General features: G+C 48.3%; 8 protein-coding genes across 23 annotated transcripts; 4 read left to right on the top strand and 4 right to left on the bottom strand.

The window, feature by feature from the left end:
- Window positions 1-10,356: 10,356 nt before the first annotated feature.
- On the top strand, window positions 10,357-16,639 carry LOC122379233 (phosphatidylglycerophosphatase and protein-tyrosine phosphatase 1-like). The gene is made up of 4 exons (XM_043361239.1): window positions 10,357-10,379; window positions 11,228-11,308; window positions 12,856-13,047; window positions 14,534-16,639. Exons 2-4 carry the CDS (start codon window positions 11,264-11,266, stop codon window positions 14,702-14,704), a joined length of 408 nt encoding a protein of 135 aa, XP_043217174.1. The 5' UTR covers window positions 10,357-10,379; window positions 11,228-11,263; the 3' UTR covers window positions 14,705-16,639.
- Window positions 16,640-23,292: 6,653 nt separating this feature from the next.
- Window positions 23,293-37,362, bottom strand: LOC122379206 (succinate dehydrogenase [ubiquinone] cytochrome b small subunit, mitochondrial-like). Of its 7 annotated transcripts, none has more exons than XM_043361207.1 (4): window positions 37,127-37,362; window positions 25,700-25,763; window positions 24,817-25,045; window positions 23,293-23,816 (listed from the first exon to the last, which is right to left on the bottom strand). In XM_043361207.1, exons 2-4 carry the CDS (start codon window positions 25,740-25,742, stop codon window positions 23,639-23,641), a joined length of 450 nt encoding a protein of 149 aa, XP_043217142.1. In that variant the 5' UTR covers window positions 25,743-25,763; window positions 37,127-37,362; the 3' UTR covers window positions 23,293-23,638. The 7 variants fall into 7 exon arrangements, with proteins under 7 accessions (XP_043217142.1, XP_043217146.1, XP_043217139.1 ...); XM_043361211.1 differs by having other exon boundaries at window positions 37,305-37,351; XM_043361204.1 differs by lacking the exon at window positions 37,127-37,362 and adding an exon at window positions 27,810-27,841.
- On the top strand, window positions 28,328-40,598 carry LOC122379205 (protein lines-like). Of its 2 annotated transcripts, XM_043361202.1 has the most exons (4): window positions 28,396-28,434; window positions 35,143-35,176; window positions 35,912-36,113; window positions 37,959-40,598. In XM_043361202.1, the coding sequence occupies exon 4, from the start codon at window positions 37,999-38,001 to the stop codon at window positions 39,739-39,741; it is 1,743 nt and encodes a 580-aa protein (XP_043217137.1). In that variant the 5' UTR covers window positions 28,396-28,434; window positions 35,143-35,176; window positions 35,912-36,113; window positions 37,959-37,998; the 3' UTR covers window positions 39,742-40,598. The 2 variants fall into 2 exon arrangements, with proteins under 2 accessions (XP_043217138.1, XP_043217137.1); XM_043361203.1 differs by lacking the exon at window positions 35,143-35,176 and having other exon boundaries at window positions 28,328-28,434.
- Window positions 40,599-43,697: 3,099 nt separating this feature from the next.
- Window positions 43,698-84,634, bottom strand: LOC122379203 (poly [ADP-ribose] polymerase 1-like). Of its 2 annotated transcripts, none has more exons than XM_043361200.1 (19): window positions 84,500-84,634; window positions 81,655-81,773; window positions 81,355-81,499; window positions 80,765-80,910; window positions 78,231-78,436; window positions 77,674-77,872; window positions 77,045-77,127; window positions 75,816-76,174; window positions 75,213-75,358; window positions 74,618-74,675; window positions 72,988-73,198; window positions 70,540-70,738; window positions 69,956-70,227; window positions 69,333-69,405; window positions 62,431-62,667; window positions 61,841-61,960; window positions 45,975-46,135; window positions 45,569-45,662; window positions 43,698-44,964 (listed from the first exon to the last, which is right to left on the bottom strand). In XM_043361200.1, exons 2-19 carry the CDS (start codon window positions 81,766-81,768, stop codon window positions 44,806-44,808), a joined length of 2,982 nt encoding a protein of 993 aa, XP_043217135.1. In that variant the 5' UTR covers window positions 81,769-81,773; window positions 84,500-84,634; the 3' UTR covers window positions 43,698-44,805. The 2 variants fall into 2 exon arrangements, with proteins under 2 accessions (XP_043217135.1, XP_043217136.1); XM_043361201.1 differs by having other exon boundaries at window positions 84,541-84,548.
- Window positions 84,635-84,701: 67 nt separating this feature from the next.
- LOC122379201 (histone acetyltransferase Tip60-like) lies at window positions 84,702-91,546 on the top strand. Of its 2 annotated transcripts, XM_043361196.1 has the most exons (11): window positions 84,741-84,854; window positions 86,275-86,332; window positions 86,525-86,596; window positions 87,040-87,173; window positions 87,511-87,651; window positions 87,961-88,176; window positions 88,307-88,390; window positions 88,641-88,965; window positions 89,277-89,439; window positions 90,743-90,959; window positions 91,001-91,546. In XM_043361196.1, exons 1-10 carry the CDS (start codon window positions 84,804-84,806, stop codon window positions 90,957-90,959), a joined length of 1,461 nt encoding a protein of 486 aa, XP_043217131.1. In that variant the 5' UTR covers window positions 84,741-84,803; the 3' UTR covers window positions 91,001-91,546. The 2 variants fall into 2 exon arrangements, with proteins under 2 accessions (XP_043217132.1, XP_043217131.1); XM_043361197.1 differs by having other exon boundaries at window positions 84,702-84,854; window positions 90,743-91,546.
- Window positions 91,547-92,252: 706 nt separating this feature from the next.
- On the bottom strand, window positions 92,253-111,188 carry LOC122379200 (cystathionine beta-synthase-like). Of its 6 annotated transcripts, XM_043361192.1 has the most exons (14): window positions 110,904-110,975; window positions 110,410-110,468; window positions 101,528-101,717; window positions 100,751-100,857; window positions 100,257-100,391; window positions 99,473-99,781; window positions 98,868-99,050; window positions 98,325-98,455; window positions 97,827-97,972; window positions 96,923-96,925; window positions 95,590-95,724; window positions 95,016-95,100; window positions 94,609-94,717; window positions 92,253-93,157 (listed from the first exon to the last, which is right to left on the bottom strand). In XM_043361192.1, the coding sequence occupies exons 3-14, from the start codon at window positions 101,710-101,712 to the stop codon at window positions 93,033-93,035; spliced, it is 1,653 nt and encodes a 550-aa protein (XP_043217127.1). In that variant the 5' UTR covers window positions 101,713-101,717; window positions 110,410-110,468; window positions 110,904-110,975; the 3' UTR covers window positions 92,253-93,032. The 6 variants fall into 6 exon arrangements, with proteins under 6 accessions (XP_043217127.1, XP_043217125.1, XP_043217129.1 ...); XM_043361190.1 differs by lacking the exons at window positions 110,410-110,468; window positions 110,904-110,975 and adding an exon at window positions 110,998-111,118; XM_043361194.1 differs by lacking the exon at window positions 96,923-96,925 and having other exon boundaries at window positions 110,904-110,974.
- An 11,993-nt stretch (window positions 111,189-123,181) lies between these two features.
- Window positions 123,182-125,866, bottom strand: LOC122379202 (transmembrane protein 218-like). Of its 2 annotated transcripts, none has more exons than XM_043361198.1 (3): window positions 125,715-125,866; window positions 124,266-124,476; window positions 123,182-123,920 (listed from the first exon to the last, which is right to left on the bottom strand). In XM_043361198.1, the coding sequence occupies exons 2-3, from the start codon at window positions 124,464-124,466 to the stop codon at window positions 123,777-123,779; spliced, it is 345 nt and encodes a 114-aa protein (XP_043217133.1). In that variant the 5' UTR covers window positions 124,467-124,476; window positions 125,715-125,866; the 3' UTR covers window positions 123,182-123,776. The 2 variants fall into 2 exon arrangements, with proteins under 2 accessions (XP_043217133.1, XP_043217134.1); XM_043361199.1 differs by lacking the exon at window positions 125,715-125,866 and adding an exon at window positions 125,195-125,328 and having other exon boundaries at window positions 123,489-123,920.
- Window positions 125,867-135,568: 9,702 nt separating this feature from the next.
- On the top strand, window positions 135,569-137,251 carry LOC122379226 (piggyBac transposable element-derived protein 3-like). Its single transcript, XM_043361233.1, has one exon. It carries the CDS (start codon window positions 135,569-135,571, stop codon window positions 137,249-137,251), a length of 1,683 nt encoding a protein of 560 aa, XP_043217168.1.
- The last annotated feature ends 3,437 nt before the right edge of the window (window positions 137,252-140,688 follow it).

The following is a 140,688-nucleotide window of genomic DNA, read 5'->3' as shown; positions in this document are numbered from 1 at the left end:
AACCGGGGGGCGGGTCCATCCAACTATACCCCTACACATGCGAGGGTTTAAAACACTAAATAAAGTCATGATATGACATATTTGCTGTAAAAGAGATTTTTTTGTAGATTTAGTCCATATGACAGTGTTCGCTACGGGCCGCAAAATCCCAGTCCCCCGGCCCAGGCCCATGGGCTGACAGCCCGGCCCAGCGCGAACACATGCATAGTTATAGAAGACATAATTGAACACCAGCTATTACTGTATTTAATGGGAGCTTTCGAAAGCTATGCAGCTTTCTTCGTCAGCCTTGGTACAAAACACTAAAACAGATCCATATAAAATTGAACAGTTACATTAGGCACCACAAAAAACGAAAATGGCGCATCTGGATATTTTTTGAAAAAACGTTCTCGCTGTTTCTTTTCGATCGCGCTACCATCAAGCACGTCACACAATAACAATACACGCACATGACAAAATACCACACATTTCAGTCTAACACACAATAGACATTTGCGACTGGACGAAGAAAGCTGACGAAGAAAGCTGCATAGCTTTCGAAAGCTCCCATTAAATAAAGTAATAGCTGGTGTTCAATTATGTCTTCTATAACTATGCAACCGTCCCAGCTAAATAACAATATTTACAACGAACACATGCATAGTAAATTGTTAAAGCCCAGCCCGGTCTAGCCCGTCCAGCCCGGACCAGCCCGTCAAAAATGAATGGATTAAAAGTCATGGACACCAAACAGGTATTACATGTCACCCATAGGTGCAAAGAAACAATCTTTTGGGAGCAGCATACACAATGCACATTGGACATATGTGTTTTCATTCGTTTTTTTTTTTTAGTCTTGCACAGTAATAAGCTAGTTGTGGTTTTTAGCTCAACCGCGAACCTCTGAGTCCACTTTACAGTCCTTGGCCCAGCCCACCCACAGCCCATCGATTATTTATATTGAGGGCCCAGCCCAGCCCGTGACCCAGCCCAGCCCATGACCCATTGGGCTGGCCCGGCCCATGGCGAACACTGCCATATAAGTCCATTCGCCAGAAAGCCCGTCGTGAAAACGGCTATTTTTTCGGCAGACAGGCTTCCGCTTCGGGTATGATTTTGAGCCATTCAGTTAGCGATGTCCATTCTCCTCCGGAGTCGGAGTTAGTAAGATTTTGGTGAATCTGGGTCCAACTCAGATTCTACTGTCCTGGCTCAGACCCATGCTAATCTTGCTCCACCCCATCATTCAGATCGCAAATTCTAAGATCGATGGAGATCCTATATGGCGATAAAAACACGCATCGATCTAATGCGAAAAGGCTCCAGACCGGTCACACGTGGAAGAAATTATACCATGGAGCAGTATGTTTTTCCCTGGCGGCGTTTCAAGCGAACAGTCCGGTTACCTTAGTGTTCGCGCAAGTATCTCTAGGGGACGGATTGTTGACGACACGTGCGAAACGTCAGAAATTAGTGGAAAAGCCTGTGTGAATACCACCGTCACTTATTTCCCTTCTCAGTAGCAGTAGCCTTGGCAGTAACAGCGGGAGGTCTGGGAGAGGGTCAAAGCGTCCAACCCTTCCGGCGCCCGTGCCTTCGCTACCGCTTCCAGGAACACGCGCGCGGCCGCTATTGTGCGCCCGTCAAACCCAGCCCGCCCTTTGACAGCGGGCGGGTCATCAGCGGTCCGCCTGCGTCCCTTCCTGTGACGTCACTATGGTCCTGGAACGCAAGCGAAACGTAGCCCAGCGGGAGCGGTGCATTGTTGTCATTGTTGTGGGTACATAGGCATTAAAAACAATCAGTTCTGCTAGCATCATGTCTCTCTCGTCCAATGGTGTAGAATGGTGTGTAATTTGACCTCCAAAGATGAACATTTTTTAAGGTCGAGCTCATGACCTGACCGGTAAAACTCATATTGCATCCCAATCGATTGCCTATTGTAAAACTGAACGCATTGCAGCTGTTTGTACTGCTCTTCCACGTCTCCATCATATGTCAATTGTCCAAAAGTGCTTTTTTCAACTGCTTAACCCTCGCCGGCAGGGGGGGGGGGGTTATGCAACCATCACCTAAGGGTTTTCGCGAATAACTCGCGTAAAAAGCGGCCGATCGCGACGAAACTTTCAGTCCCTCGCATTGATCAATTTTACACCTACCCTGAAAATTCCATGACCTTGACCCAAATGACCTTTGACCTGTGACCTACTTTCCGAGACCATGTTTGGCCGGAATTGCGATTCGGCGTACCTATGTCGGCTCGCATTAGCCGCGCGTTTGCACTCTTTTTGTGGTTTCAAACGTTCAAAATGTAGTTTGATGTTGCTCCCATGCATTTGGATAGATGTGAAGGTCACCTGAAGGTCAGGTCAGGTCATTGACCTTTGGTGACCTCGGTCCACTTTTTCGAGTTTTACATGTTTCTAGGCTAGTTTTTGGAGCTGATTTCGAATTTAGCAACCATTTGAACATTTACGAAGTAGTGTTGGTGCCTTCGTAACATGTTGCAAAGCTGTCAGAGGCGGTTGACAGGTATTACGAATACCCGTCACGACCCCTACTGGTTGACCTGACCTGACCTGACCCAACCTGGTCTAAATGCTCAATGACATCATCTGTGATCAAAACTAACACGATATTCGTGATTGGCACCCCGGGAAAACCCCATAGCAGCCACACTTCACGACTTTCTAACAGGTCCCGATTTTTCCGACTTCTGGGTCATTGACCTGACCTAGAAGGTCAATCGATGACCTAGGACCTTAAAATTGGGTATCATTGGCTCTCGTGACGGGCAACACGCTCGTCTTTTTCCGCGAAACTCTAGCTCTCAGAGGAGTGCAAGATAGAAATATCCCTGCACTGCAGACCCGTTGGCTAAAACCTCTACTAGAAAGGTTCAGATCTTTCAAAACTGCTACTTCAACAAAACAGCTTTCGCATGACACGCCCCACCATGGGTGGGGCTTTTCAGGGGAAGTTGGTGGGGCAAAAAGGCATCAAACCTACAGTCTACACTGTCCGACTGTGAAGTTGATTAAAAATGAACACTGAATCAATTCCTGTCGTTGCAAATGTAACATTTTGCATAGCACGACATTCCAAAGCTCCTCAATGATTGATTTGAAAAGCAACAAAGTCCTGTAAATCAGCTTAAGTCGGTGGGGCAAAACACTTATTGGTGGGGCAAAATGGCAAGTTGGTGGGGCAGCCGCCCCACCAACTGTACAGGAAGCTCCGCCCCTGCGTGCCACGACGATCACCTATGTATGTAGATGTATTAACCCTCGCACGTGTGTGTGTGGGGGGGGTCGGATGGACCCCCCATGGTTTTTCGCGAATAACTCGCGCAAAAAGCGGCCGATCGCGACAAAACTTTTTGTACCCTCGAGTTGATCAATTTTACACCTACTCTGAAAATTTCATGACCCTGACCCAAGTGAACTTTGACCTGTGACCTATTTCTCGAGGCCGTGTTTTGCCGGATTCGCGATTCGGCGTATGTCGGCTCGCATTAGCGCTCAAACAAACGCTCAAAACGCTCAAACGCTCAAACATGAGATCTGATGTTGCTCCCATGCATTTGGGTGGATGTCAAGGTCACCTGAAGGTCAGGTCAGGTCATTGACCTATGGTGACCTCGGTTCACTTTTTCGAGCTGTACATGTTTCTAGGCTAGTTTTTGGAGCTGAATTCGAATTTAGCAACCATTTGAACATTAACGAAGTAGTTTTGGTGCCTTAGTAACATGTCACGAAGCTGTCAGAGGCGGATGACAGGTACTACGAATACCCGTCACGACCCCTACTGGTTTATCCGATACACAAGGGTGGAGCGCTGGACGACCCAGCGCAGTTTAGGCCGATATCGGTGGTACCACTGGTGTCAAAAATAACTGAACGTGTTGTCCAGAAACAGCTGTACATGTATTTCAGTGAGCAGGATCTTTTTTCACCAACGCAGCACGCATACCGGCGAAATCATTCCACCCAGACGGCGCTAATCACCGTGTCCGATTATATACTGTCCGCGATGAACCGCCGGGAAATTGTATTGATCGCTATGCTTGATTGTAGCAAATGCTTTGACACCATCGACCACTGCACGCTTCTGTCTGTACTTCGTCTGTATGGTGTCGACACCACTTGGTTTGCTAGCTACTTGTCAGGCCACAGTCAGCGCGTACAGGTAAACAGTGAGGGCAAAATTCACACGTCTCAACTAGCTAGCAACCCCACCGGAATCTACCAGGGGACAGCGTTGGGTCCCCTTCTGTTTAGCATTTTTTCTAACGATATGCATTTACACATAGACCCATCTGTCAGGCTAGTCCAGTACGCTGATGATAGCCAGATCGCCGTTTGTGGAAAAAAGGAGGACTTGCCACAACTCATTAGTCGACTCGAGGCAACTTTGGTCACAGTTCGCAAATGGTTTGCAAGTCGGAAAATGAAAATTAATGCGGCAAAAACGCAGTTGGTGACATTCGGAACAAAGCAGCTACTACAGGGCCTCCCGCCCATCCAAATAAATTTTGGTGGCGAAACGATCACTGAAACGTCAAAGGTGCGTAATCTGGGGCTGACGATGGACCGCCACATGACATTCCGTCCGCACTTAGACCAGTGACCGGAACATGCACGGCGTACTCTTGGTCTGTCAGCTGCCCGCCATTGGCTACCTCGTGACGTCATGGTGATGTTGGTCAATGCTCTAGTATTGTCGCGCGAGTCCGCTACTGCCTGGCAGTATACGGAAATGCATCTTCAGAAGTTCGTGATCGCATCCAGAAGATCATAAACTTCTGTGCAAGAACAGTCACAGGCCGATCCAAGCGTGACCACGTTAGTGATGCAGTTCGCTCGCTGGAGTGGCTACGGGCCACTTCGCTTTACCAATATAGCACCATCACAGCATTCCGTACAGTGATCACATGTGGTGAACCACTCTCGTTGGCGGAAAACATCAGCGTGCACGAACACTGTCAAACACGCGCCGCGCAGGGCAATATAGACCGAGATCAATCAGAACCGAGTTGGGGAAGCGTATGTTTGCCTACTCTGCTCCTGCACTGTACAATGAGTTACTGCGGGCAGTGCGGGAGACGGGTGCCGGCGGCTTTAAGCGCGTGCTCAAAAACCATCTGATAGACTGTGAGTGACGTCATCGGCTGCGTGGGAGTGTTGTATGTGTGCGTGTAAGTTTTTAACTGCTTGTCTCGCTCGCTTTTCTTTTAACCCATTGCTTTTATCTGTACCTATTGAGGATCTTTTAGTGTGTTTATATCGACGCGGTGTATGAAAAACCACGATGTATGTGTGGATCACCGAGAATACATATCATATCATATATCTGGTTGACCTGACCTGACCCGACCTGGTCTAAATGCATCAAGACATCATCTATGATCAAAACTAACACGATATTCGTGATCAGCACCCCGAAAAAACCCTTAGCAGCCACACTTTACGACTTTCTAACAGGTCCCGATCACCGACTTTGGGTCATTGACCTGACCTGGAAGGTCAACCAATGACCTAGGACCTTAAAATTGGGTATCATCGGCTTCCTCTCGTCACGGGCAACACGCTTTTTTTCACGAAGCTCTAGCTCTATCAGGGGCCAAACGGCAAGGGGGGTCCAACCGACCCCCCCCCCTACACATTAGAAGCTGGCAAACGCCGCACACATGCGAGGGTTAAGAGCTACTAATCATGGGGTAGAAGAAATAGGCTTCCCAACAAAAAGTGTGGCAGGTCGATCAGCCCAACCACTGCAACGGATACTGAGACATGAAATATATGCGGCTCTCAAAAGCGTTACAGGCTGGGCCGGGCCGTTAGGTATATGTAAATGCTATCTTTCCGTTATCTTAAAAAGATTTTGCTTCGCTTGCGCGGTCCGTTCGTTCGTAATAATATTTCTCCTGTGTTTTAACCTTCGCCCGCATTCTTGTTTGCCAGCGTCTAACGTATAGGGGGGGGGGGGGGGTCCGTTGGACCCTCCTTGCCGTTCGGCCTCTGATGGAGCTAGAGCTTCGTAGAAAAAAAAAAACGAGCGTGTTGCCCGCGACGAGAGTAAGCCGATGATACCCAATTTTATGGTCTTATTTATGTCATTGGTTGACCTTCCAGGTCAGGTCAATGTGAATGACCCAAAATCGGAAAAATCGGGACTTGCTGGAAGTTCGTAAAGTGAGGTTGAAAAGGGATTTTGCGGGGTGCTGAACACGTAGTTCATGTTAGTTTTGATCACATACCTATGATGTCTTAATGTATTTAGGCCAGGTCGGGTCAGGTCAGGTCAGGTCAACCAGTAGGAGACCTGCCGGCCATCCATAGCAGGTGTTGACCATGATGGACAGCTTCGTAGCATGTTACGATGGCACCAAAACTACTTCATAAATCTTCAAATGGGAATTCGAAATCAGCTCCAAAAACTACCCAAGAAACATGTAAAACTCGAAAAAGTGAAGCAAGGTCATCAAAGGTCAATGACCATGATCTGACCTTCATGTGACCTTGAAACCCACACCACAAAAAGACTGGAAATTGCGCGGATAATGTGAGCCGACATACACCAATTCGGTCGAACATGGTCTCGAGAATCAGACCACAGGTCAACGGTCATTGGGGTCAGGGTCAATAAATTTAAAAGTATGTGTAAAATTGATTAACTTGAGGGTACTGAAAGTTCCGTCGCGATCGGCCGCTTTTTGCGCGAATTATTCGCGAAAAACCGGGGGTGGGGGGGGGGGGGGGGTCCGTCCGACCCCGCTATAAGTGCGAGTGTTAAGTCACTAAAAATATGTCTTTAAAGTAAAACAGGTTATGCCTCGAGCTGAGAGGGCAAAGTTGTATAGTTGGGGTACTTAAGCACATCATGTAGGGAAGACCAGGGAGGCATGGGCCGGTTTTGTGAAAAGGCAATTTTCTTCCAGTGGGAAGTGGCTAGACCCGGTTTTTCACTCTGCGTACGTGAAATTGCCTTTCGCCTGCAAAGTGTGCCTGATATTAGGCATCTGGGATCAACTATTTTGTCTCGAGATAACTTTCAATAAATCATGCACTTTTCGATCCATCAAAATACACCGGGAGGTACGGGCCATGGCCCGGGAGGTATGGGCCGGTGCCATGTTTCATATTCTTTTCTCGATAATGAGAACAATACTCGTAGCTGGTTACAGAGCGAGCGAAGCGAGCGTAGTCTTTCCTTAGATTAACGGAAATTTCTGAGTATGAGCGGCCGGCCGGCCGGCCGTGGTCACGCTTTTGCGAGGCTTATATCTCAGCAACCACTTGACCGATTTACACGCGGTAATTTTTGTAGGGTAGCTTCATTCCTTCTACCAAGTATTGGACTATTCCCGATGCATGTGGGTGACCCCTTATGCACGTGTCACGTGCAAAACGAAGAGGTGTCAGTTTTGTAATTGTTGCAATATCTCGGTAACTACTTGGCCGATTTCGCTGAAAGTTGGCATGTAGGTAGGCACCCACTAGGCACTGCATATCCATGTGCCAGAGTTGGGGTGCTGCTGCACGCGCGCACGTGCAGGGGTCGTTTCCAGATCTCGAGAACGGGAGCTCAAATTTGGCACATCGCTAGAAACCGGTCAGTAGGGTGCCGTGCACAAGTCAGTTGGAGGTACCCCCTCGAAATTTCGCACGTGCAAGACTCACCCCCTCGCTCGCTCCGTTAGTCGCCCCAAAAGGCGCTATACTGGTATCTACCTTGATCTCTCTTGAGCCCAGGAACCGCATAAGCAGCCAACAGCTTACTTCATGGGGGTCACGTGGGCACATATGTATTTTGGTAAACTCAATCATGCTCTATGAAATAAGATAAATAATATTTTCTGTTCGAATGAAATTTGTAGTTAAATTTTTGACCTTACGCGACGACAATAAAACTAATTGAAGAGGACATTCAATGAAAGCATCATTTTATTGATTTAGGATCAACGGGGGTGGGTGGACCGAACCTCTCGGTTAGGACGCCAGAATGTGCGTAGCATCTCAGCTCATAATCTTGCAAGAAAGCTTCAAATTGTCTATCCAGTCTTAATTTGCATGCTTTATACTTTATATTACCGATGGTCTGACATCATAAAACGAGACTGGTTCAAATTTATCACGAATTTTCTGTAGGTATGTAGGTCCCGTATTTTACTCGAAGAGGACAAAAACGCTTTATCACCGCTCATTGTAAAAGAAGACTGAGGAAAATTTTGGAAATCACTTGGGTTGTACAGCGGAATGGCTGCTACCAGTTTACGCGATCAAATGTGTAAAAATACGCAACACTTCTTCAAAACTGCGATGGCCCATACCTCCAGGGGGCCCCCGGCCCATACCTCCCGGCCCCGGGTCTCCCCTAGGTATGTACTTACATGCATGTACTTACATCCTACCTACATTCTTGAATTAAACATCAATAATACCTACTATACGCATATTGCTCTTTGGAACGTCGCTTTCGGTATGGGGATAGGGGATATCATGGGTCTGAGCCAGCTGACACGGGTGACACCCCCTCAGTGGGGTTCTGGCATGGTCTGCGTTGGATCACCCACCACCACAATGAGCGGTTCCTCAAAACCAGCGTAATTGACCGGTGTGAGGCGGCGACGTGAGGCACGCGAGTGTGGGACCGTCCCCACGCCGTGGCGGTTCGGGTCAGGGGAGCAGCCCCCTCCCCGCGCGGCGGGGGGCGGTCGCCCATTCATCCGCGACCCCAGCCCCATGACTGAGGGGTTGACAGAGGGCAAACATTACGTATTTAAACTGGTCAAACAGACGGTGTTCTACGCTAGGGACATCTCGCGGCTGTGATTCACGATACTGCTTCGCCAAACTGCCTTTAGATGGTGGGTCAGTCGGTGTCCGTCTGCTGCTGCCGTGCGCCGAGAATTAGCTCTATAAATTACGATGAATTATACATTCTAGTGTGACGATACCGTCACATTATCATATAGGCCGCGTTTAGATGCAAATGAAGAAACGACTGCGCTGAAAAAATATGTCATTTCATCGAACGCTGAAATGCTCGAAGTGCTCGCTAAAAAATAAACTCGCTAACTGAGCCCTAAAGGTCGGCTGCCGTGTTGCATTGCATTTAAGCCAAAAACGCGGGCTGGGTGTAAGTTGTCGAGAAACAATTTTTGGCCTGAAGTGTTCTCTAAAGTATTATCTACATAGATCCAGGGAACATATTTGCTATCTATGATAGCTTCGGAGATATTGAATCGTAAGTCCTCCGGTGTACCCTGTTTTGCGGCGGCCAACGTGTTAAAAGCTGCTGAACATTTTAACTTTGACCAAAAAACGCGGACACAGTTTTGTCTGTAAGAAAATGACTCTTGTCCTATCGCATTCCACGTGAGCTGAAAATTCAGAAACCAGGGAACATATTTGCTACGACCAGTACTTCTCACGATTCAGACCGAAACGTGGAAAAATAGCCCCAAAACCCTATGGCGGGCACCTCTTCGCGGCGCCCGGCCGCGGGTCGCTAGTTCCCGAAACGACACACCATGGGTCTGCAGCAGTTGGAGTTTTAAAAACAGAAGTTCAGGGCTATATTGCGCTCTTTGTACTATAAAGAGCGCAATCAACATGCACTTCAAAGCAATGTTCCCGGCAAAGCAGGCATGCTCGGTTGTTCCGCGTTTAGGCATAGCAGGCATGACGGGGAGTGATCGTGGATGGATATGTTGGCTCCTAATTGGCGTTACGCTGTGCAGTGTGCGCTGGTCACTTTCAGGGGCATTTCTACAGTAGTGCACGTTTGAGGGATGTCCAACCCTGAAAGGCACGTCTTTATAAATTAGGCTGCATTACGAAAGTCAAATTATTGGGGGTCCGCACCCCGCAGGCCGCGACCCCATGCCGATGGCGGAGCCCCTGGTAATCAGTTTGAATGTAAATCGACATATCGGAAGAAACAGCCAACTGATAGGTGACGCAAGATTTTATCTAACAGTTCCTAATTCCTCTGACTCATGTACCAGAGGGTCTATTAAAATTATTACTTTTTATAAACTTATCATATACCCGCGTAATAAAATTAGTTGTACTGTCTCTACTGCAGAAGACGTAACTGATGGGATACTTGCGCAGCAAAGACATTCAAAGCGCAAGTCTCTGTTTATACCGCATCATAGGTGACCCTCTAATGCAAAAGTCTTACCCATTCAAATCGTAACTGTATCAGTTTTCTACCGATATTAAAAGGCAGATATATTTGGGTTCATAAAGTTGGTTCGACTTGCATATCATTTTCCAGATTTGTATTTTTTTTTACATTTTTCAAAACAGGAAAATGTACATGCTGTAGAGTGAGAAACCAGGCATGTGAACTGCACTTTACGAAAACACTACTTGAGGAAAATAACGGTACTTGCATGTTGCAAGTGGGTCAAAATTGAATTGTTTTTGAACTAGCAGTGCAATTCATTCAGAAATAGTATCACTGAATTAGTTCAAAGCGTATCAGGCTGAGGCGGTCTGACCTCTGAACCGCAAGGTGAATGGAGCCCAATAACGCATCGGCGAGCCGCAGTGCCTCCGGCGAGAGCGCTCGAGTCGGTCCGAGTGCAGTGTGCTGGAAGATGTTTGCCAGAGCATCCTTCATTCCCACTTTGGCTTATAATGTTTTTATGCAAAGGCTTTCAAACAGGAGGTGGTGGGACAGAGTGGATGACACAGTTATATTGGGTGCTCTGCCTTTTCGTCACATGACAAAGCAGGTAAGCTCACACTTCACAAAGTAGGTAACCCACTTATTGGTGGATTTTATAGGGTACCTAGGTAAGCATAAAACCTTATGCTTAAAACCTTATGCTTACCTACTCTATAGCATAAGGTAGATGCCCATACTTTGGCAAGATGTTTTCTGAATCAAGCAAATGCTTTTCACACAAAATTGAAATGTGATAAAATTTCCATTAATGATGACATTTTTGTTTTCTTTGAGATACAAGGTGATTGGGTGGAGCTGCAGATTATGAGCTAAGTTTCCTCATGCCTTTTTTCACAGAAGTTATATATTGTAAAGGAATGTATTTCTCCAGAATGGCCAATGACAGGTTTGATTGACATGCTACTTTTGGATTGACAAGCACAAAGGATGAGTACCTAGGTAGTCACCATAGGTACGTAACGTGGTTCATATTGATGGAGGGAAAATGAACTATGAAGTGCCATTATTAACTTAACAGTTTTTATAATCTTCTCTGTTCCAGCTTGTTGAAGAGGAAGAAATCAAGGCTGTTGTGTCAATGAATGAAGACTATGAGCTTAAGTTCTTATCCAACATGAAAGAGGTAGGTTAAGGTATATCTTCTCTATCATGCTTTTGTGTGATAGGCTAGACTATTATTAGGTCCCATTGCTGTCCCTTCTGCTTATATTTTGCACACTTCTGGATGAGTCCTTGTTTCAAGTTTAATGCTGATAATGTACCCTTTTTCCTAAGAGGGAAGAAAACTGTGCTTGCTGATCAGTAGTCATGGAAGCATATTATGATGATGACCTTATGTCCCAGTGTCTCAAACCTGATAACTGTCAATGGTATTGTCTATCAACAGTACAAAATGATACTATTTATCGATAGTATCATTTTGAAATAGGTACCACCATTGGCTTATACCTACCACAACGCATAACATGCAGCTTGCCAAAGTTGTCTGGACAATTTGATGCCTTTTTCTTTGGTTTGTTGCTGCTCTGTCCTAAATTCTCCAATGAACTATGTGATTGCCATTTGACTGCCACTTTGGTGATTTGCAAACTTCTCTCATATTGTTCATCATTGAGCCATCATCATTGATTAACTGATCGCCATAAGACTAGCTCCAGAAATTCAACAAATGCAGATTAGCACACAGTCTAGCTCTCTTACATCCATGACACTGTCTCCTCAAGCCACAAGCACATGAACACTGGGTTGTAACCCAAGCCTGGAGGGACTTACACTGTGTGCTTTCTGGGGTTTCCTCTAGTTCAGGGTTCAAAGCTTAACACCTGCTCTATTCTGCTCGTGCCTCATTAATCCCTCATGTGTGTGCTTAATCATTATGCACAGCTACCTTTGGCATGAATACACTGAGGCAAGGCGATACAAGCAGTGTCCCAAAATTGAGTTTTGTCTTGGGTGTCAGAGGGGAAAATTACCCACCAAAAAGAGGGGAGAGAGTGGAAAACTGCTGATTCGATTAGATCAAAAAGGAGTGAGAAATGACAAAAAGCATGCATTTTATTCTAGGGTGTAGAATGTTTGATGCTAACTGGGCATCCACACAACTGTCTTTCTATAGGTAAAAAATCAATGTTTTCTTGGTTGGGACTTGGGAGTGGAAAATTGTTCTTAAAAATGGTGGTGAGAGTGGAAAATGAATTTCATTTGGATGTCGTTTCCCACCCAAATAGACAAATTTTGGGACATTGAATACAAGTTGGCTGAAATCGCCGAGCTTAGTGTGTTTGAAGAACATTCCAAGTTCGATGGTCAAATACCTGTACACTCTAAACAGAACATGCTCAGAGTCTCTGGACATGTGTGTAAAGTATTTTAAACAAACTGGCAGAGTCATAAAAATGAGCTTGGAAAAAGGAACTCACTAAGAACGAAGTCTTTGTAGAGGAGTGTTCTGAGGTGTCAGAAGCACAACCACACCAATCACCATATTGCCAATCAGCGATGTTTTCAGCTGATACACAAGTTCAATTCTGTGCTACCAACTGAGCTACCCAGATATCTCAGCTAAACCAGGTGACCGTATAAGTGTAAGTGGGCCCTGCCGCAACGACAGAAATAGGCGGTACGTACACGGCGTGGATCTTTTGTTACCTGGAGCCATCCTATTGACAGGATTGGGCGGCACACGGCGTGGACTTTCTCCAGCTGAGCACCACCGACATTTTCGTGGCGCCGTGTCAGGAGAAGATGCGGCTGGGCGTGGACTTTATCGACCATCACCGGGCCGCCGGTAACACCGTCTACGTCCACTGCAAGGCGGGCAGGACGCGCAGCGCTACGCTGGTCGGGTGTTATCTCATGCAGGTGAGTTTCCGTCTCCGACAGCAGCAATGGCGGGTGGCTCACAGGGCGGGTGTGACACGTGCTGTGGGCTAAGTGTGCCAATTATAAGTATAAACGTGATTCATCTTTTTATCTCAATTAGAAACAAGAATGAAAAGCATCAAATGTGTGGCCACAGTAGCTAGCTTTCATACGCCCGTTAACCCGGCAGGCGGTGGGCCTACCAGCCACCTTCCGCGCGGTGGGGGGGGGGGGGGGCACTTTTTTGCCCCCCCCCCGTATCTCCGAAACTACTGGACGGATCCGGAAAATTCAAACGGCGTTCGATAGCCCTGTCAAATTTGTTGAGGGAAACCAAATTTCATTGACCTCGGGGTCACCGATGACGTCACAGGTCAGGTCAAAGATAAATTTTTTTTCACCGTTCACGGGGCTTCTAGGGAAAGCGCTATAACACCGAGTAAAACGCATTTTGTCGAAAATCAGCGATAAGGCGTCAGTTGTCTAGTACATATGTTGCTATTAGAGGTCACTGGTCATACCAGGTCAGGTCACAGGTCAGGTCACCAAAGGTCACCAAGGGTCACCAAATGAGCCCAGCTTTACTAAGGTTATGCGATGCATGTTTTATGGCCAGTTTTTCATTTCCAACTAAATGGTGTTGGTTATAAGACCATCAGGTACGGTTTAGGTCACTTTCTGGTGGAGGTCAGGTCAAGGTCAGGTCAAAAAAGGTCAAATTTCAAAGTTGATATTTTTGCATAAAATGGGTATCGATTCGATGCAGCTTGTCACGGGGAGTCTAATGGTGGTCTTTGTTTTGCGCTACGAGGTCTAGAATTGCTAAAAATTGAGTTTGAAAATTTGACGTCATCAATTTTGAACAGTTTTTTTTGCTATAACTTGGCCAAAAAAAGAGGTATCGATCTCAATTTTGGTATGTAGATAGAAGGCGGTAGGGGCTATCACATATATTCCGGTTTTTTCGAAATTCAAAAAACTTTTTGGATTTTTTGGCTATTATATTCAAAAAATCTATTTTTTTATTTTTGGGGGTCAAAACCCAAAAAATTCGAAAAACCGAAATAGCAGTTTTGTAGCCCTCTTAATTCCATACCTTTTATGTCTGAAACATTTTTCTTCATCTCTAAAGCTGTAGGCCTGACAGCTCTTCCCGCGAAACCTTTTTTTGGGTCGAAAATGGCAAAAATGACGTCACTCTGACGTCATTAGCGGCCAACCTATCATAGCCTTTGGAAAAAATTTTGATCACCATGTGCGCTAGCTGCTCCCGGGAGGGTACTGAAAGTTTGGTGACGATCGGCGCAGCGGTTCTCGAGATATATCGAAAAAACTAAAGGGGGGGGGGGGCAAAAAAATGCCCCCCCCACCGCCTGGGAGGTTAACGAAACATTCGAAATACAGGAAGTCGCACTTTCTTGAATAAATTCACCGATATCATACCATCGGAACCGTTCTTACCACTAACTCGACTGGTTTCCGACAGCGCCACGGCTGGACCCCGGAACGGGCTGTGGAGTTAATAAAGGAGGCCCGGCCGCACATCCTGCTGGGGCCCAAACAGTGGAGCGCACTGCACCAGTACGCCCAGTGGCAGCAGCAGCAGCAGCAGCAGGCGGCGGGCGGGAGCGGCTCTGGAACCGAGTCAGTGCGCTGAGACAGCCGCGGCAGCCCGTGCCGGCGAGGAGCGGCCGCTGGCTGTCGTCGGCGTGGGCGAGTGTCTCGTTGAGTGGTGTAGATGGAACACAGATGTTCTCACACCACAGTGGCATTGCCACAGGGTTGGTTTGATGGCGTCGTGGGACCGATCTGACTTGCATACTTCTCTTTTTCTTTGCATAGTCCACCGCTAAAGTGATGTGAGGTGTCAGTCTCAGTAGTGGTGAAGCTTTGCACCTGTAGTGTAACTTAGGAACTATTGGTCAGACTACAATGAAACTTGGAATGTATCTTGCAAGTACCATCATCCTTGCAGCTGCAAGCTCATCTTTTGCTGTCCTAGTTAGCTGGATCACTCAGTTTTTAAAAATCGTCAGTCAAAGCCGTCTATTGAGATTGGCAGAACCTCACGTTACTTTAGCTGTGCGCTGTATGTACCTTCCGTGTTGACAGTGATCGGGATGTCACCGTTGCATCAACATTCTCTGAGCACTCGACAATTCATCGAAACGATTGATCCGAAACATAGGTGGAGGTTTGTGCCGAGCTGGGGGTGCCCGAGCTCTCCCAATCCCATGCTGGCTTGGCTTTGGAGCCGCAACAGACGGTTGAGGCCAAGATCACCATCAATGCGGCGGATTTGGTTCGCCCGGGCACCCCGGCCAGCTCGGCACAAAGTTCCACCAATTATCCGAAACGTTGCAGATGAGCAGGTGCCTGGATGTAATATTCTTTGGTGAAATTGCTGAATGCGAAAGCAGTTAGAACAACTCGATAGCTGATGTATGTTCCATGACTGAGAGACGAAACAGGGACTTATTTATTTTGTATTTATTAAACATCGTGAAATGCTGATTTTATGGTATGCACATCATATGACGTGTACATTCTCATGTTCCCTGCAATACTCGATGAAGTGCCCTTAGCTGCGCTGTGGAGTGCGACCAGCACGAAAACCAATTACCTCTGCTGGTGTGCGAGTTTTAAACCGTTGAAAATGGCATTGAGGGCGCCTACAGCAGCGCTTTTAACAGATATTGTATGTGTGTTGTGTAAGCTTGCTGTTCTAGTACTTGACTCAGACCCACCTATGCAGCCATCAGTATTGGACGCCGGGCTGACAGGACTGTTAACTTGTTTATCACCTGGCATCGGTAGTTATGCAGGCATTCTAGGATAAGGCAATGCTACAAATTGAAAAAGAAACATCGATGGACGGTGAACTTTAATCTGGTAACCTATTTCGAAAGTGTTCGTCACCATCCTGCAATCGACAGTACCTCCTGGGGTCGGCCTTAGACGAAGCCGCCGTGTTACGACACAAATCAAATTCAACAGTCAGGGTGGCCAGTGGTGATGCGATCGCTAGTCTGCACAGTGCACATATATAGCAGTCATTGAGTGCAGCGCCGATAATATCGACCGACTGTGCCTCCGGCCGGGGTCTAGGGCGACAGGTCACGATGGGTCGCGCGTGGCCCTTGGTGGCACAGGGTCGCCACACCCCAGGGCGGTGTTTCACGGCCGCTGCTATCACGCTGCCAGCGCATTTCGCGAGCGGACGTCACAGGTTGTGGTCAAGTCATTCATGTTGGAACGTCCGAGTTAGTTGATGTCTCATTGAAAACCCAATTTGACACGTGTGCTGGCAGCGTGCTAGGAGCGGCCGTGAAACATGGCCCAGCATGACAGGGGGGTCGTGTCGTATTATGAATTCTCCCAACTGCGTATGTGCGGACTTTCGGATCGTCGCTGTTACGGTTATCGACGTTAGCTTGTTCAATAGGGTAAAAGAAGCGCGTGTTGTCTGTTTGAATGTGCAAACATAAGCCAGTTTATGGAAGCGTTGGTGATGTACTGGAAATTTATACCTGTCGGGGCAAATCGCCATGGTGCCGGGGTCTTCTGCTTTGTAATACATTTCTGAAGTAAACCCGTTGTGTGTCGACCGTCGAGGCGGCTTAAAAGATGGAAGCTTCGCGAACACGTTTGTGATATGTATGTACAGGGACCCGCAGTTGCTACTGTACACATATATTACCAATTTAGAATTGCGCTATTATTTGCTAAGTGCTGGCCATTGGAGAAAGGAAATGTAGTGCAAAGTATGGAGGAATAACACATGTTTGCTCATAGGACGTATGTTTTGTATAATTCCTCTTACCGCAACAGATATTCTTCCAAAACTACAATCGTGCTATTTTTCCGCGCCGGTTGCCTCCCCAGAGCCCGTCCTTGGTATCGCCTATAGCTTCCGTTCCCGCTACGTGAATGAAAGTCACGTGACTACTACAGGTTTGCGCTCAGTACTAACACACCTAGCCCGAGAGCCGGTCCGTAGCGGGGAGGGGTAGAACGCCAGAGCTCCAGCGCAGTGGAGGTGGTGGTGGCCCGTATCATAAAGAGGCAACCGTAAGCAGAACTACAATTGCCGCAGTATAAGACTATGATCAAGTTTTCTTTAGATGTATTGATTGACAAGAAATTGCAATGCTTATCCGATATGATAAAACGGTGTCCAAGGCCTTGGAAGAACTATAAAACATATTCAGCAACGTATAAATTTCTGATACAGGACATGACCTTTCACCTTGCCTCCGGGGAGGACCGCTCAGGAAGCCACATACCGAACGAATCGAGGCCTCGCAGCGCGGCGGCAGAGGAGGTGGATAAACCATCGCCAGATCTTTCGGTTACTATCCCCGCGTTCGACGTCTCTCGGACGACGAAGATTCTACGTCGTCCGGCCAATCCCGTCCAAGGTCAGCGGGGGCTCGGCTGCGGTTGTGGAATGTGATTGGCCGGACGGCGTAGAATCTTCGCCGTCCGGGAGACATCGAACGCGGGTATGTTTCCAGAAGAAGGAGGGGGGGGGGGGGGGTGGAGGGTGAGGGCTGTTTTCAACCCATTCACCAATCGTTTCCTTATTAACTTATAGCTTACCGAAAAATGCAACACAATGGTGGCCGTCACGAGATGTAGCGAAGAGTGCGTCAGCCACACCGGTTTTGAGTAAACTTTAAGCATTGGAATTCAGGCCAGTGATCCTGAAGCATTATTTTATTTTTGTCGTGCATAAGCTGGGATGACGTGGTTCAAGTTAATTGCGAAGAAACGGTTTTAGTTTCAGAACATTTATGAGGCTAGTCGCGCCAAATAGTATACGTTTGTTGCAAAATGTCAAATAGAATGTTGACGTGCTATCCAGATGATGGAATTTATTTGACACAAGAAGTCAAAAAGTGGCATCGTTAGTCATCTTGCATACCTATAAATCGATTCGTCATCTTGGTTTGAGCTCAATAGTTCTTTTCGCGGATGATCGGTTTCGTTTTCTTTCTTTTTTTGGGGGGGACAGATTATGAGCCAGGAACCACCCTCCCCAGTCCCCCAAACAATTGTTGACAAATACTGTGATGGCCTAAAAAAATGCCCTCAATTGTGTTACTTAGGGGAAAATGAGGTAAGTTGAGCCGCTTTTTGTTTTCGTGAGCTACAGGCTAACCTGATCATTTTTCTGCGTTTACGGGTTGGACGGACAGGTTGGTGATTTGCGCATGTAATGGTGGCCAGAAATGTTTCATACCGCTTATTTTTGTACTGAAAAGGCTACGTCCAAAATCATCTTGCACGTTGCTCATCTTACCCCATGGGCGGGGTAAGCTGAGACACGTCGTGGGGAAAGTTGAGCATGGATAGAAAAAGCGAACCTTTTCTTTTCCCAGGCGCGGCGAAGAGTGGGCTCTTTTATTTACTCCATGGCATAGATACTTATGGCAAAGTTGTTTTCCTCCATCAAAAAGTGACTGTTTTAAGCCTTTCAATAGTTCGTCAATTTTCTATCACGGAAGAAATCATTTTATCCTTCAGATAATCTGCAAATCACTTACAACTTGTGTAATCAACAAAGAAAAACAATTTGCTACCATTTTTATTCAGCAGAAACAAGCGCAGCTCAGTTTGGTTTTCGACAGCGGAGACAACAATGGCTTATCCGGCTCATCTTCCCCCAGGTGAAAATGGCTCATCTTGCCCCACCCGTGGCCATTTTCGATTAATGACACCCGCTAAGGAAAATAACCATGCACCGCAGATAACAACCATCTCATTTTAAAGGCAAAACATGTCTTAGTTATCAGGGGCGATACCACATGTTACCGGGTGCTGAGCGTGAGAACGTTGCCGTCTCACGTGAAAGACTGCAGCATCGTAAGCGAACGGCACATGGAAGCTCAAGTCAATTAGCGCCATAGGAGCTGAGAAACAAAGGGTGGCTAAACTTGCCCCTTGGCTCATCTTACCTCACTCTCCCCTATTTGGGGCTCTCAACTTTGATTTGTTAAAGTTGCTTGTCTGTTCATTATAAAAGCTGTCAAATTTGCCGTATCATTACACTTTTATTGAATTTGTATTTCACACTTATCTAAAATGAACAATTTTGTCACTGGCTTCTTTTATGAATGGAATTGGATGGTCGCATGAATGACGAATGAATAGCTCCATTTGAGCATCAGCTTAAATCAATCCTAAAATTTAATCTACCAGTCTGCAACGAAAAGGTTTAAAAACCAGTGCAAGTTAGGTGCAGTTTCTAATCTATGCCGTTTTTTTATTAAGTGTCTCATAGCTCCTTAATCTTGAGCCGCTTCTCTTACGATTCATTTTATGTGGTGCTTACATTGTTCAAGAAGTAGTATTCGAGCTCGTTGGTCTTAAAAACTGCTATCGAAGTAAATTTAAGTGTTTCGGGCTTCGGCACTTAAAAACCAATCGATATTTAACCCTCACCCACTTAGGCATTTCTTTTCAGCGTCTTATATGTAGCGGAGGGGCGTAGAAACCCTCAGCCATTCATGAATAGCCAGAGCTTCGCTGAAAAATAAAAAAGAGCGAGCTGCTCGTGACGAGAGAAATCCGATGATTTGAGGGCCCTGGTCATCGCTGACGAGAGAAAGCCAATTATTTTTTATGTCCTGGTCAATGCTGAGATCCTAGGTCACTGGTTGACCTCCCAGATCAGGTTAATAACCCAAAAGCACGGAAAATTGGGTCCTGCTAGAATTTCTACAAGTGAAGTTTGCTGGGACTTGGCTTGCTTCTGACTTCGAATTTGCACTTGCTTTGATTAAAGATGATGTATCAAAGCATTTGGGGTAGGACGGGTCACGCCAGATCACCCATTAGGCGTTCTGCCGGCTATCCATTGAATGTTAACCAGCACTTACAGCCTTGCAACATATTGCATAGGCACTATAACTGATACCTAAGTATGCCTAGTTTTCAAATGCTAAAATGAGTGCTAAATTTCAAACCAACACTTCCTAAAAACCACAGTAAAAAGGTGTAAATTTAAGGAAGTTAACCGAGATCATTTCAAGTAAATGACCTTAACCTGAGTTTCACGTGACCTTGGCACCCACAACAATCAATGAGACAAACATTAGATAGTATATTTCACATGTTGTCACGTTGCTTATCACGAAACGACTATGGAAACACACAGATGTGCGCTGACTTTCAATTGCTATTCTGGCCTGACATGATCTTGAGAAAAATAATCACAGGTGAAAGGTAATTTGGTTCAGGGATATAAAATTCTCAGACAAGATGCAAAAATTATCAGGGCTATTTAATTTTCCGGGAAGTTGTAAACTTGATTAACTCCAGGGCACCAAAGAATCGTCGCAATCCTTCGCTTTGCCGCGATTTATTGGTGAAAAACAGGGGGCGCGGTCTACCTACCTCTACTTATATGTGTGGTGAGGGCTAATATTCATTTTATCTGTGTTATTAATATGCAACAATTACTACATGAACTGAGACCAGTCCATATGGGTATGTTTTTCTCACGGACAATGACAATATAAAAACAATGCGAATAAAACCAAACGTTTCGGACAACAACGTGCCTTCGTCAGTGGAGAAAAATAAGTGTATAGGTTTAACATCGATGAGAACTATATGCGGCACCGTCTCGTTCTGGCCAGCCGGGTTGCCGATAAAATACACAAATGTTTATAAGCTTCCATGATGTGCTTAAAAAACTGCTGAAAATATATCTTTAAAAACAAAACAAAAATAACTACTTCATCGATTTTATCGAAAGAAAACATATATGCCTAATTACTTATTTCTTGCCACTGACGGAGGCACTTTTTTGTGCGAAACGTCTGTTTTATTCGTATTATTATTGTATTGTCATTCCCTGTGAGAAAAAAGGATAACTCATCAGTTAGTAACCATAACAGCGAAACGGCTTAATGTAACACAATTCACATGTGTATACGAAACCTCTAAGTCCCTAAAAATAATCCTATTTACAAATTTTAAAAAGACAGCTTAGGCACATAATTTTTTCTGCATTAAAGGAAATAGTTCACATTTTAACATGGGTTTTGAACTGGAATAGCAGTTCCGTAGCTTGGGCTGAGACGAGCATAAATCAGGAGCTTTTACAGCCCAACTGAGCCCAACGATCACCCTAGGCAAAGATATTCTATTTCTCGTCCCGAAAAATGTGTCTTGCGTTGAGGATGTGTGCCTTGCATATATTCGCATCCAGTATGAAACGAGCATGGGTCCCGAAAATTCTTCAGAAACTAGAGAAATTATCTACGAGAACTCTAGAGAAATTCGCTCCAGTGAGGCGCTCCAGTAACAAAAGCACGAGCAGATCGCCCAAATGCCGGTGGCCGCGATAATTTCTCTAGTTTCTGAAGAATTTTCGGGACCCATGCTCTTTTCATACTGGATCGCGTGTGCCTTACAGAAACTGAAAAGTTCTTCCTATATTAAAAATATAGGAAATAATCTTTTGTTGTAAAAAGGTTTTAGTTTCTTTGCTGATCATTTTGAACATAAAAATCACAAATCCATTGCAAAAAAAAAATAATTTCGTGAAAGTGAACTATTTCCTTTAAGATAATATTCATTTATCTCCACAGAATATGGTAAATTAGTGCTGCTGAAGTTCGCTTTCGAAGCGTCTCCTCCAGGAATTCCACAGCTCTCGTGCCATTTTGGATCACGGAACATGGCTGGGCGCAGGACAGGCCGTCTGCGAGCTTGGACGGACCACGTGACCACCTCCTCCCCTCCCCCTCACTCCCGTCCCCTTCCCCAGCAGGGCGTCCGATCTAACCGCGCCCCAGGCAGTCGGCTCGGTCCGACCCTCCCCTGGTCGAGCCACGGCCCGGTGCCGCCTGAGTTTGTGCCGGGTGCAAAACTGGAGCAGTAACTAGCGCCGGAACTAGTAGTCAGCACGACCATCGTCAGATGGCAGGAGTAAACGGAATAAGCGGTTCCAGGTTTCAGAAGGAATGGGGCAGGAAAAAGCGCTGAAAACAATGTGTTGCTGATATAGCCATAAAAAGTTCACTGAATTAGGAGAGCAGCATATCAGTTTAAAGCCCTTCAGATGGTGGTTTTAATAAGCACACAATCATTTCCCAATTCGCCTCCAACGGTGTCACAGGCAAAGAATACGCTGAAATACTAGTGTGTACAGAAGCAACTGCGGGTCCCTGTACCGTAACGACCCAGCTGTAGGACTCGTCTGTAAAATTGCGGACCGAGGTTGATCAGGGCCGGCCAAATGACTGCCAAACGAACGAACCTTCAGTGAACATGGTTAGGTGCGACTCGATAACTTATCTGACGTCCTCCGTTCCCTGTTTGGTGTTTCATCCATCCTCAGGGCAGACAAGTCCTCCACGCCTCTTTCCCATACTCCGAGCTAAATGGGCAACTTTATCTAATGCGGGAACGCCCGTAAGAGCACGCCCGTACCCAGGTGCGGTGAGTGCTTGGGGGGGGGGGGGGGGGGCTGGTCGGCCTCTGTCTTCTGGACGGGCTTAGCCCCGGCGACCAACCAGGGTGTTCGCCCAGACCAATGTCTCCCCCAATTCCCAGCATTCTTCCGGCCCTAAAATGGACAATAGTCTCGACTCTCTTCAGACCGAAAGGGCCTAACACAACAAAATAAAAAATAATATCTGACATAACAAGAACACGCTTATTTTCATGACGTGCTGCGGCCTGCCTGACACGAGGACTGAGCAATGAGTATGGCTTTCCGTGTTCAGGCTGTTGGGTCACAGTGTCCCAGAAGGGAAAATATATTGTCTCTTGGAACGACGAGTTCATCTACCTATGTCTTATTTTATAATATTCTATAATCTATTTTAGAAACCACCAGCCCGATGGCATCATTTTTGCGACTGTGGACGCACAGTCGCACTGACTTAGTTACGTGCTTGCTTATCGATAACTCATGTCTGATTCCATTGCACTCTGCAGTTCGAAGATATTTGGATAAAAGAAAACTCATTTACGTCATTCTTTCGGCTTTAAGTCGCTACGCGTCTCCGATCCATTGAACACACCGTTGGTAGCTTGTTCATCTGGGCTTGTTCTAGTTTGCACGCTGTATTTTCTGAACGACTACGTACTTTTTCCGGCACTCCTGTCTAAAGCATGTGATAGCCTGTTGTTTAGTACAGGCTGTGAGAGCTGTGAGTACAGTAGCTTGACCAACGGCATGTCTAATGCTGCCTTTCGCAACCGCCCTCCATAAACACCACAGGATAGGGTCTTAACCGTTCATTTCGTTTTCCCGCATCTCACATTTGTCTCCGCAAGACGCCAGTTCAACTGACATACGATCCACCTACATCCAATCAGCCAAAACGAGTCACAGTGCAGCAACATAACACGGGTAGCCTCTACTTCCGTCAGACTACGCCGTCACCAACGCTTTCAACTCACTCCTACCGCTCGCACAGTCACTGACGCCGTATATACACTCAGCTGTGCTGAGAAAGCCACCCGCATCGCAACCGCCGGCCATATTGTAAAGCTCGGGCGGCGCCGACCGCGCGACACCCGCCCCTGGCCTCTCGCGCGGGAGCGCACCGGCCCTGCCCGGGCCGCTCTAGGCCCGCCACAGCATCTTGACGGCCTCGACGACACCGACGTCGGTGTAGTTGAAGTAGAACAGGGCGCCGAGAAGGAAGGCCGACATGAAGTAGTTGGCGCCGATGGCCGCCTTCGAGAGGAACACGCCGACCCGCTTTGGCCGCGCGTAGTCGGCGAAGATGGCCTCCATGCCCCTGTCGGCACAATGACACATTACACGGCGCCCAACTACGGACGACGAACAGGCACATCGACGCAATCAATGCTATTCCAAAGACGTTATTGCACGCTACTAACCGATAAACGAGAAACGTTTGTGAATGACCCGTGAAAAGTCTCGCGCACAAAATACGTTGAGGAGCATTTGTTCGCAGAGGCTGTGCTGTTACGAAGCGAACTACGTTTTAATGTATAGCAGCCACGGCAAATAATTCATAACTGAATAAAAACACCGATAAAACCGTTCTTTCGTTACCCTTCAAATGACTTCAAAACAAAAACCTCTACATATGGAGACCACGACTGACCACTGAGAGTGCTGGAAATGAGGCCGCTTTCTGGTCCCGGCGCTTTATTCTCCGGCTGGGTTAGCCCCGTCTAGCGCTTAGCCTTTCGGGACCCACTCAGGGTCGCGGTTGTTTTCGCCACTCGGCCCATTCGAAATACAAAGTTGATAGTCACACGAAGTTTATTTGGGGCCTCTTAATATACAACTTTGAAATTAATCGATTCTACAAAACCTTTTTCTTTCATCTATATGCATACATTTAACAGTAACTCCAGACTAGGCTGGTTTGGCTGGCCCTAAATAAGCTTCGTGTGACTATTAACTTAGCATCTCGACTGGGGCGAGCGGCGAAAACAGCTGCGACCCTGAGTGGGTTCCGAAAGGCTAAACGCTGGACGCGATTAGCCCGCCCGGAGAATAAAACGCCGGGACCAGAAAGCGGCCTCATTTCCAGCACTGACTGAGACTGTCTTTACATCAGAGACAGACCACGACAGACACGTGCTACTGGGAGACACATGACCCGTCTATCCTCCGGACCCGACCGTTACCTGCACCAGTGACCAAATACTGACCAGTGGCTGCTACTAGTCCTAGGGACGCACACTGACCAGTGGCTGCTACTAGTCCTAGGGACGTCGTATACTGACCAGTGGCTGCTACTAGTCCTGGGGACACATACTGACCAGTGGCTATGGACGGCGACCGAGAGTGCCACGGCGTAGTCGAGCGCCGGGCTGGGGAAGGTGAAGGCGACCGGCAGCACGCCCAGCAGGCCGACCGTGAGCAGCCGCTCGGCGTTCCAGTGTTTGACGTGGTCCTCAGCCAGCTGGGAGGAGAGCGCCGGCCGACTGACACTGAGGGGAGCCGCCGCGCGCGCCGACAGCCACGGCGCCGTCACCTGCACCACCGACCCTGCGGGGCGAGGTGGGGAAAGGGCACCGACTCACAACACATACATCCCCAGTAGTTCACACGTTTTGTTTAGGTAGCTTCAAGATAAAACTATTACAACTATTGTGAACTGAATGGATGCATTACATAATGAAATGTAATATGCAAATAGGTACCGAAGTATTTAATAAATCGCTTGTGCTTCATTAATGCAAACTCAAAGAAGAAGTTTTAGGCAGCTTCAAGATAAAATTATTACACTACTGTTAACTGAATGGATGGATGCATTACAGAATGAAATGTAATATGAAACAGGTACTGAAGTATCTAATAAATCGCTTGTGCTTCATTATTGCAAACTCAAAGAAGATTTAGGCAGCTTCAAGATAAAACTATAACAACTATTGTTACCTGAATGGATGCATTACAATATGAAATATAATACATAAATAGGTGCTGAAGTACCGAACAAATCACTTGTGCTTCAATAATTCATTAATGCAAACTCAAAGAAAAAGATAAATATCCATAGGTTTATAAAATAAGAATACAAAGTATTAGCCTCCAACACAATATTTGCTTGTTTTGCATGGAATGCATAAAACACATACTCATATACCTAATACCACCATACAACAAACTAAACGTATTTTTAAACAACATAAGAATACTTACTTTGCAAGCAGGGCAGTCTCCTAAAGCCACAAAGTAGAGCCATGTTTGTTGAATGCCTTTTGGCCTGGAAAATGATATCCATCAGCTGGGTAATAGATACCGTAAGGTGGGGCTATTTGAGACAGTGGGGCTATTTGAGACAGTATTTAAAATCGTTATAAAATAAAAACCGTTTGAAATTTATGCTTAATTTTTGCTCAGGCGAATTTACTGCTCGATTCCACACCTCCCTGAGCAAAAATATCACATAAAAATCAAACGCTCTTCATTTTATAGCGATTTTAAATACCGTCTCAAATAGCCCCACTGTCTCAAATAGCCCCACTTTACGGTAATAATAACACTTGTGTATCAATTCAGCTCAATTAGAAAATAGGAGCACAAGTCCAATATTACAATGCTGTTTTATGTATGTATGTATGTATGTATGTATGTATGTATGTATGTATTGACACCAAAAGCCTTCCACACATGGCGTGGCGATTACGGCTTTACAAGTATTAAGCGATTACAGCTTAGCAGGTGTCAATTCAATTTCCACACTAAAAAGCTGATTGGCATGCATATGAATTATGAAATGCTGCTTCACCATTATTTTGGCTTTGATTTGTGGACGGGTAACAGGTTCAAAGAAAGATATATCAGCAAGGATTAAATAAAGGATCATTTTTTGAAACACATCCCTCAAATATCTAGCAATATACATATCTGATAGATCAAAGAGCTATGACTGGGAAGTGGGAGGGCTTTTGGGCATGAAACTAGTGACAGAAGGATAACAATAGAACACGTTTATTCAATTAGGTAGGTAATGCTCTTATAACTAAGTGCCATAATAATTTCCATATTCTGACTGCAGGGACAAGACAAAAAAATTTCACATACAAATACTTGTAATACCAAGTTTTCTAATCATCATTGATCATTATTGATTCATTATCATCATAAGAAATATCCTAGAGTAGGTATCTCTACCTACTTCTGAAGTTCTCATCAGTAGCCTTTCAACTACACAAATTTACCATTCAGATATGAATAGCATTTTCTCTTAAGCCCATAGGCAGCAGAATGGGGAGGGCACCAGGGTAACATGCCCTCCTTTGATCTAGGCATTCTAACATCAGTCCTATGGGCATTGCATGGAAAGGATGAGGCCAAAAGTCGGCAGCCCCAACTTAATTGAAGGTGTTCTGCCATTACTGCTTAAGCCTGAGTTATATAAATTAATTGAACAATATAACTTCAGATAAGGGCCAGTGGGAATTTCTAGAATGTATCGTACAGGGCTAAACTACAGCTGCGCTCAAGTCTTACAGTAATTTAGCTATTATCTGTACAGTAGGTATACAAAATAAGTCCTCTCCGTATCCGGGCAGGTGTCGCCTGAGTAGCACTCAGGCGCTAACTGCCCACTGGTGAACCACATATGACGGGGACTTATTTTGTAGACCTATGATTTCTCTTTAAATTTTAACCTCTATGTTTGAATGAATGGATGGCATGGCCAGAGCCAGCAAATCAAAATGGGCTACCAGGGGCCGTATTCACGTCGATCATTTTCGTAAGAATTTTCTTAAGTTTGGCCTACTTCTTAAGTAAATTTTTTTATTCACGTGAACTCCGTCGATAACAACTTAAGAAGTGTCGACGTGAATACCAAATTATACTTACGAAGGAAAACTGACTTACGAAGTCTACGTGAATACGGCCCCAGGCCCTTAACCCCTTCAAAAGTTTCAGTTTGGACTGCTTGGAGCTAGGGCAGGAGCTATCACTCATCAGAAAAACATGGATACAATGCAAAATTAAACCATGCCCATCCAAGCTAGAATCAGTGCAGCCTACCAAACTTCCTTTTGCTTTTATGGAAGTCAGAGAAGACAAAATAATTCAAATTGGATATATAATCAATAGCCAGTCAGGCTGTGATTCTGATTCTTTTGCTGGACCTCCTCCAGATCAATTGAATGAAAACTGAGCGCAGCCAAAACTTATTTCAATTTCAGAGTTATCATTTCCAAGTAAAATATGTGTAATTTACTTCTTTGTCAGTGAACAAGCTTAATTACTGCAATGGTAATTAAAAAACAAATGAGTAATTATCAATTACCTACACTACTCCTAAGACACAGTCACGGAAATGTGTCATTCGTGCGTCGTTACTGCCTTTAGAAATTGCTGCCAACTTTTCCTGGAGAAAGAAATCGACCACAATTCATTTTGTTTGCACTAAATAGCTTGAGTGATACCCATAAAAGTGATACCTATTCATCATCATCATCATCATCATCATGTATTCGTATGGCATCCGTTATTATTCAAAGTGTCATTGAAAATATGATGCCTACAGTAAATTCGTGCTCACGAACATTATTCCCATATCATCCGAGATATGGGTGAATCATTTTGTGAATATTCACCAGCCTGAGAAAATGATAACATGGGTCATAACATCAAAAATGGCTTCCTGTATTTACCTCACCTAGCGAGAGGTTTTAAAGCATCAATAAAATTATGAACTCCTTTAATTTTTTTTTGAAACAAAAAGTTTCATATTTTACATTTTACTAGGCCCAGCTGCTACATCAAAGTAAATATCAATATACGCACAGTTACACGAACGTCATTGCCATTTGGTAGCTTAGCTGCGTCGGTTTCGAAACTGCGCCAACATTGTATTGTTCTATGTTGTGAATGTATGCTGGTGAGCGTGGTAGTTAAATCATTTTTAAGAGGTAATAACGCTCATTTTTCTTGTTTCTTTGAGTTGGTTACTTGGGTAAATAAGGGTATCTTTACCTTATACTTTAAAGTTTCATTTCTGCCTTCTTTATTGATGCGAGAGCTACAGGCGGATAAATATGGTCTTTCCCTGTGCAATAAAAAATCTTTTATTTGCTATGTAAATAACTATTTTTAGGTAGGAGCCCAATCTATAGGCCAGGTTCAATTTGTATCTGTCTTATGCCATTGAGGCATTTCTGAATTAAGAGGAATGGTAACTTGGGGTTGCACCTTACTGAGTTATCAGTTATGGCATGCTGTCCGAGGCTATTCGACATTGTTCTTGGCCTGCTGTGTTCTTGCAATGGGAAGTAACTTGGTAGAGTTCTTGGCTTATTATTGGTGAATTATACACCCATGTAAATTTCACCTATGAGAGCTGTGAAGCAAGAGCAGGCTGGTAGCTTTCTGGGCTATTTCAGTCCATGACGCTTCCTTATGCTACCAGGTATTGATGTTGGTATTTATTTACTTAAGGACTGATTACCAATTTATTTTCACTGCCATCTTCAAGTAAGAAGCAAATCACATTTTATCCTTTGATCTCCTGATATCATATCTGAAAAATTATAAGTATCAATGGCACAAACAAGTTTAAAAGCACCAATACAATATGGAAAGTAACATTACATTGCTCATGGCAAAGCAGTGCAGTGCCAAAGGCAATGCCTTAGGAGATATAACAGACAATGACTGATGGCAAGTCAAATATTTTTATGTTAAGTGGTTTTGCATCTGGCTTCAGGCCAAAGGCCCAAAGCCTGATCCACAGCCACTTAACCTAAAAATATTTGACTTATTGCTTGCAATCTATTCATGTGAGTAACATCTTCCTTATCCACAGGTAGGCAAATATCAGTAGGTCAGGTTAGGTAAGGTTTGGTTATGTATCTTTGTTGATATCTTGGTGACATCAGACCATCTAAGTATCATATCTGTATTCGAATCGTCGAATTATGTGGCTAGTAATCACTTTGCCAGAAATGTCAAGGCCCTACAAATCGGCGTGTTAGAAGAAGGAGCTGTTGCACTTCCTGCACGTCTGCACGCTGCATGCTGCATCAACGAGGAGGCTGAGGAGCTGCACGCTGCTTCACCTGGTGCAAGCTGCTGCACCCCGCTTGCCTGCATCACCTGTTTGGGAGTAAGCAACTGGCAGCTCAAAGTTAGTCCTACTTCCTGCACTGCCTACTTGCACTTCTTGCCCTTGCTGTACTGGTGCTTTACTTACTGTCTGTTTGGCATGACACAAACACAAAGCTGCTTTGGTTCCTCTTGCTGACCACTCAAGCTGTCTGTGGAACATTGGTCCCACTTGCTGACCGCGCGGCCCGTCTGGTGCATTCGTCCCGCTTGCTGACTGTGCGGACTGTTGGTCCCTCTTGCTGACCGCGCAAGCTGTCTGTGGTACATTGGTCCCACTTGCTGGCCGCGCAGACCGTCTGGTGCATTGGTCCCGCCTGCTGACTGCGCGGCCCGTCTGGTGCATTCGTCCCACTTGCTGACTGTGCGGACTGTTGGTCCCTCTTGCTGACCGCGCAAGCTGTCTGTGGTACCTTGGTCCCTTTTGCTGACCGCACCTGTTTTCTGTGCTGCATTGGTCCCGCTTGCTGACCGCACAAACTGTTTGCTGCCTGATATGCTTCTGTGATTTTTCTCTTCTTGCACACTGTGTTTTTTTTTATTATTGTGTATAAGTGGGGCTTGGTTTGAGTTGGTGGTGATTCTGATTGGACTCAGAATTCTCTGCAATCTTCCATCATGCCACTCACACGCTCTCCCCCAGGAGCCTTGGTACTGGATCCGCTTGAAGCAGCCCCTGAACAACAGACACAGGGAGCAGTAGCGGCTGCAATCAGCTCCCTCCCACTTGACGCTGGTACAGCTGTGTCCCCGACTGTTACCAGACTAGCCCAGGGAATTGTGAGGAACAAGGCAATCTGTAGTGGGGGGCCGGGCGGTGCAACTTGTGGTTTGGAGGTGCGTGATGGCCAGCAGGGGGTTGAGTGCGACATATGTGGTGCCTGGTCCCATGCAGCCTGTCAGCGAATTTCCAAGGCAGCATATAATGCTCTCTCGAGACACTCATCTCTGGCATTCATTTGTGATGTTTGCCGACAGCGTCCAAACTTAAGTGACATCCAGGCAAAACCAGTCACAACTGATGCTTCAGTACAGGTCTTCCCAGATAAGCTTGAGCATCAGGACGACACACCGAAACAGACACGTGACGATGCAAACGCCTCACATGAGCGTCAAACCAAGGTTCCTGATTCTGTTTCTAGCCTTCAGGAAAGGATCCATGTGCTCGAGTCTTCTATCAAAGAACTGACTAAACTGGTAGGAGAGTCAAAGAAATCTATTGACATGATGCTCCAGGGACAGCAGCGACAGCAGCATGTGTCTCACCCCGTACATCGCGGAACCTATGCTGAAGCAGTCAGGTCTCCATCTGAGGTGCGCCCTCAGGTCCATGGAGACCCTCACCAGGCTGTCCTTGCTGGGGTCAACACTAGGGCCGGAAAGCCTCAGTACACATCCACAAGCAACGACTACAGACATATTGTCAGGGCAGAACTGCGTGAAATGGAGGAGAGGAGGAAAAGAGTTTCCTCCCTCGTTGTACGGGGACTGAGAGTGGGCACAGCTAGAGAGGCAGTGACTAGATTTACAGAAATCGCCTCCGCTCTGATAGGGGAACAGGTTGAGTTCACAGAAGTTTGCCGGATCAAAAGCGATGGTGACCTGTATAGGGGCAATGTTCACGACGGCAGAATTCGGAAGCTCATTTTGGATAATGCAAAACATCTTCGTGAGTCTTCGAACTCGCATGTCTTCATTCGTCGTGACCTCACGTTCCAGCAACGAGAGGAGCTCAGGGAACGCCAGAGCTCTAGGCCACACGTCTGGGTACAGTCCAGGTCTCAGAATGCAACTTCTCACTGGCAGATTGGCCAAACACGACACACACCCGAGGCAGACACTTCCCACTCTTATCATGAAACTGTTCCTAAGCAGGTGGCATCTTACCATGAAACTGTCCCCAAGCAGGTGGTACCTGCTCCTAACCCGACACTGGAGTCCGCTCAGTCTCCTCGTGTTGTGACAGCCCCGGATGCTCACCCTCCGGCTGACAGCGCTGGGGGGAGGGGAGACGGCCAGCACGTCCCCAGCTCTCCTCAGGGGCCCGGGGAGGGAAACTGATACGAGGCAGAGGTACTCCACGGACGTTCCGCCTACAACTAGTGCATTGCAATGTAAACGGCATTTGTAGCAAGCTTTCAATCATTCGTGAATCTCTGGTAAACTCGTTTAGACCTGGCATTCTATTGATCACAGAGTCCCATCTTACTCCTTCTGTGTCTAATGCAACTGTCTCCATCCCTGGCTATGAGCTACTGCGAAACGACTCTGGTGCCACATCTAAGCATGGCGTTTGCGCTTTTGTGGAAGAGGCCTTGAGATTTGATGAAGTAGATACAACACACCCTAACTGCCTGTCATTTAGACTGAGAAAGATGAACGTTCACATTTACGTGGTGTATCGACCCCCTTCATACTCTTCTTGCGAGAACCAGGCTTTAACTGATTTTCTTTTGACTAGTTGCACTGGGAAGGAAGTAGTCATTCTCGGAGATTTTAACCTCCCCTCGGTTGCCTGGATTGACCATAAACCCTGTGGGCAATTCTCAGCAGCTGATCGGACATTTGTTGACATGTTCATTGCCCTCGGACTTACGCAGTGGATACATGAGACCACGTTCCCGAGGTCTGGCAACGTTCTAGATCTTATTCTAACCTCCGAGCAGGACAGGATAACTACAGTACAAGTGCAGCCTCCCCCACCCGGATGCGATCACTGTAGTATTCACTGTGAGTATGTATTCGACATGGACATTCAGTTACACTCGCAACAACTCCTGAGACACCAGTGGCATCGAGGACAGTATAGTGCTATCAATGCATCTCTCAGCACTGTTGACTGGGACTTTGAGCTCAGACATATCTCCGCGCAAGACGCTTTTGTTAAGCTGCTGTCTATCTTAGAGCCCCTCGTTGACCAGTTCATTCCGCGAGCCGGTCAGGGTGGTGGGCAGCGGAAGATCCCCTGGAAGGCGAATCCCCCATCGTCGCTGAAACGTCTGCGAAAGGAGGCTTGGAAAAAATACAAAAGCCTTAGGTCAGAACATGGTAGGAAGTCGCATCTGACCACCCTGGCGCTGGAAGGTTTTCAGCAGGCCAACTCGCAACTTAGATCATTTGCCGCATCATCGCAAATTGAGTACGAGAAATCACTCATAGCAAGGTCTAGAGATAATCCCAAGCTGCTACACTCTTACATTAGACACAAGAAGCAGCTTCGCTCTTCAGTTGGTCCTCTTCGTCTCGACCCTGATACCATATCTGACGACCCCAAGGAGATGGCTGACTGCTTTTTGCATGTGTTTACTGGCATACACGCTACGACGATTCCAGATAAACCAGCTGCTCACCAGCGAAGTGATACTGTCATGGCTGACATTGACATTAGCCTAATTGACGTACATTCTACGCTCAGTAGCCTTGATCCGAACTCAGCAATGGGTCAGGACGGCTTGCACCCAGCCCTGCTTAAGGCATGTGCTGCAACTTTATGCACACCACTTCTCATGATTTACAGGCAGTCTCTTCTGGAGGGAGCGCTGCCCTCGGCGTGGAAATCCTCGCTCGTCGTACCGATACTTAAGAAGGGTTCTCGTAACGACCCAATGAACTACAGACCAGTATCGCTCACGTCTGTATCTTGCAAAAGTCTTGAAAGGATAATTTCCAAAGAGCTCTACGCATTCTTCATTGCAAATCAGATCCTCAGTGACGAACAGTTCGGCTTTCGTCCAGGACGATCCACGGAAGACCAGCTACTCCTGACCTACGATGAGGTAACTGTAGCCTTAGATCTGGGCCATCCCGTTGATCTAGTTCTGTTCGACTTTTCAAAGGCTTTTGATGTGGTGCGCCATACCATTCTTCTAGAAAAACTCAGGTTAGTCGGTGTCCAAGGGCGACTTATCACATGGCTGACAGATTTCTTGGTGGGGCGTACGATGCAGGTTCTTGTTAAGGGCACCACGAGTTCAGCTGCGGAGGTTCGGAGTGGCGTTCCTCAGGGATCGGTTTTAGGACCCATTCTTTTTCTGGTTTACATCAACCACGTTGCGTCCAGTTTGTCGTGCAGTTATAAGATCTTTGCTGACGATCTTAAAGTATTTATCAAACTAGACAACGATAAACACAACACCAGTGAAGAGGCGCTACAAAAGGATATAGACTTGCTCCACTCTACGGCAGAGTCTTGGGGTCTCAGCATGAACCTCAGGAAGTGCGCCGTCATACGATTTAGGCGACGATTCCATGACTTCGAGCCCCGTGCATACACACTGGCTGGTGACACAATTCCCTGCGTTACGTCATGTAGTGACCTGGGTGTTATCATCGACAACGAGATGAAATTCCATGAACACTGTGCCAGCATAGCAGCGAAGGCTGGAGGAGTTGCTCACAATTTCTTGAAATCGACCAGGTGTCGCTCGCCTGACTTTATGACTCATATACTGAAATCTCACATTCGCCCCATTCTCGAGTACGCGTCACCGATCTGGAACAGTGGCTATGTACAGGATCTCAAAAGATTAGAGTCTGTTCAAAGGCTCTGGACTCGCAATGTGATTGGGCTCCGCAATATGGAATATGGTGATCGCCTAAAGGAACTTGACCTATTCTCTGTGAAGGGACGCCTCCTTCGAGCCGATATTATCAAATGCTGGAAGATTTTTCACGGCCACAGTAAGATATCCCCGGAGATCCTCTGGGATCTGGAGGCCGACAACAGAACGCGCGGGCATAGTAGAAAGATAAAAACGTGTCGGAGTCTTATAGATGCAAGGTCACGGTTTTTCACCCACAGAGTCGTGCGCGATTGGAATGCCCTCCCAGATTGGCTGGTGAACGAGGAGTCCCTGGTGCAGTTTAAAAAGGGACTGAAAGCCGCACTGGGCAGTAGATTGTACGAACACACAGGATAAGAGAAGGCAAACGATCCACATCTCATCCTTCATCCCCCCCCCCCCCAGGTAAGCGCCCCACCCTTCCCAAGTTGGGGCGGGGTTATACGCGCCTGGGCTACCTATCATATTCCGCCCTTACCCCCTAGGTAGCTGCTGCCCGCCCTTCTCGAGCTGGACCGGGTGGACTAACCTAGGTTACCTATCCTGACCTTTCCTTCCGAGAATGTATCACATTTCGGTACCCTCTTTTCTCATTTACATAATTGATCATCTTGTCTAGGATTCTGGCACTTAAAACACGCACCAGTTTTCTTTTTTCAGTGTTATACCAAATGCAGACGCACCATTCCAATTCCTTGCCTGAGGTCCAGCCATCTGCCCACCCAAGGAATTGGCGCGTCTCTGCACGCAATAGGTTTCCACTCCTTCCTTTACGAGCCAAGGTTGTGGAAACCTAACAGGTGAGTTTAACAGGTGAGTTTCTGTATTCAGGATATCAAAAAATGGAAGAATGTGTATATTTTTTTTGAAAAGGTCAGTCCTAAAGTAAATATTTATCTTGATATTCAAGTTGTATGGAAATTAAGTAAAAGTTGCAATTTTGTTTGTTTCCAGGGAAACTGAGCACCAATACCAGACATACTTGCAGGTATGTGGAAACAACATATCACAATGGCCCTGTCAAAAAGGAAAAATAGATGCCAAACAGCTGCATGTGGAAAGATGTCTGCCTGTTCAATGGCAATCCAAGCATTCAGATTTTATATTATATAGCGCTGTATGTGTAGTGTGCTTACGTATATCCATAAATGCATATGAAATCCAAATGCATATGAAATGCAAATCCATAAATGCAAAATGAGCCTGCTTATGAAGTTTTTGAGGTTAGCGATTGCAATGTCTATTTTAGTTTGATTCCATTGAAGCCTGAAAGGATGACTTGAAAAATTGTCACTGTATTATCTTACCATTGCACATTTTGCTTTGTGCCAAAAAAAATGTTACAGCCATGTCTCACAACAGGCCAATGAAAAGTGGAAAATTATTTTAAAAATTATCAAATCTAGCCTAGCATCTAATGTAGATCAGGTAGATAATATTTGGGTTGCAGGCTGTGGCAGAGGATAAGGCTGTTCATTGCCCACATCTGGGGGGGGGGGGGGGAGGGGGGAATGTGTCTCACAACTTCATAAGCTGTGTATCCTTCAAACACATGCATTGAGTTTGTTGATGTTGTTGAGCCTTTCAATGTTTTTCTTTGCAGTATCATGGGTATTCAGATAATAACTTATTTACTGTGACTGATCACCTTTTTGACATAAAAGAAAATACATTTTGTACCTTCTGCCTTATGTCTTACCCTGTGTCTTTTCATGTGTTTCAGGTAAATCATACAATATACAGGCTGTGTGCAGCCAGCTATGCATTTACAGTAGTTTGTAACCGCTCTCTGTCAAGTCTAAAAGTTACTCTGCATTTCTAACCCAGAGCTCAATTTGGACAACTGGGGACCAAATGATCACTGTTCAAGGAAGACATGGCGCGTAAGCGCTGTGAGCTCCTGCTGCTGCTGTTTTATACATCAGGTAAGTGGTGTATGGACAAGTGAGTTTCTCTGTGTGTCCCCCAACTCCTGCTGCCCACTTCTGTCAACTAAAAGTCAAATGCTGTGATGTCAGCGCACTACAATCACCAATAGCTCTCCCATGGCCTGAAGGCTGTCCAGTGTGTCTAGTGTGCTGTGTATCACTACCCATAGGCGCGGGAGCCGGGGGGGGGGGCAGTGGGGGCAGCTTGCCCCCCCCAACTCTGGGGCCGTGGGGGCGGTGCCCCCACAGCTTTGAGACGGAATACCACACTTTTTTTGCAAATGTTTTCTTTTTTTGTTGAAAAAGCCGAGGGGTGAAAAATAAGTGGCCTAAATCCGGTGAGAAAGCTAGATTTGGGGGTACCCTATGTTGATCTCTATTATGGTGTGCCCCCCCCCCCCCCCAGTCGGAAAGTAGTTCCCGCGCCCCTGTCACTACCATCCCTCAGTGTAGTTGATCTGTAGCCATTTTATCTGCAGAGCCCAGTAGCGTGATACAAACACCTATTAGGGCTACCAGCATTTCAGCTTTAATGTAAACAGAAACAAAGCAGGATACTAGAATGTGGCTCGACACCATCCAGGTAAATTAGCGAGATTTAGAGCCTGCTATTGTTGCGCCACCGAACGGGATAATTCTGATGTAACCAATTAACACGCCCTGCTATGAACACGGAACAACCCTCTGGCCAGGACAGGTCGTCAGACGTGAGACGAATGAAAGGCTGATTGATAATACCGATCGGCACATATTGCCAAAATTGGCACGCCAGGTAAACTATTTATCTTGTCATATATTTGTGCATTTACCAAAGTGTCCAAGTGAATTCTGCGCATTTTGCAATATGATAGCGACATTATTTGTAATGCATCATTCGACCATATTCACTGAGCAAGTTCTTCCAAATGAGACTGATCGTTCATTTGCGAATGGGTATACACTGGTGTATCGCATTTATTCCCTTGAAAAAAGTGAGGGAAAAATAAAAGGATGTAAGAGGTCAGCCTTACCTCGTATGCTGTTTATGGTGTCCAGGCAGAAGTGAATTGTTTCTTCTCTGCAGTTCCATATACATATTCAGTAGCTAACTCTAAAACAGCAGCAATGTGATAAAATTGCCTGAAATTGGCCGACTGAAGTTCACTTCGCGGCACACTCGGCGTTCGCCGCGTGACCAACTCCACTGACCGCACTGGGAGAGATCAGCGCTCCAGCGACTCGACCGTCCCGGGCGCTAGTCTGTTCGGCGGCGACCAATCAGCTGGCGGCCGACCTGACCCCTGACCCGGCCGCCCCGGGCGCTAGACCGATCGACCCGCCAATCAGCTGGCATCTGGCGGCCAGAAGCAGGAGGTCGGTACGACCTTGAGGGTCTGAAATTCTCGAGGGGCTGTTAATGTTTCACGTTTTTCCGTGTGAATTACGCGTTCCATGAACAGCTGATCCGTAATTGCCCATCTTAGTTGCGCATCGATAATTTTGCTTCAAGCATATTGGCTTTATTAAGAGTTCCAGCAGTCTGGATCTGCGCACCAGTCTGAATATTTGTGTGCTTTACAGTCTAGTGTATTTGATGCATTGCATCTCCATTATCGTTTGTTTTGACGTGGTGATTCGCGCTGTTTGACGTTTGCGCGTTTTCCAAAAGTCAACATTATCGACAGTGCGTCGGCTGGGTACGGCTGTCCGTCTGGTCAGGATTCCGGCCGTGTTAGTCCGTGTTGTCCTGTTGTGACGTGTGTCAGGACATGACTCCCGACTCCGTCCGCACAGGCTGCTGCAGTACGAGTCTGTGCTGTGCTGCTCTGATTCTGACATACCTTGTGCCCTCTGTTCGCACAGGCTCTTGCCGACTGGCCGGTGAACGGCCGCCGGCACCGGCATGACCGAGAGTCGACTGGACGTGAGCGGCGGCGGGCCGGCCGCCAAACGGCCGCGCCTCGCCAGCCCCGGCCCGACCGCGCGGCTCGACGACCCGCTGGCGGCGCTGCACGAGCGCGCCCAGCTGGGCTGCCTGTGCCCGCTGCCGGCCGCGCAGCTGACGGCTCTGACGGCGCAGCTGTCGGCCGCCGACAGCCGCCGGCAGGTGCTGGCGCTCAGCACGCTGCAGCTGCTACAGGAGGCGGCGCTGCAGCAGCTGCGGCTGGGCAGCATGTGCCGGCAGCTGCAGCGCGCCGTCTGCGCCCAGCGGCAGGCGGACGGGCCGCTGCTGGAGGCGCTGCTGGCTCTGCTCGCCTCGGGCACGGCACTCCTCAGCTGCGGCGCCGGCCGCTGTCTGACGCTGGCCGCTCTCCTGCTGCCGCCCGGCCGCGCTCAGAGACTGCTCGAGGCCCTGGTGGCCGCCGTGCTCGAGTCGGAACGGCAGCTCGAGGTGTGTCACGCGCTGAACGCGCTGCAGCGACTAATCGAGCAGCACGATCCGCCCGAGTCGGCGGCCGGCGGCGCCCGCCCGCTGCCGGCCGGCTGCGCGGCCATCAGCGTCGGCCCCGACCCGGAGACACTCTCCGAGATTAAATGTGCCATCACGGCGCTGCTGGAGAACCGCTGGGTGCCGGTGACACAGCGCTTCTGCCGGCTGCTGACGCGGCCCGCACACGAGACGGAGGTACTCGCCTTCCTCCGACTCTGGACAACCATCATCTCCGTGAAGAACAACCTCAGTATCGTGGAGACCAAGTCGTTCTACGGCCGACTGGAGGGCCTGATGAGCTCGCTAGGGGGTGATGCCTCTCCCCACGTGTGGCGAGCCGTGCTGGATCTTTACGCGGAGGTGCTCTGCTATGGCAGCACGATTGCGCTGCAGGACTGCGTGGCTGAGGAGCCAGCCGGACTGGCTCATGCGCTGTTACGACAAACGCGCGCTGGTCGGTTGCTAGAGGCGGTGCCTTACGAGCGTGGTGTGCGTGCGTTCGCGGGCAGCAGTAGCGGTAGCGCGGGCGGCAGCGGCGGCGATCGGCCCCTGATGCAGAAAACTGTGCTGCTCGTGCTCAAGGCACTGGCGGTGACGGTGAAGGAGACGCGATGTGAAAGCAGCAGCGAGGCGTCGGCGCGGTCCGCTGGCGGCTCCGGATCCGAGGAGCAGGACATGGTGATCATAGAGCGCACGCTGCGCGAGGTGGTGCGCCGGCTGGACGGCTGGGTGAAGGCGCGCCTGCCGTTCCACCCGGAGACGCCGATGAGCGAGTGGGCAGTGGTGCTGCTCTGTGACCAGGACGATTACCTGGTCGAGGCCATGGTGTGCCTGCTGGACCTCTGCGCCGGCCTGGCCGAGCGGGCGCGCGTGCAGCCTGACTTTGAGCGCGCCATCGACGCGCACCGGAGCTTCGTGCAGTTTCTGGGCACCGTGCGCCGGGACCACGACCTACTGCTCGATTTTCTCATCTCGAACGAGACCTGTTTCCTGCTCTACCTGCTGCGCTACCTCAAGTTCGTGCGGAAACATTGGGCGAGATTTCTGCGCGCGTGCGGCGCTAAGTTACAAGAGGTGATGGGTGTGCTGATTGGACTGCGCATTTCGCTACAGCAGCTCGTGGCTCGTGATCTGTTTCCGTACAACGTGACGCCGATCCTGAAGCTGCTAGAGCGGTGTGAGCAGCTGTACGAACATAATCCGGCGGCCGGATAGCGGTCGGACGGTATCTCGACGTCTCCCGTGTGCGTCCCGCATCGGCGGGCAGGCACCCCCATGCGCTCTCTTCTCCCGTCATCCGCGCAGCGCGCGGTCGCTCATTGGCTCAACTGGTTATTTATGGTCGCGGCGCTCTGCGCCCGTGCGGCGGCCCGGCCGGCTCGGGTTGGGTCTGACGCCGGTCCGGGCCCGCGCTCGCGGTCCGCCCACCGCCGCCCATCCCCCACTGCCGCTCTAATGACGCCATGTGGACGCACATGAATCTACGGCCGTTTTCGGCGAGACGGCGCTGATGTTTTTAATGCAATCTCTTGAATGTGTATTGTGTAATAGGTTGGTAAGCCATTTCGCAGTGTGGAGTAAGGCGTATGTGAAAGGAGATAGCCACAAAGGTATCGATTCCATCCGACATTTTATGTCGCAGCATTTCTTAAAGGCAACTTGAAAGATCTGTAAGGTAAGGGACGATGGGAACAAATGACGTTTCGGTGCCAACTACCGTTAGTTCTCTGTAAATTTGTCAAATGTTCATGTACGCTTTACGTTCGTTCCTACCCAGCTGGAAATCCAGCACATGACTGGAATTGTTTGTGAACATCCCAAATGTGTCTATTTTTAAATTGGACCCATGCTCGTATATAGGTGGTAGATGTTCACCTTTTTGTTTGTGGAGCGCAAGATGACATTTGTACTAGGTTCGTGTTGCAATGTTTTGTAAGTGGATCAAGGATCCTGCATTGATGTTTGTCTCTGAGACGCAATCATATTTTTCTTACATGAATACTGTGCACTTCGTCACGCGTCGAAAGCGTATTCCATCGAGATCAAACGTGTGAATACACTACAAACCATAATCAGTTTATGTTTGCCGGTTCCTCGGAGTAAGTCGTGGTCTTGATCAGAACGGTGTGGCGAAATCGGAGGGCTCACCAATTGCGCATTTTTTTTGTGTGTGTGTGCAATGAAGCTTTCTTGAAAATCAGAGAATTAAATCAGTCGCAAATAACAGCATGTGAATCACCAGTATGTTTTCCCCGAAGGAATGGTAATCCTCATACACCAGGGATTGATGGATTACTGGTCTCGGGCAGCGTTAGCAAAATTTCAGGGAACTCAGATTTGTTTTTCAATAGAAAAACACAATTCTAACGAAACATGTCCTAACTATCGAGCAGTAAACCCTCGGTTATGTCCCACCAATTAACGACATAGAAAACACGAGTTTGAACCGAATCTTGCCTTGCAATTACTGTCAAGGCTCCCAGGCCATGCCGTTTACAACGATTCATGTTGTCTATGATTTAGGAAATAAATAAATGATAGCTGAAGCTAAGTCATTTTGCCATTGCCGAGACGCAACTATTCACCAGGTAAGACAAGTTACAGGTTATTCGAGGAAGTTTGGCTGCGTCGATGCGCATAGAAAGATGGGATCAAGGCGATAAAATACCGATGGCATCAGCTTTGTGCGTCAGAGGTGCCATGCACGGAACACATCGTGACCAACTTCATTTGAAAACAAACGAAAGCTTTTTATGTTCTAGTAATCTTGCTTTTTTGCTTTTTTGGGCCATTTCGTTGTTCCATTTGTTTTGATGTGACGCAACGCCCTACATGATGTAACGTAAGTTTGTTTCATGAAGGCAATGAGTGTCTGAGTCTGAATCATTTTTCATTGCTTTTCCGCAGTGTCTGTGCGGCCTACAACCATGCATGAATGTAATGTGGTGTTTCCTTTACTTTGTCCACGCAGTTTTGTTTACAAATGCACTTGCTCAGACAAATGTGCGATCCTCAGAAGCCCCTTCAGATTCCTTGATCTGCGGATCACAGCCACCGAAAACTGCAAAAAGACTGGATTGCGAAGACTTGCACAAAGAAAATATGAACATCGCCCGATGCCCACATGCATTCCCCTTGTACATCAGGGGACAGTTGGAGGATATTTCCGCCACTAACGACGTTCACTTCGTTACTCTACGCACATCCCTGGAAATCAAATGGAACGCGTCTCATACATCGGTGTTGAATCCCTGCGCAAGGTCTGAAAATAGCTCGAATGGTGCTACAGAGTCGCGCCAGCCCACGTGGATACCGCAACTCTTCATATCTTCTTCACAGTCTGTTCATTCATTTCAGACTTCACCTGAAACAGATTCAGTAAAAATGAATGCTACCACGGGCTTCAGTGTTCGTCAGACACTATCAACGAAACTTTGGTGCGAAACGTCGTTGCAACGCTATCCTCTAGATGTGCATATATGCACATGGTATCTTGGTGCATTCCAGGCACAAAACTACTCAGTGGAGCTGCACTGGGACACGGGAGCGTTTTCAGTTGCCAATAGACATTTGACGTCAGGATTCAACGTGGCAGTTTCCTACAGACATCAGTCAGTCGTGCGCTACAAGTCACTAGGCTACAGGGAAGTTTCTCGCCTGTCCGTCGTTGTCAAAGTGTCCCGGAAAAGTTCGCACGCCGTCCTCCTGATCTTCGTTCCCGGCTTGTTCATGGTAATCATCGCTTGGATTTCCTTCTATCTTCCCGACGAGCTGGGCGAAGGTCGTGTGCTGCTCTCGTTCCTGAACCTGGTCTGCACAGTGCAGCTGCTGCGCCAGCTGAAGACGGTGCCACACTCGGGCGTCGTGCGCAGCATCGACGTCTGGATGCTCTCGGTGCTGACGTTCGTCTGGCTCTCAGTGGTAGCCTGCTTCCTGGACCTTCGGTACGCGTTCCGAGGCCTGGAGCGCGAACAGCAAGAGTCGGTAGACGACGTGCTATTCTTCTACCGGCAGCCGAAGCTGGCGAGACAGCTGGCCGATGAGAGCCACCGCGAGGAGCGGCAGCGCGCCACCCGGCGTCGCGGGGCGCTCACCACAGAGAACGCCCCGCGCCGCTTCAGTTTCGCCCGTCGTCGGTCCACGTCTCCGGCAGCGATGGCGGAGCGGCACGGGTTCGACATGGACCGGCTGCGGCGGCAGTCCACCTGGCACGGCGACGACCTCTTCTGGGACGCCGAGACGGGCGAGTCGCCCGCCGGCGAGCGCGTCGAGTGGTCCGAGTTCTACCAGTGGGCGCACGAGCGACACGCGGCCCGGCGGCGACCCGTCGAGGAGGAACTCGACGACGACGAAGGATCCCAGTGGAGCGTCCAGTCGCTTCTCAAGAGCATGTGGAGCATCCGCAAGGAGTACCGCTGGCTCACGTGGTCCGACTACGTGAAGAAGTGTGTCGAGATGATGTACCCGGTGTTCTTCTGTGTGTTCTGTGTGACGTTTTGGATCGTGTACGTGCACGACAGCTACCATGACGATGAGTCCTCTTCGACCGCTACCGAGGCGAAAGAAGATTATTTCACAGGTGTGTAGCCGCGAAAGCGGGTGCCTTATCTCGTGGATGACAATGGACGCAAGGTAGACTGCACCTGAAGGGTATCATACCAGCATTTAGGATTCAGATGCTCAATATTGACGGGTAATCGAGTCGATGAATACACCTTTAATGAGGACGGAGTCATGTTGAATGAGTGAACTTTGGAGTCACCAGAGGAAGACTTCCATTATGATTGAAGGTTTCGTAACTACCCACTGCAGGCCTCCTCGTCACAATGACAAACTACAAACTACAAAACTACAGCATGCTACAGCTAACGCATAAGACGAGGAATGCTTCCCATTAAACATGCATTTAGCTCGCACAGTGCCATAACACAAGTGTCTTGCTCTCTCTCCTCAGGGTGAAGTCACCTTTGTTACCAATGCTGGAAATAGTAGAAAAGACAAAAAGTGTCTTTTGAAATAACCTAGTGTTATCAAATGTTAAGCTACCCCGAATGCAAATAAATCTACCTGTCAATTAAAAAAAATAATTAAATAAGTTGCTGAATCTTAGTACCCAAAGGTCACTGCAATTGCAGATTTCTCTCTTTTCCTCCGAATATAAAAACTGTTTCTTTAATTATGAAAACGTATATTCATCATTCTACAAGCATGGTGGCCTACACGAACTCGAAAAAGGGCGACTGAAAGGTGGGGATGGGCCGACAAGCGTTATGCCACAAACATGCACCAAAAGCTTCTTCTTCACACACTAAACTCCGTGCGCCAACACTAAACTGCGCCGCAGCCGAAAATGAGACCGTCTCGGCCAGGAACGTTATCGCCATCACTGGGTGGGCACTGCCGACATACTGAACGCTCCGGCCGCCCAGGCCTCGGGCCAGTCAACGCACTAACAACACATTGCAACACATTGCAAGTGAACCACAGGACACGTGAGAAGTCCACTTAATCCGCTCACGACTCGGACTTACCAGTCCAACACATTTGTGAAATTCCACACTGGTAATGTTGCATAGGCCATCAGTCACAGGCAAGAACAAAGTGCACCCCAGGGAAGAAAGGAATAGGGAGGCACAAATAATTGCACATTGATTGTTGGGGCTCAATTTTGGTGAAAAGGAATATCTGGGACGAGAGATTACTCATTGCTAAGCATAGCCATTTCATTACACACTGCTTGATTAACATTAAGTAGCACAGTCTGTATTCTAAAATGCAAGGAAGCGGTTGATTTTCAGCCGAAAGCGAGGATTAACTACTGGAGCAATGTCAGCGGCACGTAATAGTGCCGATCCATGTGATAAACTTCCGAAAAGCGCCAAATTCTCACCCCCCGCCGCTCTGAGGGGACTGCTTTGTCTTTTGGCTACACATCATTTCCTCGTCTGTCTCCCCAACGGCACTTCTTCGTCACTCCTTTGACCTAATTCTCTCCTCTGCAGCCCTCACTCAGCGGAACGGCCAATCCCCCTGAACTGCAAATCCGCTGGAACGTTCATGGTACTCATTCCTCCCCCAAAATTCCTCTCAGAAAAGCATGACCATTTTAATGTTTCCCAGCTCAAAGACAATCAAGCTTTCACCCGTAGCTTGACAGCGACCCCGGTCCCTCCCGCAAGGAGCCCCACAACACAGCCTCTCTCCCCGTTCCCTCCTACCACTGTCATCCTCCGGCCAGCGGCCGCGCCCGACCTGCCAGGGAGCTCACGAGTGGTCGCCTCAGCGCCTGAAGTTGAAGTTGACCTGCAGCAGGTACTGAATGTGCGCCTGCGCCACATCGTACACGATGTACTCGTTGTAGAGCAGCGAGGTGTCCGAGGCCGTCGACTTGGTCGGCTTTCCCAGCGGAATCTCCACCTTCGTCTCGAGCAGGTGAGACTGAAAAAGGGCGATAGCGGCAGTCAGAACGGGTCGCACAAAAGACACCTTCGAATGTCGTACGAATAGTTAGTTCGTTTTTTTTTTCTGGTGATCGTAGATCGCAATACGGGAAGCATCAAAGTATTTGTTCCACACTGGGAAAAACTTGATAAAGCAAAACTATCGGGAAACTGAAATGTTCATGTTTTCGAAGAGAAATGTTCACGAAGGTTCATCCTATGTATAGATAGACGATCTTCTTCTTAAAACTACAAATTTTCCGACCGGTCGGAATAAAAGCTCATAGCATTAAAAGCTATGCTTAGTGCACCCCGAGTTTGGTAACACCTTCATTCAAAACAATTAAGCTGAATTTATACACCAAACTCGCCCAACAATAATCACGAATCATCACTTATTGTCCAACGTTTGATCAGATATCTTATATTGGTAGCTGATGATGACGATTTAGGATGACAACGAGGATATATCTCATGATCGGACCGATGACAAAATAACGTTTAGACTTAACAGCTTACCGTCAAACCGTCACCACAAACACACAGGGACCTACACCATCCGGATCGAGCGAGCGGACCTACGTGCCGAACAAAACACTCACCTCCTTCGGGTCGGGATGCGTCTTGCCCAGACCCTTGGTCGAGTGTTTTCCAGTCGGCAGCTTGGTGATGTACTCGGAATGTTTCTTCTCGTACCTGAAAGCAACGACGCAAAATCATGAACATAATCGTTATTAGCTATCGTAAAAAGAAGAAAACAAACACAAATATAATAACATTTTATCAAATTGAATGACAGCGTTTTCGTACAGACAAATGAATCATCGATACCCACGCAATTAACGCAGCGTGTATGAAAGAACGACACGATATCACAGATAATCTACTCAAATCACAGATCACTCATCACAGATAATATGATTCTCAACAACAACTAAATCTATACCAAATAGACGTTTCTTGTCTAACAGACGCTCTTCGCCACGACCCTGGAAGCTGCGTACTCACATGTTTCCCAGCGCCACCTCGCAGAGCAGGAGCAGACCCCGCGGGTTGGTGTGAGACGCGAAACAGTAGTTGGCCGACTTGGACACCATGTCGGCAAAGTAGATGCCCTTTCCGAACATGTAGCCCGTGGCAGGCGCCTCGGGCGGTGCGATCCGCAGACCCTGGATGAGGAGAGCGTCGTCATAGCAACGGGGAAGCAGGGACTGACGGGAACGACAGCGGCCACGCAGCCTTGGGTCATGCGGTATGTCATGAAGGTTACATATTCTATATATTTTGCATTTCCACAACGTTTTTAAATTATCTCAATAGCTTCTTAAAATACCTAAATTCTTTAGACATCTTCACATAAAGTGTATGCGACATTCCAGGTTATGACATCAGCCACCGCGCCGAAGCACGAGCTTGAATGAGCGACTACAAGGGAACAGACTTGGATTCATGACTAAGTAACCTTCATGTCATGAACAGACTTCTGTTCTCGGTTGTCACATGGAACATGCGTAGGTATCACACTATGCATTTCCGAGAACGCGACACTAGTTAAGCGCCAAAATAATTGTATTATATATATGCGCACAGCCTATGGTGTAGCTGACAACCAATATTAATTTGTGTGAAGCTAACCGGCTGTTGCTGTCCAATAGCAACAATATCTTTTGCCTATAACGTCACAAATTGCCTATGACAAAGCATGGTGTCTGCTTTCTAATAGATGTCGGTGTGAAGATAAAAGGTCTATACTTTTCTTTTGGACATTCATTGTTTTAGTCCCCCTCCCCGGGATTGAGTAGCAACTACTTCATCGGCCACCTCCTTGGGGTATGGAGATCACTGGCGAGTGGCGGATAAAAGTGGCTTGAGATACTGTGGAAATGGGCATAATTTCCAAAAAAAAAAAAAAAAAAACGTTTTCCAAGTTCCAAACTACTCGAGTGTTGCTGTGAAACTTAAAACAAACTTTTCCAAGAAAGTGGTTTAGTTTTCTTCCCATGCGAGAAAAAAGGCGAAGTTTCGTAAATTTTGGACGATGCGGGAGCGGGAAACGCCCAGAAGATGCCCCCTGGATCCGCCACTGATGGAGATGATTTTTGAGTGATGAATATTGAATATGTATTGCATCTTATTCTATCCTCCTCAGTTCTCATGAGACTTGGAATTTGAAGTTTTGAGCCAAACCAGAGGAAGAGGTCAAACACAACAAGTACTGCGTGGAAAACCATAAACCCCGCGATATAAAAACAGCTACGCAGACAGGCATGTGTTTGCGTCTATCGACAACTCGCGCTAGCGTCATCAAATGCCATTATTTTGCGACTGAATATAAAACGTCAAAATCCCCTGTTAATGTCTGCTCCCGCTGCCGATGTGTTCTTTTCTTGTTCCTTGCGCAACGTCGGCCGCAGTTATGTGTGATTGCGGCCCGTCTGGAGCTCCCAGTGATAGCTTTCTGATGACCCATTACCCGAGACGGATGCGCTACGTAATAGCGACAATAATGCTGGGTGAAAAAGTAACATCACTAACCACCGGCAACACGACTCTGTAATGTTCATTTCCGTCTTTCCCTGGTAATTCAGGAGCGAGCACGCTCCCTGACACGTGACAGTCGATACCGGGATAGCATTTCAACAATTTCCACGGACTGTGTAGGAGGACCTAGGTAGACACTGGAACGAAGTTATCAGATATTTTCGTTCCAGGAATTGGTCAAGAATATCAAACACTATAATTTGGAATGGTCATGCATAGATTATTCGAACACATTACTTAATAATCAAATCTTTGCTAACGCAATTTCCATGCGTTGCCGAACCATTTCTAAAAAAAAATGACAAGCAAAAGAGCCAAAGTAAACTAGGATAAATCCAAGGTGACAGGTTCTCCAGCAGTGCCAACAATAACATGGCACAAGCTAAATAGTTATGGGTAAATCCCAACAAACAAGCTTAGACTGATTTCAAAAACTTGGACGGGGCGGACAAAAACTGCTAGAAGAAAATCGCAGTGGAATATTTTCCACTTATTAAAGACGTCTCCGATGTAGATTAAGCTTCACCCAGGCGGGGAGGCGGCGGGGGCGTTTTTGGCAACGCTCGCCAGTCTTGCGGCGGAACTTGGCATAGCTTAGCATGCAACAATTTCGCATCATGTGTGAAATTTTGGTCCCAGATCACCTGAGGCCAATTAATCATGTCAAGCTAAGCCGTCCTTCTAAAAATTGAGTGATCCTGTCATTCTCACTCCCCACAGCTTATCACCCAGAAGGCCAGAAGCTTTACACTCGCTGTATTGCATGAGGGTAGCAGTACCAACTACACGTTCAAACTCTGAATAGGTAAGGGTTCTGAACAGGCCCCCCCCCCCTCCAGCTGCAAGTTTCCATTACTCCGGCTTCAGTGGATCCTGGGGCGGGCCTTGAGACAGCTATTTATAGTCACCGTGTAGACAGCGAGCACAAGCTACCACTTGCACGGACTTGGTATAGGCTAATACTAGCATCCCGTGCCTGAGAGAGCCCACGTCTATATGGAAAGGCCCATGTGATTAAACCAAGTGGATGGTGCCACCTAACCTGTCTTTACCCTGCTACCAAATTGAAGCTTGATTGCAAAAATTATGTAGCTGCTGGTGAAGGCTTTGCCCCTTACCTAAGCCTTGTTCTGTCCGTTACAAAGTCAAATTGCATTCTTCTTTGTTTGTCCAATAATGTTTCAACAATGCCATTTAAGCACTTTAAAAACAAAGATGGAAGTTACATTACATACAAGCGGGGCGCACATTTCGCGCTGTAGAGTGTAATGACTCTCGTATCTGTGGAGTTACGATTGTGGAGCTGAGCCGTCCTCTTATAACGATAATTGGCTGCTACATGCCGTACTGGAATTCATCTGCCGTAAATTTTGAAGAGTACACAATCCTGACGGGGAAGCTTGATGCATTACTCTCTTCGCTAAGACCCTCAGCTCCAGTGGTGCTTGTAGGCGATTTTAACTGTGCTCTGCCACCACTGTCACCAGAACTGCGCCCACCGGGCTGGCACCGTCTTCGGGGTTTCTCTCCGCTGAGTCTTCTAATGCAAGACTTATTGGACGACCACGGACTGACAGTCGCCGAGTTCCGGTTCTCGCAACCAGTGGCGTACACCTATGCTCGAGCTGACGGCCAATCGCACATCGATCACATCGCTGTACCGCAATGTCTGGTACCTCAAGTTCATGATTGTCGCATCGTAGCCCCCTGTGTGGACAACCTGAGCCCACATCTTCCGGTCCTTTGCAGCGTGGTGCTGCCGTCTGCCTCAGCTGGCACCAGTCTCGATGTCTCCAGCCCTCCACTGAATATGGGTTCCATCCATTCAGAAGTACTAGATTGGAGTTGTCCAGAAAAACTGCAGATATATTTGTCTTCTCTGGACGAGCTTATTGGTGCTTGTCAGCTCACCAACGGTGCCACCCCGGATGAGATTGACGAAGCAATTACACGATGCATACATACCGCTGCGCGAATCGCCGGATGCTCCAAGTCGCGACGTCCCCCGAAGCCCTGGTGGTCGCCTGATGTGGCAGTGGCGCGGGATCGCACTCGTTTCTGGCATCAGATATGGGTAAACTGTGGCCGTCCTACCCTCTCAGCAGTGGCACAGTGCTATCAGGCTGCAAGATCTGCTTACCGTCACGCCCGCAGACGTGCAGCAGTGACGCGGATCGAGAGCGAGGCCCACACTCTCCGACTGCTCCGCCGTGACAAAAATCTGACAGCCTTCTGGCGACGTGTGCAACAGATACGGCGTAATGGACTCAAGTCGGCCTCTGATCTTTCCGCCGCCGACTTCCGCACCCACTTCCAGACTGTGCACCAAGATAGTCACAGGCAACTGACTTTGGACCAGCTCCAAATTGCTGAACATGTAGATTCTCGACTAAGGAGAATCCGTAACGATGCATCCGAAAGAACGGTTTCAGCTGGACAAGTAGCAGGCCTCATTCACCGGTTACAGCGTGGGAAGGCACCTGGTATAGACGGCATCACGGCGGAGCACCTTCTCTATGGTCAGTCGCCTTGTCTCCTGTCAGCTCTGGCGCACCTTCTCTCTGTCTGCCTGTCCACGTGTAGCGTGCCAGCTACCTTCGCTGACAGCGTTATTGTACCCGTGTTGAAGAAATCTCAATCGGACCCTAACTGCTTGGACAACTATCGACCGATTTCAATCACAACCTGCGCATCTAAGCTGCTCGAGCTGTTAGTGCTAGACGAACTGAACGCCTCATTTGAACCTCATCATCTGCAGTTTGGTTTTATCTCCAATCGGGGCACCATGCAAGCGTCTTTGTTGGCTGGAGAGACCATACAGCAGAATCGAGCCAGGGGTCTTCCTGTTTTTGTCGCAAACCTTGACGCGAGGAAATGCTTTGACCGAATATGGCATGACGGTCTGTTCTTCCGTCTGGAAGATTATCTTAGCGACTACTGCTGGTGCCTCATGGTGGGTTCCGGACAAAAAGTCAAATGATAAAAGGTAAAAGGATGATTAGTCAACAGACATTACGTCAAAAGCAAGAAGTCAAAAATCTTAAAAGTCAACAGGTAAAAGGTCAACAAAGAGGAAAGTCAAAAGTCAAAAAGTCAAAAAGGATAAAACGTCAAAAGATAAAAAGTGAAATTGCCAAAAAGTCAATGAACAAAAAGTCAACTAGCATAGAAGTCAAAAGACAAAAAGTCAAATGGACATGAGGTCAAAAGACAAAAAGTAAAAACGGCAAAAAGTCAATTGTCAAAAAGTAAAAAGGACAAAAGTCGAAAGACAAAAAGTGAACAGGACATAAAGTCAAAATCCAAAAAACCAAAAGGACAGAAAGTCAAAAGGACAAAAAGTCAAAAAACAACAAGTCAACCGGGCATGAAGTCAAAATAAAAAGTCAAAAGGTCAAAAAGTCAAAAAGACATATAGTCAAAGTCCAAAAAGTCAAAAGGACAAAAATCAAAGTGACAAAAAGTCAAAAGGACAAAAAAAGTGAAGAGTACAAAGGTCAAAAGACAAAAAGTCAACAGGACATAAAGTCAAATTACGAAAAATCCAAAGGAAAAAAGCCAAAATCCAAAAACGCAAAAGGACAAGTCAAAGAGACAAAGTCCATGACACCTGGATCATCAGTCATTACATACATGAGATAACATTTACAAACAGCTGTTGTACACAATTAAGCAGGATGCTGCACAATATAAACTGCATCATTGGACATTGAAGCGAGACTGCCTCCATTGCGCGACTGATGGGGATTCCCATGGCCCGCAACCGCGACTCAGCTGGTCACACGGGCATGCTTGGCTGAAATCTGACACACGTCCGCTGACACGTGCTAGGTGGGAGCTCGCTCGCATCGTAAGGTTGTCATGAGGTAGCGTTACATGATCCTTCGAGACAACTGGCTGTCCCAGGCGCAGTTTACTGGAATTATTTCAACAAATATAGTAACCCAGAATGTTATCGATACGAAAGGTTCGCTTGCTCAAATTTCCTATACTGTGTAGGGAGACGTTTCTCATCAATTGATTCCGTCACGGGTTCTATTAGCGATTTCACACTTTTATTATAGTTCAAGCGTACCTATTGTATGGTACAATTGGTTGGTACAATAGTAAAGCGCGTCGTTTCTTTTAGATAGGTGGAAGTTGGAACGAGAGGCAATTGTGTGATTGTCGGATTGTCCTGCCTTGAATGGAACGCTCATATTAGCATCAACAGACAACAACCTGTTAATATTCACGGACTGCATACTTATAAAGGTGACCAATTTTCATCGAAAGGTACGACTACGGACTGCATACAATTAACCCGCGCCCCGCTGGGGGGGGGGGGGCAGAATCTGCCCCCCCCCTCCCGTTTTTCGCCAATAACTTCTAAACGCGTTAGGCCAGCGACGTCAAACTTTCAGTACCTTATCATACATCAATTTGACACGTTCCCTGAAAATTTGAGCGAAATCCGTCGGAAAATTTTTGAGAAATTGACGTTTTAGTGACGTCATGTTCGCCATTTTCGCCTCAAAAACGGCAAAATTTCAAACGCCGCTAACTTCTTCATTTTTAAAGGAATCAAGACGTAACAAAAAAGGTTATACATGATTCTACTTTGTCTATCAAATGGCTATCTCGCTTTTTTGAAAATTTTGGAATTTGGCCAAAATTTTTCCAAAAAACTGACTTTTTTGTAAAATATTTATAAAATCCAAAATTTTCAGTTTATCGAAAAAACCGGAATATATGTCACAGAAGTGGTCTATGTGCACCTACATACCAATTTTTAGAAGAATCGGTTCAAAAATGTGGGAGTTATTCAAAATTTTATGACGTCACGACACACAAAAATTTTGAAAAATGATTTTTTGGAAGTTCTAGACCTCGTACGGAAATAAAAATAGCACCATTCGATTCGGCGTGAAAAACTGCATCGGATAGACACCTTTTTAGGCCTTAACAACCAACTTCAAAATTTGACCTCACTTGACCTGACCTTGACCTGACCTCGACCTGAAATTCATCCAGAGGTGGTCCATATCACTTATTGAGTGTGCCTATTGAATTCCATGAGTAAAATGACCCATAAAACATGTGTCGCACATGCCCTTTTCTATATTTTGTTTTTGGTGACCTGACCTGACCTGACCTGACCTTGACCTTGACCTTTGAATGACATTGTGTGCAACGAATATTGTCTTGGTAGTCTAAGAACACGTTTTGGGCAATCAGTCTCAGTCCATTCTTCGGCAACTACGGTGCAAGGCCGATACTGTAGAAACTTGCATTTTGTACCCTTGACCTGACCTTGACCTGACCTCTGACCTACTAAAGCAAAAAAAATTGGGCTCTTAAGATCCGCCTTGTTGAGAGCTTTCGATTGCCGTTTTCCCCGTCTTTCTACGACCATCGGTTCGGAAGTTAGACAGGGGGGCAGAATCTGCTCCCCCCCCCCCCCCCCAGCAGGGCGCGTGTGGCTTAAAAGCCCAGCGGGGCGCGGGTTAAGGTGACCAATTTTCATCGAAATGTATAGGTCAATTAAGTTATCGAGATGCTATTGCTAAAAACACAATTTTTTAGGACCTCGGAACTGTTACGTCCAAAGAGAGGTGACAAGTATAGCGCATTGTGGCCACCAGTTACTGTTCCTCTCCTTCATCTTCGCCTCCGCCCTACGTCTCCTTATCGGAACTACCCCCCCCCCCCCCCCCGCCACCAGCAGGCACAGCACAGTACGCCAACTTTATATAGATAAGTTCACATTCCCAATATACTTTTTAAAGCAAAGTAAAAATAGGTAGGAGCGCTCTTATCGGTAGTGTCGGGGCACGTACGGGACGCGCCGAGACGCGCTATGCGGTGCAGCCGGCGCCCAGCGGGCGGCGGCCGGGGATCAGGTGGCCCGGCGCGGGTCAGTCGCCGACCGGAGACGCGGGCTGCGGCGTACTTGTACCGACTTAGTTAACGACTGCTGTTGAATACTACTTTTTGCTGTTGACTACATTTTGCGCATCAAATTTTCGCACACCTTCTAACTATTTGCTTGTTGACTTTTTGTGTGTTGACTTCTAGCGTGTTGACTTTTAAGCATGTTGGCTTTTAGCGTGTTGACTTTTAGCATGTTGACCTTTCGCGTGTTGACTTTTAGCGTGTTGACTTTTAGGCGTGTTGACTTTTAGGCGTGTTGACTTTTAGCGTCTTGACTTTTTGCGTGTTGACTTTTTGCGCGTTGACATTTTGCGTGTTGACTTTTAGCGTGTTGACTTTTAGCGCGTTGACTTTTTGACATGTCGGCTTTTTGTCTCTTTGACATTATGTCTTTTGACTTAACTTGCGTGTTGACTTTTAGCTTGTTGACTTCTGGCGTGTTGACTTTTTGGCAGGTTGACTTTTTGTTCATTTGACATTTTGTCCTTTGACTTCCTGCGATGTTGACTTTCTGTCTGTTGACTTAATGTCCTTTGACTTTTTATCCGTTTACTTTTAACGTTTTGACTTTTCATCCGGGAATCCTCATGGTCACCTGGTACCGCCACCTCTCTGCAAGGGTGACTTTTGGTGGCGCCACATCTGAAGCGTTCCTGGTCTGCAGGGGCACCAGACAAGGGGCCATCTTATCGCCAACCCTTGCAAACATCTTCCTCTTACCTCTTATTGAGGTCCTAGATCGCAGCGGTCGTGGAGCATATCTACACAGCCAGCACGTACCCGCTATCTGCTACGCTGACGATATTCTCCTTATATCTGCGAACGCGCGTGACCTCGGTGCAATGCTACAGATGGTGGGAGAATTCGCGGCTACTTGGCGCCTCGACTTCGTTCACCCTGAACCGGGAAAAACCAAGAGCCATTGTATTATATTTGGACAGGAACTATTCACGAGCACACCGAGGTGGACACTGTCAGGACAGCAGCTGCAGATCCGGCAGACGACCGAGCACCTCGGTACGGTGCTTGATGACTGTTGAGGATTTAAATTAGTGCCACTGTATCTCCTCTAGAATTTGCAGCTGTTTAGCAGATGCAGCGGTTTAGTCCAACATCCGGGAACTTTGCCGAATTTTCACTTTGTTTGACGCAGCCGCGTCATATATGCATTACTTCGTGTTTCAACGTTGATTCATATGATTTTGTCATTACTTGCCTTGGTCTCGTGGCTGGATGGTTGTTTGTGGTTGATGTGGCAAAATAAAGTGTGCCAAAGACCGATGAGAAGATTTGTGCGTTATGGCCAAGAGTTGTTACGGCCTCGCAGCGATGAGGAATGAGATTTGAGAGATTTGTCAGAACAATACTGAACAATTTGGTGCCGAAACCCGGGATGGCGGGCCTGGATGAACTGGTGCGCGCCAGAATTGCCGCCCGAGGTTGGCTCAAGCGGGCAATTATAAAACTTGAGCAGGTCATCGAAGGTGAAGGTGATCTAGTGGAGCTAGACTGTGCATATGCTGACTTTGAAGCACGTCTGTTGAAGGTTGACTCGCTGCAGGAAAACATTGAGATGTTAATCGACAGTGCTGAGCTCGATGAAGACATCAGTAAGGCAGCAGAAGTGAGGGAGCGGGCGCACCAATGTAAGATACTGGCATTGCGTGCTCGTAAAGCTCTCCTTGGTCAGGCTGCGGAAGACCATGGTGACAGTGATTCTTGTGGAATCAAAACAGTGAACCTGCCAAAAATTGAGTTACCCAAGTTTGGGGGAGACGTTTTGGAGTGGTCTACTTTCTGGGACCAATTCCAGGCAGCAGTGGACAGTTCAGATCTCCCAGAGGTGTCAAAGTTTGTGTACTTGCGCTCTGTCCTATACGGAGATGCGAAGAAGGTCATAGAAGGGCTGGCTGTGGTGCATGGGAACTATGAAACAGCCTGCAAGCTACTGAAGGAAAGATTTGCCAAGCCGTCAAAGATCATTTTTGCTCATGTCAATCAGCTCTTGCAGTTGGGTCTGAAAGACGGTGATGATCTAAAGGTGGTCCAAGATGCCCTCCAACTTCACGTGAGGAGCCTGGAGAGACTGGGGATCGGAGGTGAGACATATGGAGTCATTCTTACTCCACTCATCTTGAGCCGTCTGCCAGACTCGTTTCGAATGGAGTGGGCGAGAAACAGTGCGGACAAAGAAAGTGATCTTCAACATCTGCTCTCATGCCTCAAAGCAGAGATTGAGAGGAAGGACAGGTCGACTGTGCTTGGTGCTCAAACTGAACTGTGCGCTCCTGAGCTCCGTCGCCAGGGCGGATCGGGAGGTGGTGGTGATGGCCGCCACTTGCGGTCGTCTCAGTCTCAGAGATCTTCGCAGAGGGCACCTGCTCCCTCTGGCGCAGCCCGAGATGGTCGACCAGGACATGCTCCAGCAAGGTGGGACGCTCCAAGAGGTGCTCCTGTGCCCTCTGGAGCTGCTCTTCAGTCATCATCTCCGGCAGACAGGTGTGGGTTTTGCTCTGGTGCCCATCAGGCAGCCAAGTGCAGCAGTTTTCTGAAGTTAGATGTTAGTGCTCGGCAGCAGCGAGTGCGTGAGTCAGGACTCTGTTTTGTTTGCCTCCGTAGTGGACATAGAGCCAGGTACTGCCTTCAAAAGTGTGCTCACTGTAAGTGCAAGCATCACATTCTGTGCTGCTATAAACATGTGATTGACTCTGCTAACAAAGGTGACTCCAATGGTCATGAGGCTCAGGGTGCAGAGGGAGAACACACTGGGGTTGGGGGGTCAGTTGGTGCTTCTTTGTCATGTGTGCCTCCTAGGCAGTGCAGTGTGCTACCCACTGCTAGAGTTCTTGTGAAGGGTAGCAAAGGAGAGGTAGAAGCTACAGTGGTATTTGATACTGGCAGTGATCGTAGTTATGTCAGCCAAGCTCTGGTAGAGAAGGTAGGCCCAGAGTGGGTGGGCGCTGAACGTACTACTTACTGTGTGTTTGGAGGAAAGTCCTCCACATGTGACCGAAATGTGTACAAGGCTGAGATGACAGGAGCTAACACTGCTAGGCCTGGTTTGTTTTCCCTGCGAGCTATCGAGGTGCCAGTGATTTGTGCCCCCCTACAGCGTCCCCAGGTCTGTTCGGAGGCTCTCCGCTGCTTTGCTGGTGTAGACCTTGCTGATGGGAGGTTCGGCTCCGACCACCGTCTGACCGTGGATCTGCTGGTGGGACTGGACCAGTATTGGCAGCTAGTCAGAGACGGGATGATTCGCACCCCGACTGGACTGGTGGCTCAGGAGACCGTCTTCGGATGGATTGTCTCGGGATCGGTGACCGGTAAGGTGGCTGCTCTGACCACGTCTTGCCAGCTCCTGTTGCTGAACGATTTGCCAGACCAAACATTCCGTGACTTGTGGGATCTGGAAATCATTGGTGTTCAGCATGATGATGATGACAGTCAGAATCCTATTCTCACGGATTTCAATGCATCTGTTTGTAAGAAGGAAGGTCGCTATGAGGTAGCACTTCCATGGAAGAAGGATCTCCCTGAGTTGAGGAACAACTGTGACTCTGCTGAAGCCAGATTGTCTGGGCTGATGCGTAAGTTAGAACGTGACACTCAGCTCAAAGAGAGTTATGACTCTGTTCTCCTGGATTGGGAGAAGTCTGGTGTGATTGAGGAGGTGCCTGTGGCTGAAGGTTCTGATGATGCGTTCTACATGCCCCACAGGCCTGTTGTGCGTCCTGGGAGTGCGTCTACGAAGGTCCGTCCTGTGTTCGACGCCTCGGCGTGTGGCCCCAACGGGGTATCATTGAACGATTGTTTGGAGGCTGGACCGTCCCTGATCCCCAACCTGACTGACGTCTTGCTGCGGTTTCGCCGTCACAGGTATGCGGTGACTGGGGACATCTGTAAGGCCTTCCTTCAGATCTCTGTGCGAGAGGAGGACAGGGACTTCCTCCGATTTTTGTGGGAACTCAACGGCAGGGTGCGTCAGATGCGCTTTTGTAGAGTTCCGTTTGGGGTCACCTCGTCGCCATTTCTTTTGAATGCTACTGTCAGACACCACCTCAGTCAGTATCCGCAGTCCAAGGTCGTGACTGAGCTACAGAGCAACTTGTATGTTGATGATTGGTTGACCGGTGCTGACACGGAGCAGGAGGCCAGCGAGATGTTTCTTGAGGGGAGAGAAATCCTGTCCGAGGCAGGGATGGTGCTGAGCAAGTGCCACTCCAACAGCACGCTGGTGCTGGACCGTGCTAGTTCGCCTCGGGAGGACCGTGAAGAGACTCTGAAGGTTCTGGGTGTTGGTTGGGACCCAGACGATGATGTACTGAGATATGACGGTGTCAGTCTTCCCTCAGACATTGTTCCCACCAAGCGGGTTGTCCTGAGCCTCCTGGCGAGAGTGTTTGACCCAGTGGGCTTTCTCGTACCATTTGTGATGGTGCTCAGGATTCTCTTTCAGCAGCTGTGGCTGCTTGGCTTGGACTGGGATGACCCCATTCCCAGTGAGCTCGCTGGCGTGATCCAGAGGTGGTTGACTGGGGTTCCGCAGCTGCAGCAGTTGACAATCCCTCGCTGCTACACTGTGTCTGGAGTGACTTGGTCCCAGATGACGGGACTGGAGATCCATGTGTTCGGTGACGCGAGCACCAGGGGCTATGGCAGTGTGGTGTATCTGCGATTTGAGCAGCCCAGTGGTGACTTTGCTGTGTCATTCGTTCTGGCACGTGCTCGTGTTGCGCCTGTGAAGCCGGTGACCCTCCCTCGGCTTGAGTTGATGGGCTGCTTGATAGCAGCTCGCCTGGTGGGCCATGTGCGGAGGGCTCTGATGTTGTCTGATGATGTGCCTGTCTTTTGTTGGACGGATTCCACCGTCGCCTTGGCATGGGTTCAGAGCTCGCCCTTGAAGTGGAAGCCGTTCGTCAGAAATAGGGTTGCTGAAATCCAGAGCCTGACGAACCCGTCCGACTGGCACCACACCAGAGGCGTGGACAACCCCTCGGATGCAGCGTCCAGGGGTCTGTTCGCGGAGGATCTGCTCGCCTCGGAGTTGTGGACTCGAGGACCTGTGTGGTTGCGGTCGCCGCTAGAGCGGCCGGCGGATTGCGGACTGTTTGTCACCAGCGAGGAGCTGGCCGAGGATGAGTCTCCAGTGGAGGAGACAGGAGTGCTGATCGCTCCGAGCCAGCCCGTGACACCACTAGTTGACGCCGAACGCTGCAGTTCTTTCGGTAAGGTGGTGCGCGTGATGGCGTGGGTTCGCCGGTTCATCCGGAACTGTCGTTCACGGGTCCGCGAGCTGCAGACTGAGTTGTCCGGTGATGAACTGATTGACGCCCGGACTGACCTGTTGAAGGACGTGCAGCGGGTCGCGTTCCAGGATGAGTTGAGGGCGCTGAGAGGAAACAGGCCGGTGCCCAAGTCCTCGCCTATCCATCAGCTGACGCCCGTTTTGGGTGATGACGGGCTCCTTCGGATGAGAGGTCGGCTGCAGATGTCAGAGTTATCGTATGAGGCTAAGCATCCTGTTTTGCTTCCGAAGGGCCGTGTGGCAGAGTTGTTGGTGAGGGAGCAGCACCGGCTGATGAGCCATGCTGGTGTCTCGACGCTCATCAGTGCCATCAGGTCGTCGTTTTGGATAGTGGGCTTGCGCTGTTTAGCAAAGAGAGTGAAGCGCAGCTGTGTGAGTTGTAGGCGCCAGGACGCTCCCAGCTGTAACGAGTCGGCGGCTCCGCTACCTGAGAGCAGGGTCACTCGAGCGCCGCCCTTTTCTGTGACGGGAGTGGACCACGCCGGACCAGTCTTTTGTGTAGACTTTCCGGGCAAGAAGTTTTACATTACTTTGTTCACGTGCGCGGTCACCCGCGCCATTCACGTGGAGTTGGTTGATTCTTTGTCGCAGGAGCAGTTTATGTTGGCGTTTAGGAGGTTTGCGGCTAGGAGAGGAATGCCGTCCGTCATATATTCCGACAACGCCAAGACGTTTCTGAGCGCAAGTGAGCTGCTTCAGAACTGCTACGGGCATCTGGCTCCGCGCTGGAAGCGGATTGTGCCTCGTTCCCCATGGTGGGGAGGCTGGTGGGAACGGTTGATCAGATCCGTGAAGTCCGGCCTTCGGAAGTCGCTGGGTGCGCGCGCTCTCACGCGGACCGAGCTGGAAACGGTTCTTTTTGATGTTGAGGCGTGCGTCAACTCCCGCCCACTTACCTTTGTGGGCGACGGAGTAGATTATGAAAACCCGCTAACGCCGAGTCACTTCTTGATCGGCAGAGGTGCGGGAGTCCAGGCGCGAGTCTTGGAAGATCCGGATGCTGTGACTGCAAAGCTGTTGCCCGAGAGGGCCAGGCTGTGTGAGAGACGGATGAACCGTTTCTGGTCCGTTTGGACAACTGAGTATCTTCGGAGCCTTCCGCCGTCGGTGAGGAAGTTCTCCCCGCGCGGCAGGCTCCAGATCGGTTCTGTGGTTCTCGTGCGTGAGGACAACACCCCGAGAATGAAGTGGGTGACTGGTGTTGTCACCAAGTTGTATCCAGGTCGAGACGGGTCGGTCAGATCGGCAGAGATCCGCACCAGCAGGGGCCTCCGGACTCGTGCGATCCAGCGTCTCCACGACCTGGAGCTGGGACCCGACCCTTCTAGTGTTTAAGTACCTACGGTCTGTGCAGTGTTAGCTCTACTCACCTCACTGCCTCTCTAGGTTAAGGTAACCGCCGTTGCAGAAGAACATGTGTGTTAATTGCTAACCTGTGATTGAGTTGTGTTTGAAGTATGTCTACGTTCAAAGGTGGGGAGGATGTTGAGGATTTAAATTAGTGCCACTGTATCTCCTCTAGAATTTGCAGCTGTTTAGCAGATGCAGCGGTTTAGTCCAACATCCGGGAACTTTGCCGAATTTTCACTTTGTTTGACGCAGCCGCGTCATATATGCATTACTTCGTGTTTCAACGTTGATTCATATGATTTTGTCATTACTTGCCTTGGTCTCGTGGCTGGATGGTTGTTTGTGGTTGATGTGGCAAAATAAAGTGTGCCAAAGACCGATGAGAAGATTTGTGCGTTATGGCCAAGAGTTGTTACGGCCTCGCAGCGATGAGGAATGAGATTTGAGAGATTTGTCAGAACAATACTGAACAATGACAGCCTCAGCACAGACAGCCACGTGGCTCAGCGCATCAGGCGCGCTTGTGCATCATTCTATGGCCTCACACCCCTGGGCAATTTCACCAACCGCCTGACTGCTGCTGACAAAATCTTCCTCTGGAAGACAGTAGTGCTGCCGGCACTGACCTTCGGCTGTGAGACGGCTCCCCTCAGTTCCGCCGACATTGAGCGTCTAGACTCGCGACAGGCTTCGCTGATCAAGGCAGCGCTGGGTCTGCCGCGTTCTGCGCACCATACGGCTCTTTTGATTGCTGCTGGGGTGCCTCGCATCGGTGAGGTGCTGCGAGGTGATGCCCTCCGCGCATTCCGTAATGCTTTCCGCGCTGACCACCGTCTTCGCCAAGCCTACGTCACTGGACTGGCCAGACTTGCTACGTACCCCGAGCAGTTGGATGGGTCGTTTATTGGCCACGTATATAATCTGTGTGGTGGGAACTTCGGCGCTATCATGCACATCGCTGCTGGGTACGTCGATCACGACATAGTCCGGGCACCACTCCAAGAAAGTGGTCTTATAGACAGTTTGAAGATGGTTTTGGCAAGCAACTGTCATGCCTCGCGGCGCCTGTTAAGACTACTAACCTCCTGAGTGCTGATTAACTGTGTGTGTGGGTGGGTGGGGGTGGGGGGGGGTATGTATCTTTTTGTCGCATGACGATGCTGAATAAACAATAATAATAATAATAATAATTGGATACCCTGCAAGGACAGCCCATTATTTGCAGCGCTCAAGCTCCGCCCATCAATGACCTTGGATTGAATCGCTCCAATCAGCGGACAGTCAGTCGCCATAAGTAGGCGGGGCTTAGCGCGGTGCAATGGAGTAATGTTTTCCACTGCAGCCTAGTGACCCTGGTGATTGAATGGATCGAATGAGCCCCGGTTTGATGCGTTTGATGCGACGGGATCGGTGACAGGGTATCGATCGTGTTTAGTTACCCTGGTGCTTAATGAACAGGTCCCACAGGGTTCCACTGTGTGACGGGCATTTACTGTCATGTCTCAAGTGTTTTCTAATCATCAGTCCGAGAGGTGAGGACGGTGGCAAGATATAAAAATCACAATTCGATCCCACTAACTGCTGTTTCACTTCAGTCACTTTCTATGGTGGGAGTGCATTAATGTATGGACTGAAGCGATCACAACTACAACAAAGTTATACATAACACATCCACATTTACATACAACTGCAATCAAAATCAAATGCATGCATATCTAACAAGAGATCGTTTTTTCCCATTTCGGAGTTCCCTGTTCTCGCTCACCTGGGACAGGATGCCGGCGAAGTTGGAGAGACGCGAGCCGTGCCAGAGCAGCTTTCTGTTGTGCAGCTTGCTGAACGGCTTGTAGCGCGTGGCCTCGCCCTTTCGGCTGACGCAGAACACCTGACGATAGATCACGAACGGCGGTGAACGAACGTAGACGGGTCGGTGCGACATACGGTCAGTTTGGGAGGGTAAACCAGAGGCCAGTTTTACCAACAGAAAAATAGCCGCCTGCCGGATTTTTTTTTTTTTTTTTGCCTCAAGACCGCTTCACATACAGTAAACAGTAAAGCCCTATCCGCTTACGTGCCCATCGCGTTTACGCTCCGTGTGTGAAGCGGTCTTAAGGCAAAAAATGGCAGGCGGCTATTTTTCTGTCGGTAAAACTGGCCTCTGATCATGTTTTTAACCAGACAAGTGAACTGAGCAATTATGTAAGTGTTAACCAGTGGCCTTATTCGCAGTCTAGTTTCCGTTCCCACCGCGCCCCTCTCCCCTTCCCACCGGTCCCTCTTCCCATCCCTCCGAGCTCCTCTCCCCTTCCCACCGGTCCCTCTTCCCATCCCTCCGAGCCCCTCTCCCGCTCCCACCTGCTCCAGCTCCAGCGTATAGTTGGAGTGGGTGGACGCGTGCGTGTTCTTGATGTAGGTCTCCAGCAGTCGGAACTTCTCCGAGTCCCGCTCCAGCACGGTGATGTCGGCGTTCAGCTTCTTGTAGTGAGTGTCCACGGGATCCTCGTGCTCGGCCGACTGGATCTTGTCGGCCGCCTTCATCAGGCTGTAGGCCAGCTCGATGTCCATCAGGCTGGACACCATGTCGACCTTCTCCTGTAGGAAGGCGGAGGACAACACGCTCAGATGCGTCCTCAGTAGCTTCACTTATTGCTACACCAGTAAAACGCCTTTTGGGCGAAGAACGAGCGAGCGAGATAGTGAGCCCTGCACGTGCGGAAGGGCGAGAGGGTGCTTCCAACGGGCTTGCGCAAAGCACCCTTCTAACCGGTCGCTAGCGGTGTGCCAATTTTGAACGCAATCGGCCCAGCCGCTCCTGAGATCTGGAAGCGGCATTCTGCACGTGCGCACGTGCAAACGGGGTCCAAAATGACTTTTGCACGGCACCCTACTAACTGGTCCCCCTCCCCAACCGTGTACCAAATTTGAGCGCAATCGGCCCAGCCGTTCTCGAGATCTGGAAACGCCCCCTGCACGTGCGCACGTGCAGTAGCACCCTTACCGCAACACATGGGAATGCATTGCCTGGTGGGTGCCTACCTGTATACCAAGTTTCAGCGAAATCGTCCCAGTTATTACCGAGTTACTGAAATGGGAACAAATTTGGCACCTCTTATTGTTGTATTTTGCACGTGCACTGGGGGTGACCCACATGCATCGAAAGTATCCTATTTTGGGTAGAAGGGATGCTGCTACCCTACAAAAATTACCGGAAGTCAATCGCCCAAGCGGCTGCTGAGATATGAGCCTCTCAAAATCACTACTTTTGCAAAACAGCTTGAACACCCTTGACTTTTCACGTGGCACGTGCCACGACGGTCACTGAGATGTATCAAAAGTAGTCAATTACGGGGTAGAAGGGATGGGGCTACCCAACAAAAAAGACCGCAGGCCAATCGGTCCAGCGGTTGCTGAGATATAAGCCTCTCAAAAGCGTTACAGGCCGGGCCGGGCCGCTCATACTGAGATTTTTCCGTTATATTGAAAAGACTCACTTCGCTCGCTGCGCTCGCTCGCTCGTAATGACCTATGTAATAGATCGTTCGGATGCTTGTCTGGGGGGGGGGGGGGAGGGGGACGTGGGAAGACGAGCCTGGTCTGTCGGTGCACATTAGCTGCTCAGCTCTGTTGGCAATCACACATAATGTTGCATAAATTACCGATACAAGCCTCAGCCTGTTCCTCCCATTGACAGTAGAATGGACTTTTGTGGATGACACTACTGATTTAAGTCATCAAGAGAAATGCGATTAATAAAATAATGTTAGGTCAGTAAAGCTCGAGGATTATAAACGATACACGTACCATTTCTTGAGCCGCAGCCGAAGGCTCGAATATCGTTGCAAAGAATGCCCGCAAACATTGTTCGTAGTAGGTAATGCTTTCTTCACCAAAAGTCTTTATCACCATACCTAAACCGTAACCATGGATGAGATGATACAAGTAACTAACTACACGCCTGCAGACACCGAACTCTTTAAGCGACGCAACTTTCGGGAAAAATCATGATGGGGGTTTCAGGATTACAAAAATTTGCAGGACACACGGCAGTTTCATAGTCAAGTCTTTCTGAGATGTCATGGTACTCCTTCCTGTCCTGTCGTTATCTATACTTTCTAGCGTCCCATCAATTTCTGACTCGCGAGTTGTTTGTTTGTTTGTTTGTTTGTTTGTTTATTATGGTTTACGGGCGCGTCGACTGCGGTGGTCATTTTGCGCCCAGCAGGTGGCGGATGGTGGTGCCTGGGGCAATGCGGCCGAGGCTGCGTGTCCGGTTCGGTTCGAGGTGCGGGCAACTTAAAGGTAGTGTGCCACCTTTGAAAGATTTCCCATTTTATTTTTCCTAGGATAAGAAGCTTCTGTTTTTACCTAATATCGCAAAAAAAAAAATCAAAAATGGGCCTGGAATAGTGCCTTTTTCGCCTAAAAGTTTTTCGGTTTTTAGATATGTATAACAACTGTAGTGGGCTCACCTGCAAACAGGCGTCGGGCAACAATTGCGAATGCGGCGCACTTGTGACAATAAGCAAAGGTCATTATAGTGTTACGACCATACGACGTACGGGAATGAGTTATCAGCTGTCTAATCGTAGACAACACAATGTCGAGCCTTAAACTGTAAGCCCGTATTGGTATTGTTTCTTTTATTTGGCTGTCGAACATTATTAATGGTTTGAAATATGATTTTATGTAAAATAATTGATATGAAAAAGCCGTCTTATAAGTTATGACCCCATTTCACCACACGCAAGTGGCAGAAATGACAATGATCAGCTGACGCATTTTTCTTGGCCGAAGTCAGAGCGCGCGGCCCGACGCACCACGCGTATTTGGAAATTCCGACCTCGACGAGCATCAGAAGCCACCTAACAGGCGTGTTCGAAACCGCAGGAGATGATGATGAACGGGTTTATCGAAACTTGATTGGATGAGCATATCGGTAATAGCGATTTCAGTGTGTGCATTTATTGTTCATAGTGGTGTGAAATGTGGTTTGGGTACGACCGACAACCCGTCGGGGCGAATTTCGCACTGGGGTACTCAAAATTTGAAGAATTTAAGACGTTTCCATGAGTTTTGAAGGTATGGATAAGTTCTAAAAATCCGGTTCTCCTTATCTGGGCCATTAACTCCATACGGTCCAAGAAAGCTGGCACACTACCTTTAAGAGAATGTGAGTGATTCGCGAGTTGTGGCAGGAACAAGAAATCGGAATCGGAGTCGGTCAAGCCGGTCAAGCTGCCTCGACTCCGGGCTCGGACCATAAGTTAGAAGCTGTGGCATCTCTTGTTTATTGCAGTATATTTTGTTGCATTTCTCACAGAAGTTTGCATGTTTTAAGAACAAACGATGATGCGTAATTTGTAAAAAAAAAAGTTTATCACTGACTGGCCAGTGACTATTGAGTTATTTCTCCTTAAAGGTAGTGTGCCAGCTTTCCTGGACCGTATGGAGTTAATGGCCCAGATAAGGAGAACCGGATTTTTAGAACTTATCCATACCTTCAAAACTCATGGAAGCGTCTTAAATTCTTCAAATTTTGAGTACCCCAGTGTGAAATTCGCCCCGACGGGTTGTCGGTCGTACCCCAACCACATTTCACACCACTATGAACAATAAATGCACACACTGAAATCGCTATTACCGATAGGCTCATCCAATCACGTTTCGATAAACCCGTTCATCATCATCTCCTGCGGTTTCGAACACGCCTGATAGGTGGTGCGGTAGACCGCGCCCAAAGCCAGGGCCCCGGTAACGTGAGGTAGCCGAGTCGGGACAGCGTGCCCTGACCCAAGCCGGGGCCGCGCGTCCTCCCGGTGTCATGTGATAGCCCGGGGCTGCCCGCGGGGATGCGGTAGACCGCGCCCAAAGCCGCGGCCCCGACTTGGGTCAGCGCACGCTGCCCCGACTCGGCTACCTCACGTTACCGGGGCCCTGGCTTTGGGCGCGGCTTCTGCTCATACTTTGTGGTGCGGTGGTGGTGCGTCGGGCCGCGCGCTCTGACTTCGGCCAAGAAAAATGCGTCAGCTGATCATTGTCAGTTCTGCCACTTTCATGTGGTGAGATGGGGTCATAACTTTAGAGACGGCTGTTTCATATCATTTATTTTACATAAAATAATATTTCAAACCATAAATTAATGTTCGACAGCCAAATTTAAGAAACAATACCAATACAGGCTTACAGTTTAAATTCGACATTGTGTTGTCTACGATTAGACAGCTGATAACTCATTCCCGTACGTCGTAACTCTATAATGACCTTTGCTTATTGTCACATGTGCGCCGCATTCGCGATTGTTGCCGACGCCTGTTTGCAGGTCAGCCCACTACAGTTGTTATACATACATATCGAAAAACCGATAAACTTTTAGGCGAAAAAAGCACTATTCTAGGCCCATTTTTTTGCGATATTAGGTAAAAACAGAAGCCTCTTATCCTAGGAAAAATAAAATGGGAAATCATTGGAAGGTGGCACACTACCTTTAACCCGCGCACCGACGGGGGTCTGCGCCAACTTAGAAACGACGGGGGGGCGGATGACCGCCCCCCCCCGAGATCTCGAGAACGAAGCAAGATCGCAGCTTCTCGGATCCATGGAGACGTCACTTTGTCTGCCAGCTAAACATCGTAAAAGATCGAACGGCTGGATAAAAATCGCGAGCCGGCAAAGGCAAACGACGGAGGCAGGGGGCCACGGCCGCGCGTCTTGCGGCCGCGTCGGAAAGCTCGTTGTCTCTTATGCCCACATGACTCGGTATCCAGCAGAACTGGATGGATTTACCTGCTCGTTCCACCAACGTAAGACGAGATAAAATGTCTGAATACATCATCTTGGTTCGAAGCAAATTCGAAATTCGAAATTAGGACTCTGAAACTCCCATAAAGCTTGACTTCAAGAAGTTCTAGCAGGTCCCGATTTTCCCGACATTTGGGTCATTGACCTGAACTAGATCAAGGTCAACCAATGACCTAAGACCTTAACATTGGATATCATCCGCTTCTCCCGGTCACGGGCAACACGCTCGTCTTTTCCACGAAGCTCTAGCTCGATTAGGTGCCGAATGGCTGTGAGGGGGTTCGATCGACCCCGAGGCCCGATCGATCCACAGCCAAACGAAAGTGGCTGTGAGAACACCAATATAGGCGAGGGTTAAAAAAGTTGTACTTTTTACGCACAGCTTTTTAATGAACTATATGTCTTTACATACTTCGAGGTCGACCTCATTGTGCTTCTCTAATCAGGCGCGGTGAACGATGCATATTTGACCTCAAAGTAACAGTCTGACCGAAAAAATGTCATGCTGCACATCAATCAATTTACGATTAGGACAGCTGGTCGACAAGCACTGATGCATTGCTCAGGTCAAAGCAGCACTGTAGTTTCTTGGATTCCAATACATATTTGCATTTTTGCTTTCGTAAAGCATTAGAGCTAAACTGTTTGTCATGGCTATCGGGTAGCACACAAACAAGCAAAGGAACAAACAAACAACAGTCTTTGTCTGTAACGCACCAATACTTAAATGTGACGTGTTTCAGAGCAGGGTCGGTTGAGACGATATCGTTTAAAAAAAATCTTACAAATGTCAAATGTTATAGCTTAACGGTATTTTTTATTATAAAGGCAGGCAAGACAACAAATGGAAACCTTTAAGTTTGTTTGCTTGTTTGTTTGTTTATCAGGGCTTTAGGGCAAGTCGACTGCGGTGGTCATTTGCGCCCATGTTATGCTGGTAATTGGTAAAGCAAGTATGTCGCAACAGAGAACTAACGAACTAAAAAAGGCTAAGACTAGATAAGATACGTTATACTAGTAAGATGAATATATCACAGGAAAACTGATGGACTGGAGGTTATGACTGAATAAAAGAGGATGCTGCCGGATGAAACCCAGGGCGACTTCGTCACCCAGCGGGTGGCGTATGATGGCATATGGTGAAACCTTTACGTAATATGCTCCTTCATTCCACCGTGAAGCATAACCAACAAATGTTCAGGGTTTAAGAGATATTGATCAAAATGTATCAACTATTTTATCGAGTAAGCAATGCGAGTTAAAAAAAAACAAATGTGTGTAAAATAGCATCAAAGTGTGAGCCTGGAACTCAATTATCCAATGAAACTCCAATCCTAATATCGTTCACATCCACAGTCCTAAGCGAAAACTATCCAAAAAGAAAAAAATTGCACGATTTCTGGCACAGTTTTAACCAAATACAACAATCCAAAGTCCGTATGCTGGATGAGATCCTCCGCGGTCGGCCGGGCGGGAATCACGGGCAGCGGGTTTACCTGAGGCGGGTTTACCGGATCTGCAAACTCCCGCGGCGGTGCTCCCTCCCCCGGCCGGGAACAGCGACCGTCGCCTGTCGGGCGGGTCGGCCAGATACCATACCCAGCAGGCCGACGGGTTGAGCCTCCCAATTCTAGGAATGCCAGGTTCGAGTCCGCCGCCCATTTTTGACGTCGTTTTAGCGATTCACCTCAGACGGCGGTGCCCGGGGTTGGCTGCAGGCCGGGTGTTGACAATAGCTGCTATATGTGTATACTGATTTAGATACGGTGTGCTGGCAAATTGACTGGAGAATGGAATCACTGTTATACAAACACTTTGGTGTTGACCGGCGTCTGGAAATGAGGCGTCGACGAAGTCGGTAAATTACTACAGGTCTGTAATATCCTATAGAGTCTGTAAATACCTATCATGGTGTGTTTCGGGGTTGACTGAAATATTTATAGACTTCAAACTAGAATGTAACATTCCAGTCAAAGGCCTGGCTACACTATGCGTTTTCTGCGTGCGTTTTTTTTTGTGAGTTTGCGTGTTTTGCGTAATATCGTTCTAGAAAAAGTTATTATTAATATAACTTCTTTAATATTCATATAAAAGTTAATTAAACATTTATAGCAATTAAAACTTTATATGACAAACATATAACAAAAACGTAATGTCGTTTCTTTCTAGAACGATATTCCGCAAATCACGCGAACTCGCAAAAAAAAAAAAACGCACGCGGAAAACGCATAGTGTAGCCAGGCCTAACAGTTCACGGCATATGTAGTTAACCGAAACGGTTATACGATATGTATATACGAGTGTGGCGCTCGTACCCATCGCAGAGAATGCTGCCGGGTCGAGGGGTAGCCTCTTCAGGCTAGCACGCTTACCTTTATGATATCCATATCGTACCGGGGGGGGGGGGGGGGTTGGGGGGAGGGAACCGCCGGTTCTGGGTGCCGACCTGCAGTGCTTACCTTTATGATATCCAGATTGTCCAGGAGCGGCGGCTTCTGCATGCCAAAGTCGTGCGGAATCAGAGTGAAGAATCTGGCGGCACGCCCAGTGGGCGGTTATTGGTCAACTACTCCGGCGCAGAATATGGAAAATGGTGAAATGATAATAGAGTTGATAGATGTCGATGTCGCGTAGCAAAACACGGCTGATGATACGTCAGGTCGCATTAAAATGAGTAGTAATTGCACCATTATGTATAAATGGGCAATACAAACAACGAAACACAATATCATCTAATAGGTACGACGGTGCTCCGACCAAAAGGATCTAGAGGTAAATAACATGAAATATTTATTTAGGGTATAAGGTAAAATAGTCTAGGTAGCCTAAATATTATTGGCAAAAGAGCAATGACATTCTCAAGTTATTAGAGAAAATAAACTTAATTCATCCTGTCAATTTAGTCTGTTTGTCTGTTTGTGTCTAGTGTCTGTCTGCCTTTCCATCAGTCTGCTATTTCCTCTGCGTTTAGGTATGCCACCCATCCGTCCATCCGTCCGTCTGTCCGTCTGTCCATCCATCCGTCCGCCTGTCCGCCCGCCTCTCTCCCCCACTCCCCCGTGTCGTACCCACCAGCTCTCACCTATTGGAACAGTCCAGCAGGAGCGGCGCTTTGGCCGCCGGGTCGCCCTTCTTTTCCACCAGTGCCTGTGCCTCGGTCAGAATCTCGAACGCCTTCTTCATCTGATTCTTGCTGATCTTGCCGAGAGGCATCTTTTCCATGTCGATGTCGAACTCAACCATAGCCTGCTTCATCGTATTGACGTCAAAGATGGTACAGATGAGCTCCTGGACGGCCTTATCCAGCTTGGACTTGGAGCCTTCAGCGCTCAGCTTCTTCATAGCCTCCTCGTGCTGTGGACGGGCAAACGAACACACAACGGTGAGCATGTTACAGCTGGTAGAAAGCACCACGAAAGCACAAGCCGATCTAGGCCGAAGTAGATGTCATAATCCTTCAGATATTGGTAGGTGTCGCCACCATTCAAAACTCGCCAACTAGTAATTCAAACAAAAACTGGTAATTCCACAATCCACCTAAACCACACCATGACCACTCATATCCAGACCACTTTTATAATACACCTCTGCTCATTACGACAAATACGTCGCCCCTGTCTCAGCTAGGCGCTCGCCAAAGAAAGGAGCGTTCCTCTCAGCACTCACCTCTCCGTAGTCGAGGTCCATCGGGTAGAACCGACCGGGCACCTTCTGGAAGTCCTTCCTGCCTTCCCAGCGGTTTCCAGTCTTCTCCTCGTAGAGCCGTTTGAACTCGCGCACGGCATCATGGATGGAGTCGAACTCTTCCAGTTTGTTGCCACCCACGGTGGTACCCAGACGGCCCCAGGCGCGGAACACCCACATGCTATCGCGAGAAAGACGATCGCGGTCAGTTGGGGCCGTCGACGCGGGGCGGGTAGGCATTTGGTGCCGTTGACACGGGGCAGGTTCGATGTCTTTGGTTGGTGATCACTAGATCGCCCACTGTATCACCGCCGCCCTTATACATCCACGTAGTACGATAAACTGCCGTTCACGAAACATATAACCAGTAAAACGCCTTTTGGGCGAAGAACGAGCGAGCGAGATAGTGAGCCCTGCACGTGCGGAAAGGCGAGAGGGTACTTCCAACAGGCTTGTGCAAAGCACCCTTCTAACCGGTTGCTAGCGGTGTGCCAAATTTGAACGCAATCGGCCCAGCCGTTCCTGAGATCTGGAAGCGGCATTCTGCACGTGCGCACGTGCAAACGGGGTCCAAACTGACTTTTGCACGGCACCCTACTAACTGGTTCCCAACCGTGTACCAAATTTGAGCGCAATCGGCTCAGCCGTTCTCGAGATCTGGAAACGCCCCATGCACGTGCGCACGTGCAGTAGAACCCTAACCGCAACACATGGGCATGCATTGCCTGGTGGGTGCCTACCTGTATGCCAAGTTTCAGCGAAATCGCCCCAGTAATTACCGAGTTATTGAAATGGGAACAAATTTGGTACCTCTTCTTTTTGTATTTTGCACGTGCAGTGGGGGTCACTGACATAGATCAAGAGTAACCGACCTTTGGTAGAAGGTATGCAGCTACCCTATAAAAATTACCGCAAGACAATCGCTCAAGCCGCTGCTGAGATATGGGCCTCTCAAAATCATTACTTTTGCAAAACTGCTTGAACACCCTTGACTTTTCACGTGGCACGTGCCACGACGGTCACTGAGATGTATCAAAAGTAGTCAATTACGGGGTAGAAGGGATGGGGCTACCCAGCAAAAGACCGCAGGCCAATCGGTCCAGCGGTTGCTGAGATATAAGCCTCTCAAAAGCGTTACAGGCCGGGCCGGGCCGGGCCGCTCATACTGAGATTTTTCCGTTATATTGAAAAGACTCGCTTCGCTCGCTGCGCTCGCTCGCTCGTAATAAAATACATACAAAAACCAGTAAAACGCCTTTTGGGCGAAGGACGAGCGAGCGAGATAGTGAGCCCTGCACGTGCAGAAGGGCGAGAGGGTACTTCCAACGGACTTGTGCAAAGCATCCTTCTAACCGGTTGCTGGCGGTGTGCCAAATTTGAACGCAATCGGCCCAGCCGTTCCTGAGATCTGGAAGCGGCATTCTGCACGTGCGCACGTGCAAACGGGGTCCAAACTGACTTTTGCACGGCACCCTCTTAACCGGTCCCCAACCGTGTACCAAATTTGAGCGCAATCGGCCCAGCCGTTCTCGAGATCTGGAAGCGCCCCCTGCACGTGCGCACGTGCAGTAGCACCCTAACCGCAACACATGGGAATGCATTGCCTGGTGGGTGCCTACCTGTATGCCAAGTTTCAGCGAAATCGCCCCAGTAATTACCGAGTTATTGAAATGGGAACAAATTTGACACATCTTATTGTTGTATTTTGCACGTGCACTGGGGGTCACTCACATAGATCAAGAGTATCCGACCTTTGGTAGAAGGGATGCAGCTACCCTATAAAAATTACCGCAAGACGATCGCTCAAGCCGCTGCTGAGATATGGGCCTCTCAAAATCCCCACTTTTGCAAAACTGCTTGAACACCCTTGACTTTTCACGTGGCACGTGCCACGACGGTCACTGAGATCTTTCAAAAGTAGTCAATTACGGGGTAGAAGGGATGGGGCTACCCAGCAAAAAAGACCGCAGGGCAATCGGTCCAGCGGTTGCTGAGATATAAGCCTCTCAAAAGCGTTACAGGCCGGGCCGGGCCGCTCATACTGAGATTTCTCCCTTATATTGAAAAGACTTCGCTTCGCTCGCTGCGCTCGCTCGCTCGTAATAATGCAAAAAGTGCGGTTATTACCATGACAAACAACCGTCGCCCATTACCGATTAGGAAAATATAGAATACACTAGAAAACAGTAAGAGCCAAGGCTCAAATCATCACTCCAGCTATTCCTTTCTCAGCCAATTTCTGGCAGAGGCTCGGCTGCAACCGGCACCCCCTCTCCTGCATGCTGCCGTCTGAAGCGACCGCTACCCCTCCCCGTCGTCTGAAGCGACTCGGTTGCGATCGTCACGCCTCTCTCTACTGTCTGAGGCGGCATCACCACGACCCCCCCCCGCCCCCTCACACTTCACCAGCCTGCGGCGGCACCGGCTCACCTGCTGCCGTAGTCGGCCTGCAGCACCTGCAGTTTGTAGAAGCTGTTCTGACCGGAGCCGGCGTCCACCTGACTGAGCACTGCGTTCAGGAAGTCCCCGCCCGACTGGTACACGTGCGCCTCGTCCTCCAGACCAGAGTCGGGGTCCACCGCGGCGCCGCCCTTCAGACGCACCCGCTGGGACTTGGTCATCGACTTCTTGTCGAACATGCCTGCCACGTGGGAGGAAAACGAGATGAAAAACAATGCTAAAGCTACATGACAGTGCGAAGCTTTTATTAATGATCTGAAGTGGTAAACGTGTACACAATTACTGTGACAACAGTGCTGCTGTGAGAGGCACAAGCCCACGAGAGATGAAATATAAATATCCCATGCAATGACCATGCCTGCTGAATCGGTGATCTGCTAGACAAAACCCACTCCAATCAAATATTAACCCGCGCCCCGTAGGGCTACCGGCGGACCCTACCACCCGTAGGGGGGGGGGGCCGTATCGGCCCCCCCTAAGATCTCGGAAAGTTACCGGCCGATTTTCAAAATTCAAACGGCGTTCGATAGCCCCACCCGGGAACTACCTTGTGACCAAATTTCATTGACCTAGGTCAAACCGATGACGTCACAGGTCAGGTCAAAGGTCAGATTTTCACCGTTCACAGGCAATTCAAGAAATGTGCTGTGAAAGCGAGTAAATTGGTAATTTATTGAAAACCATCGATGGTACATTGTTCGTCAAACACATACTTTGCTATCTGAGGTCACTGATACCAGGTCAGGTCACAGCGAGGTCAGGTCACCGGGGGTCACAATATGAATGTGTCATGTGATACATGTTTTATGGTCCATTTTACATGACAAATGCGATTATGTGGGTTAGGCAGCCTTTGGGGCCAGCCTAGGTCACGTTTTTGTGAAGGTCAGGTCAAGGTCAGGTCAAATTAGGTCAAATTTCAAAGTTGATATTTTTGCATAAAATGGGTATCGATTCGATGCAGCTCGTCACGGGGAGTCTAATGGTGGTCTTCGTTTTGCTCTACGAGTTCTAGAATTGCCAAAAATTGAGTTTGAAAATTTGACGTCATCATTTTTGAACAGTTTTTTCGCTATAACTTGGCCAAAAAACGAGGTATCGATCTGAAATTTGGTATGTAGATAGAAGACGGTAGGCACTATCACATATATTCCGGTTTTTTCGAAACTCAAAATTTTTTTTGGATTTTTTGGCGAATATATCCAAAAAAATGCTTTTTTGATTTTTGGGGGTCAAAACTCTAAAATTTCAAAAATTCGAGATAGCAGTTTTGTAGCCCTGTCAATTCTACACCTTTTATGTCTTGATCATTTTTCTGTATCTTCAAAGCTGTAGTCCTGACAGGTCTTCTCGCGAAGGTCTTTTTTCGGTCGAAAATGACAGAACATGACGTCACTCTGACGTCATTTGTGGCCAACCTATCATAGCCTCTGGAAATTTTTTTGGTCACAATGTGTAAAATTGATGCCCGGAGGGGTCCTGAAAGTTTGGTGGCGATATCTCCAGCCGTTTAGGAGATATCGACCGAAAAGGACAGGGGGGGGGGGCCGTTTCGGCCCCCCCCCCTACGGGGCGCGGGTTAACAAGTCTCGGTACTTACTCTTGGACGCTCCTGACTTGTTAAATGTCTCCTCCTTTGCTCCCAGCCGCTCCTCCACCTGCAATATTGAAATGGATATCAGCTCTACAGAGCAACCGTCTAAACAACTTTTTTTCCTAGACAACTTTTAGCTAAACAGCTTTATAGCCAATAACTAGTAATTCGATTGCGAAGGGCAGGTTTGTTTGTTGACCTCGTATCTGTGCCTCGGCCTGCTCTACCGGCTTCGAAGCTCATCAGAAGGTCTGAGTTGATATCGGGCGAGGAGTGGCCACCTGTCCACGACTCAGGACAGGCGGTGTATGCACCGCCCGGCGCAGTGTGCCATTATACGTTTCGGTATTACAGGAGGTGCACCGCATACCATTCACAGAGAAACTTTCATTACGAGAAGAAAAAAAGATAACTAAAAATTACTATGTACAATCAGAAACAGTAAAACTTGGAAACGAATTATTTATTAACAACTAAATAAATACTACTGAATAAACATACAAGCACACTGAATGACCAAATTGTTGAAAATGATCTCATCATCGTTCAATCAATTAACCAAGAAGAGGCACTATACAGACCGACGTCGTTCCACACCCACCTTTCCACCCCAGTCGGCCATGTTCGTTTCCTCAATGGTCTTGAATACGGCGCCCGCCTTCAGCTTGTCCACTGCCTCCGGCGGGATGACGTGCACCGAGTGCTTCAGCGCCGCCTTCAGCAGCTTGTGGCCCCCGTCCATCGTCGCTGAGGGACGGGTGGGCGTGGGGCCGGGCGGTGAGTAGTACTAGGGGGCAGGTGACGACGCGGCTGCGCAATGGACAGCTCAGTGAGGCGGAAAGTCATCATAAATTTAATAATAACTATGAGTTTAGGGCGACGACGAAATAATAATGCGCGATATTAGAACATACCGAACTACATAATAGCATACATTATTCACGTCGTGATTAATTATTGTGGTTGTGATATATTATACGCACTCAAGCATCGATTTCAAACGTTCAAACCATTGAACGTTCAAAACATTTTGATATCAAAGCATGATATCAAACATTCAAACCATTGAACGTTCAAAGCATTTTGATAAAAATCATGTCAAACGTTCACATGAAACGTTTAACAGCAGGAAGTCTGGTCCAAGTTAGCCCATCGCACTCAGGGTCAGTGAAGCTGCCTGGCCACACTGCCATCTGCGACTCACCTTTTGTGCAGATAACCGCTGCCACATGGGCCGTCACCGACTTGGCCAGCTTGCCGCCCATCCTCTGCACCCGCTTCACGACCTCTTCATCAACATCCCCGGCCACCGCGAACGTCAGCTTGGTGAGCGGCGTGGCGTTCAGCTGGGCCTTCACCTTTTCCTGCTGCATGGTGGCCGACGTCTGCCCGAGATCCTCCATCAGACGGTCACCCAGCTTGCACTTGTAGCTGGCGAGGAACGGGTACTCTTCGGCTAGTTCTTTTGGAACTTTGAAGAGCCGCCGCTTGGGCACCTTCACCACGTTCGTGCATTTCGTCCATTCGGTGAGCTGGCCCACGCACTGGTACCCCACGCCACTCCTGGAGGGGGAGGGGGGGAGGGGCTGACGGCGGTGGCAGCGAGCACGCCTGACAAAACGTGACAGTGTTCATCCACATACGGCGTGATTATACCATGTAATGGAATCGCCCAATTACCTCCTAATGGGACCCCAAATTATGTACGATGTTATGCAACGACATTGTAGATGCTGATTGTCATCTTAAGCAGCGACGGGAAATTTTGCGAAACGCACAGAACAAACATAATTTCCCAGGTTAGGAAACGTCGCGTCTTTGAAAGCGTAGAATGCGAAAAGCAGTAGCATACCACAGGTATCGAATGGGATAAGTGCTTATATGTCCTAATATATACATACAGTCCTCTTACATTTCATATTGATCGCAAAGTTAACCTCCCAATTAATGAAGAGCTGTTCACAGCTGATAACGTAACGAGTCCATCCATTATATCAAAATATTTTCTATGACTAGGCAGCTCCACGCATGATATGATGAATATTGCTATCTTATTTCCTTACCCGCTGAAACAGGGACATTGCGGCAGAAAAAGAAAAGATACAAATACATTAAAATCAAAGAAAAGTAGATGCATCATATATCACAGCAATGACAGTTGAAACGTGACATTTGATGTTGGTAATAGTTAGGTCAATTACTGAACGAGTAGGATAAAATACGAATTGGACAAATTTTCATTCCTAATAATTTACCAACGATATCAAGATCTTAGTTATAACAGCACAAACGGGCACACCGCTAAATAAGCTAAACAAACAAATCACAAAGAACCTAAATGAAAGCAGAATAGGACACGGTTCTATCGTCTCGAGCCTCCCAGTGATCGCATGTCATCCCCGCCTGGCCCGTCCGGCCGCCCACGGGCCTTACCTGAACACCAGCTGTCCGTTCTTACAGAGGGGGCAGGGCAGCAGGGCGCCAAAGGCCATCCCGTCGGAGAGGCGGTCCAGCATCTGATCAGAAACGGAAGATGGAGACGCATTAGATCGATATTATGCCGTACATGTCGAAAACTAACAATTACTGGAGCAGACTAAGCCATGCAAGACTCAACAAATAAGAAACCTCGAGGGTGAAATCGATGGCGAGAATGACGAAAAGAGTTGCTTGCACGTTTGCATACTGAAAGTATGTACCTGATTTAACTGCACATCATTGAGCCGAACAAAGGCTAAGTACGGACAGTACGCGGTGTCATTTGGAACAAGCTCTACTTAGCGTCACACGTCAGCCCACCATCACGCACATTCTTATGGCAAAACTGCATTTACATAACCGCGTTTTTCCAGACAGCCGATAAAACAATATCCGATGAGACTCATCCAGAGACCAGATGTCAGTAATGTGATATCACCGTGACAGCAAAGTAAGTCTCTGTGATGTTAATGTCAAAAGAACTTATGTCCACAACAAACACGTCATACACAAAGCACATCTCTCGGATCGATCCGGGCCAAAATGGCCACCAGAGCAGCGGGTCAATCGGGAGGCCGCCTCACCCGCTCCGTGCCGCTGGGCACCTCCTGATCGTTCTCCTCCAGCAGCAGTTGCAGCTCCCGTTTCCCCAGCTTCTTCAGCTGGTCCCGGAACCCGAACACCAGCTGGCTCTGCTTCTTCAGCTTGGAGCGGTCCGGGCCCGCCTCCTCCTTCTTCGGCTTCTTGGAGGGTCCGTCCACGGCATCCTCGGCTGGCCTCTTACTGTGAACGCAGGCGCGGAACGCATAATTTAATTCGGGCCACAACTCACGGAAGTTCCTTGGTTATCACTATCCTCGAACTCGCCATGTGTCGAAAGATCAAGATGCAAATAAATATATGCACTCAGACATGCGTTTTGTGCCAATTGATTTCTGTCTTGCTTGCTCCTTGCAGTTAAATAAAGCTCTTTTAACGTTCTTTCGTAAAATGTTGTGAAAATAAATCCCCTTCCATTAGACAAAATACATCCGCCCGCCTCAATAAACAACATTCGTTCCAAACATCGTTCCCCACTTAGATCAAGCCACGTGGAATCATGATGCTCGTGCACAGCACATGGCAACTACCTTGTACTTACCCTTCGATTTTCTTCAGCTTGGCCTTCACCATCTGCTGGTCCTCCTTGGAGAGCGTCTTCAGACCCGGCATCTTGGCGCCCTCCTCGAAGAACTCGAGCGTCTCGCGATCTTTGACGAAGCAGTCTACGTGGTGCCAGCCCATGTACGGTCCGTAAGCGCGGGCCCGTTCAGAGTCGTACACCTTCTTACCGAGTCGCACCTCACCCTGAGAAAATACAGATAAGTAGTGAGCTCCACATACTCATATGATTTTTTTAGTTTGGTGTTGACAACACCGTAGACAATGCCAAATGACAATACCGTAGCTACTTCAAATACGCTATGCAAAACTACGAGACAAAATGAGTTACGCTAGCGGTTTAACCCTATTAGTGGCAGGCTCCTGGCTACCCCATATTAGTGGCAGAGGGGGGGGGGCTGTTTACGACCCCCCTTGATATCTCGAGATCTAACCGGCCGATTTTCAAAATTCAAACGGCATTCGATTTGGCTCAACGAGATCTACATTTCTAAAAAAAAAAAAATGTCAATAGGGTGGTAGAGGGGGGTAAAAACGGGCAAATTGCAGATACATTTTAGACTGTTTATCACGGCCAGGTTTCTGAACCAATCTTTACGCAACTTTTGCCGATCGATAGAGAATGAACCAGGAATTCACATGGATCCTAAAAATATGCATTTTCAAAAATCATAGGCGGATACAGATCATTGAGATTGGGGGTACACAAAAGTATAGTAAATAAGGTTTTTGTTGGTACTGTTTCTAAAAAGGGTGGCAATGGTCTTGTTATGTTACAATTTTCTTATGAGAGAACGACTAAAATTGTATTGGTCATGCATAGGCGGTGTCAGGGCACCTATGTTGGGAGGTAAAAAGTAACCCCCCTTTTTGGACGCCTGGATCCGCCTATTATAGCAAAAACGTGTCAAAAGAGGATGCACAATAACTTTGTATATGTTATCACATGATACCTTTCATTCACTGTTCGTAAAACTGGTGCATACAGTTATAATACATCAGCATCGTGATCTTCGCCCAAATGACTCGCTTCACGAATAGGACCCCCCAATTCCCAGTGCTCTGGAGCCGCCCCTGGTAAAGTTATGAACTTGAAATTTTCAGGGAATGTGCCCAATTTAGTTTTAGGAAAAGTCAGAAAATTTCAGCATCGTAGCTTCAGCGGTTTCGGAGATATTCCCGAAAAACCTGAGGGGTGGATAAAAACAGCCCCCCTGCCACTAACCCGCGACCGCCTGGGGGGGGGGGTCGGATCCGACCCCCCCTCCGTTTTTCTTGAATAACTCATGAAACGCTTGCGCTATCAACTTGAAACTTCGCATACCTTCTCCCCCATCAATTTGACGTCTCCTGTGCAATTTTTAAGAAAAAAATTTCAAAAATTTCTGAAATATATCGATTTTAGTGATGTAACTACATGGCGTTTTCAGTCAAAAAATGGTAAATGTTTAAAAAATCGCCAAAAATCGAGGTTTTAAGCAAATTGCAAATTAAGAACATGAAAAGACGCAGCTCAACGAGTTCTTTAAAATGGCTATCTCGGATTTTCCATAAAATGCGTTTTTCACCCCTAAAATTTCAAAAAACTATATTTTTTTGGAAAACAGCTAATAAAATCCAAAATTTTGAGAATTTCCAAAAAACCGGAATATATGTTATAGAGCTCTATTAGAACATTAGATGTCCCAAATTTCAACTTTCTATCTGGATTTTTGACCCCCAAATTGTAAAAAATAGCTCCAACATGCATAGGGCATGGTGACGTCATAAGCATTTTCGCGAATTAGAGGCACTTCTGAACATCGCATGTGAAAACAAATGGCACCACTAGATTCCTGGGACAAAGCTCGTCTAGAAAAGTGCATTTTTATGTCAAAAATAAAAAGTTGAAAAATTGACTTTTTTTCTTAGCCCTCGTTTAGTTATGTATGGTATAAACGATTTTTTATGCTTTCAATGCACACTTATCACCAGCACAGTGACTTGGGGTCACATATAAGTTATAACCATTACCATCGGATTTGGCGTGAAAAATAAGCCATAAAACATGTGTCGCACGCCCATGTAGCAGAAAGTGAAAACCGTGACCTTTCGTGACCTGACCTGACCTTGACCCGTACTTAGTATGACCCCTATACGCACATGGTACCTTCACTAGGTCTTTGAGGTCATTTGTGGTGAGTTTCGAGCAGCAGCTATTGATTCCGCTGTCCGTAAGCCTAATCATGCAAAACCCCTGAATTTGACCTTTGACCTGACCTTGACCCGAAAGTTGACCTCAATCTTAAAATCTTAAGAGTGCTTTGGGAAGGTCTCGTAGAGACCTTTCGAACGCCGCCTCGCGGGGCTCGATACGACCATTGGTTCTCGAGATAACAGGGGGGGGGTCGGATCCGACCCCCCCCCCAGGCTGATGTGGGTACGGAAATAGCCCAGGCGGTGCCGGGCTAATAGGGTTAATGGAATTTGGAAATGTAAAACAAAGTGTGTTATGATGTCAGTAGAGTACCATACCTTTAATATTTTCTCTTCGCACTTTCTGCACTTGGCGGCGCCGGATTTGGCGTACTCGGCGAGGAAGTCCTGCAGGGCCTGTTTTGTGGCCTTGGCTTTTGCTGCCTTGCTTGTTCCAGCTCCTGCATCGCCGGTGGCTCCGCCCGCTGTACAGGAAGCAATGCGTCAAATTCCTGGTAAGATAGACTGAACGTAGGCTTCCCGACCAGTCCTGGCCGTTTTTATGGAAGGTGGGCTTCACCGTATCGACCACAGTGTGAATGGGTGCTAGACCACTCATCCCCACTACGAAATAGTCGTATCCTTCGTGGCACCATCCATCTTCGCAGCCAACTGCATCGTTACCCTGCTTTCATAGTCAGGAGGAAGCTTAACTAATGAACATAACGTTACCAATAAGTTTGCATTTCAATAGCTATCGACCAATGATATAAAAAAATGTCATGGGTGAATTAGATTGAACTAAAAGATATTTACTGTTTTCTGCGTATATTTTACAAAGACTATACGTTCAGCAAAGATAAATACATTCAACCACATTCGAGGGACGCCTGATTATCAGAGACGCCGGTGCCCGGCAGTCAACTTACCTCCAATCTTCGCCCTGATTTTCTCCTGATCTTCGAACCTCAGCGATTCGAAATGTCCGATATCGGCAACAGCTTTCGGCTTTTGCTTCTCAAAGAAGCATGAGAAATGGTACCATTTCGCCATTTTGCCGTCGAAGAATGGTGACTGAAAAGAGAGCACAAAATTAGCCGATACAAGTTAGAAGCAATACGATAAAGCACACACCACTGTAATAATGATGTCACTTAATATAACCCAAGAGGTAATTGTGGATTTATTTACATAAACATTGTTCGAGCAAAGAGAAAACGTCGTCCTACCTGCACCATTGCAGCCATGCGCAGCGTGTCCTTGGCGATGTTGCCCTTGCATCCTTTGCAGCCGGCCCGACCCGACTTGGAGTACTCGGCGCGGAATGGCAGGTCGTCCGACATAGTCTCTGTAACAAGATAATTGGGGTGTTAGGACGGGTATGGCAGAACCGATGGCTACAGCAATGCACGGGTGGAAAAGGTACACACGGGAAGAGGATTGGTGGGGAGTCGCGAAGAACCCTCATTAGTTCGCGCGTGAAAATAAAAAATTCAACTTTTCATGGTGGCGATGAGTGGCCTCCTAGCGCCCTTTCACACAATGAACACTCAACACGGCGAGCCTACCTCCCGTACACACGGCAAAGGCTGCCCGGGGAGTCACAACACCGGTAAATTGGCGTATAACCACCCCTTCCGTAGGAATATCAAAGGTGCGCACCGTTTTCCGTTAAGCACACGGTAAAACGCAACATCCGCAGTCGCACCCAGGCCATGGCAAGATTTGGTAGTGGGTGGAGGCAGTGACACAGACCCGACGTCGCCATGCCACCTCGTCGGAACCATCAAACTCTGAATTAGTTAATGGGTAGTAACGGTGACATCGATGTCCCCAACGATCGTCGATGTTATCAATGACGCTCCTCCCTTCGCCGTACAGAGCTGGGGCAAGTTGTGGGCGCAATGCGTATGACAAGGGGTCTTGGATTAATGAAGCCACCACTGCCACATCACTATTCTGGCACCCAGCATTGTCCCATGTCCTACATATGATGCACCCCCCCCCCCCCCCATCCGATTCATCTGTAGAAACAGGTTGGGGACCACACTGCTGTTTAGTGGTAAAGTGAGAAGGCTGCTGACTAACCAGCAGTTTTCAGAGCTACTGCTTGAACAAGGAAATGAGCCAAGCAGTAGAGATCAGGATCTCTTTATTGCCATTGATCCCTAGGCCTTGTACATTGGAGCAATATTAGACATAAGTTATATAGGTACCTACTTCACATGGGATCCAAATAAAGGTTTTCCAAGTTCTAAAACTCCAGACTCTCCTATCTTACATGATGCTGTGAAAACTTTTTCTGCTGTATTTTTTTTCTCCATAATTGTGGATGCAGTGGGTAAGAAAGCCCTTTGGAGTCTGCCCATGATTTTATTATCAGATAAAAAAGATGCTACTACTTTAATTTATGAAATGGACCATTGTAGGCAATAACAATTTTCCATTTAATTGGGTTTAACGGTCATGAACATTTTCATTTGAATCAAATGATCTTCAGGAAATTTGGCAGACATGCATGTATCCAAGAACTGATTCTGTGATCACATGAGATCTGGTGACAAACCATGAACTTGCTATATGACCTGTGTGGCTCCCAGTTCCACACAGCACACAACCCCTGAACCATGATCAGATAAAGATCCACATCAATTCCAATTGAGATCACAGACTTGAATCAGGGCACTTTGAGCTGTGATCTCAGTCACCATTGGATGACTAACAGAACAAAATTGAAATCAACAAACAGAACACAACTTTTGGGGAGCATGCTCCCCAGCCTCACATTGGTAGGGAATCAGGTTCATTATGTGAGGCATATAATTTAGCAATGCCAGAAAGTTACTTTTTCCATAAATCAATATCAGAAAACTGACAGCATGCTTATAATAAGAGACACATGACAACATCCATTTCCAAAAATCATGCCCAGTTCAGGCATTAGCTGATTGAAACTACCATTAGGTAAACATAGGATTAGACTCTAGATTCATGCACTGGTGTCAAGAATACAACCTCATGTAACTTAAACTGCTCCTTATGCAATACTTTGTCTGCTCACCAGTAGATCCTAGAGGGGTTCATATTGGACAAGTACCTATTCTGCACTCAGCTCTTCTTCAGAGCCCAAAATTAATGGTTTGTTTCCCTCTCATAAAGCTTAACAGTTTGCTCTAAACTATAATGTCTAAATTGCACAGCAGTGCATTAGCAAGCAAAATGGGAACAGTTCAGGGAAATCTGACAAAATTTATGGGGAGTAGGTATTCAGCAGTATGCTAATTGCTAGCCACATAGCTCAGCTGTAGGTGTAGCACTGGAGTCTCTGCGGTGAGAGCATAGGTCCTGTTGCAAAAATCAGCAGCATGAGGTGCAACACTCGACAGGCACTCAATGTTTCAGCTTATGAGGCTGCTCCTGACATGTTGCGATTGCTGGCAGGCCACAGCGAATAAAAACAGGCGAAGGGACCCACCATTCCAACGTGCAGCTATTGACATTTCTATAACTTGAAATGGACTCTAAATTCTGCCATATAGACTATAGGTATTGCATGATCAGAGGGTTCAGGGCAGGCCGCAGGGTCAAGAAGGCCCTGTCCTTATAAAGTCTTCCATTCAAAAGGTTCAGAATTGATTTTTCATTAAAAAAGTATGCCCATGCCCCAGCATCAGCATAAAAACCCAACCACCTTTCTCATCTGGAACCACTATGGTTATTGGTTACCTTGATATATTGCAATATATTACAAATATATTCTAAGAAACCTTCTATCTATAACCAGGGCTGCGGAGTCGATGGATTTTCGGCGACTCCGACTCCGACTCCGACTCCGGCTTTCGAAAACCAGCTCCGACTCCGACTCCGGGCAGAATTGTCGACTCCGACCGACTCCAACTCCCGACTCCGACTCCGCAGACCTAGCAGGGATGCGGAGTCGACAGATTTTCGGTGACTCCGACTCCGACTCCGGCTCGGGTTTCTAAAATCGACTCCGACTCCGGTCACAACTGTCGACTCCGACCGACTCCGATCCGACTCCAACTCCGACTCCGCAGCCCTGTCTATAACTACCTTTTATCGCAACGCAGCGAAGTCGTCCTGAGAATTCACACCGACAGTCGCTTGCAATTCGTCGTCAACGACGCGACGCAACGTGCCGGGACCCGCGGTCGCGGTGGCGCGCAAAAGGAACATCAACTGCTAGTGACATCTAGCGTGATAATTTTTAACAATGAAACCTTCATATTTGTGAAGGTTTTCCTCTGCTGTAGCAAAATTACTTTACGTTTTTCGGCAAAATTTGAGACGCCACAAATTGCTGCCAAATCTGCAACCCTTGAGAGCTCTAATAAATATTTTGTTTTGGCGGTTGCCCATGAAAATGTCAAGTGTCCCCGACGGGGAAGATTTGATAAAAGACTCAGTGGTATGTTTTTTGATGATGTCCTATTGCTTTTATCAAGTGCTTCATATAAAGGCGTGGTATTTCTTGCGCCATTATTGTATTTTGGTTGTTTTTTATTTCATATTTAAATTTTTAACACTTAAAACAAATTTATTTGATTTAATTTGCCAAGATGTTCTACCTAATTGATGTCGATCCATCAATATCTTCTCTTACCTTATCTGATATTCAAGCTGAAAGCTGCATTTGGCATGCAAGATTCCCATCTCGTCAAACATTTTTTGCAGTGTGATAGTCATATCCTGGACTGGAATGTGGCAGGGGACTGAGAAGTGAGAGCTGACTGGATTGAAATTGGTTACCTAACCTTACCTTAGCTTTGTGGTGATCGGGATTAAAAAGGCCACTTGGCCTGGGGATTCCGCTTTCATTGAGCCCATATCGGGATACCAGCTTAGGCTCTCAGGGATAGGGGGTGTCATACATGATTTCACCCCAATGCTTGTCCAGCCTGGCCTTGAACTGGTTGACAGACTGTGCCATGACCACTGCACTCTGCAGGGAGTTCCAGTTGTTTACCACCCTGGAGCTGAATGCTTTTCTGTAGAACCAGTAAAACGCCTTTTGGGCGACCAACGGAGCGAGCGAGAGGATGGGCCTTGCACGTGCGAAATTTCGAGGGGGTACCTCCAACTGACTTGTGCACGGCACCCTACTAACCGGTCTCTAGCGATGTGCCAAATTTGAGCACAATCGGCCCAGCCGTTCTCGAGATCTGGAAGCGGCACCCTGCACGTGCGCACGTGCAAAATGGGTCCCAACTGACTTGTGCACGGCACCCTACTAACTGGTCCCTAACCGTGTACCAAATTTGAGCGCCATCGGCCCAGCCGTTCTCGAGATCTGGAAACGACCCCTGCACGTGCGCACGTGCAGCAGCACCCCAACCCTAACACATGCAGATGAATTATCTGATGGAGACCTAACTGTGTACCGAGTTTCAATTCAATCGGCCCAGCCGTTGTGCCGTTATTGAGGTTGCAATTTTGGGGGTTCTTAAAAAATGTCCAACTTTACCACGCGCCACGTGCGGTGGTTGGCAAGAACGCATGGTGGCCATCACACCACAGAACTTTTACGTCCAAGTGAATTCAGTAAAGAAGACCGCTTGTCAATCGGATGTCCCGTTCCTAAGATATTAGCTTTTGAAGAGCGTCCCCACGGCCGGCCGGCCGGCCGGCCGCTCATACTCAGAAATTTCCGTTATTCTACGTAAGACTCCGCTCGCTTCGCTCGCTCCGTAATCAACCTGTAGGAGATCCTTGTAGGTGATTGTTAGAAGCAGAGTTTGGTTAGTGGGAAACTCACTACCTACCTACTTGGCTATTTAAGATGACCATATTTTCCCAACTTAGAGATTTCACCACCAATTTGTTTCCAGGCATCTGTGGTGGAAGGATGTCAACTACCAGTTCATATGCTGAAGACAGATGAATGGCGTAAGTAGTTTACTGAACATTATCAACTGTCACACTGCTTTGTTGTTGTGTCATGCCACTGAGACATCAACTGAGCTATGCACATGGTCCTTTCCTGTCTCATGGTCCCTCTCATGGTCTTCCTGGCTCCTTGTGGCCTCTTTGCATCTGTCTGTTTCTATGCCCACTGACTGAATGCTGCCCCTGCCACAGCTCTGGCTGAGATTGTCAGCATCAAGGAGGAGGATGATGGACGACTCATCTTCTATGTCCACTATATTGACTGTGAGTATGGCTAGGCAGGATAGGTGGTGACCACTGCTGTAGGTGGGGACTCTTGACTGTCCTAGGATGGTTATGTACTAGAGGTTACTACTGCTGTGCTACTGCTATCATTTTTATAGCTGTATATGAATGTTGTTTCATTTGATTGACACGAGAATGCAAATTTTTGAGTGGGAAACCAGCCTTTGTGTCTGGCTTAAGCTCTGTTAGCTTTTTTCTTCTCTGAAACACTTGAATGTTAAGTGCCAATTTAAACCATTTTTGTTAATTTGGTTTAATCTTTGTTGAACAGTATGCACACTTATTGTTACCGATGCCAATAATCACTCAATCAGTGAGCGAAATGGCAGTTGAGTCATCATTCGAGCCGGTGTCTCGTCACTCGTACCGACTAGCCCCCACTCGACACTGCCGGAGTCATATTCCCCGACATTTCTCCACAGACAACAAACGGCTGGATGAGTGGGTGGGCGAGGAGAGGCTGGACCTGCGGCGCATCCAGTTCCCGCGCAAGGACAAGGATGCGCCTACCACCACCACCCAGTGCACCACGACCGGCCTCAATACGCCGAAAAAGGTGACAGACCGACGGAAGAGTGGATCGTAAGACTTCCGAAACGACTGCACTGTGGGCTTTTTGTCTTATCGTATGTTTATAATTTGAAGTAAGTTTCACTGAGTGTGTTTGTGTGGGTTCGCTTCTCTAGCTCAGTCTCTGTTCATTTCGTCATTCTCGACTAGGCAGTCTTATACCAACCAATCCACAAACAATGGTATGCTCCTTTGCGATGGTGCTGGTAATGACATGCTCCCTATGGTTTACCATATCGTCTCCACATCCACGACTGACGCTGACCCTCGCCACCCGTCGGTGAGACCAGCCGCTGACCAGCGTTTCCCGTTACGACCATCAGAAGGAGCCACAGAGCACCAAGCCGTCTCGCTCCGGGTCTCCGATCAACTCACCGGACCCGCTGGCCGCACCGAACGTGCTCTCTGCCGCTCTGCTGCGGAAAAAGACCACGCAGAAACGCAAGATGTCGTCCACCGAGGAGGTAGGTAAACCAGCCGTAGAAATTGCATGTAAAGGTGTTCTGCTGGTGCTGGGAAGGTGTAGCTTGAAGGGTTATGGAGCGTGTTCTTTGTGATATATTTATTTGCTTTGTGGTAGACAGTAGTTATGAAAGTCTGTTCTGTTCACTCATGTCTTCTGTTCCAACAAGCGTGCCCTTCCCAAGCGAGTTCCCCACCCGAACCAGTGCGTTCTCTGCTCGCAGTCTGAGCCTTTGTGTGTGTACGTCTGCCGCCAGTGCGTTCTATAAGCTTGGTCCCATTGTCTAAGCCATGCGTTCTTTGTCCGCCAGCTGACACAGCCGGTGGTCAAGTCGGAGCGGCGAGAGAGCACAGCGGCCGCCTCAGACGCCGGGGTCCCCGAGCCCGGAGAGCCGGGGTCCGTGGTGCCTCGCACCGGCAGCATGGCCGTCCATCAGGACGACGTGGTAACGCGCGTCAAAAACGTCCAGATGATCGAGCTGGGCAAGCACCGCATCAAGCCCTGGTACTTCGCGCCCTACCCTCAGGTAGGTCACAGACGCAGGTACGCCGCACGCCGGTTCATTGAGTAATGAAAGCTCTGTGTAATAGCATGTGCACATTGTTTGATGTTTAAATTTGATGCTCGGTTGTGATCGTGCATTTGTGTCGTTTCAGGAAATGACCAAAATGGGATGCATCTACCTCTGTGAATTCTGCCTCGCGTACAGGAAAAGCTCAAAATGCTTAGAAAGGCACATCGTAAGTACAATGTTCATGGTATTTTGTGGAAGCTTGGATGAACATTGAATTAACGAATTGACGGCTAGACAGTTGGGTTGGTTGTCATTTACTTTTTGCTACAACCTTTCTTAGTCTCATGCTTTAATTAAATGTTAAATCGTTTGCCCCGCTGAGTCAGCCTCTATTTCCCGTCGCTCACCGGAAAGCTAGACGACCAAATTTTCTTTTTCAACTGTGCTTTCATTAATTCCCTAACTTCGATCCTCAGAAAAAGTGCAAGCTAAAACATCCACCGGGCGACGAGATCTACCGGAAGAACACCATCTCGTTTTTCGAGGTGGACGGCCGCAAGAACAAAGTGTACGCCCAGAACCTGTGCCTGCTCGCAAAGCTATTTCTCGACCACAAGACATTATACTACGACACAGACCCGTTCCTGTTCTATGTGATGACCGAGTGCGACAGTAGGGGGAACCACATCGTGGGCTACTTCAGCAAGGAGAAGGAGTCGACCGAGGACTACAACGTGGCCTGCATCCTGGCGCTGCCGCCCTACCAGCGCAAGGGCTACGGCCGGCTGCTCATCGAGTTCAGTGAGTCAGGACCGGAGCTGACAGAGGCGACGAAAAACTGTAACTTGGTGACCACATATGCTTAGCATTTATCAGCCACGTTGATGGAACTGCGAACACATACGGCCTACTAAGTGATACGTTTCCTTTGTGGCCTCGGTATGACATTCTTGCTCATATTATTCGGTGTATTTAGCCTCGGGCTGACCGTGAGGTTGATCACGACGAAGCGATTGGTTCCCTCGCGTGAATTTGGAATGATACCATGCCAATCGATGTGCTATGTTCCTGTTTGGGCCCCTCCGTACGCTAACCGCTCGCACCCCCGCCAGGTTACGCGCTGTCCAAGTTTGAGGGCAAGACGGGCTCGCCAGAGAAGCCTCTCTCGGACCTGGGTCTACTGTCGTACCGCAGCTACTGGTCCCAGGCGATTCTCGACCTGCTCATCAACACAAAGCCGCTCGAGGGTCAGGAGACGCCGCAGATCACCATCAGGTGCGGACGGGATGGAATGCTGGATGGTCGGGTTGCTTAAACCACGTGCTGAGAGGATATGGGATTTGGGTCAATATGTGCTTGAAAAACTCGTGTTCGATTTTAGCCCGCGCACCGACGGGGGGGGCGGATATCCGCCCCCCCTGAGGTTTTTCGCGAATAGCGGGAAAACCGTGGCGCGTAGCGCCGCGAAATTTGGTATGACTATAACCTCATCAATTTTACACATGGTGTGCAAGTTTGAACCTCCTACCTTTTAAGGTCAGGTCACCAGGTCACTTTGAATGACCCAACCTCAAGTCACTTTTTTGCAACTTTGTCACCGTGCCAGAGCTACAGTAGATGTCGGAGGCCTTTGAAAGTCGCAGGACATTATTAGGTCATTAGTAGCTACAATTTGTATATCTCGGAATTTTGATATCGGTGACCTAAGGTCAGGTCAATTTCGCGACCTCCCCATTATAAGTCAATGGGGGAAAAATCAACTCCCTGTTTTTACCACTAAAACGGGTCGGAATGGCCCCATATACCATACATGACTTCATATACGATCATCCTTCACTACCTTGAGGTCTGTTTTGCTGTTGGGCAGCTGTGAGGTCATGTGACGTCATCAAAGGTCACCAAAGGTTTTTGGCCAATAACTCCGTACAGGAACAAGATACAGACGCGTGGATGGTCTCATTGTGTTCAGCTCGTCAAGACGCATCGAATGATATACATGATGACCTCGAGGTCACGTGACCTGAGGTCAACCTTTGACCTTGACCTTTCGAGGTCAACATATATATCATTCGATGCGGATTGACGAGAGGATCACGATGATGCCCTTAGTTTGTTCCTATCTTGACTAATTCGAAAGTTATTCGAGAAAAACTCTCCATTTCTAGCGCCGCCATTTTGACTTTTTCGACCCCTGTGACGTCATCTTTGACCTGACCTGAAAATGACCTTAGTAAAAATTGTAGATCTTGGCCGTGCGTATCCGATGCCGTTTACCGCTTGTCGCTATCTTGCTTCGTTCTCGAGATCTCAGGGGGGGGGCGGTCATCCGCCCCCCCCCCGTCGGTGCGAAGTTGGCGCAGACCCCCGTCGGTGCGCGGGTTAGGACGAAAAAATATGGCTAGAATCAGCTTTTGCTGTTCCCGGAATCCCGTATTTTTTTACTAGCTGTTTTGTTCTAAGTTTACGCCGCCACTCAGTGCGCTGAATAGTGAACACCTCTGCGCACGACAGATCTGCCGCAAACTGACTCGGCGTATCCTCAATATGTCCCTGACGCGCCTGCACGTTTTGCCGACAGCGAGATCTCGGAACTGACCAGCATCAAGAAAGACGACGTGATCTCGACACTACAATGGCTGAACCTGATCCACTACTACAAGGGACAGTACATCATCACGCTCAACAAGGAACTCATCAAGACACACCTGCGCAGCATGAGCAAACGCTCGCGCACCATCGACGCCAAGGGCCTACACTGGACGCCGCGCGACTGGTCCAAGCGCGGCAAATGGTGACGCCGGCCGGCGGCGGCGGCGCACGCTGCCGCCCACGCCGCCGCCGCCGCCGCCGCCGCCGCCGCCACTGAGGATGACGATGACGATGATACGGGCGACTGACGACCGATGACGGAGGGCCGCTCGGAAGGTGCAGGACGTCCGGAGGCTCAGTGATGGTGTGTGAAGGCCCGAGGCTGGACGGCTCAAAGGCCAGCGGGCGTGCCAAGTGGTCTGTTTCCTAAGTTGGGAGTGTACCGAGCGGTGGCGAAGTCGGAGGGCGGTGGGGTATTTGAGGGGGTCACGGGGAGGTGTGTGGGGGCTGGTGAATGCCAGGCGCCGAGCAAGCAGAGGTCTGTCGACTAAATTACGGCGTTGCCGAGCCCCGGACTGCCGCGTCACAGAGCCTGGGTAACCGCCGCGGACCTGTGACTGCATGTGACTCAGACATTACTGTAACGTGACGAGACCGACTGGAATCCGACATACGGATTGTGATATCAGACGAGAAGGCTCCGCACGGCGTCGTCGGGGCGACATCTTTGCTGCCAACACTGTGTGATGCTGCGCTGCCGACGTTATTTTCAATACAGCTTTCGCAAGCGTCACTGCAACCTGTCAGGAGGGGTGTGTTGGATGTCTCCAAGGGTGACAAGTGACGACTGGCGAGAGGGTACGCAGGGAAGCTTCGTGCGAGCTTGAATCATGTTGTCTCTTCCTTTCCCTGTTGTCCTCGTTCCTTACAGATCATTTGCGGGCTCTGAATGATAGCGGAAGACAGGATCGCCAAGTCGGCATGTCGCCTACTGTATCTGTATGGGACAATATTTGCCCAGCAAATGAATTCGACGTGGACACATCTTTTGCGACACGAATCGATAGACTGATTTTTCTAAAGTCTGGTCCACGTCACAAGCACCCGTTAGCGCTCAAGGAACTTGCTACGAACGGAAACTGATCCGGCCCAGTTCGATCGTACCGTCTAATTCCTTCCCAAAGTCGATTGATTTCCGACTCCCGGTGCGGTGGGGAGAGCCCTGGCTCGATTCAGAACCACTGACTGGGGAAGACTGGGGAATACTCGACCACTGACTAGGGAAGTCGACGGTTGACTCCGGATCAGCCGCAGCCAAGCTGTGCCAGGAGCGGGATGAGTCGCAGCCGGTTATGAGAAATATATTCACTTTGGCTTCTTTTGGAATAATTGGGGAGCGATGAGATGCCAACGCTCTTTCAATGGACGCACATCGACACGATCAGGAGGGCACCCCTAGTTCTACTTGATTCAGCGTTCATCAACGGCAAAGACCAGTGTCCCACGATGTCATGGTTTATTGTCAGAGAAGGTGCACAAAGGTGCATAGATTCCAGTTGTGGCACAAATTGAGACAACGCTTACAAACACACTGCGTAAATACTCTGAGAATAAACCAAAACTGAGCGTCTCCAGTTATTTAAGGTAGGAATAAAATTCGGATCTAAAACGAGTAACAACATGGACAGCGCCTAGCTCGAAATATGCGCTAAATTGACGTAGCAACAAAAGAAAAATGTAGCTTAGTATGCACGGTGCTCCCATATTGTCGCTAAGGCGACCTGCTGTACGAGGGCTGCACTGACCAGCGGCATCAAAACTTCTCAAAACCAAGGTCCCAAAACTCGGTGCCCGTCCCCCGCCCAAAAGAAGCCGCAATTTAACTTGAGCAGAGTGGTAACAACAATGTATGGCACCAATACACGTGTCCAAGTGAAATTCTGAAAATGGCTGACGCTCTAAGAGCGGCTAGGGTGCATACAAACGCGTAGCGGCCAGTCAAACGGCGCGTGCGAGCACATAAAAGTCACTCGTTGCCTGAAAAAGACAGCACACACAGCCCTTCTCGTGTTTCTCAAGCAGCCATTTTCAACTGGCCAGCCTGGTCGCTGAGTGACCCAACCCGTTTAGCCAGCCCATCTGACAGAAAGGTCAGATGGGCTCCATTTTGCACATGGCCGAAATAATATCATAGGACATGGCTGCAGCGACGCTCCGCGGAGCAGATGTTGCTCCTACGGTGCCGCACTGTGGTACTGGCCAGTGGTTAACTTGGCCACTCACTGAGTCGCTCCCGACGACTTGGCTCGCTCCTCCTCTCCAGCCATGATGAAGCTGAGAAGGTCGATCTGAGTGACGATACCGATGATCACCTGCTTGGTCTCCATGCTGTTCTTGCCCACGTCTGTCGGATAGGGACAGAGAGGGAGTCAGCGGACAACGCGATGGCGTGCAGGGGGACCACACGCATTCAGCGGAGCAGTCTGGTCTAGGGGCAAGTTCCCTGCCTCGAGATGCAGCCATCCGGGCTAGATTCTCGGGTAAGGCACGAGGCCCAGTCGCTCCCTGGTCACTTAGAATGGCGTAAGAGTTCCGATTAGCACTTGGTCTTCTGAAATGATGGTTCATTCTTAGCAGTTCATCACTCATCAGTCAAAGGACGGAATTACGCGTCTCGCGCTCAGCGATATGATTCACCCTCACCCCCACATATGGCTGCCGAAGCTCGTCACTCATCACAGCAGGCTTTCAGCTCACGACAAAATATTACCTAAATGACATTTCAAAAATGATCAAACTACAAAGTATACGCGTGTTTTCCATTATAACCCAAGCATCTAAATTTCAATATAATAAATTCAAGCATAGAACGGATCAGCCATTGGTTATTACGAGCGAGCGAGCGCAGCGAGCGAAGTGAGTCTTTTCAATATAACGCAAAAATCTCAGTATGAGCGGCCCGGCCCGGCCCGGCCCGGCCTGTAACGCTTTTGAGAGGCTTATATCTCAGCAACCGCTGGACCGATTGGCCTGCGGTCTTTTTTGTTGGGTAGCTCCATCCCTTCTACCCCGTAATTGACTACTTTTGATACATCTCAGTGACCGTCGTGGCACGTGCCACGTGAAAAGTCAAGGGTGTTCAAGCTGTTTTGCAAAAGTAGTGATTTTGAGAGGCTGATATCTCAGCAGCCGCTTGAGCGATTGACTTGCGGTAATTTTTGTAGGGTAGCAGCATCCCTTCTACCCAAAATAGGATACTCTCGATGCATGTGGGTCACCCCCAGTGCACGTGCAAAATACAACAATAAGAGGTGGCAGATTTGTTCCCATTTCCGTAACTCGGTAATTACTGGGGCGATTTCGCTGAAACTTGGCATACAGGTAGGCACTCACCAGGCAATGCATTCCCATGTGTTGCGGTTAGGGTGCTACTGCACGTGCGCACGTGCAGGGGGCGTTTCCAGATCTCGAGAACGGCTGGGCCGATTGCGCTCAAATTTGGTACACGGTTGGGGACCAGTTAGTAGGATGCCGTGCAAAAGTCATTTTGGACCCCGTTTGCACGTGCGCACGTGCAGAATGCCGCTTCCAGATCTCAGGAACGGCTGGGCCGATTGCGTTCAAATTTGGCACACCGCTAGCGACCAGTTAGAAGGGTGCTTTGCGCAAGCCCGTTGGAAGCACCCTCTCGCCCTTCCGCACGTGCAGGGCTCACTATCTCGCTCGCTCGTTCTTCGCCCAAAAGGCGTTTTACTGGTTTATATAGAGCTTGTTGTTAGGGTAGCCTGATGGCTCAAGCAACTGTAGTCAGTCAGGAGGGCCATCACACAAAAGCGGTGGCGGTGATATACTCACATAGCTTCTGGTCGTGCACGATCAGCGCGAAATGGTCCTTCTGCAGAATACGGGACAGCGTGCCCAGTGTCTTGTCCAGCGGCACCTTATGGAACTGGCTGTACAGCACCTGAAACAGCGAAATAACAGGCTCAAAGACAAGTACTGCGAAGTAACGACAAGTAAATTTGTGTATGGAATACTGACAGAATAAGATAACAGTACACCCGTCAGGAGACATCATAATTTATACCAGGACATCAAACCTGACAATTGGCAGAAAGTAGTGCAAAACGCTAACCATCCAGAGGTGGCAGCCGAGAGCAGACTACACACTAGATCTATAAGCGCTACGGTACGTCTAGCTGTTTTGTTTCTAACATGTTTAATTAAAGGAAAGCCGACGACAGAATCGTTTCGTGTATTACCTGATCGACGGTGGATGACGGCTCGACCCGCCGACTGACGATATTCGCCATCAGGGATCCGAGTGTCACCATGCCACGCACCTCTCTGCCGGGAAACGCATCAGACACGTCACCATTATCAGTTCTGACGCTACACCACTGACGTCGTTACGGAGGCACTCCACCGACTACCGAGGCCTCACGATGAACTGATACGGCACATCAACATACGACACATACTCGTAAATCAAGTCAGAAGTCCATCTGACGTTTCTATATTGCGCTCGACAGGAGCATACAATACACGAGATCATATCGATGCATGCTATGTTTATGCATACCTGACTGAAGAACAGCGGGGAGCCAAGAGTAGCAAGAAAACATCGGCGCACACCCACCCGACTAGTCTACCACGCTGCACTGCACAGCTAGTCGAACAAGCAACCCATCGTGGCACCCGTTCGAAGCAGTGTGACCGGCCGTGGCGACTGCGACTTACCCACGCTGGTACACGACAGGAAGCTGATCAAACCATCGCGTACCGATCCGACACGTTATCAGCCTATCAGCAGAGCAGTGTGCGACTGCGACTTACCCGGCCTGGTCCACGACGGGCAACTGGTCGAATCCCTCTCCGTTCATTATGTCGATGGCGTCCTGGCAGCTGACGCTGGGCAGAACCGTCATCGGCGCCGCCACGTCGAGCAGAGACACCTTCAGGTTCGACCACCTGGCGGGGTTGGAGGGATAAGAGGTTAGCGATCAGTGGCTGGTGGTCAAGGGTCGGTGGCCAGGGATCGTTTGTCAGGGCTCGCTAGTTGACGGTCAGTGGTCGCCAGTTGAGGGTTGGCAGGAAGCAGTCAGAAATGATAAGTGGCCTCAGTCAGCCATTTACGTCTGGGGTGAGACCTATCAGCCTGCCTGTGACACGATACCACAGAGAGCAGACCGACCAGACCGTCGCGTCAATAGAGGAGTCCACGTGCCGCTTTTGAATGACTATGGACTTGGCAGGGGAAGGGATGTTATGACTTTACGTGAAAAGGCAATGGCCACAACCCATAGTACACAAAAATAAGTAACGAACTAAGCGATAGAAAAATAAAAAGAAGACTTAAATAAAGTTCACAAATATGATAGAAACGCTAAAAATATGTAAAACAAATAACATGCCATAAAAGATACTGAAATGCATTACGCACAAAATATTGAAATGCATTATGCCCCCAATATTATGACCACCATGTCTCTCGCTTATCAGCTTTTATCATTTCCCCAAAATTACTAAAATATACTCTAGGGTTACAGCGTGTAAGCTGTGTTTGGGTTGCTATTCACAGCCTGTCAATAAGCAGTGCGCTGTGCAGCCAGTCTGCTGAGCGTGCATTAATCAAAGCCCCGCTATGTATGCTCGCGCCACCCGGTGGCTGGTATGTGCAAATAAGCCATGGCCGCGGCTGGCAGCGTGGTAACTAGGGGTGCTCAAGGGTGCCTCAAGTCATGACCAGCAGAGCGAAGTAAAACTGGCCAAGCTGCGGACAGGCGGGTTGGCGGTGCGACCCAGACTGGCTTACCAGCTAGACTCCGCAGCGCGGCGCGGCCGGGCAGACGGGGTGGGTCAGACTACAGTACCGACACAATGGGTCAGATGGTACGGAGCATTATTACGCGGTCCGTGGGTAAGACGCCGCGTGCGAGTTTATCAGATATACCACCCCGTGAACAGGCACATAACAGATCCTCACCTAAACGGCTGAAACAAGGGGTAAAATGCACCAGACTAACGGAAAGTGCCGAATGGACTTCATGGAAAAGATACAAAGCACCATTACAACACCATTAACGATGAAAGCACGCCTCTGGTCTGGTTTAATTGCTTCCACAATGAGGTAACTTTTTAAAACGGAAGAAAAAACGAAAAACTGGACCAGCTGTCAACTCATTCGAAATAAAAAGATCATAATTCCACTGTCCAACGTAATGATTAAGACATTTCAGAGAGACGCATAATTTAGAATGGTCGGGCTTGTGCACGCGTGCGTTTTCGCCACACCAGCAGATGCGTATTGCGTAAACGTACGGTGACACACTAAGCGCGCTCTTTGTTTGAAAGGGTTCCTAAAAGGAGGTTTAGAGTGACATACGTGTATGTAGTCAATGTCAAATGCAACAAACACGATTTTTTTCAACATTAGCCTATGCGCAGTAACTTGCGCTGAAATTATGCGTAATATTGCAGCTCAAAACTTTCTGACAGAGGCGGAGTTGGAACAGACGCTCAATACAAAATCTGTTTGTAATGTGGTTGTTCAGTGTAACTGTGACCATTTTCCTCGCATCTGACCGAAATAATTCCGCACTCAAAACAGATGAATCGCATGCCAGCCGTGCTTTATAGAACCAAATCTTACTTAGAAATACTTGATTGTCACCCAAATTTAGTGTTTAGTAGTAAATCAAATCAGTAAATCGTATCGTCGTTAATATCACCATATTTAAATATAAAAACTGCATCAAGTTCGGCATAGCGTTCAATATATTCTTGTTAGACACATCACACCAATAAAGACCTCCCGGTTACCACAGAAACGAATGTTAACCACACCACTTTCGTCTCGCCCATTCCCCAAACATACCTTAGTTCAGCCACGTCCTCAGCATGTACCCCTTACCACCTAGCAGCCCGCGCCTTCCTTCCCCGGTACCTTTGAATCATCCACAGCGTCCTAAGCCCTCCTCAGGTCTCTCTCTCTCTCTCTCTCTCTCTCTCTCTCTCTCTCTCTCTCTCTCTCTCTCTCTCTCTCTCTCTCTCTCTCTCTCTCGCTCTCTCACCAGGTATCCTTATCGGCACTGACTGTGCCGTCAGTGAACTGGCGCTCCGCCATCCAGTCGTCGTCGACGAACTTTGTCATGTAGTTCCGCACGCTGTCGGGTAGAATGACCACTACCCGCGCCGAGGCCGGCAGGTCCTTGGCCAGCTACGTGGATGGGGGAAAGGGTGGGAACTCAGTATCGCTTGAATGGGCAAAACTACAGTGACGGGTGATAGCACACGATACATCGAAGACCAACGAGGAAGAGAAACGTGCAAAAAGACTTGCCAGTGATGGTCATGATTCTCCCTCGGTTCGAGCAGAGCTTCCTTGCCTACCTTATAATGAACAGTATATCATGACGCCTTATACCAGCTGTTTGTCCAGATACTGGTTTACCGAGTAGAGTAAATACGCTACTTCACCGCCTCGTCTAGCCTAGTAGTGCTGACACCCACATTTCCCTAAACGAGAATTACGAAAAGGAGAGGGAATGAGGGACCATCCGGTCAGGTACCTGCATTGCTGACCAGACGGCCGAGCCGCTGCTGCCGCCGCACAGCAGTCCCTCCTCCCGGATCAGACGGCGGCACATCAGCAGGGATTCCTTGTCCCCACACTTGATCCATTTGTCTATCACGGACTTGTCTGAAAACGAAACAGCGGCGATCAGCGGACGGGCTTCGGAAACAAGGCATAACTAATATACATTCACCGAATTAAACAGCGAAATAGAAATCCAATGTCAGGGAGAGACAAAGTAAGGTAAATATATTATTCTTCCACTTTCTCAGTTGTCAGCACAAAAACTGAGATGGTCCTTGCAGCAAACACTGAATGTCAATGCGCCAGACCACTCACAAAACAAATTACAGGACGTGCGCGGTAATTCAGACCTGCGGTTCATCCCAGTTTCAGATACTTCAAAACCCTGTGAACGATTACTGGGTGAAAGCAGACACCATCCCGGTACTTACTACTACCTGCGCCTTCGTAACACCTTGAGGACATCGAATGGACCCCCATTACCAAACACTGAACAACAAACAGCTGCACTCACCGAGCACCGTAGGGTAGAAGTCGTATCCGATGCCCTCCACCTCATAGAACTGTCCCTCGACCACCTCGTCCGGCTCGTGCGCCAGGATCGAGCCATGCGGGTCGACACCGACCACTGTGCAGTTGACGCCGGCGTCGCGCATCTTACGGCCCACCCCGGACACGGTGCCGCAGGTACCGGCGCCTGGGGGAGGGGAATGGGACAGCGGAGTTAGCAGGGGGTAGTGGGGAAACGATGCAGACGTGCCAGGGGTGAGAACTGTGGTAGGAAAACGGCATGGTTAACAACACGGGATGTGGCCGGGAGACTGCACAACAGTCAATAATATGACAGGAAGAGGAGCATGGCACCTGTAGTCGTGGTAGGAGCATCTGACCTCGTCAGCTGATGTGGGTTCAGTGGGCGATTACCGGGTGGGAGCTTGCGAAAACCACAAATATCTAACAAAGTTAGAGCGAACACGCAAAAAGGGCGGCATAAAATAGCATCATTCGACATTCCAGCAATGTTTTTATCATAGAGGAGTCTAATAACATATTCTAAATCAGTCCCAAGCGATTTTTAAGAACGGCCCCACTCCCGACAAATCCACTGAATCTCCTCACCGAGCACCACCATATCGACACGTCTGTCGCACTGGTGCAGAATCTCCTCCGCGGTGGTATCATAGTGAGCCAGCGGGTTGCCCGGGTTGCGGTACTGATCCAAAATAATGGCGTCCGGTATCTCCTTCTGCAGCCGCTGTGCCACCGAGATGTGGCTCTCAGGAGCGTCCCACGAGGCGGAGGTCGGCGTGCGGACAATCTCTGCTCCCAGCGCGCGCAGCACTGCCACCTTCTCGTTGGACATTTTCTCCGGCATCACGATGATGGCGCGGTAGCCCTTGACGGCAGCGGCCAGCGCTAGACCGATTCCTGGGGGAGGGGAGGGGCACGTGAAATAAAGCCGTGAGCGGGCAGCTCCGGGCAGGTGCGGGTAAAATATCGCATTATGTTGCAAAACTGATTTAAATGGACAGGCATTCTAAACTCTCATTCAGATCAGTTTCGACGCTTGACAGGTGCAAATGACATATAAAGTGAATAATACAGATAAAACGGTAGCAATAAAGCATTGAAGCATTACGGTACGTTTATTGTATGCTATCCCCCCTAAAACAATCCATAAAATAAACATATTTCATAAAATCATTATGTTCCATGTACATACAGCAACACTACCAGTTCAAGCCTCATATCACTAAACACTAAACAGACAGTGACAGCGCACACCTGGGCGTGCTTGTCGGTCCTGCCGTCATATCCTTTACAGTACCCGTCACGGCAGCTGTCAGCGTGTCACCGTAGTCCCACGCGCCCACAACCGCCCCCCCCCCCCGCCCGTCCGCACCTGTGTTGCCCGAGGTGGGCTCGATGAGTGTCGAGCCGGCCTTGATGAGGCCGTCTCTCTCGGCATCCTCGACCATTCTCAGGGCGATACGGTCCTTGACACTACCTCCGGCGTTGAAGAACTCGCATTTGACCACTGTCGCAATGTGGGACGGAAAAAAGGCCGGGTTACTCTCCGGGGAACGTGCAAAGGGTAATACGCAGAAGGACGGAAACAAACTACACGGTTTCATCACTCGCTGGGCTAGTCTAGTTGCTGAATACATATTTAGCCTGAAGCGTCAATTACGCTACGGAAAATCCAGCAGCGTTGATATAAGTGTAACTTGAGAAAAGAGCAGCGTGCTCGGTATTAATGCCAACATAAGGCGGCTAAAAATGCAGCCTTTACATAAGAGTTTCTAGCAAAAATCCAGCAAAGCGGCACCATATGTTCTACAATGATAGAACACGACTAAAATGCCACTAAAATCTAAAATCAAGCAGATAACTCACAGACTTCGCACTTGATACCGAGGCTCTGCGGGATTTTGTTCAGCCGCACCATTGGTGTTCGGCCGATCTGGTGTAAGATGTTCGGCATGATCTTAACCTCATCTCGGCTGAAAAACAGATGGTATTCCACATGAATAGAAAGTGACACATCATACGAGTGGTGGGATAAGCTCGGGGCCGTTATCAAAACATGTAAGCGTCAGAGTTACATATTGTTTATGAAGGAGCGTTAACAAATGAACAGACTAGCGATTCCAATAAATACCGCTGTCCTACATTGCTCCAACATTTAAACTGCTCAGCGGTGAATGGTGAGACATTGAGGAAGTCTGGTTTATATTGTATACATTGTGAGTTAGGCAATGACAACCAGTGTATGTGACGTAACGGAGCTTTACGGTGTTGCCGGTGCCAAGTGGTACATTTCCACTGCCAATTGGTCTGGCATAGATGGTCTGGATATGAATGTAGTTTTCCACTTGGAAAAAACATTACCGATCGGCTGTCCATCGAAAAAATGAGCAAATTATATGACACGTATGGCCAGTTCGGTCCAGGAAATCATGAATAAATCTTAAAAAAGGTCAAATTCATTCATGCCTTGGGAACAAAGCGCCCGATAAGGGCGAAAATCCACAACTCAGACCTGTTACGGATGATGTCATATATCACAATTGGGTCAGTTCTGTACAGCTGCGACTCTACTATCTCGACTGTATAGCGCTCAGCTCACGAGACAGCCCCCCCCCCCCTCTCCCCGGCGCACAATGTACTCACACGGGGCACTTGCTGTGCGGGCTGTCAGAGGCGGGCGCTCCCGGCTTCCATTTGCACTTGGACGGCAGGTCGGGACGCACAAAGTCGGCCGGATCCAGCGAGTGGCTCGAGAGGGTGCGGCTGCGGCGTCGCAGTCCATTCGGCTCCGACGGCGGTACTGTGGGCGTCGGCGGCATCGGCGCCATCCTGTCTGTAAAAGCAGGGGCACAAGAGGCTGCTGAGAGTGGTAGAGGTGGTGGAAGTAAGGGTAGTGGACAGGTGCTCGGCTGATGTCAGTCAGGCGTCAGCTACTGCGGGGAAGACTGCTTTATGATTTCGTAACTGAAGAGGAAGTCAATGGATGGAGCTTCATCCATTTCTCTTTGCACAAATGACAAAGTTCATTCTAAACAGTCTCAAAATCGCTTTAGTAGTCGTTATTGGCTACCTGGTTGGAAATTGGGACATTCGAAATCTCCAAAGCACACATTGGAGTCAATGCGACGTCCAACTTCATGAAGGTCCAGAAACCGTTTACTGCCCAAATATTTAATAAGGCCTTTCTGAAGACATGATCTTCACTGTCGTGTTTTCATCTGAATATGAGTGATAAATCAACTGACGTTCAGTTCACTATTACACTCTTCGGTCAGGTAGTGACCTTGACCTAATGTGAAATTTTCGAGATGGCCTTTACCTTTAGAGCCGGCAATAAACTCAGCGGCTTACGAACGTGCCTACAGAGACCAACAAAATGCTACCTGGCCTGACTTTAGGCACGCCAACGGTACATCCGAGCTAGAATCGGAGCACTAAGGCCCACGGAGTCTGGAATTCAACCACTGCCCGCGGCATTACGGCGCTATGTTACACCCGACTGTACAGATGCACGGCCATTGTAAACAGGCGCACCCAGTCTGGAAACCGGACCCTCGGAGTCGATCGGAGCACGGCGGTCCTTACCAACGATGCCTCCCAGCGCGAGCAGAGCCGGCGACTGTCACCGACGACCGCGTGGTGCGCGACTGAGCCGGCGAGCAGAGCCAGAGGCCGCTATCCAAACACGGGGCACTGCACTCAGGGGCGTGGATACTGTCCAGGAGATAGCCGAACTTCGACCCCGGACTCATTGGAGGTGCAAAGCGCTGAGCGTGGGTCGCCATACGAAAACGGCCTATTTAATCATTTCACTGACCAAATCAAAATCTTTACTAGGCAAAGGGCAGGAGGAAAAAAGACGACACGACTCAAATGGCCAATTGGTTGGTTCGAGGATCAGGACTGCCTACGAACAAAACTTATTTTGTTCAACGAACAAAAGCTTTGCTCACCGAAGCAAGCCGCTAAAATGTTCACCTTTTGACAGCGGGGAGAATGTGCATAACGTCCTGTGCAAGTCAATTCATTGAGCAGCCATTCCTCCATGTGCGGGACATGAGGGCATTACACGTTAGAAGCCGTCACCATGACATCAGAAACCGTAAGCATGACATATGCAAACCTGTAAACCCCAGACTCAGCATTCTGAGAACGGTCTCCGACCGCCCCCGACGTCTCGCTAGTCAGCACCTCTGCCTGGGTTTACGATATGCTCGCGAGGAGCCATTCGTCAAAAGGACACGCCTCCCACAGCTGTTCGCATCACGCCACCTCCTCGGCTGAGCGCGCCTCACAGGCCGAGACCCCCGCACTGTCGGTGACGTCTACATACCGGCCGCATGGCACGCGGGCGACGCGGCGGATCGTCTATTCTATGTGCAGAGTACAGCTGCACTTGGACGTCCTCATTTAGAGCGGGTCAAACGGTACCGCCATGGATGAGGTATTAAATAACTTATGTTACCAGCCGGGCCCCTGGTCCGCAAATACCCTGCACAGAAACATATTACCCTCTCCAGCAGAGAACCTGGTCTGAATGCTTTATTTTGCCATTTTTTAGAGCTCCGCCAGTCTTAACTCTCGTCTTAATTCAGTACTGTGTTTTGCAGAATAAAGATAGAGAAGAAAAGGCCTTGATGTTTCCTCGATCGGCGCCTACTAAGAAGTTGACAGCAGCCAGGGAGCCTTCGCTGGACGCAGGGTCGCTGGGATTAGCGCTGTTCCAGCTAGCACCCTGATTGGTGGAGTGTGGGGACACTTTACTGCTGAGTTAAGCTATTTTGGTCCAATGAGATTAGTTCGGAGGTGAAAGGATGCTAGAATTGGAGGACACTGTCAGGAACAATTAAAGAGGACACTGGTCTGGTCTGGACAGCCACCATGGTGTGCCCACAGCGAGGGCAGACCACTTAACTGCACGTAAGGTCAGCCCAAGCCCCAATGCATGTGAGCATGCTCCTGAGGAGGAGCCTGCAGACTGCAAAGCATGGTAACAGAGTCAACACCCACCAGCTGGTGTGACCAGTCTTCAGCAGACAGCAACCCACACCATCACCAACCAGACTGGAAATCAGCACCAGCCCACACCAGGCAAGGCCAGAATTAATTCACAAAATTTAATTTAGAAATGTTAATTTTTGATGTGTAACACTGCAAGAAAAGGCCAATTTTCCCTGGCCAATGACTTGCAATTACTTTCATGAGCAATGTGCCAGCATAGCAGTCATGCATGGCACCATGTTAGGAGTTAGAAGTCAGACCCACTCAGCCTCATGACGAATTGGCACTGCATTCTTGCAATGGATGCTTGTGACAATCAAACCTGGAATGTGAAGGGATGAGGAGAAAGTCCAGAGCATAGATCAGAGGGAATTGAGAGAGGAGACACATCTACTTTTTAATCAATCCTTTAATCTGGTGGCATGTCCTTGGGTACAGCCTTGCCTGATATCCTACCCTACTCCTAGAGATGCCTTCAGTCTGACTTATACAAGCTACAAAGCCCAAATAATTGAAATAGCACCAGCATGCATACAATGCATACCGTAAAGTGGGGCTATTTGAGACAGTGGGGCTATTTGAGACAGTATTTAAAATCGATATAAAATGAAGAGCGTTTGATTTTTATGTGATATTTTTGCTCAGGGAGGTGTGGAATGGAGCAGTAAATCGCCTGAGCAAAAATTAAGCATAAATTTCAAACGGTTTTTATTTTATAACAATTTTAAATACTGTCTCAAATAGCCCCACTGTCTCAAATAGCCCCACCTTACGGTACCTACTATGTTATTGACACTACGGCCTCAGCCTACACCTAAGGAGCCTGTTTCACCACCATTTCTATTTTCCATCAGGAGGCTGCCAGCCTGCTAGTGTTTCTTGGCTTCTCATTGTTCAAATTCATATGGTCTGTGTGGTTCAAATGATGGTGGAGGCCAAGAAAGGCCAGCAAGGAAAACTCATGCATAGCAAAACTGACAGCACATGTCACATGATGAAAAATCAGTAGGTACCTACTTTTACTCACAACTCAGGATTAGTAGAACACAGAGCAGGAGCATAGAAAAGCATGGCAAAAGTTTCAAATATGTTACAATTTTATTGTAGCTGATATTCTCATGAATTTTGTGTTACTTAGTTATTCTGAACCACTATTGTCTATTCGCCATACCTTAAAAAATGAGATTAAGCTAAAATAATTTTAAAAAAGAAGCAGGAAGATGAAACATGTTACTGAATTCAACCTTAATTTGAACTCAAACTATCACAAAAACTGTCCTGCCATTCTGCAGCAAAATACCCTGCTGTAATGTCCTAAGCAGCCAGTTATGTTGACCGCATCCTGACAGTGTTCTCTCTTTCAGGATGCGTTGGCCAATACATTGACAGACTGATCTAGTACTTTACATTGGCGACGAGGTGACGAGGTGGCCTCAAGATGGCTACTGGTGTTGATGCCGCCCTGGCCAAGGCCGGCAGAGTCTGTGACCTCGGCACAGACCCAAGTCAGTTCCTCGACAGGTTTGAAGAGTGGTATGAGGAACACAAGCTGCTTGCTGATTCAATCAGTGGCATCACAGAGGACCAGAAGCTGAACCTGCTCCTGCTCTGGGGCGGACGAGAGTTCAGGAAGTTCGCTAAGGGCGCGGGGGTGGTGCATGAAGATGGTGATGAGACTCCCAAAGACAGTGTGAAGACAGCGCACTTAAAAATCAGAGCCAGCTGTGCACAACATGTAAACCTCACCATGGCCATGTATAAGCTAATGCATGTGAAACAAGGCACCAAGAGTGTCACTGAATTCGCGCAAGAAGTTGACTCACTAGCTCAGAAGTGTCAACTGGATACGGTGAGTTACACGTTAGCTAGAGCCAAAAAGGACGCCTACATCTATGGCACTTCTGATGAGAAGTTGAGGCAGGAAGCCCTAGCAAAAGACATGGACTATTCCACCCTGCTACGGACTGCAACCAGTTACGAGCAGTCACGTCGGTCCTCAGGTGTGATCAAGTCAGAAGAGCCAGTAAGACAAGTTGTCAGCGAAGAGGAGGTTGAAGCACTGGTGGCCCGAATGATGTCTGGAAAGCAACCGGGCAAATACAGCAATAGGGCACCAACAGCTACACCTGGGACCAAGGGCAGCGCTACGGGGATATCGTCCAAGTGTCCCAACTGCCCCGCGCACTACAGACCTCATGGACTGGGGAAGTGCCCCGCCAACGGCAAAACGTGTGTGGTGTGTAAGAAAAAGAACCACTTCGCCGGCTCCTCCAACTGCCCTGGTGCCAACAGTGGGGTCCGTCGAGTCGCATATGAGTACGACGGGGAGGAGGTTGGAAGAGTAGTGGTAGTGGGACACGTGCAAGCCGAGGCCAGCAATCAGGTACCTGTTCAGGTGAATGATGTGACACTCACCTTCTATGTGGACTCTGGCTGTAGTAGGACTCTTCTTCCCCACCACCTATTCGACACAAGCATGGGGTGCCTTGAAAAGACGTCCATCCGGTTCCGGCCCTATGGCACCAACGAGCATCTGCAGGTTCGCGGTCAATTCCACACCACACTACGCAGCAGGGGTGGCGCAGCGGTCGACACGACGGTCTATGTTGTTGAGGGACATCAGGTCGAACCGTTGCTCGGAGACCGTGATGCAAAGCACCTCGGCATCCTCCAGATCCGGCAAGACGGAGGGACGGCAAGGCAGAGAGCAAAGAGCCCCAGTTCTTCACGAGAGCCAAGTTTCACCGCCACGACCACCAGCGAAGGACCAGACCATCTCCCTGACGGTGAGAAGGAGAGGTGCGAACAAGTGGCGGGGATCACCAGCTCCCTGCGAGAGGCGGGGGTCACCGTAGCGACAGCCAGCGCGGTACCAGAAGAAGTCCCAGAAGATGAAAAGAAGAGAGTCGAACAACTCCTCACCAGACATCAGCCAGTCTTCGAAGGAGTGGGGCTTCTGCGGGGACCACCAGCACGTTTCCACGTGGACAACACGGTCACTCCGGTCTCCGCACCTTACCGAGGTGTGCCCCTGGCATACCAAGAGAGGCTCAGTCAGCATCTTCAAGAGCTGAGAGAGGCAGACAAGATAGAGGACGTCCCACCAGACCAAGACTCTCAGTGGATCTCGAACGTGGTAATCACAGAAAAGAGAGAGCAAGGTCAAATCCGCATGAACGTCGACATGAGGGCGGCCAATAAGGCCCTGCGCACCACCAGGAAGCATGTTCTCACTGTACAAGAGATGAGGCACCAACTCAGAGGAGCAACAAGGTTCAGTGAGATGGACATGAACCACGGCTTCCACCAAGTCAGTCTTGCAAAGGAATCGCGACACGTCTCGACGTTCAGAACACACGAGGGACTCCACCGCTTCAAGGTCCTGTTCTTCGGCCCCAGCCCCGCACCAGATCTGTTCCACGAACGCATCAGCCAAGCTCTCCATGGCCTCCCTGGGTGTGTTTCAATCCATGACAACATCCTGGTCTGGGGAAACACACCAGAAGAGCATCTGTCCAACCTGGACCAGTGCCTCACCAGGCTGGAAGAGTGCGGACTGACGCTACGACGAGAGAAGTGTACGTTCGGAACAACTTCGGTTACCTGGTTCGGATGGGTGTTCTCGGCCTCCGGCATGTCCGCCGACCCCAAAAAGGTTCAGGCCATCAAGGGGGCAGGACGCCCGTCTTCGGTCGATGATGTCAAGAGCTTCCTGCAAGCATGCCAGTTCAACGCGAAGTTCATGTTTGACAGCGAACGCGCGTATGCTCAAGCCACCCAACCACTGAGAGAGCTGACGCACAAGGGCCGCAAGTTCTTGTGGAGCACAGAGTGTGAAGCCTCCTATCAAGAGGTCCTGCAGGCTATGACGAGCGACACGGCGCTGAGGGCGTTCGATCCATCCCTGCCGACCAAGCATGTGGCCGACGCGGGGCCGAATGGCATCGCCTCAAGCTTGTTTCAAGAGCTGCCGGACGGCACGTGGGTCCCAATCGACCATGCCAGCAGGTCCCTCACTCCAGCGGAGAAAAACTACTCGCAGTTTGAAAAGGAGTCGCTTGCGCAGGCATGGGGCATCAACTACCACCGCCATTACCTCCTCGGGATCAAGTTCGAGACCTTCACAGACCACAGGCCCCTTCTGGCGATCTACAACGGTGGGCGACGCGGTAACGCACGCGTAGAGCGCCACAGACTAAAGGTCCAGGAGTACACCTTCACCGCCCACCACCTCCCAGGGACAAACAATCCCTGTGACTTCGCTTCGCGGCACCCGAAGCCTCTCCACCGTTACAGCGACGCAGAACGTCATGACATGGATCTGGAGGGAGAAGATGAGGTGTGCATCAGCACGTTGATCACCAGCGATCTCCCAGACGCCGTAGACTTGAAAACCGTCCAGACTGCCACGCAGGGCGACGGCACCGCACGGAAGCTGGTCACATGCATACAGCGGGGGAGCCTCGACCAAGACCCCGACCTGGTTCCGTTCCGCGGGGTCTTCCCGGAGCTGATGTACGCCAGAGGTGTCATTCTCAAGCAGGACCGACTCTTCATTCCTGACGTCGAACTGTACCCTGGGTCTGGAAGTCTCCAAGATGTCGTTGTTGACCTCGCACATGAAGGTCATCAAGGGGTGGTGAAGTGCAAGAGACTACTTCGCTCCAAGGTCTGGTTTCCGGGGATGGACAAGAAAGTTGAACAGAAAATCTCTCGGTGCCTGGGGTGCCAGGCGTCGACACCGACCACTCGACGGGACCCCCTGCAACCGTCCCCACTTCCGGATCACGCTTGGCAGCATCTCGACGCGGACTTTTGGGGCCCACTGCCAAGCAATGGGGAGTACTTGCTCGTGCTGATCGACGAGTACTCTCGGTACCCGGTGGTGGAGCTAACGCGCGGCACCAGTGGAGAAGCGGTGATACCGGTCCTGGACAAGGTGTTTTCCACGCATGGATTCCCGGAAACGCTGAAAACGGACGGCGGGCCTCCGTTTAACGGACATGACTTTCAAACGTACCTGCGTTGGGCGGGCTGCAAGCACCGCAAGGTGAGCCCGGAGGATCCGGAGGCCAATGGGCTGGCCGAAAACTTCATGAAGATCCTGAAAAAATCATGGCACACGTCCGTGATCGAAGATAAGAACCCGATGCAGGAGATGTACAAGATGCTGCGACAGTACAGAGCCACCCCACACAGCAGCACCGGTAAGCCACCGGCGGAGGTCCTGTTCAACAGACCATACAAGGTCAGACTGCCAAATCCAGCTTGGCCAACGCATGGCAGTCCACTGGAAGCAGCACACAACGCTGCTAAGGCCTCTCAGAAGCACTACAAAGACGGCAAGTCAAACGTTCGAGCACACAACATCGCTGTAGGCGACACAGTCCTTCTGCGGCAAACGGCAACAAAGCAAAAGCCCTGGTATGATCCTTCACCATATCAGGTCATCAAGGTCCTCGGCACGCAAATCACGGCCAGCCGAGGCCAGAAGACAATCACAAGAGATGCGCAGCGCCTCAAGAAGGTGTGTCTCGATCCGTCAGACGCTACCCGGTACAGGAAACAGCGGTATCCGATGGACCATCGCACAGGAGACGAGCACTGGCCAGACCTGCATGACCCAGTGAGTGGTGATGCCGTCGCTCGGCCTCCGGAGCCCGGCCAGAGTGTCACCGGCGCTACTGGAGCCCTGACGTCGGACAGCGCCGATGCCGACGGGGCCGGACACCGCACGGAGGCCGGCGCGAACGAGTCGACTGCCGCCGGAGAGGGTGGGTCGCGCGATGCGACAACGACAACACCCGGACTCGGTCGGCAGCGCCGGTCCGAACGGGTGACGCGGGCCCCGGTGTACCTCCGCGAGTATGTGCAGTGAATCCGGCAGGACTGGCTCGCGCACGGCACCACGGAGCACTATCTCATGTTACACATACGAAGTGCGATTGTTGTTTGTTGCTGTAACGTGTCCCGCACGGTTACATATTCATGCATTGACACTTTTTTGTATCTTTTTATTTCTTTCTGTTAACCGTTTAGGTGCAAGGTATGTAGGTACATCGCTCAGTCGAGATCACCATAGGGCAGAGGAGAGGTGTAAGGTCCTGTTACTTTATCGTGTTACTTTTTTCTTGTGTTCCGACCTTCGTGTTTGTTAGCTAGTCGGCCGAAAAGTCAGCTGTATCCGTGTGGGGTAAGCAGACTTGAGCAGACTGAGCTTTCCGTTCACTCTTTACAGTGTAGGTACATTGGTCAGTCCAGACCTCCTTGGGCAGAGGAGAGATGTAATGTCCTAAGCAGCCAGTTATGTTGACCGCATCCTGACAGTGTTCTCTCTTTCAGGATGCGTTGGCCAATACATTGACAGACTGATCTAGTACTTTACACCTGCGGCGACATCATGTTTGGGAAGCTCCGTCCCTTCCTCCGGCCAATGATATTGATGCCCACTACACATGTGTCATGGAATAATATTCCATAATATTTTATGGTGAACCAGACGCCTTATGACCAGTTCAGCTTACCAGAAATTCTTCTTTGAGGCAGGCAAGGCAGTCGATGCTGACTGGAGCAAGCAACTTAAAGGAAATAGTTCACTTTTAACATGGGGTTTGGAACTGGAATAGCAGTTTTGTTGCTTGCGCTGAGACTAGCACAAATCAGAAGCTTTTACGGCCCAACGATCACCCTAGACAAAGATATTCCATTTTTCGTTCCGAAAAGAGTGCCTTGCAGAGGAATGCGTGCCTTGCTGAGGAATGCAGTCACGTCATCGTCAGCCAATCAGAATGCTGCTTACAGCCGATGGGTTTGTCCTACGCAATATAATTGGTCAACGCGTAATAAGCTTCCGCGTCAAACATTATTTTATATAGAATATAGTTCTTCTTATACTAAAATATAGAAAATAATTCTTTTTACAAAAACGTTTTGTTTTATTTTCTGATCATTTTGAGCATAAAAAAACATAAATCCATAGCAAAATACTAATTTCAGGAAAGTGAACTATTTCCTTTAATGGGAGGAACACATGCTTCCCTGGTGCTCCCTATCCTACATCTCTATAGTACTTTTTCAACTACAAAACCCTCTACTAAATGGAGCAAACTTACCCTCTTCAATGCGTAGATACTTGCTTAAGAGTTATCTGTAAGAATCTTGAAAAATTCAGCCCCAGCTCTGAGCTGCTCCCCTACAAACTGAAACCATCAAAAGATCATTCAAAAGATCAAACTGCTGCAAGCCGCTTACCAGAGGTGAGCCTGTTCTTTACCCGCACGCACTACTGCGAGCAGGACCATCCGTACATTAGCACCAATCACGGCCCGTTATTAGCCCCAGAAATGTACGGTCGTCAAGTTAGATGTAAGTGAATCCTAATCTATAATCTAAGATTCGGAATCAGGTGAGCCCCTACGATTTGGACCAAACTTGGTCAGTGGATAGTACGTAACGTCCTGATTACGATGCACCCAAAATCTAAGCTCGGCCCGCCATATTTACGAAGTTACGGATGTTTGAATTTCAAGGTCATTCGGGAGAGCCCCTACGATTTCCGTCAAAATTTGTGTACGGACACTCTAGATGCTCCTCATTACGAATATCACAAAATTTAAGCTCGGCCCGCCATATTTACGAAGTTACGGAGGTTTGAATTTCAAGGTCATTTGGGTGAGCCCCTGCGATTTCCGTCGAAATTGGTATACGGACATATTACATCCCCCTCATTACAAATATCATAAAAGTTAAGCTCGGCCCGCCATATTTTTCAAGTTACGGAGTCACAAAGTCACGGAATTTCAAGGTCATTCGGAGAGCCCCTCCGATTTTCGTCAAAATTTGTATGCGGACACATTACATGCTCCTCATTACGAATATCGTAAAAGCTAAGCTCGGCCCGCACTATTTCAAAAGTTACTGACGTTTGAAACTCACTGAAATTCAAACATCTCTAACTTTTGAAATAGTGCGGGCCGAGCTTAGCTTTTACGATATTCGTAATGAGGAGCATGTAATGTGTCCGCATACAAATTTTGACGAAAATCGGAGGGGCTCTCCGAATGACCTTGAAATTCCGTAACTTTGTGACTCCGTAACTTGAAAAATATGGCGGGCCGAGCTTAACTTTTATGATATTTGTAATGAGGAGGATGTAATATGTCCGTATACCAAATTTGACGGAAATCGCAGGGGCTCACCCAAATGACCTTGAAATTCAAACCTCCGTAACTTCGTAAATATGGCGGGCCGAGCTTATATTTTGTGATATTCGTAATAAGGAGCATCTAGAGTGTCCGTACACAAATTTTGACGGAAATCGCAGGGGCTCTCCCGAATGACCTTGAAATTCAAACATCCGTAACTTCGTAAATATGGCAGGCCAAGCTTAGATTTTGGGTGCATCGTAATCAGGACGTTACGTACTATCCACTGACCAAGTTTGGTCCAAATCGTAGGGGCTCACCTGATTCCGAATCTTAGATTATAGATTAGGATTCACTTACATCTAGCTTGACGACCGTCGGCCTTGGTCATCCCGTCAGCAGACAGCAGCGATAGTGTGAGGTATTTATATACACTGTGGTGTGAGGCGGTGTGAGGTTGGATTGGAAATGCTCCAACTACTGTGGTTTATCTTATTTGGTGCTTATTTGGTGGGAAACGCTGACAAGATAAATAAGTTGTTCAGTGTTCCATATAAAAAAAAACTGGTGCACTGCCAGTTCAAGGGGATTGCGGACAAATGAAATGACCGAAGATTGAATTGCTCCTAAACTATTAAGTGTAGGTATCAAATTTCAGTTCTAGAAAAGTATGTTGATCAAGACAGCCCATATTCAGCCCAGATTCAGCCCGGATTCAGCCCAGATTCGGGACACCTCCGATCAAGCTGAAACTCGCACACAATGTAGGCCATGACATGCCCAATCCACAGTCCAAGTCATTCGGTGGCACTCCCAGCCGTTTGACCTACAGAGGTCAGCAAAGGTCACGTGGCCCAAATTTGCACAGCAGATTGTGGCCCACCCAGTAGAGCTAGAGCGCTAAAAATGGCACCAATCGACTCGCCAGCATCTAATCTTACTTTCCCAACACTCATTTGACCTCTCAAGGTCATGCGATGACCTAAGGTCATTTGTGGGCTATGTCGAAAATACATTTGCACAGCAGTTTTCGAGTAGATGGATTGACCGAATTCCAAATCAAAGCACATCATCGGGTAGCCCATAGGCCGTAGTAACTTTCCTTGAAAACCGCTTTTCGATATGTGACCCCGTTTGACCTCGGCAGGTCAAAATGTGCAAATAATCGACACTCAATACGTCGCAGCCCGGATTCAGCCCAGATTCGGGACACCTCCGATCAAGCTGAAACTCGCACACAATGTAGGCCATGACATGCCCAATCCACAGTCCAAGTCATTCGGTGGCACTCCCAGCCGTTTGACCTACAGAGGTCAGCAAAGGTCACGTGGCCCAAATTTGCACAGCAGATTGTGGCCCACCCATTAGAGCTAGAGCGCTAAAAATGGCACCAATCGACTCGCCAGCATCTAATCTTACTTTCCCAACACTCATTTGACCTCTCAAGGTCATGCGATGACCTAAGGTCATTTGTGGGCTATGTCGAAAATACACTTGCACAGCAGTTTTCGAGTAGATGGATTGACCGAATTCCAAATCAAAGCACATCATCGGGTAGCCCATAGGCCGTAGTAACTTTCCTTGAAAACCGCTTTTCGATATGTGACCCCGTTTGACCTCGGCAGGTCAAAATGTGCAAATAATCGACACTCAATACGTCGCAGCCCGGATTCAGCCCAGATTCGGGACACCTCCGATCCAGCTGAAACTCGCTCACAATGTAGGCCAAGACATGCCCAATCCACAGTCCAAGTCATTCGGTGGCACTCCGAGCCGTTTGACCTACAGAGGTCAGCAAAGGTCACGTGGCCCAAATTTGCACAGCAGATTGTGGCCCACCCAGTAGAGCTAGAGCGCTAAAAATGGCACCAATCGACTCGCCAGCATCTAATCTTACTTTCCCAACACTCATTTGACCTCTCAAGGTCATGCGATGACCTAAGGTCATTTGTGGGCTATGTCGAAAATACACTTGCACAGCAGTTTTCGAGTAGATGGATTGACCGAATTCCAAATCAAAGCATATCATCGGGTAGCCCATAGGCCGTAGTAACTTTCCTTGAAAACCGCTTTTCGATATGTGACCCCGTTTGACCTCGGCAGGTCAAAATGTGCAAATAATCGACACTCAATACGTCTCAGCCCGGATTCAGCCCAGATTCGGGACACCTCCGATCAAGCTGAAACTCGCACACAATGTAGGCCATGACATGCCCAATCCACAGTCCAAGTCATTCGGTGGCACTCCCAGCCGTTTGACCTACAGAGGTCAGCAAAGGTCACGTGGCCCAAATTTGCACAGCAGATTGTGGCCCACCCAGTAGAGCTAGAGCGCTAAAAATGGCACCAATCGACTCGCCAGCATCTAATCTTACTTTCCCAACACTCATTTGACCTCTCAAGGTCATGCGATGACCTAAGGTCATTTGTGGGCTATGTCGAAAATACATTTGCACAGCAGTTTTCGAGTAGATGGATTGACCGAATTCCAAATCAAAGCACATCATCGGGTAGCCCATAGGCCGTAGTAACTTTCCTTGAAAACCGCTTTTCGATATGTGACCCCGTTTGACCTCGGCAGGTCAAAATGTGCAAATAATCGACACTCAATACGTCGCAGCCCGGATTCAGCCCAGATTCGGGACACCTCCGATCAAGCTGAAACTCGCACACAATGTAGGCCATGACATGCCCAATCCACAGTCCAAGTCATTCGGTGGCACTCCCAGCCGTTTGACCTACAGAGGTCAGCAAAGGTCACGTGGCCCAAATTTGCACAGCAGATTGTGGCCCACCCATTAGAGCTAGAGCGCTAAAAATGGCACCAATCGACTCGCCAGCATCTAATCTTACTTTCCCAACACTCATTTGACCTCTCAAGGTCATGCGATGACCTAAGGTCATTTGTGGGCTATGTCGAAAATACACTTGCACAGCAGTTTTCGAGTAGATGGATTGACCGAATTCCAAATCAAAGCACATCATCGGGTAGCCCATAGGCCGTAGTAACTTTCCTTGAAAACCGCTTTTCGATATGTGACCCCGTTTGACCTCGGCAGGTCAAAATGTGCAAATAATCGACACTCAATACGTCGCAGCCCGGATTCAGCCCAGATTCGGGACACCTCCGATCCAGCTGAAACTCGCTCACAATGTAGGCCAAGACATGCCCAATCCACAGTCCAAGTCATTCGGTGGCACTCCGAGCCGTTTGACCTACAGAGGTCAGCAAAGGTCACGTGGCCCAAATTTGCACAGCAGATTGTGGCCCACCCAGTAGAGCTAGAGCGCTAAAAATGGCACCAATCGACTCGCCAGCATCTAATCTTACTTTCCCAACACTCATTTGACCTCTCAAGGTCATGCGATGACCTAAGGTCATTTGTGGGCTATGTCGAAAATACACTTGCACAGCAGTTTTCGAGTAGATGGATTGACCGAATTCCAAATCAAAGCATATCATCGGGTAGCCCATAGGCCGTAGTAACTTTCCTTGAAAACCGCTTTTCGATATGTGACCCCGTTTGACCTCGGCAGGTCAAAATGTGCAAATAATCGACACTCAATACGTCGCAGCCCGGATTCAGCCCAGATTCGGGACACCTCTGATCCAGCTGAAACTCGCTCACAATGTAGGCCATGACATGCCCAATCCACAGTCCAAGTCATTCGGTGGCACTCCCAGCCGTTTGACCTACAGAGGTCAGCAAAGGTCACGTGGCCCAAATTTGCACAGCAGATTGTGGCCCACCCAGTAGAGCTAGAGCGCTAAAAATGGCACCAATCGACTCGCCAGCATCTAATCTTACTTTCCCAACACTCATTTGACCTCTCAAGGTCATGCGATGACCTAAGGTCATTTGTGGGCTATGTCGAAAATACACTTGCACAGCAGTTTTCGAGTAGATGGATTGACCGAATTCCAAATCAAAGCACATCATCGGGTAGCCCATAGGCCGTAGTAACTTTCCTTGAAAACCGCTTTTCGATATGTGACCCCATTTGACCTCGGCAGGTCAAAATGTGCAAATAATCGACACTCAATACGTCTCAGCCCGGATTCAGCCCAGATTCGGGACACCTCCGATCAAGCTGAAACTCGCACACAATGTAGGCCATGACATGCCCAATCCACAGTCCAAGTCATTCGGTGGCACTCCCAGCCGTTTGACCTACAGAGGTCAGCAAAGGTCACGTGGCCCAAATTTGCACAGCAGATTGTGGCCCACCCAGTAGAGCTAGAGCGCTAAAAATGGCACCAATCGACTCGCCAGCATCTAATCTTACTTTCCCAACACTCATTTGACCTCTCAAGGTCATGCGATGACCTAAGGTCATTTGTGGGCTATGTCGAAAATACACTTGCACAGCAGTTTTCGAGTAGATGGATTGACCGAATTCCAAATCAAAGCACATCATCGGGTAGCCCATAGGCCGTAGTAACTTTCCTTGAAAACCGCTTTTCGATATGTGACCCCATTTGACCTCGGCAGGTCAAAATGTGCAAATAATCGACACTCAATACGTCTCAGCCCGGATTCAGCCCAGATTCGGGACACCTCCGATCAAGCTGAAACTCGCACACAATGTAGGCCATGACATGCCCAATCCACAGTCCAAGTCATTCGGTGGCACTCCCAGCCGTTTGACCTACAGAGGTCAGCAAAGGTCACGTGGCCCAAATTTGCACAGCAGATTGTGGCCCACCCAGTAGAGCTAGAGCGCTAAAAATGGCACCAATCGACTCGCCAGCATCTAATCTTACTTTCCCAACACTCATTTGACCTCTCAAGGTCATGCGATGACCTAAGGTCATTTGTGGGCTATGTCGAAAATACATTTGCACAGCAGTTTTCGAGTAGATGGATTGACCGAATTCCAAATCAAAGCACATCATCGGGTAGCCCATAGGCCGTAGTAACTTTCCTTGAAAACCGCTTTTCGATATGTGACCCCGTTTGACCTCGGCAGGTCAAAATGTGCAAATAATCGACACTCAATACGTCGCAGCCCGGATTCAGCCCAGATTCGGGACACCTCCGATCAAGCTGAAACTCGCACACAATGTAGGCCATGACATGCCCAATCCACAGTCCAAGTCATTCGGTGGCACTCCCAGCCGTTTGACCTACAGAGGTCAGCAAAGGTCACGTGGCCCAAATTTGCACAGCAGATTGTGGCCCACCCAGTAGAGCTAGAGCGCTAAAAATGGCACCAATCGACTCGCCAGCATCTAATCTTACTTTCCCAACACTCATTTGACCTCTCAAGGTCATGTGATGACCTAAGGTCATTTGTGGGCTATGTCGAAAATACACTTGCACAGCAGTTTTCGAGTAGATGGATTGACCGAATTCCAAATCAAAGCACATCATCGGGTAGCCCATAGGCCGTAGTAACTTTCCTTGAAAACCGCTTTTCGATATGTGACCCCGTTTGACCTCGGCAGGTCAAAATGTGCAAATAATCGACACTCAATACGTCGCAGCCCGGATTCAGCCCAGATTCGGGACACCTCCGATCCAGCTGAAACTCGCTCACAATGTAGGCCAAGACATGCCCAATCCACAGTCCAAGTCATTCGGTGGCACTCCGAGCCGTTTGACCTACAGAGGTCAGCAAAGGTCTCGTGGCCCAAATTTGCACAGCAGATTGTGGCCCACCCAGTAGAGCTAGAGCGCTAAAAATGGCACCAATCGACTCGCCAGCATCTAATCTTACTTTCCCAACACTCATTTGACCTCTCAAGGTCATGCGATGACCTAAGGTCATTTGTGGGCTATGTCGAAAATACAAGAAGAAATGTTGGGAAAGTAAGATTAGATGCTGGCGAATCGATTGGTGCCATTTTAAGCGCTCTAGCTCTACTGGGTGGGCCACAATCTGCTGTGCAAATTTGGGCCACGTGACCTTTGCTGACCTCTGTAGGTCAAACGGCTGGGAGTGCCACCGAATGACTTGGACTGTGGATTGGGCATGTCATGGCCTACATTGTGAGCGAGTTTCAGCTGGATCAGAGGTGTCCCGAATCTGGGCTGAATCCGGGCTGCGACGTATTGAGTGTCGATTATTTGCACATTTTGACCTGCCGAGGTCAAACGGGGTCACATATCGAAAAGCGGTTTTTAAGGAAAGTTACTACGGCCTATGGGCTACCCGATGATGTGCTCTGATTTGGAATTCGGTCAATCCATCTACTCGAAAACTGCTGTGCAAGTGTATTTTCGACATAGCCCACAAATGACCTTAGGTCATCGCATGACCTTGAGAGGTCAAATGAGTGTTGGGAAAGTAAGATTAGATGCTGGCGAGTCGATTGGTGCCATTTTTAGCGCTCTAGCTCTACTGGGTGGGCCACAATCTGCTGTGCAAATTTGGGCCACGTGACCTTTGCTGACCTCTGTAGGTCAAACGGCTGGGAGTGCCACCGAATGACTTGAACTGTACATTGGGCATGTCATGGCCTACATTGTGTGCGAGTTTCAGCTTGATCGGAGGTGTCCCGAATCTGGGCTGAATCCGGGCTGCGACGTATTGAGTCTCGATTATTTGCACATTTTGACCTGCCGAGGTCAAACAGGGTCACATATCGAAAAGCGGTTTTTAAGGAAAGTTACTACGGCCTATGGGCTACCCCATGATGTGCTCTGATTTGGAATTCGGTCAATCCATCTACTCGAAAACTGCTGTGCAAGTGTATTTTCGACATAGCCCACAAATGACCTTAGGTCATCGCATGACCTTGAGAGGTCAAATGAGTGTTGGGAAAGTAAGATTAGATGCTGGCGAATCGATTGGTGCCATTTTAAGCGCTCTAGCTCTACTGGGTGGGCCACAATCTGCTGTGCAAATTTGGGCCACGTGACCTTTGCTGACCTCTGTAGGTCAAACGGCTGGGAGTGCCACCGAATGACTTGGACTGTGGATTGGGCATGTCATGGCCTACATTGTGAGCGAGTTTCAGCTGGATCAGAGGTGTCCCTAATCTGGGCTGAATCCGGGCTGCGACGTATTGAGTGTCGATTATTTGCACATTTTGACCTGCCGAGGTCAAACGGGGTCACATATCGAAAAGCGGTTTTTAAGGAAAGTTACTACGGCCTATGGGCTACCCGATGATGTGCTCTGATTTGGAATTCGGTCAATCCATCTACTCGAAAACTGCTGTGCAAGTGTATTTTCGACATAGCCCACAAATGACCTTAGGTCATCGCATGACCTTGAGAGGTCAAATGAGTGTTGGGAAAGTAAGATTAGATGCTGGCGAGTCGATTGGTGCCATTTTTAGCGCTCTAGCTCTACTGGGTGGGCCACAATCTGCTGTGCAAATTTGGGCCACGTGACCTTTGCTGACCTCTGTAGGTCAAACGGCTGGGAGTGCCACCGAATGACTTGGACTGTGGATTGGGCATGTCATGGCCTACATTGTGTGCGAGTTTCAGCTTGATCGGAGGTGTCCCGAATCTGGGCTGAATCCGGGCTGAGACGTATTGAGTGTCGATTATTTGCACATTTTGACCTGCCGAGGTCAAATGGGGTCACATATCGAAAAGCGGTTTTCAAGGAAAGTTACTACGGCCTATGGGCTACCCGATGATGTGCTTTGATTTGGAATTCGGTCAATCCATCTACTCGAAAACTGCTGTGCAAGTGTATTTTCGACATAGCCCACAAATGACCTTAGGTCATCGCATGACCTTGAGAGGTCAAATGAGTGTTGGGAAAGTAAGATTAGCTGCTGGCGAGTCGATTGGTGCCATTTTTAGCGCTCTAGCTCTACTGGGTGGGCCACAATCTGCTGTGCAAATTTGGGCCACGTGACCTTTGCTGACCTCTGTAGGTCAAACGGCTGGGAGTGCCACCGAATGACTTGGACTGTAAATTGGGCATGTCATGGCCTACATTGTGTGCGAGTTTCAGCTTGATCGGAGGTGTCCCGAATCTGGGCTGAATCCGGGCTGCGACGTATTGAGTGTCGATTATTTGCACATTTTGACCTGCCGAGGTCAAACGGGGTCACATATCGAAAAGCGGTTACAAGGAAAGTTACTACGGCCTATGGGCTACCCGATGATGTGCTCTGATTTGGAATTCGGTCAATCCATCTACTCGAAAACTGCTGTGCAAGTGTATTTTCGACATAGCCCACAAATGACCTTAGGTCATCGCATGACCTTGAGAGGTCAAATGAGTGTTGGGAAAGTAAGATTAGATGCTGGCGAATCGATTGGTGCCATTTTTAGCGCTCTAGCTCTACTGGGTGGGCCACAATCTGCTGTGCAAATTTGGGCCACGTGACCTTTGCTGACCTCTGTAGGTCAAACGGCTGGGAGTGCCACCGAATGACTTGGACTGTGGATTGGGCATGTCATGGCCTACATTGTGTGCGAGTTTCAGCTTGATCGGAGGTGTCCCGAATCTGGGCTGAATCCGGGCTGAGACGTATTGAGTGTCGATTATTTGCACATTTTGACCTGCCGAGGTCAAACGGGGTCACATATCGAAAAGCGGTTTTCAAGGAAAGTTACTACGGCCTATGGGCTACCCGATGATGTGCTTTGATTTGGAATTCGGTCAATCCATCTACTCGAAAACTGCTGTGCAAGTGTATTTTCGACATAGCCCACAAATGACCTTAGGTCATCGCATGACCTTGAGAGGTCAAATGAGTGTTGGGAAAGTAAGATTAGATGCTGGCGAGTCGATTGGTGCCATTTTTAGCGCTCTAGCTCTACTGGGTGGGCCACAATCTGCTGTGCAAATTTGGGCCACGTGACCTTTGCTGACCTCTGTAGGTCAAACGGCTCGGAGTGCCACCGAATGACTTGGACTGTGGATTGGGCATGTCTTGGCCTACATTGTGAGCGAGTTTCAGCTGGATCGGAGGTGTCCCGAATCTGGGCTGAATCCGGGCTGCGACGTATTGAGTGTCGATTATTTGCACATTTTGACCTGCCGAGGTCAAACGGGGTCACATATCGAAAAGCGGTTTTCAAGGAAAGTTACTACGGCCTATGGGCTACCCGATGATGTGCTTTGATTTGGAATTCGGTCAATCCATCTACTCGAAAACTGCTGTGCAAGTGTATTTTCGACATAGCCCACAAATGACCTTAGGTCATCGCATGACCTTGAGAGGTCAAATGAGTGTTGGGAAAGTAAGATTAGATGCTGGCGAGTCGATTGGTGCCATTTTTAGCGCTCTAGCTCTACTGGGTGGGCCACAATCTGCTGTGCAAATTTGGGCCACGTGACCTTTGCTGACCTCTGTAGGTCAAACGGCTGGGAGTGCCACCGAATGACTTGGACTGTGGATTGGGCATGTCATGGCCTACATTGTGTGCGAGTTTCAGCTTGATCGGAGGTGTCCCGAATCTGGGCTGAATCCGGGCTGCGACGTATTGAGTGTCGATTATTTGCACATTTTGACCTGCCGAGGTCAAACGGGGTCACATATCGAAAAGCGGTTTTCAAGGAAAGTTACTACGGCCTATGGGCTACCCGATGATGTGCTTTGATTTGGAATTCGGTCAATCCATCTACTCGAAAACTGCTGTGCAAATGTATTTTCGACATAGCCCACAAATGACCTTAGGTCATCGCATGACCTTGAGAGGTCAAATGAGTGTTGGGAAAGTAAGATTAGATGCTGGCGAGTCGATTGGTGCCATTTTTAGCGCTCTAGCTCTACTGGGTGGGCCACAATCTGCTGTGCAAATTTGGGCCACGTGACCTTTGCTGACCTCTGTAGGTCAAACGGCTGGGAGTGCCACCGAATGACTTGGACTGTGGATTGGGCATGTCATGGCCTACATTGTGTGCGAGTTTCAGCTTGATCGGAGGTGTCCCGAATCTGGGCTGAATCCGGGCTGAATCTGGGCTGAATATGGGCTGTCTTGACGGACATGCGGAAAGTAGGGTGGGATAGAACATTGGGTGAGACGAACATGTACAATGCAACACTCAATAAGCTCCTGGCTGCTGGCTGATTGCCTTAGGGCGACTCCAACCTAGCGCTCGATCACTGATCAGCCGCTAAGACCAAATGGCACCGACGGCCCTGGACGGGGTGGCTGAAATGGGGGGGGGGGGGGGGAACGCGGTTCCCAAACGCCAGTGGCTTGGCCAACTGAGCGAGATGGTTCATGATGGTTCATGGGTGCCGCACCCATGAACCATCATGAACCATCTCGCTGTCCATTGCTGGTCATGCACTCAGGTCCGTACATATACAAATCGGGGCGTGACATGCCGGTCTCTGCAGTCTGCACCCTTCCCCCGAGACCGCCAGTGGCAAGGAATTTCGGGCGGTAGGCGCCCATCGCTGAGGCGAACTTCTGATGGAGCTTAGTAATTGTCCACATGGCACACAGCGACCGTTTTGTGGCAGCACAACGCAGATGCAACTATCATCCCGGATGCTGCTGGAGCTGCAGTGATCCAATGCTGCTGAAAAACTTAATCACTCAAAAATCACGTAAAACGCATGCGCAATGCCTTCACATCACCACCAAACATTTACCTCAGCAATGGCCAATGAAAAAGTGTATTCAGTATTCTGAGTATTGTATTTACACAGAAATAAATTGTGTGAAGCCTGTACACTTGTACGAGAAGTGGTTATGTGGGTTGACCCGCACACATGTAGGAATGCGACAGTGAAACGGTAAACGGCATTGATTACGGAAAAGTGGCCAAGTGCGTGTCTATTCATCGAAATATCACACGACTTTTGCCTGCTGAACCAAATGGAGGCGATCAGTCAGCGACAGGTCTCAGGTCATTGGCGAATCCAGAGAGGCTGCGTTTCAGGTGCTGCGCTTGGGGAAACTCTGAACAATTACTAAATTCAGAACTGCTTGGATTTTGGTTTTCACATGGATTTCAATGGTCCTTTTGCACTCATCTAGCGGATTCCTGAAACACAACTTGTTACAGTTATCATAACACGGGCAGGGCCAGCATCCAACGCAGCTGCGCCCTTGGACTCGCCAGAGCTATCAAAAGACCTCGACTTTTGATATGCACGTTATTGTACATTTCCGTTCCTCGACTGAGATCGTCCTTACAGCGCTGCAACATGTCTTTCAATCCACAAATCAGCACTCAGACAAAAACGAAGAAAAAAAAAAAACATTCGAGTAGTGCAATGTTGAAGTGACTAGAAATGTATCACGAAAATCGACACCAGCATGACCAGTCAATACTCACTGCATCAGTACACATCTCGCGAATTGAACTATCACTCATTTGCAATGGACGGACTAGTCAGCTTACTGATATCGACGATGGTAGAGGCAGTCTTCGTGACCCAGAGAGACCGGGCTGTTCCGGATTCCCACAACAGATCCAAGGCGTCTCACTGAAGCCTGAAACAGACTCTTTCCGCAGTCAGGAAATCGCATGCGAGAGCCTATTCAAATACATGGAAGCACGCCCGCGTCAATCGCACGCACCCCCCGCAAGCGATTGATGCGAGAAGAATTACAATGTATTTGAATAGGCTCTCGCATGCGATTTCCTGGACGCGGAAAGGGTCTGTTTCAGCCTTGAAACAAGTTTCAGTTACAAGGTTCATGCCCCAGCGAAGTCACACAAAAATCGGCAGGCTTCGGTACTCGGTAGTCTTTCCACTGTACGCCACTCAGCTGCTCCAGCACACCGGCTGCAAGCACCGGGCTCTGGAAAGCAGACCTTGGAACACATCCGTCCGGAAGCAGCGGAGGTCAAACCGGCAGGGGCGGCCGTCACGTGGGGGCGAACCGAAGGAGCGGCTTGGCCAGCACACGCTCGTTGAAATGGAGGAGCAGGACGGCAGCGCCCCCACCGGCAGCGGCCAGAAACAGTAGTACGACCAGCACCAGCCGCCACACGTAGAGCGGATCGACAATCTGCCAGCGAGACGGCGGCACAAACGGTCGGAGGCAGCCAACACCAGATAATGGAAGGGGGTAATGAGGGGGCAAATGGGGCCAATGACGGCTTTCGTATCGTCACGTAAGCCATGAAATTGAACGCAATTGAAGTCCAACGTGTTTCAATTGCTTGCGACAGCAATTCAACATTTTTTTTTCAAGCAAAAGGATCCGAATACTAACCAGACAACACTGCAATGTCACATCAACGCCTGCTCACGAATATCGCTGTTTCCATAGGTATCAGCACCCTGAATCCCGTGCGATAGCGGAGCCCAAACCAAGCCCAAACATTCCAAAACATAAATCTCCTTCACTCACCCGTCCATCATCGGTATCCACGTGGTCTGCCGCCTTAATGGGCATCCGACTCAGGAGAAACGTGAAGATAGCCGCTGCCGCCACGGATGACAGCGCGAGCGTGCGGCGTGCGCGCATGAACACCAGGCAGACGAGGATGACCAGCGACCAGAGAAGGACGAGTGTGAACAGGCCAGGCCCAAGGCCCAGCACAGTCGTCATTTTGGTCAGCCTGCAAGAAGCATGGGGAAAATTTTGTCAACATTGTGCTTTTGGAGAATGTAGAAATGGTAATCTGATTTGTTCACATGATAAAACCCATCTTTCACAAACATGTTTTGACATTTCCTTTTGAGTCCCAATTTGAGCATTAAAAGCAGAAGATGGCTAATTCATCAGAGTCTGTTTTTAGATGAGGGTGTTATTCATCAAGTACCTATGTTTTCCATGTTAGGCCTTGAAACTTGCAAGATTGCTTCAAGAAAGATAGAAAACTTAGATACCTTTCTAATATGAACTATATGATCACAGATCAATATATGGACTTCAAAAGAAATGTCATTGTCCATTGTTACAGATGGAGTCAGAGTTGATTATTGAAAACAGGAGTCATAGTCAGAGTCACAAAAATCCAGTGACTATGCAGCATTGCATCTAAGACATCTGGCACAATGGACCTTGAAACTTCTAAGCAAACTTTGTATTAAGCTCTCAAACATTATGAATGCTAGCTGCAGGATAGATCATGCTATATACAACTAGCTTGTACTTGATCATACTGTTATGAAATATTAATGAAATACAAGGAAATAAAACATATAAATATCAATTTCTAGTTGTACATTTTCCATCTTCATTTTCAATTTGCACAGAAAACAGTGAAAACCAAAACAAGTAAGAAGTATTTAGTATTATCATTTTTTATGCCTCTTGATCAAAGAAATACCTACTTTTATCTATCCATCTGACAGCTTAACTATTGAAATATTGAAAGTATTGTTATCATTGCCTGTGCTGAAAACAAAGACTGCCCAATGCACCATGTCACTTTCCAAAATTTAGTGGTAAGGCCAATATTCTATTTTGATTTTAGGATACCAGTCACTCTTACCATGCACTGCCATAGAGTTTATGTTAAAAATCTTAATAATTGGTAGGGCTGGGGCACTACGCAGCCAACCTATACAAAATGATACAAAACAACGCCTGTGACCCAATGTTAATTGTGTTTTAATGTGTTTTGCCGAGCTTTTATTGGTTTCTGTTTCACTATGCCTCATAGATATCACATGCTTGCTTGAATAATATAAGTTTTATGGTTGAGCTTTATATTGAGCATTGTGGTCATTTTAATTTGTAAATCTAAATAATTTTACAGCGCTTGCCACATCTTAGGTAACATGAACTTCCACCCTTGCTTCCACCCATCTATGGTAACGCCGTTATCAATATGAAGTAAAAAAACCTCACCTCTACTGAAGTTCACTACCTGTATAAAATCTCAATGCCGTAAATGTCAAATGACTATCTCCTGTGAAATGACTATCAACATATATGATATAATCATATGAATATGCAACACACAGTCCTGGTGCAACACACTGCACCCGCATTTTGATTTTGACAAGGCCAATGTCATACAGCAGCTTTTTGTACGGGGAAAAAATAAATACTTATCGTATGGGGCGCGCCATGTCTGTCGCTTCAAAGTTCTTTAATAACTACTAAAAAACACAAACATTGACAATTGTTCTACACCATTCTACACCTACCTACTTCTGGGATGAGATGAGTTTGCATGATGATAGAAATAAATAGGATTGGGACTGTAGTCTGTATCTCAAGTCCACAAAGTGGGGTCAATGACGCCCATGGGCCATGTTTGTTTTGTAAGTTGTTAAAAATGTTTATAAATACAGTTTGTGCGACAGTGCGAGGCATAGGTACCCATGTTTTGTACAGTCCCATTGCCGAACCTGTGCCAGAATGCGCCGGGCTTGCGTGCCGCGCCTGCCGCCGCTGATGCGTCTCGTTAGGGTATGCTCCAATTCGCGCCCAGCGAGCGTTATTTGGCGAGAATGTCAGGCGCGTACCGCCGGGACCGGGGCGGATCGACGGACGGCGGTGCTAATTAACCGCCGGGTACTGGGCTGAGCGTCTGCGTCATACCGACAGTCGGGCCGGGGTCAGAGGCACTGCGATCAGCCGGGGACGGCCGGCCCGACCCGGCCAGTCGACTGATACAGAGAGTGGTAACATGGTGGTAACCGACGGCTTGGAACGAACGAAGGAACTGATGGCAATTGCATGAGGAGCGTAAAATCAGGCTCAGTTGGCATTATTCATTAGGATTAAGGCATGCTATTTGTTAAATCCGCATTACCTACCTATGGCGAAAGGGACCTGGTTCATTTTTCGACGATGATTTCAAAGATACAATAGAAATGCATATCACATATATTTTAATTAACTCCTCTTGCAAGGGGTAGTTACCTATATCAAAGCTGTGGGAAGTCGTTAACCAACAGTTCTCCTTTCAAGCAGCGTGGAAAAATCCCAACATTGGCAGAGACAATGTTCAGACATTAGCCATTTAGACCAACGAGCGAGCCTAAAACGAGGATAAAGTTTCTGGCATTGATTGCCTGAGCGCTGGGAACTCTGAGCGGTGCGACCGGGCGGTATTTGTACTACCTGAAACTCGTTCGGACTCCGGACTAGCGGCCAACTGGCGCGATGATTCGCTCAAACATCTGCAGCTGGCTGGTACCCGGATACCTACCCCTGGCGCGCTCGTGTGTGTGTGTGGCAGCCGGGGAAGAGGGACTCGACCTGTAGGCAACCTTGACTTCAGAAGGTGACCCAGCGCCTGGTAATTCAATTATTCAACAGCACCAGCACTAATTCTACTGTCCTGTCCTCATGGGCTGGTTCCAGGCGTCATGGTCACGAAATGAAAGCTCGGTGATAATGAGTTCGACTGTAAACAGTGCCTCGGAAATGGCGCTGTCAAATATCACATCGCGTCTTGAATGGATGGGCCAGAGCTCGCGGCTAATTGTTTCGGTGGGTTTAAAATGTTTTCATTGTGGTCATTAAAGGCGAATTCAGACTTAGAATAGAGATAAATGAAAGTTTAGAGGAACATCGTCTGGGTTTATGTGCCGTCTAACTTCTTTATCTGCGGAGCAAAATGGTTTACCAGAGTTGTGAGTGAACGAAAGATATCAAACTACGAAACTGGCAGCATATACGATATTGAATTAGTGTATGCACGTCACGGCCACGGATAATCCACTGAGTAGTCACTAGTCACTACCCCTACTACCGGGTCCGGGGTAAGTACTCAAGTAGTCCCTCACATCACAAAGTCTGTGCCATATATCTGTCAATGTCAAATTATTTATCCATGGCCTTTAGCCTTACTACACTTGGAAGGCGAGTAGCTTTTCTTTTCATCAAAAGTTGTTCTCTGAAGACGTAACTTTTAGCATCATCGAAGATGTGTTAGAAGCATGCATGTTGAATTGGTATACATTGATAATGTGCTTGTAACTTTATTTCGCTGCGAGTTCGATAGTCGATCTCCACAGCTTCATTATTTATCACTGCAAATCCCCAACTTTACTGAAGTTCTCAGGTAAGTTCATGAGACCCGTCCAACTGAGTTAGTTGGCTCAGGCCTTGACTCACCCTTGGGCATGCATCTAGCGTAACTCACCTTCTGCCCACATCGCTAACGCCAGCGGTAGACCATTTCAGTTTGAGCGAGAGCTCTTCACGGAAGACCCGCGCGGGGCTGGGGGGGGGGTAAATTTTACCCCCCCTCGCGAATTTTTGCAATATCTCAAAAACGGCGGCGCGCAGCGCCGCCAAACTTTCAGTACCTTTCCTTACATCAATTTGACACCTTCCCTGAAAATTTGAGCTAAATCCGTCGGAAAATTTATGAGAAATTGACGTTTTAGTGACGTCATGTTCGCCAATTTCGCCTCCAAAACGGCCAAATTTCAAACGCCGCTAACATCTTCATTTTTAAAGGAATCAAGACGTAACAAAAAGGTTATACGTAATTTTACTTTGGCTATCAAATGGCTATCTCGGTTTTTTAAAAATTTTGGATTTTGGCCTAAATTTTTTCAAAAAACTGACTTTTTTGGGAAAATAGTTATAAAATCCAAAATTTTGGGTTTATCGAAAAAACCGGAATATATATCAGAGAAGTGGTCTATGTGCACCTACATACCAATTTTTAGAAGAATCGGTTCAAAAATGTGGGAGTTATTCAAAATTTTATTACGTCACGACACACAAAAATTTTCAAAAAATGATTTTTTGGAAGTTCTAGACCTCGTACGGAAACAAAAATAGCACCATTCGATTCCTCGTGCAAAACTGCATCAGATAGACACCTTTTTAGGCCTTAAAAACCAACTTCAAAATTTGACCTCACTTGACCTGACCTTGACCTGACCTCGACCTGAAATTCATCCAGAGGTGGTCCATATCACTTATTGAGTGTGCCTATTGAATTCTATGAGTAAAATGACCCATAAAACATGTGTCGCACATGCCCTTTTCTATATTTTGTTTTTGGTGTCCTGACCTGACCTGACCTGACCTTGACCTTGACCTCTGAATGATATTGTATGCAACGAATATTGTCTTGGTAGCCTAAGAACACGTTTTGGGCAATCAGTCTCAGTCCATGACTCCATTCTTCGGCAACTACGGTGCAAGGCCGATACTGTAGGAACTTGCAAATTGTACCCTTGACCTGACCTTGACCTTGACCTCAAACCTTAAATTAAGTACATGTTTTTAGTAGTTCGTGATGAGATCTTTCGATTGGCGTTTGAATTTTCCAAATCAGACCATTAGTTCGGGAGATAACAGGGGGGGTAAAATTTACCCCCCCCCCAGCCCCGCGCGTTCGGCTGGAGACCCCAGCCCCGCGCGGGTTAACGTGAATGCCAGCGTCCACGGGAGACTCCCTGGACACTTCAGCGCGCATTCGGCGACTATGGCAGGTGATTCGGTCCTGAGCTGTTCCTCCACAGCCACTGTCTGCCGGAGGTAGACGGTTCGGAGCTATCGCCGTAACGTGCTCCAGAGCGCGCCGGCGACGGCATGGCCGGCCGCTCAGGAGGGAAATGCAGGCAAATTGCTGTTTGCATGCCCGTGTCCCGAGATGCCCAATCAGCGTTAGTTTAACAAACCTGGGGTGGAATCACACTAACGTGACTAAGCGGCTAAATGACCTTAGTAAGTGGAGTTTTGAATATGCAGTATATCTGCATTCATAGTCATCCAATTTGGTGCGAGAAGCGTGCTTGCAGTTTATAATATCATTCGACAAAAATTACGCCACTTCCGGAATTAGGTATGCGTTGCTGAACTTTGTCGATGAAGGTATGGTGACATTGAAATGGTTAAATTGGACAAAAACATATTTGTAGAAGAAGAAATTAAATTCAAATGATGTATATCATATTAGAAGAAATGTAGTAACCGATCAATCATCGGTTAATACAGAATATCATATCTAAAAAGTTAATTGTTTTCAAAACGGGCTTCGCTGAGGAAAAACTAAATATTATAACCAAATATTTCGGCTTTATTGATCAGCCTTGTTCGCTGGTTTGAAATACAGTGACGATTCATTTGTTCGGTTTTTCGTAAGCTAGAAGATCGTCATCACTGACGGCACGATATGAATATTTGAATTTTTAGGTCATGTTTTTGAGAAAAATGTATTTCAAACCAGTGAACAAGGCTGATCAATAAAGCCGAAATATTTGGTTATAATATTTAGTTTTTCCTCAGCGAAGCCCGTTTTGAAAACAATTAACTTTTTAGATATTTATTAACCTGAGGAAAAGAATAATGACGCTTCGGCAGAATATCATGTTTATTGAGCTGTTTGCTTTTTGAATAAAGCATAAAACATGCTTTAAGTTTTTGTTTTCTTTCTTGAATATGCTGTCGGTTATGAGTCAATTCATCATAATACTCAACGCCCCAATATACATCACTGTGTTGCATTCTGCAAATTTATCGTCTTTCCTTTCTGCACGCTTCACCCACACGTAGGCAAAGGCACATCAGCTAGTCGGTGCAGCGGTTGAGGAAGGTATGCTGTAGCGCAACACACCCCTGTCGGGCGGTACAGCCTACCTATACAGACGGTCGCCGGACGGAGCTCAGCCATAGGATAAACCAGCACGTTCATCTGCGGTGGTAGGTAGTTATTCGTGGCTCGCGCTTTTTGGCGCGTCTCATTGTTACGGAGCGAGCGAAGCGAGCGTAGTCTTTCCTTATAGATTAACGGAAATTTCTGAGTATGAGCGGCCGGCCGGCCGGCCGGCCGTGCGGACGCTTTTGCGAGGCTTATATCTCAGCAACCACTTGACCGATTTACATGCGGTAATTTTTGTAGGGTAGCTTCATTCCTTCTACCAAGTATTGGACTATTCCTGATGCATGTGGGTGACCCCTTATGCACGTGCCACGTGCAAAACGAAGAGGTGTCAGTTTTGGAATTGTTGCAATATCTCGGTAACTACTCGGCCGATTGCGCTGAAAGTTGGCATGTAGGTAGGCACACACTAGGCACTGCACATCCATGTGCCAGAGTTGGGGTGCTGCTGCATGTGCGCACGTGCAGGGGTCGTTTCCAGATCTCGAGAACGGCTCGACCGATTGCGCTCAAATTTGGTACACAGTTAGGGACCGGTTAGTAGGGTGCCGTGCAAAGGCCAGTCGGGACCCATTTTGCACGTGCGCACGTGCAGGGTGCCGCTTCCAGATCTCGAGAACGGCTGGGCCGATTGTGCCCAAATTTGGCACATCGCTAGAGACCGGTTAGTAGGGTGCCGTGCACAAGTCAGTTGGAGGTCCCCCCTCGCAATTTCGCACGTGCAAGGCCCATCCTCTCGCTCGCTCCGTGAATCGCCCCATAAGGCGTTATACTGGTCAGTACCTTCATTTGATCCACACCTCTTGACTGAACGCTCAGCTTTGATACCTCACGCTGCTCTTGACGCACCACATTTCAGCGTTTGGAATTAAAAGATATATAATTTTACCAAAGTTGTGAAATGTGAAATAATAGGCAGACAGGCCGACATTCTTTAACTTGATGATCCACAACCATAAGAAAATGATTCAATAAAAAGACGAACAACAATTCACCAATCGGCAATCACCATCCTATGTAATTCGGGGCCTTACACCCGCAGTGGTCAGCACCTGCCCATTCCACCAATCAACACGAAGGTGATTCAGGAGCCGTCGTTTATGAGTCTCAGCAAAATACATAGTCGCCGTCTCTTACCGACTATTGCATTGATTGCACAAAGAGCCGAGTCTCAAACTGAATAGATGGACGAATGAAAATATCTTTTTGCCTCACTTCTGAGCTTCTGGTGGAGCCATGCAACTGAATAGATTGACGAGGGAAAATCTCTTGTTGACTCATTGCTGAGCCTCTGCTGGAGCCATGCAGCGTCCTCCCACTGCCGTCCCTTCATGATCGTCCCACACGCTGCTCGGATTCAAATCAATACGCGCCCCGACTTCCTGGTCGGACTTCCTGGTGACGTACACAGGCCGTCATCCAGCCCGCGTAAATTCGCACTGCATGGTGCTCCGCTGACGATCTGAATCCGGGTCTGTTGGGAACTGAAGGCCCGAGTATAGTGCGTTGGCTGTCTAAATCCGGGTCTTTAGGCCGTCTGAGTCTGGGTCTTTAAGCCGTGCGAGTTCGGGTCTATAAGCCGTGCGAGTTCGGGGCTATTGGCCGTGCGAGTTCGGGTCTGTTGGCCGGTCGAGTCCGGGTCAGTTGGCCGCCTGAGCCCGGGCGTCTGGGTCCGGGTCTGTTGGGAATTGCAGCATGAATCCGGCTCCGGGTCTGTTGCGGAGCTGACTGTTTCAGGCCGGGTCTGTTGTGGCCCCATGGGGGCAGGCGAATAGGCTTCTCCCAACTCCCCCGCGGCTGGCGGAACGGATGCTGATATGCTGAATAGTGGGGACGACTGGCCGGGAGGCGAGTCCCCTGGGGTGGAACGACCATGGCGCAATCAACAAAGGGGAGCTGGTGGGAGGAGATTAGGGTCGTACTGCAAGGAAGACATTCCTGAATGCCCCCCCCCCCCGCACGCACGTTCATACTGCGGCCGCTGCTCAGTCAGACCGTCCGACTCTGGCTCCTGTATCAAACCGTCATACTCTCTGACACATGTATCGAGCCAGCACACTCCCTGACTCACGTATCGAGCTGGCAGACTCCCTCAACTCAACTCAACTCATTTATTTTAACAAACCAGACAAAGTAAAGACACACAAAACATACAAATAGGATTGGTGCAAAAGCCTAAAGCTTAACTCAAGGCACCTCTCCACATTACTTAGAACTTAACAAAACATGACACCGCCGGGATTAACATAACACACCAACATAACAATAAATTAAATGAAAGGCGAACATAAACATAAACATAAACATAAACAAAAATAAACATATCCCTGACTCGCATATCGAGCCGTCACACTCCCTGACTCGCGTATCGAGCCGTCACGCTGCCTGACTCGCGTATCGGCCGTCCTCAGAGCCGTCCGACTGGGTGCCACACAATCTGTCGCTGCGGTGCATAGCAATGACGTCGCCTGACGCCGCAGGATCCTATCGTCAACGCCGACAGCGCGCGGCGGCGACGGGACCGTCGTCTCCAGCCCCAGAGGCGACGGCGACGATGATATAGGTGCACCGCCGGCCGTGGTAATGCGTCTCGGCGGAGCGGCTGTTGATTCCCGGATTGACTGCGACTGAAAATGCCCGGACTTTGCCTACACCTGCTGATGTAATTTCTCTGATTCGATTCACTATAATATGTTAAACAATTTTTAATAAAACTAAATTTGTATTTAACCTTCGCCCCAGTGGGGGGGGGGGCATATGTTACCACCCTGTCGCGTTTTTTTCGTATAAATAAAAAACCGCGGCGCGTAGCGCCGCGCCGCTTGGGGTAGCTTTTGGTACATCAATTTTGGACAATGTGTGAAATTTTTGACCCCAGGTCATGTCACGTCAGGTCACTAGGTCAAGTTAACTGACCAAGCCTAAAAAAGTTTGCAATCATGTCCAGCCTGCAGTGTTTGTCAGCGAGGTTTTAAACTTGGTGGATTACATGATGTTATGGGTGCCTACAATTTGTATATCTCGGATTATTTATATGCGTGACCTAAGGTCAGGTCAGTGGCGTGACCTTTCCATTATAAGTCAATGGAGAAAAACGAAAATGGCTCTAGATCCTTGTGTACGCATAGGAACAGTCCAAATATTTCAGGATTACAATGATTGGGACCACCCGTGACGACCGAGGTGTCTTTTTTGCTGATAGCCTCTTGAAAGGTCATCCGAGGTCATTTGAGGCTACAAACAGTTTTTTGCCAATAACTCTCGATTGGAAAAAGATAGAACGCTGGGGTTGGCCTCATTGTGTTTGTTTTGCCGAGACGCATCGACTGATATGCAACATGACCTTTTCCGGTCAGGTCATGACCTTGACCTGAGGTCAAATTTTGAAGTTGACCTTTCAAGGTTAAATTATAGTTCATTCGACGCGTCTCGGCGAGAGAAACACGATTCTGGCATTAGAAATGACCCAGCTTTTTTTATTCAAAAGTTATTGTCGAAAAACACTTTTCGTAAAAACAGCTATTTTTGGAGTTTTTGCCCTCTGGAGGCTAAACCGTTGACCTGAGGTCATTTTTGATGATGACCTTATCAAAAGAAGAGTTCAAAAGCTATCGATTGCTTTCCCCAGCGTTTTTCTAGCTATCACAGTTCCTGAGATAATGGCATGTTTTCTGAAAATTATAATGACAATTCGCAAATTTTGACCTTTGATCACCTCTGGTGACGAAATAGTATGCAGTGCTCTAGCGAGGAACATCTTGATATATGTTGTTAGGATTTTAAATGACCTTTTCCTCGATAATTAATTGGAAATTCAATAAAAGTAAATATTATATTGTTTGGCAAATTTTCGAACAACAGTTCATTCTCAAGCCACATGAAACAATTGACCAATTGTCAATTGACCAATTGTCCAATAGTTTCATGTGGCTTGAGAATGAACTGTTGTTCGAAAAGTTGCCAAACAATATAATATTTACTTTTATTGAATTTCCAATTAATTATCGAGGAAAAGGTCATTTAAAATCCTAACTACATACACCTCTGGTGACCCTAATATTGCTCTAAGATGAAAAATGACCGAAATACTTTCAAACGTACGCATTAAGAGCTATCGACTGCTTTTTACTGCGTCCTTCTAGCCCTCTTAGTTTTTGAGTTACAGGTGGGTGGTAACATATGCCCCCCCCCCCCCCCCACTAGGGCGAAGTTGGCTGAGACCGCCACTGGGGCGCGGGTTAATGACATGATCTAGAATTTGTAAGTTACTCCGATAGCTATATTATTTGCGCTCGTGCCAAATAACAATTATCCTCCAGCGACCCACCGTATAGATATCTATACACAACTTTGCAAATTTTTAGCGACAAGAAAACTTTTAGCATTGACCTTAATCCCGGGCGTATGGGTTTCTTTACCATTTGTTAGCCACCTGGCGAGAAATTTTGGCACTAGTACTTCGCAAAAGTCCGCAATTTTCCTTTTTGTGAACTATGGCGACCGGCGGAAGAAGTACAGGTTAGTTAAACGCTGTTTTCAAATGTTTTTACTAATTGCTGAGAATAATTTCATGTAGCATTACTTAAAACTAACCATTACGGTTTATTTGGTGTCTTGTCTGTGTGTTTAAATTAATTGGCTTGCTTCCTATACTGTCATCAATCACAATGTCAAGGTGTCTATACGTTGGGTCTGAATGCTGTCTTTAGGGGGTTATATTTGATCTCTCTCTCTCTCTCTCTCTCTCTCTCTCTCTCTCTCTCTCTCTCTCTCTCTCTCTCTCTCTCTCTCTCTCTCTCTCTCTCTCTCTCTCTCTCTCTCTCTCTCTCTCTCTCTCTCTCTCTCTTCTATTCTCTCGCTATTTCCTCTCTTTCTTCCTCTCTTCTATCTCTCCGTTCGTTCGTTCTTTCGTTTGTTCGTTCGTTCGTTCGTTCGTTCGTTCGTTCGTTCGTTCGTTCGTCCGTCCGTCCGTCCGTTCGCTCGTTCGTTCGTTCGTCCGTCCGCCCGTGCATCGTCCATCCCTACGACCCCCATCCCTACGTCCCTCCCTCCCTCCCTCCCTCCTCCATCCCGCCCTCCCTCCCTCCCTGCCTCCGTCCATCCGCCCATCCGTCCAATTTCCCTCATGGTTACAATCCCTGCCATTCCAGGATGTTCTGGGAGTCCTTCCTGTTCCACACGTCCTGCAACTGCCCGCCGGAGGCCTCCCGCAATAACTGATGAACAGCTGCGTGAGATCCTGAACAACCTTGACATCTCTGATATTGAGCTCTCGGAAGATGAAGATGACTTGGCCGGAACTGCACCGATGAACGTCTCTGGCGAAAACGAAGACAGCCCATCCTCAAACGACGAGCTGTCAGCAACCGATGAAGAGACGTCCGATCCACCTGCCAGCAGAAGAGTGTTCTGGAGACTCAATGCCGATTTTGGAGAGCCGGCACAGCGTCTCTTGGAGATGGGAGTAAGCACGGGAAGAGTTGAGCTGCAGAAAGTGCTTCCGCTTGAGATGTTTCTTCGATACGTATCTGGTGATCTGCTTGCCGTCATAGCAACATGTACTAACCAGCGCCTAGCAGAGCAGGGAAAGACTCCTAATGTCACACCAGGAGACATCTTCAAGTTCTTTGGCATCTGTTTTTACACGTCAGTCATCAAGTTCCCATGGCTTCGGATGTACTGGAGCGAGAAGTATCGTCTTCCAGTGGTTGCCGATCAAATGAGCAGAAACAAGTTCTTCAACATCAGGGCCAATCTAAAGGTGGTCGATGATAATCGCGTTAGCGAGGACCACAAACAGAATGATCGTCTGTGGAAAATCCGACCACTGCTGGACGCCATTCGGCAGCGCTGTCTTCAGCTGGATCGTCCTGAAGCCGTGGCAGTGGACGAGCAGATGATCCCGTTCACCGGTACAACCAGCCTGAAACACTACGTGCCCAACAAGCCGAATCCTGTTGGACTGAAGAATTGGGTACTGGCGGGTGACAATGGCCTAATGCTCGACTTCGAGATCGATCAGGGGAAGTCGAAGCTGATCAGCATGCTCACTGATGCCAGACCTGGGGTAGGCCTTGGAGAAGCTGTGGTGCTTCGGCTGTCGGAGACTCTTCCGGTAGAAAGCAAGGTTTACTTCGATCGGTTCTTCACATCACTTCCGCTGCTTGATGCTCTAAGCGACAGGAACCTCAAAGCAACTGGCACTATCATGAAAAACAGAATCCCAAAGCCGGTAAAGATTCCGACTCAGAAGGACCTGGGAACTCGCGGCACGTCTCAGTGCTCTGTCCGCCAAGACCCAGCAAAAGGACCTCTGGGAATAACCACATGGCTGGACAACAAACCCGTGATCCTTGCATCCAACCACGAAGGAATCCACCCGGAGGACGAGTGTAGGAGATGGAGCAAACGAGATCGGAAGTTCATCGCAGTCAGTCGGCCTGCAGTCGTGCGGTTGTACAATAGGAGCATGGGAGGGGTAGACCTGCTGGACCGGATGGTGTCCTACTATCGGACGTCAGCTCGGACGAAGAAGTGGACGGTGCGCGTGATACTCCACATGCTCGATGTGACAGCCACCAACTGCTGGATCGAGTACAAGAATGAGCTGGAAAGAACTGGTCATGGCGAGCGTAAGGACATGCTGCAGATGATGGACTTCAAGCTGAGACTGGCAGAACAGCTGATTGAAGAGGGATCGAGACTAGATCGTGACATGGACAGGACGATGCCAGAAGACGCTGACAACACAGCCGCTCTCCATGAAGCTGAAACCAGTCGTGCTCTCGTGTTCCTGTTCCTCCCGTAAAAAGGCGGCACGAGGAGGCCAGGCACATGCCTGAGATGGATTCAGGGAAGGCCTCTTACCACAGGTGCCGACTGCCAGGATGTTCAAAACTGGCCAGAGTAAAATGTTCGTCATGTCGTGTTTACTTGTGTCTGACGTCTGACAGGAACTGCTTCATGAAGTTCCACCGGTAGCAATGGAAGGGAGATGACGTTTCTGGAGGATTTGACGTGCGAATCCAGACGAAATAGTACCTACTGGTATCTTCTTGATAAGCATTGCAGTAAAAGCACTGCAACTGATTGTTAGCTGTGAGAGCATTTTAAGTTCGCCTGCTAGTGATGAAAGATACTCACCTGTTCTGTGGCAATAAACGTGGTTGGCAGTCACCAATATATTTGTGAAAGTAGGTAAATCGAACGGCTCAAATCAACGAACTGAGACCCAACGTATAGATGTGTATACATGGCATATTTTGAAAAATATTTTTCAAATAATTTTTTGAAGACCATTTTTGGTCTATTTACATCTCCCTTGATATCCTTTTAAGTTTTTGTCGTTGTAGCTTTCTCACTTAGTGCATGGGTCGCTAGAGGAATTAGACATTGATATCGATCAATTCGTTTTTTTTTCAATTTTTAGGTGTTTTTCCCACAGCTCGCCTGCTTGGAAAATGGACTCTGCAAGTTTGTCTCCTTTAGCTCAGCCTGCTCCCATAAGTGCCTCCAGTGACAAGCTTTGTTTTTAGACTACATCGATTATGGGAAACTTTGGAGCACTCCGGAGGGACAATTAGTCTGTTGTTTTCACCCAATAACGTTCATCAGCACACTTTTATCTCGGATCTGTTGGCCGTTGGGGTAGGGTCTGGGCAGCCACGAGCAAGCGTTCGAGCAGCGCATTTTCGCGGTTTCATCAAGCAGTGTAATCATGACAGGCATGTGGTGGTCATGAAGCAGTGCTGTGAAGGGCGTTTTGCATGAATTCTTCATTTAGGGTAAGTATTTGTTTAACAAGATACCCCCGGGTATGCAGGCTCAAAACTTATACTCCAGATGGAGAGGGAGGGCGTACGTTCTCTTGTTGGACGCCTTTCCAAATGACAGGACTAACCGGGGTAAAAGTTCTAAATATTGACTACATACTACATATAGGTATGATATGTACGAAGCATGGCTTCCCGGTTCCGTTGTGATCGTCTGGCTTCACAGGATCACCGTTTGGGTGAACCGGGCTCTGGCAGGCAGATCATGCATACCAGTCACCGTTGTGTTCACGGTTTGCAATATTTACGAATGTAATTCACCGAAGTAAAATACTTAAAGACGTCTCATAGCAGGTATCTTGGAAGTTGGACGTAGTAGCCACTAGTTTTTAGTATCCAGAGCCGGATGTCGGACGGATAGCAAGCGACGTGTGCGTGTCCAGTGTATCCAGTGTATCCACTGTGTCCACTGCCCAGTGTACCCGCTCTGTCCACTGTGTTCGGTCAGTCAGTATTCAGCTCCCGCCCGAGGCGGCGGACGGCTCTCGACTCTGAACGGCCGTCCGTCCGCACGGTTCGATCATCTCATCGGAGGTCTCGTCGAGCCGCACCAATTCCGCGAGATAAGTTAGTGCGGCGAGTTAGGAGAGTTGCCCGCTCTTGAGTGGAAACGTGACCTTCTCGGCGGCCGCCCCCGTCCGTCGGTTTATCCCACCGACGGCCGGTCGGCGGCTCTGCCGATCGAGTGTACGACACCGACCGATCGACTCACGCACCGGACATCGGACCGGACGAACCGATCGGGTTACAGCGCGGCGCAACACGTGGTGGTGGGGTTGTCAGGCATCCTGGCAGCACCTCGAGAAAACGGCAAAAACTGGTGGTATTTTGTAATAATGTGAGACCAAGCGAGGACAACCCTAACGCCTATAATATGTAGTGATACATTGGTTCCACGATCTCTGCATTTTGTAGCCATATGATCAATTTGGAATGTTTCAGCAACACTCAACTCTGGCTGCAGTATCATTTCCGAGCAGCCCAGCAACTATCCAATCAGGTACACTTTTTATACACTCTGATCAGCTTATAAACTCTAATCTAACAAAGTTCGAAAGTCAATTTACTCCAAGGAACTCTGGTTATGCGAATCCTTGAGAATGCTAATATATAATCTTAAAGATGAGTATGTGTCTGATCACTCAAGGTAGTGAGTCCGCAAAAAGTTAGTTCGCATTGTTTGAAATGTGACAATACCTTCTCTTCTACTACTAGCGCATATTTCTACTTATGCCGTATTTTTTAACACTTTTCCCTCTTATGTGCTATGTTCAGCAGCTGAGGCTGCCTGTGCTATTGTGAATTACCGAGGATTGTCAGCGCGGCTGTTTCACCTCGAACGGAATTGCTATCAATACAAACACATTCGCCAGCCTGCTATACCACGCCAACTCTCCCAACATGATGTCCTGAAGTACACTTCCACTTCCCTAGGCGAGCAAGCCTTCCCGACGGAGCGCCGTGCAGCGTTATCTTCATTTTATCGGTGGCAATAAAGGCGGACCGTGGCGGCGGGCGCCGACACTGGGTGACCTATAACTGTCAGTGGAGGGTACACAGCTCGCCGTAACGTGCATCTTTGGTCGGCACCGGCGGCGACAGATGCCCTAATGGCGGAGTCGCTCTCACTGCTCTCGGTGATTGGGGAGGGCAGGGGAGGGACCCACCTCTGAGAAACTTAGAGTCTATCTGGCAGAACTCTGCCAGTGTCTCGTGGAAACTCACCGTCCATGACGCAGTGGTTCTACGAAGGTCAGCGTCTTAAAAAATGAAGTGGTAATGCTACTAGCATATAAGGCTCTTGAGGGTCATAAGGTAGAAATATTGTGACATAACTACTAACTATACTTCGTTTTTTTTTTTCAAAAGGACGCTGGCTCAAAGTTCAATATCAAAGCTCTCACGTGAGTTTTGGCAGCTTCAGTGTCTGGCCAAGAATTTCTTACCGAAAAAATAGTCGATTTCAAATTGTGCACGGTAAGTAGCTGGAAATTGTTTCTTAAAAATGAACATACTATGATGACGTCACTGGTGGCAGCAAACACCCAAATGTTTGTGCAATGGGATAAGTGTCAACGAATTTGGGTGAAACTAAATTTTTTACTGTTGCCGAGCTTATAATCGAGTCAGCGGTTCTGTCCATGATAGGTATACGTTACATTGCAATACATGTTCGACAGCATGACGTCACCACTGTTCTCATATCTGGTTCCAAAACGCACATATGGAAATTATCGGGAAGAAATCACATGTTAAAATTAGTCGACGTTTGATTTTCTCAGGTTCAGTTTTTGCTCGTTTTGCTCGCTAAAACACGTGCTTGCTCGAAAAACATACTTGGAGCCAGCGTCCTTTTGAAAAAAATGAACTATAGTGGATGTAAGAAGCTGTTATTCATGCAAGTCATCTGTAG

The sequence above is a fragment of the Amphibalanus amphitrite genome, unplaced genomic scaffold (assembly GCF_019059575.1).
Source record: "Amphibalanus amphitrite isolate SeventyFive unplaced genomic scaffold, NRLGWU_Aamphi_draft 000073F_arrow, whole genome shotgun sequence".
NCBI classification, from domain to species: Eukaryota; Metazoa; Arthropoda; class Thecostraca; order Balanomorpha; family Balanidae; genus Amphibalanus; species Amphibalanus amphitrite.
Note: the sequence above shows the minus strand (reverse complement) of the source record. Positions and strands in the feature narration are given on the sequence as shown.

Coding starts and splice junctions, on each gene's coding strand:
- LOC122379203 (XM_043361200.1), bottom strand. CDS start 81,768: ATGTCGGACGACCTGCCATTCCGCGCCGAGTACTCCAAGTCGGGTCGG. Junction 80,911..81,354: donor AATCAGGGCGAAGATTGGAG/GTAAGTTGACTG, acceptor CTTCCTGTACAG/CGGGCGGAGCCACCGGCGAT. Junction 69,406..69,955: donor CTGCTGGACTGTTCCAATAG/GTGAGAGCTGGT, acceptor GCGTGCCGCCAG/ATTCTTCACTCTGATTCCGC.
- LOC122379206 (XM_043361207.1), bottom strand. CDS start 25,742: ATGGCTCTACTTTGTGGCTTTAGGAGACTGCCCTGCTTGCAAA. Junction 25,046..25,699: donor GAGACTGCCCTGCTTGCAAA/GTAAGTATTCTT, acceptor CTCGCCCCGCAG/GGTCGGTGGTGCAGGTGACG. Junction 23,817..24,816: donor GTCGCCGTCCATAGCCACTG/GTCAGTATGTGT, acceptor TTGTGCCGACAG/GGGCATGGAGGCCATCTTCG.
- LOC122379205 (XM_043361203.1), top strand. CDS start 37,999: ATGACCGAGAGTCGACTGGACGTGAGCGGCGGCGGGCCGGCCGCCAAA.
- LOC122379202 (XM_043361198.1), bottom strand. CDS start 124,466: ATGACGACTGTGCTGGGCCTTGGGCCTGGCCTGTTCACACTCGTCCTT. Junction 123,921..124,265: donor TGGATACCGATGATGGACGG/GTGAGTGAAGGA, acceptor TCTCGCTGGCAG/ATTGTCGATCCGCTCTACGT.
- LOC122379226 (XM_043361233.1), top strand. CDS start 135,569: ATGGTTACAATCCCTGCCATTCCAGGATGTTCTGGGAGTCCTTCCTGT.
- LOC122379200 (XM_043361190.1), bottom strand. CDS start 101,712: ATGGCGCCGATGCCGCCGACGCCCACAGTACCGCCGTCGGAGCCGAAT. Junction 99,051..99,472: donor TGTCGATATGGTGGTGCTCG/GTGAGGAGATTC, acceptor CCCCTCCCCCAG/GCGCCGGTACCTGCGGCACC. Junction 97,973..98,324: donor CCGTCTGGTCAGCAATGCAG/GTACCTGACCGG, acceptor CCATCCACGTAG/CTGGCCAAGGACCTGCCGGC.
- LOC122379233 (XM_043361239.1), top strand. CDS start 11,264: ATGAATGAAGACTATGAGCTTAAGTTCTTATCCAACATGAAAGAG. Junction 11,309..12,855: donor TCTTATCCAACATGAAAGAG/GTAGGTTAAGGT, acceptor TCCTATTGACAG/GATTGGGCGGCACACGGCGT. Junction 13,048..14,533: donor TCGGGTGTTATCTCATGCAG/GTGAGTTTCCGT, acceptor GGTTTCCGACAG/CGCCACGGCTGGACCCCGGA.
- LOC122379201 (XM_043361197.1), top strand. CDS start 84,804: ATGAAAATGTCAAGTGTCCCCGACGGGGAAGATTTGATAAAAGACTCA. Junction 87,174..87,510: donor GCCTCAATACGCCGAAAAAG/GTGACAGACCGA, acceptor TACGACCATCAG/AAGGAGCCACAGAGCACCAA. Junction 88,391..88,640: donor AATGCTTAGAAAGGCACATC/GTAAGTACAATG, acceptor TTCGATCCTCAG/AAAAAGTGCAAGCTAAAACA.